Source organism: Dasypus novemcinctus, chromosome X, assembly GCF_030445035.2.
Source record: "Dasypus novemcinctus isolate mDasNov1 chromosome X, mDasNov1.1.hap2, whole genome shotgun sequence".
Taxonomy (NCBI): Eukaryota; Metazoa; Chordata; class Mammalia; order Cingulata; family Dasypodidae; genus Dasypus; species Dasypus novemcinctus.
The window spans coordinates 150307491-150451669 of NC_080704.1; the positions used below are offsets into that span (position 1 = coordinate 150307491).

General features: G+C 38.5%; 2 protein-coding genes across 5 annotated transcripts; one reads left to right on the plus strand and one right to left on the minus strand.

Moving 5' to 3' along the window:
• Positions 1 to 4950: 4950 nt before the first annotated feature.
• On the plus strand, positions 4951 to 69453 carry STK26 (serine/threonine kinase 26). 2 transcript variants are annotated; one of them, XM_023591301.3, is made up of 14 exons: positions 4951 to 4967; positions 17401 to 17769; positions 17870 to 18020; positions 22533 to 22637; positions 49505 to 49735; positions 57663 to 57719; positions 62267 to 62375; positions 62460 to 62617; positions 63388 to 63573; positions 64666 to 64814; positions 65819 to 65912; positions 66367 to 66429; positions 66511 to 66647; positions 67684 to 69453. In XM_023591301.3, coding segments are annotated over exons 1-14 (1836 nt in total). In that variant the 5' UTR covers positions 4951 to 4965; the 3' UTR covers positions 67709 to 69453. The 2 variants fall into 2 exon arrangements, with proteins under 2 accessions (XP_023447069.2, XP_004467062.2); XM_004467005.3 differs by lacking the exon at positions 22533 to 22637.
• FRMD7 (FERM domain containing 7) lies at positions 67560 to 118696 on the minus strand. Of its 3 annotated transcripts, none has more exons than XM_058292266.2 (12): positions 118439 to 118545; positions 93201 to 93305; positions 92321 to 92363; positions 90314 to 90347; positions 87767 to 87864; positions 79683 to 79797; positions 79353 to 79500; positions 76133 to 76228; positions 74570 to 74733; positions 73209 to 73277; positions 73008 to 73083; positions 67560 to 71965 (listed from the first exon to the last, which is right to left on the minus strand). In XM_058292266.2, exons 1-12 carry the CDS (start codon positions 118493 to 118495, stop codon positions 70871 to 70873), a joined length of 2100 nt encoding a protein of 699 aa, XP_058148249.1. In that variant the 5' UTR covers positions 118496 to 118545; the 3' UTR covers positions 67560 to 70870. The 3 variants fall into 3 exon arrangements, with proteins under 3 accessions (XP_058148249.1, XP_058148250.1, XP_058148248.1); XM_058292265.2 differs by having other exon boundaries at positions 69876 to 71965; positions 90314 to 90392; positions 118439 to 118696; XM_058292267.2 differs by lacking the exons at positions 92321 to 92363; positions 93201 to 93305; positions 118439 to 118545 and having other exon boundaries at positions 89696 to 92092.
• Positions 118697 to 144179: the final 25483 nt, after the last annotated feature.

Genomic DNA, 144179 nt, shown 5'->3' on the forward strand with positions numbered 1-144179 from the left:
ACCATGACATGATGCTGTTGATGTAATACCATCTCATGTATTCTCATTACTGCTGTTTCAAAGCAAAATAGGGATGTAAGAAAAGCTTGTCTTCTGGTACTGTTCTGCTTCATTCTTCTAGGAATACCCCTACTTCATCCCCACATGTCCCATCCCAGGCCTTTATAGTGTCCTCTGACAAGCCAGGATCGCATCTAAATCTGTTCTTTGGGAATATCAACCTTTGCCTCCATTTTCTTCCCAACAAAATACATCAGTCATCTGTTTCCCACAAGGTACTCCTTTTAGTTCAGTGTTAGGTGGAAGGGATCTGATAAATTAACTCATTCGTAGGTTCCAGTGGCTGATAATGATTTATTACTCCTTTCAGGGGTATTTGCATATTAACAATGGATTCTTGTCTTAATGCAGAGTTAATAAGAGGGAATCTGAAAATTTCAGGTCAAGGGTCTTCCCAGTGCTACCATATAGGCAATTTGCAATGCCATCTGTACATAAGGTTGTGCCTGATACCCCCATCTCTGTGAATGAGAAAAGTAATATAATTTATACAACATTTCATTATTCATTCAAGAATGCAGGAATTAATAAATGGAAAAATTAAATTATAGGATATATCTAAACCTACATTAGTAATTGTTACCTATGTCATCAGTAGAGATGAAACTAGAGCTGGAATTGTATAATTAGGAAACTACTATTGGAATGAGATACTTATGGAGCATTCTTTAGGGTCCTCAGAGCACCACATTAGAGAAGTATGCTCTTTGTCCAGATAATCATTACTAAACATTTCTTTGTATAACTGCTATATAACACTATGGAGCTACTATGATATTGGAGTTTTCAAGTAATAGGAATGGACTCATGGTATAGATCTATCTGTATTTTCTTATCCAGACTCCACTGGGACCTGTAATAGTGAAATAACTGTCTGAGGCTTGGGGTATAGGCTATGTCCAAGAAATCGAATGAGTTTAAGTTAAATGGGGATTGAACCACCAACTCTGACCTCAGTAACTGCATGCTCTAAACAACTGAGATATACCAGAATGAGAATAATATTTAACAAATTCATTCTCTGGAACTGAAAGTTTGAATTTTCTTCATAAATGCCTAATTTATCAACTCATGTAGCCAAATAGGTCCAATACATTTAATTTTTAATATACCTACCTCACATTGTTTACCATTCACTATACATAAAACGTATACTGGGAAATGGATGTGGCTCAAGCAATTAGGCTCCCATCTAGGGTTCGATGCCCAGGGCCTCCTGGTGAAGGCAAGCTGGCCCATATGGTAAGCTGACCCACACGGAGTGCTGGCCTGTGCGGAATGCTGGCCTGTGCAGAGGACTGCCCTGCACAGGAGTGCTGGCTCACGCGGAGAGCTGGTGTAACAAGATGATGCAACAAAAAGAGACACAGAGGAGAGACAATAAGAGACACAGCAGATCAGGTAGCTGAGGTGGCTCATGAGAATGATCACCTCTCTCCCACTCCAGAAGGTCCCAGAATCGGTTCCTGGAGCCACCTAATAAGAATACAAGCAGACACAGAAGAACACACAGTGAATGGACACAGAGAGCAGACAGCTCTGTGGGGGGTGGGGAGAGATAAATGAATGAATAAATAAATCTTTTAAAAAATAAGGTATACTCTCTCCTAAAATATAGAGATAAAATAATGCCTAAATCATAGGGTTGTAAAAAAAATTATATAATAGCTGTGAAAACACTCTAAAGCACAATACTTATGTAACAGATCACTATTATTGTCATAAATAGAAGAATCTCTTCTTAAAAACCAAATTCATATATACAATAATAATCTGATACATACACTGAGATGAAAAATATTAAGATAGGGAGTAATAATATGGTCCAATCTGTGTTTTAGAAAGATTACTCTGGCCCCAGTGTGGAGAATGGTTGGGAAGAGGATAAGGGGCATGAAGAGTGGGATGGGGGAGGAAGACCCTGGCAGCAGAGAGACCAGTTATTAGGATACTATTGCAAACAGCTCAGACAAGAGATGATGGGTTCAAGAGGCATTATGGAGGTAGAATTAATAAATCTTGGCAGTCAGATGTTGAGGGGAGGTGAATATGAAGGAGAGGAATAAACAAGCAATAATTCTCCAAATCTGAGAACTATTAATAGTAAATCCTAATCCTATTTTTAAAAAAATCACTTTCCTTCTTCATGTACTTTAGACAACATACAAATTCAGTTGGCTCTTCTGTACATAGTGACTGGGCAATCAAATTCTTTCCTTTGATTTTTTTCCCCGTTCTTTCGGAGAGCTGTATCCAGGAGTCACAAAACTTTCAAGTCTGAGTTCTTCTCTAAGGACTAGATGTACTGGGCAGGGGTACCTTCCCTGAGGGCTGTGGGAAGGTGTTAGGTCTCAGGGAGCAGGCTGGTCCCAGTGGGGCATTCATCCATGGAGGCCAACAATAGTGTAACCAAGTGGTGAATCTGGTTATTGGCCAGAGAGGACTGCAAAAGGTTCAGATTGGAGGAGAAATCTCAAATGCTAGGTCCTAGGGTGAGTGAAGCAAGGGAGAAAGAGGAAAAATGAGTGAGGAGGTCAGAAGTTAGAACAGCCTGAGGAAACCAAGTATGAGATAAGCTGGGATAACTGGTTTGGGACAGAAGCCATGAATTCTGAAAGAATGAGGGAGGCTGTTTTCATGTAGTGTAGGCAGGTTGGTACAGGCAAAGACCTGATAGCTTAATGGCACTGAACAGGCCCAGACACCCTATATGAAATCCCTAAGTCAAAGTATCTCTGCCTTGAGAGCCAAAGCAATATTCATTCTTATAATTATAGCACATAATTCATATCTGTATTTTAGTTTCCTAACATTTGTAGTATAAATAGACATTCCCATTAATGATTAAGACCACAAGTTCTTTTATTCCTTGAAATTCACGGGACAGATGATTTCTAATCCAGAAATCTAAATCCGGGCTATCTTTTCTCATTCTATTGGGGTACTCTTTTCAAAGATAGATCCCCCAATTTATAAACACAGACTGCTTCATTTAACTGTGTTTAACAGGTAGCAGAGGCTTAGCTTTACTGACAACTGCCAGGTGGTGACTTGGAATACAGCTCTTGGTTTTCAAATTTGCTGTAACATGATACAGAGCATGGAGCACATATTTTACTTCAAGAGAGATGTCTAATCTTATTCAGGTTTTTGCCCAGGCAGACATAATCTGTTCATGTGGGCTCTAGGCTCTCCAAGAGGTTTGTGCTGGCCTTGAGGTTGACAAAGAGTAAAAAGGAAGTAGAAAAAGTACAGAAAGAAAATGTAGTGATGCCTTCCTCCCTCCCCCAATGTGTAGTAGTAGTTGTAAAGGGATAAAAACCTCAAACAAGAAAAATCTTGGGAGGGAAAATCCAAGCCGGAAAAGCCTCAGTAATCACAGCTGTCTCTGATTCTTTCCTGTCTCAGTTTTGACATTTGTTCTGCTCTAAGTCCTCTCCCCACCCTCCTAGCTGGGGCAGTGGCTGCCACTCCCTTGTATCTAGTAGCCCTCTAATTGCCCTAGCTCTTCTGCTCAGTTATGGACAGATTACTTTGTTCTACCAAAACAGGGTTGGCATTTTTCAGTGCTCTCTAAGGTAGGCATTTTATGTCCATCTTACAAATGAGTAAATGTAGACTTGGAGAAGGTGACTTGTGCAAGGACTGCCAGGAAATAAGGGGCAGAGCCAGGATTCATATACGTGATTCCAAGTCCATACTCACAACCTGGATTTCACAGCACCTCCTCACAGCCACGTAGCTCCTGTGTCAGATACCATCGTCCTGGGAGCTTTTTTATTATTATTTTATTTCTTTTTTCTTTTGGGGGTGGAGGCTTCTTTAATTGCATGTCAACTTCCCATCTTGACTAGCTGACTCCTCTCCGTATATACTGGCCCTTTCACATAATACCACAGAACACGTTACTTAACTTCATTCAGCTTCAGTTCCCTTGTCTGTAAAATGGGCATAATAATCCTTACCTCAGAAGATGGGTGTTAGGAGCAAACGAGCAAATGTATGTGAAAGTGCTATAAACTGCAATGGAAATGAAACATAGTAGTATGTCCATTTTACAGGTGAGGAAACTTAAGTTCAGAGTGGTTACCTGGCTTAGACAAAATCTGTTGACTTTCTATAATACCTGAAGTTTTTTGAGGGTATGAGAAGACCTCTGCTCCCAAAACATCTCCACTTACAACCAGAAGTATTGGGGCCATATTTTATAAGCACTAAGTTGTTTCCTGTGAAAATGAAAATGTTCTCAGGCCAAGGTAACAAAATGGGCAGAACACAGATACATTTTGATCAAAGGAGGTAAGAATGGCCTAGAATCAGGACACAACCTGGAGGAGTACTGGCTTAGTGCCTAGTTGCAGAAATGGGCTTTGGGCAACCAGGGAACCCAGGGTGGGAGAGGGGGTGTGAGCGGAAAGCAGAGCTGCTATGAGAAGAAGAAGCATTCAAAGAATTAGCCAGTTTCACCCATTTACTTATAGCCCAACTACCGTGTTACTGTTTAAACCCACATTTAGTCCTATCTTCCTTTTAAAAGAATTTCTAGTTGAAGTATAATATACTTAAGGAACAATCCTATCATTTCATTTGTCCCTTTTCCCTTCCCCTGTTTCTTGTCTCTCCAGTATCTTTCGTTTTTCTTTTCATACTTCCTCCCCACAGATAAGACTAGTTCTCTGTGAACTAGATGTTCACTCTTAGTCTTTCTTTCCTCTGTTTCTTTTTCATGGTGTGCCCCAAGCACATACAGTGTTTCAATTAGGGTAGAGGTCATTAAGCCAAGGGAGAATGCTGGTATAGTTTGTATAAAACAGCAGTGTCACACCAACAAGAGAGAAGGTCGGAGCAACACTGGATGGATCTGTCCTTAGGTTTCGTGAGGATTGATGTGACAGAGAAGCCGCTATGTAAGTTTTCATGGGAGGCATCCAGTTTGGGGTTTTTCACAGAGATTATCTTTTAAGCTAATTTATTATTTTTCTGTGCATGAGAATACATTTTCTCTGAAATGTAATTTCTTTTAAAAAAAAAGATATGCCTGAAATAACCCAAAACAAATTTTTGACTACATAATAGGTGCTGTAGGGGAAGTCGTCTACCTGCTGTCTTTGTGGCAATTCATTCTTCTACAGGTTATTTGTAAAAAAGATTCCATTTCAAAAGAGTACAATGATATACTTTAAAAAGGATTCTGTGTAATTTAGGCTATCAATTAAGAGGGATTCAACCATAGTATAAATTACAACCATCTTGAATTACCTACAAGGAATTTACATACCATTCCTCTACTTTTGTCATAATTATAAAGGAAAAGCCACACTGGGCCAAGTTTCTGGTTCATCCATCCCAGAAATTTTATAGGAGACTCAGAGACATGTTGGCAGTGGGAGGGGAGAGGGTGTGGTTTGTCCTTCTTAACAACAACTCAAAAGTTAAAGTTACTTAACAAAATTCTCTTAGGAGACTATTTTGGTTTTATCTTTTACAAATGTAGCCTAAACATTTGTTGAATCTCTTTACAGCTTAACTTGCACTCCTGCTTGAAGGTGGTGAGTTCCATAGGTTTTACTGTCCACTACGTAAACTTTCACTTATTTTCATTTGTCTTGGATTTGACTCTTTTATGTTTTAAGGTCAGCATTCAGTTCCAGCCAGTAAATAGCTTTGATCACTATTTACCCTTCATGATGCTTTAATAATGAAGGTAATAGTGAGACCTATCTCATAGGGTTGGGGTATTGAATGATTCAATACACATAAAGTACATAGTTCTGTTCCAGACACAGAATGCATACTAAGAAAGTGGTAAGTAGCAGTAGCAATAGTAGAAACTTTGGCTGCTGCCTCTATCTTTATTGGATTGGTTTAAAGAGTCTCAACACTTTACATCGGTCTCGGTCTAGCTCCTTCTCATTCACACATTCTCAGGGCCCATCACTGCATCACCTTCAGCACCATTTTGCCTTTCTTGATTTGTGGCTCCCTGAATTAAATGTTATATTCCAAATGTGGCTGCACCAGGATTTAAATTTTTCTCCCCAAAATAGGACATGGGTTTTTGTTTGTTTGTTTGTTTCTACTCTGTTTTCTCTTGTTGCACAGCATTTTGTTGACCTTTCTGGTAAAAAATGGCACAGTGAAGTGAAATTGTTCCATCAATAATCTACAACTCCTAGATTCCTTTGGGGAGCAATAGAGTTTATTATCACACTTGTATAGTTTGTATATATTTTTTTTCTGCGAAAGCATTACCTAGCTGAGATGATCTATTGTTCCTTTCTGCCCACTCCCCAATTGTGAGGGATTTTCTTGCCATTTATCCTTGCCTCAGTTTGGCATTTTACTACTGAGAAAAACTTAGTGCCAGCCACAAAAACCGAAAGACCGCTGTGTAGACCTTCTTTTATACCATTTATAACACTTATATAAGCCCAGAACTGTGGAAACCATACTACTGACACTTCTCCATCCAGAGAAGCACCCACTCATTCCTATCCTTCATTTCATTCTGCAAGTTAGCTCTCCTTCTATGACAAATTGTTTCCCCCAATTCCCATAGGGACTCATTTAGCAACAACAACAAAAGTCAACAGCATGGAAGCTCGCCAAAGTCTTTCGAAAAAGTCTATGTAAATTCTATCCCCCAGTTCCTCCTTGCCCATATGTTATTTATTCTCTCAAGGAGTACTAATAGATTGGTTAAACACAATATTCCCTCACAGAATACCTGGTGTCTTCCCTCTGAAAGGTCATGTTTGACTGTGACTCTAGATTTATTATTTAGCTATAAAATAATGCTTCAGAGATTTCCAGATTTTACTTTGTAAGAAATGTTTTCACAGAATCATCAAATGTCAGTTCTGGAAAGAACCTTAGAGATGGTCCAATTCTCTTCATTTTACAGTGAGGAAACTGAGGCCTAGAGAGGTTTCTCCTAAACTTGTTTGTTTTTCATCTATTAGTCTCTTAACAATTTGAATAAAATTCTGGATCATGCTGAAATGTTTTGGCATGTTTTCTCTGATATCTCAAAAGGAATATATTTTTATTACCATGGAATACACAATAGACATAATTTATGGAAGGAAAATGTTTTCAAGAATTCATAATGTTTTATTTAGGCTGGTTACCTTTAACTTTATTGTCATATGCTTTATCTCACAAGTTTGCTTCTTATTTTATTTGTATTAAAAATTCTGCCCCCAAAACATACTTGTTTTTTGTCATTGTTAAAATCACATTGTCAAGCTTATATGGTGATGCCAGACACTGTTCTAAGTAGTTCCCATAGATCCTCATTTAATATTCAAAGACAGGCAGTATGAATCTATGATGTTTGAAGATAAGGAAGTGGAGACCTTTGGGCTTGGGGAGGCAGTGACTGAATGGGAACATCAAGATGACTTCTGGGGTGAAGGTAATGTTCTCTTCGTTGATCTGGGTGATGGATACATGAGTGTGTTAACTTTGTAAAAACTCATTAAGCTGTTCTACACGTATGACTTGTGTTGCTCTCTGTATGTGTGTCATACCTCAATAAAAGTTTAAGAAAGTGTAACACATATTTAAGCCCTTACATCACTTTGATAAGCTAGGTACTTTTATTATCCCCATTTGACAGATGATGAAGCTGAGGGACAGAGTAGCTAAATCCTTTGTGGAAGATCATAGAGCTAGTACATAGATGAAACTAGAATTTGAACCTAAGTAGACTGGCTCTACATTTCATGTTTTTAGTTGATACACAATAGACCACCTCTCAGAATTGATATTTTCAGTATCAAGATTATTTGCTTTCTAATCTTATGATGACTTTGTATTTGGTCCTAACTTCATTTATTTCTGTATTTCCCCTTATTATATATCACCGCCCCTTGCTTCTGTGCACATGCACACACACACATACACAGTTAGAAGAGAGAAAAAGAAGGCTAATGCTTTAATAAAATAATTGCCCTGCCCAAGTCATCTCTTTTTGGATCTTTCTGTTTTCCTCAGAGATATTCATGGTCAAGTGGGACCCATCTTCCCCATGACACTAAAGTATAAAATCCCCAACCTGAAACTAAGAACATTCTCAATATTAAAAAAAAAATCAAAACAAGCTACTCTAAAAAAGTCTTGTAAGTAATAAGAGCAGAAATCACACTACAGTCTTTTGTTCTAACCTAAACATTTCAGGGATGCAGAGAATCATGGAAGGAAGGAAAACATTTTAGGCATTCTGGATTCCAATTGCCTCTCTCCCTGATTGCTGTTTAACTCTGGGCAAGCCAAAATGTTTTAATAAATGAGGGTAAAATTTTCAAAGATTCATGAGGGTTGCTGAGGGTAATGGAGGCTCAGAAGAAGGAACAAATGAAGAGGAGAAAAGAACTACCACCATCTGTGAAGTGTCTATTCTGTACCAGATATCACATTGCAGCAGTTTAGGTTCATTATTTCATTTCATCCACACAACCACCATTCAAAGTAGGAATTAATAATCCCCATTTTGCAGATGAGGAAAATGAGGCACAGAGGTCACGTTCACACAACTGGTAAGTTGTTTGACTCCAAAGCCTATGTTTTTTTTCCATTAAACTGTAATACATTCCAGGCAGTAGATTACCCATTGCCTGCTTTAGAGTAAAAAATATCAAAGGGAAAAAAGAGTATGATGTTAGCAAATATATAGTCTATTTTTCTTTTAAAAATTTCTTCCTAAAAAGAAGCTCTTACTCTTTATATAAACAACACAAACTTTCTTTGTGAAGGAAGAGAAAGGTGTTTTGAACAGCATTGATCAGTTAATTCCACTCTTTAGTCATTATGGTGAGTCATATTTTTTCTTTAAACTCTCTTTTTGGAGTCCATTGAAAGCATTGAAGGAAAAATTAGTTGAAATATATTATATATTTTATCATTTGGGGAACAAAAATTCTCACAAAAATACTGTAACCAACTATACTAAAAGTAGAGTAAATTACAATGAATTCAAACTTATCATAGACCTACAATCCTGCCCATGGGGCTTAAACCACTTATCATGGATTTTCCAATGTTCCAGATATTTATAATAAAGCACTTTACTTTTCATTCCTTATAATCAATACAGTGCTAAAATACATGAATTCTGATGCCATAATTCCTGGTTTTAAATTCTGGTTCTATCCCTTAAATAATTATAAGATCTAGGCTTATAGGATTGTCAGATTTAGCAATTAAAAATACAGGACAGTCAGTGAAATTTGAATTTCAAATAAACAATAAATTTTTTAGTGTAAATATGTTCCATGCAAAATTATTCATTATTTATCTAAAATTCCAATTCTACTGAGTGTCCTGTATTTTATCTGGCAACCTTACTTTGGACAAATTCCTTAACCTCTCAGTGCTTCAGTTTCCTCATCTGTAAAATGGGAGTGATGAAAGGTGATAGTAGTAGCTACCTCATGAAGCTGTGGTGAGGAATATTTGTAAATGTTTGGCACAAAGTAATAGATAACTGTTCAATGTTATAGATGATGTAGAGCGGAATCTCTACATCAATGAGTTTGGCTTGCGCTTCTGATTTGAAAAACAAATGGAAGAATTGCTTTATTCCTCATTAACTATTGAAGAACCAAAGTAGATGACTAATACAGGAACATATAGTTATGAATACTCACTTTGAATATTTTTAATGAGGAAGCATATTCAATAATCCAATATTTTACTGCCCAGACACAGTTTCTCCTGCTATTGTTCATATAAATGACCTTTCCATATTGTAATAGTTTTAATGATTTTAGAGTCTGGAAGATTTTTTTAAATACCTTTTTTCTTTTTTTAGAATATACTTCATGAACTAAATCCTTCCTTTAGAGCACAGTAAACATCCATTTCTCTGTATTTGCATGGTAGGAATTTGTATTTTGTCAGATGCAAAAGTAAAATTAAAATTTAAGAGCTGATACATTTCAGTTTCTTGTAACACCTGAGAAAAACCCAAACACATAATAAAATGCAGTGTACAAAACATTTAAAATATAATCTATTTGTATCTGCTTTCATGATCTCAGATTGTAAATGTCTACCACTATTTTCACAATTTATATGAAAAGCATGATTTATCTATGTTAATTTCAAGTTGGCATTTAGCCATTTGAATGCTTGCCTTCACATATGGTAAACTATAGGGATGTGTGAAATTTCATAAAAGGTCAATAGCACAGAAAGAATGAGAGAACCAGAACGGTATGAATGATTCTGAAAAATTGGAGAAATATTAACTCAGATTGCAGGGCACTCTCACAGCAGGTAAATATGGTTTTGCCAGTAATCTGTGCTTTAGATTGCAATAAATTGTTCCTGTTTTTCTTTCCATTATGGAAGACACTAACTTGGCTTCATGAAACCAGGCATGCATGTCATCTCCCACCTCATTTTCTTTTCAGTGTAGGAGGGGAAGTATAATACAAACTGTTCTGGTGCACAATAATCTATTTTACAGTTGCATGCAAGAAAACCATCCCAGAAAACCTGGCAACATAGCATTCATATCTTTCACATCATTTCTCTCCTTTACTCCATTCCTTTCTTTACTTTCATTATCATGTACTTAAAAGGCAATGTATGTATGCAGGAACACAGGCTGAATATTTAGTAATACAATCTTATGGACATGAAATTAATAATCGTTACTTTAAAGAAAATGGAATGCTTCCTGCAGACAAATATGATGTCAGTAGACAGGCAGCATTTCACTGGCCCAAAACATAAGACAATTATTCAAGAAGTGATTTTCTGAATAGGAAGTCAATGATTCCTTCTTGGTTTCTATTTTCTCTGACCTTCATTGACACCTTGCCATGAGGTTACAAAGGATGTCTCTCTCTAATTCCCACATCTATAGTTGTAATCTGACTTAATGCTATTTTCAACCGTCTTCTGGACATCACCACCTAGATGTACTGTGGACACATCAAACTCATTGTGCCCCAAACTGAACTCCTTGCCTTTTCCCCAAATCTGGTCCTCCTGTATTTGTGGCCTCAGTTCCAGGTATCAGCATGTACTCAGTTCCCTAAGATAGAGGTCTCTGGCATTTAAAACCTCTCTCTCTCTGATCCTGTCTACTTCCAATTAGTTGAACGCTGTTGATTCCACCTCCAATTGTTTTTGGAATCTATCCTCTCCTCTTTATTTCCACAGCCACTAATTTAGTTATATCCCTCTCCTGTATTTTTTAAATGGCCTCTTAATGGGTCCCTCTGCTTCCAGTCTCCTCTATATCCAATCTATCCTTTTTGCATTAAGCTCTGCTTTCTTTTGAAAATACAATTCTGGATCAAATTTCTCTCTTCCTTAAAACCCATAAGGACTCCTAGGAGCCTATGGGATCAGGTCCAAACTCCTTAGCACGGCATACAAGGATCAGAGTCTTGCCCTAACTTATCCTTCCAGCTTCATTCCTGAGGTGCTGCTTGTACTCTCTGCCTATTAAACTAAACTGCCAGCTAGTCCTTAAAGAAAGCATAACCTGTCATTTCTCCAAGGTAGTTGTCCTTAACCAAGACTATGCATCATAATCACTTGGGGAGTTGTTTGTTTTTTAAATTAAAAAATGCCCTTTCTCCACCTCAAACTTACAGAATCATACTCTGTGAGTGCCTAGAATCTGTATTTTAATCCGCTCATTAGGTGTTGGAAAGTGTACATGCCTTGGTTTAGGCATTTGCTCATGAAATGCTCTCTCTTCTCTACCTCCCTTCCCCAAGTCCCTGCCTAGCTAACACCTACTCATTCTTTAAGGCCCAGCACAAATATCACCTCCTCTGTGAAGACATCTAGGATCTATATTGGCAAAATGAATTGCTCTCTGGTGCCTGCTGCTGTAGTATTTTTAATATATTGCTACTATAATCATTTATTACTTTGAATGCTTCTTGTTGTTAGTGGTGTGCTCCTGTGAGAAAGCAAACTCCTCACATTTTTTATATTTCCAGCACTTAGAACAGTGCACTGTGCTCACAACATGTGTGAGAAAGAAAAGCAGCAGGAAGGAGAAAGGAAAGAAAAAGGGAAAGGCAGTGTGGCCTAGGCTAGATCTGGGGCCAAAAAGTATAATAAGGCATTCTGCCTTTGATTTCTCAGGAAAATGTCCCTGTTATAGTCCATAGTTGGGCACTTATGATAGGCCTCATGGTATAACAAGTCAAATTTTAACTAATCTTAAAATATTGATTTGACTCAGGAAAAAAACAGGAGAAAGATGGGGACTTTGCTTGGCTTCAATATTGGGTTTCTACCCCAGAAACTTCTGGTAGTCCCTGATAATAGTCCTGCAAGAGGTGCCTGTTAATTCCCTTCCACTGCTCTCTTAAGTACAGCAGTAAAGAAAACCTGTGGAAGATTTCACCAAAGGGTGACAGAGCCTCAGCTAAGCAAGTTGAAGGGTGGTAATTTTACACAACTGCCTTTCTTAGAGCTCCTGGCAACAACTTCCTTCTCTTCAGTATGAGCTGATGGCATAGTCACTTCCTATTTGGTCTCAACTGCCAGTTTTTTTCCTGTTTTTAACTGCCACCTTTGACTAGAACTGTTTTCTTGAGAAGCCTACAAATTAAAGAACAAGTGGTCAATTCAATACATTTTAAAAAGTCAATTCAGCTGGAAAAAAGTATCACCCACACTGGTTGTTTAGCGTCATTTCATCGTAACACAGGAAGGGTTCCCCTGTGACTAAAAACTGCACAAAGAAGTTACCTGACCTGATCACAAAGAGCCCAGTCTCCCAAAGAATCTCTCTCAAGAAAATCCCCAGTCTCTTCATGAACCCACAGCAACATAAAACTACCCTTACAGTATGATTGAGGGGAGCATGCAGTGGTTCTCTCATCATTGAGGGGGCCATGAGTAAGCACTTGCAGGCCCAAGGCCTTTGCCTTGGGGCTAATGCCTCTAAAGGTCAACAGTGTGATTCTGGAAGTGAAAGTTTAGGCAAGCAGCAAAACTGAAACCTGGAAGGGAGGTCTTATCATCCCACCTTTTGACTCTTACCTTTGCATATGAATGAAATTGTCAGGCCACATTTACTTCTCTCAAGTCTCTAACCAAATGGTGAAGACAACAAGTTATGAACTTCATTCTTTTGGTATCTAAATGCAAATATTTCAAAGTGAGTAAGCATAGATGTAAAGAAATGTTATAAGTAGGAAACCGCTGATGCAGCATCTGCTTCCACCCACCTCCTCTGTTGGTCTAGTCCCCTCAGTAGCATCAGGAAGTAAAGCTAGCAAGAAAATTCAGCTGTGCTGAGTCTTAGACACCATAGTTTTTGTTGTAAATGACACTATGGTACAGTATTGTATAAGTCCCAAATGGTACAAGGTTATTCAGGAGAATTAAGCAATTACACAGGTTTAGTGTTCCTTGACCAAGAATTGATTCAAAAGATTTTTTCTCAGGATGCTTTGCTGGAACAAATAGGGATGATACAACATCTGTAAGAATTATTATATCATGATTTCTGATTCGATACTCACAGAGAGTAAAAGTGAGATTTGAGGTATCACATATACACACACGTACATACATATAAGTACTTGTATGTTGTACTGACAAATCTCAGTACAGAGCCTAGTAGCCTGAATCAAAATATTCCTACCACTTGATAAGTTCCTAGAATTACCCAGATAATGTCCTTTAGTTTCAAGTATTCAAGTATAATTGAAAGAAATTCAGATAATTGTATCAATTTGACATTATACATTTTATACATTAAAGGTAGTCATTAGGTTTTAAATGTGAAAGACCATAGTATAAAGTCCTACTTTCACATTTTGTTAAGTAAGAGGTAAAATTTAATTCAATGAGATAACATATTTGATGGCTCCTAGGTTAATACCTGGTACACTAGAACACGCACAATGACTAAATTTTTAAAATCAAATCATTATTTTTTTTCTTAAAGTTGATGTTATTTTCTATTCACTATTATTTTTTATTTAGTAGTTTTCACTCTATTGGGTCTGGTAAGCTGTGGTTTAGTACAAAGCTAACATAAGAATACTGCTTTGTTAGCAAGCATCCCAGCGATGAGGCTCAATATCTTGTGGGTCTTTAAAAAAATTTTTTTAAACTTTTTTGGCCCCAGCCACCACACTGAACTGAACATGGACTCTCAATTCCTGTTTTTCAGTTGGCGATCCTAATGCATATAGTATCAAGTAGGGTTCCTCAACCTTGGCCCTATTGATGGTTTAGAAACCAGATAATTCTTTGTTGTGGGGAAGACTGTCCTGTGCATTGTAGGATGTTTAGCAGCATCCCTGGCCTCTACCCACTAGATGTGACAACCATACCACAACGGCCACCACCACCCCAAAATTGTGACAACTAAAAATGCCTCCAGACATTGCCAAATGTCCCTTGGGGACAAAATCACCCCCCGGTTTCGAACCACGGCCCTAAAGCATTACCTCACCATTGCCACATTAAAGTTTCTCTGACCATTTCCGTCTACCTACACTTTAACGATGAACAAGCCCATTCAGTAAATATTTATAAACATGGGTTAAGTTAAATATTTAATATTGAGGGTATGACAAATGTCAGGAAATTGAAACCACAGATGCTAAATTTAAAACATTGAGTTTCTTTGGGCTCAAGAATACCATCTCACCTGGAATTCACTGACTTTACTTAATCTGTGCATAATCTTAGTTTATTTATTTGGTTATTAAGTATTCATAGCATCTCAGGTCACAATGGTCAGGCAGATACTAAACCCAATCCTGGGCACTGTGTTTACACACCATTGGGCCCCTAAAGAGCATAAAATGTGGTGTCTTCTCTCAAGGAATGTTTTCTACCAAGCTGTGGGAATACTTTGTAATATTAATATATTATGAAATGATGGGATGACTTTTTGAGGTAAAATATTAAAAACTTTTTTAGAAGTAACAAAAAGCATACCTGGATTTCTTGTCATTTTATGTAAATTAAGAATTTGAGTAGTAATACAGTTCTAGGGGGAAGAAATTTCCTGGTGCTTATATAATTTGAATTGTTTTCAAATGTTGACAACTTTACCAAGGCAGAAAATGTATATATACAAGACCACAGGAACCCTATGTAAAAACTCAAACGACTCTATCAGTAATATCAGGAGATGGTTTATTTAACAGCTGTAGACCTAAATAAATTATACTCTTAAAAGTAATGGCTTTGATGAATTGTTTCAATAGTCCATATCTCAAAATTTAGAATGCAGCCTTCCATATTACTATATAACTCTGGCCCAGAGGATGACAGGGAATTTCATTTTTCTAATATGCTTAATTTCCTTATTTATTAAAATTACACTTAACTTACTCTTTTGTAGGTTTAAAATTAAAGTAACTGAAAAGCATTTAGAAGACAACAATGTGAAAGGTGTAATATATAATAAAGCAAATAATGTAAAGATTCCACAAGAGCAGTGTCTAGGAATTTAACCTGGCATCAATAAAAGATGCTAACAGTATATACCCATTATGTGCCTACACTATGTAATCCTCAGTGAAGAATTCGAAGGAAGGGTATTCATTCATTCATTCAGCAAATATTTACTGAAGGCTGACTAAGTGCCAGGTACTGTTCTGGGCACTGTAGATAGAGCAACGAAGAAAACAGAGAAAAAATTCTTGGCCTCACAAAGCTGATATTCTACCTGAAAAATTCTACTGTAAGAGAAGCTTAATAATCTTGTTGGGCAGACACAACAAATGAGATATATGAAATAAGGAGGAAGAACTGCTGTCTCCATGGACATACAATAAGAGGAGTTTGAAGGAGGGCATGAAGCAACTAGGAAAGCTCAATGGAGGAGGGACTTAAGATGCGTATTAAAAGAATAGTTGTTGGTTCAGCAGGCCTTTCTACTCAAAGTGATGGCCAGCAGTACTGGCGCCTGGGAGCTTGTTAGGAATGCAGAAACTTGGGCCCGCTCCAGACTTGTTACATCAAACACGCACTTGAAAAATAACCCCAGGGGATTTCTGTGGACATTAAGGTTTTGATGGTACTAAGGGTTTCTGGTCAGCTTGGCATTAAGTGTGAGCTGCACTGGTGGGAAAGAGAAAAGAGTGCAGCAGATCATTTAGGTTAAAAGTAGTGATGACCTGGATTTGGGGAACGAGGAGAAAAGAAAATGCCATTTAATCCTTTATCGTCTTTAAAAATACACAAGAACTACAGAAGTAGTACGTTTATCACCAGTCAGAGAAATCTGGGTTCTAACCCCAGCTCTACTGTGTGATATCTCAACTGTGTGATATTGGGGTCAAATTATTTACCCTTGCTGAGGCTTTTTCGTCATTTTTAAGACTGAGGTGGGGTGAGAGGCAGGGGAGAGGAGGAATGAGTACTACGTTAGAGGGCACATGTAAAGATTCCGTAAGGTAACTCGTATAAAGCATTTAGTCCCTGGCACAAAGAAAATTGTCCATTACCAGTTATCATATTGATAATAATATGCTAGGTTTTGAGAAAGAGTTTTTTAGAAAGGAACAAGAGAAACGTTTGAGCGTCTACTAGAATCCCCCAAACTGGGTTGGATACAGTTCCCTAACAACTTGTGAGGTAGGGAACTTCATCCTCATTTTAAACTGTCACTTGTGTATTAGGTTTTTAAAGTGTAATTAACCCCTCGTGCATTTGCAAAGGCGCCTTCATAACGATATTCCTGTCATTGTTACTATTATCAGTGTTGTTGTTGTTGTTGTTAAGGTACTCTCTAAAGAGCTTGTCTACCCGCCTGGAGCGGAACTTAAAATGGAGCGAGGCCAGGAGAGAGTTGCCGAGACTACTGCCGTGTATGATGAATTCATACCGTGTATTGCTAAAGATCCGATCTCATTTCCCATGCCGCTTATCGTCATTAACGTTTCGGCCGACGTGCCATCTGCTTTCCAATTTTCCTCTTTCTTACACGTGCAGAACTTGTGGTGAAGGGAAGCCCTAGGGCGGCCGCCCCCACCAACTGATAGCCCCGATCCAAGGGGTAACCTCAAGTGTGGGTCACCCGGAGCATGTACGGGGGCGGGGAATCCGCAAAGCTGGAGAGCCGCGATGGACCCGCCCCGCGGCGCGGCCGGCGGCTGGGGAGACCAGACGGCGGGAAAGAGCAGGGGTCCCACAGCTCGGAGGTTCTCTGTGGCCCCACCCTCGGCCAGGTGGGGGAGCCGAGAGACTTCCAGCCCTCCCCAAGTTTCCACTCAAGACGTCGCCGGGGCTGCGCGTGCCCCCAGCCTCGCACGCCTGCCTGCAACGTGGCGGTGCGGGGGACGCCCTTTCCCCCGCAGCGTCACCCAAACTCTTTCATTCTCTCCCCAGGCTAGGCAGTGTCCCAGGTCTCGCAGTCCCCGAGTTGTCCTCTCCGCGTGCCAGGAGAGTCGCCCCCTTCTCAGGCTTGAGCAGCCCTAGCCAAGCCCTCCCGCTGCCTGGAGCCCCAGCGCCCGCGACATCGCCCGGCTGCCTGGCGGGGGCAGGGCCAACGGTGGAACCGCCCCCAACCGCCTCCCGGGCCCGGCGAGCGGGAGGGTTGCTGGGGCGCCTCCACCTCCTCTTCCTAAAGCGGCGAGGCGCAGAGGAGCGGCATCACTCGAGCCCAGGTCCCAGCCATCGCCACGCACAGCGCCCCGCATACAGGAGGAGGAGCAGCAGCGGAGGCGGCGGCAACAACGGCGAGCGGGCGCAAGAAAGGTAGACTGAGTCCCAGGGAGCCGCGCCGCGCACTACCCACCTCCTTGCCCCGGGCAGCACGCCACCAACCCTATAACCCCACTTCTGTGTGTCCTTCCAGGCCCCGGTCGAAAAGCCTGGGAGGGCCGCCGAGCTACTCTCGGAGGAGGAGTCAGTCCCAGCCCAAGGAGCCGCCAGCGCAAGAGCAGCGCGGAGCAGCATTCGCCTTCATGGCCCACTCACCGGTGGCTGTCCAAGTGCCCGGGATGCAGGTGAGGAAGCCTAGGCCGCCCCTGCCGCCCACGTGACTGCCCGGGAACCCAGGGAGCGCCCGCGCTCGGCCCCTGCGAAGAGAGGCAGCCCCAGGGCTCCCCTAATGGCAAAGCCGAGGCTCTGGCCAGGTGACTGGGGAGTCGGGCTCGAGGTATTTCCTGGCGTCTGGGCTAGGTGGGGTTCTGCTCTGAGAAGATGGGGAGGGACTGCTCAGCGCGATGGGGACTGGAGGGGGAGGGGGGAGATAAAAATAGGCCAGAGTGAGAGACACCTGCGCCTTCTGAGCATTGCACGATTCGGGGGTGAGAGGGCGCTGAACCTGGGAGAGATGGCGGTGTCTCAGAATTGGTGCGGTAAAACCCGAGTCGTGCACCCCCGTCCAAGTTGGGGCGGGGCATGACAAGGGGTGGAGGTGGCAGCGGCAGTGAATTGGGCTCTTCCTGTATGTGTAGAACGAGGTGACTTCTTTTCTCCTTTCGGTGCTACTTATTACGGGACAAGTTGCCCCAGCCCATGCAGTGGTGTGAGAAATGCAGGGTTCTATGCAGAGTCTTGGAGGTGATGACTCCCAGCCCGCTGTCCCTGCCTTTCCCACAAGATGACTGTTGCCTGTGGTAAATTTGTCCTGGACCTGGAACTACTTACCACAGGGGATCCAACTTCTTACTCGAAGTCTACCCACCCTTCACCCTCAATTATAGTTTCATTTCATTAAAGAAGAGATAAGTTACGTTGAGAGACTTTTTATGTTGTTATGTTTTAAAATCAGTACATTTCAGGCTATGTACTAAATCGTATCCAAATCTACTAACTTTTTAAAAGCCTTCATGTTTTACTTTTTCCCTTTGCTAGGCAGCCTGAACAATTCACTTATGAGTAGGTCAGAGGCTAAAAACGTTAAAGCCTCAGTCCCTCATTGTCTTCTAGAAATGTGAAAGTAAATGTTCACATTTCTGGAAAAAAATTGTTTAGAGTAGTAAACATAATTTCTAGTAGAAATCAAAACACTGTGGATGAGGGGCCTCAGTTTGCTTATGGATGCATAAAATTCATCACTTTTTTTTTTTAGCGGTTGGTCCTGTTTTATGCATGATCACACACACAAAGATTTTGAAAGTCCTTCCAAAGAAAGGGTCATTTATGTTGGGCATATGTATAACCCAGGACCCCTGGTGTATGTTAGGCACCAGGCCTTTCAGTGGCATTTAGGGCAAGTCTCTGTTGAGTCTCAGAAAGTCTGTGTGTATTTAATAAAAAGAGAAAGAAAGAAATTGGAAGATATTCGGGCTTTTTAAAGGTTAATCCATTCAAGCTTTGCAAAATGCCTCAAACTTTCATCTTCCCAAGCTGTTTCCCTTTTTCTCTCCCTCTCTTTCCCCCATTCACTCTGTCACACACATCATTAATTGAGATATGCCTTTGATTGTAGCGAAAGAAGTGGTAGCTTACAGTACTAACTATAGTTATTGCCATCTGATCTGGAAGAAAGTGCGAAAATCTTCCCACCATGCTCCCCTCTCCATTATGTGAGGAGGTGAAGAGTAGAAAGTTAACAGATGTACAGTTTGTGTGTTAGGGTCTCCGGGGCTTCCCTCTCCATTGTGTTTGCATGCCTGCATGCCTACATGCCTGAGTCTGCAGAGTATTTGCCTCCTGTTCATCCAGTCTGTGATTCTGGGAATTCTGTGAGCTGAGGAGAAAATGGTTTCTGGTCTTTATTTGATTTGTCTTGACTTTATTTGATTTATATGCTTTCTGGTCTTTATTTGATTTGTTTTGACTTTATTTGATTTATATGATTTAGAAACTGTTGGCTGTTCCTTTTGCTTATTGCTCCCTGCTTTGTTTGATGATCTGAGTTGCCTATCTCTTGAATGCTTAAATCTTAATTAAGGTTTAGAATGTGAATCACATATTTTGAATTACAAATTCTGCCTCTCACTTCGTGCCCTCCAAAGGTTGTGATTACTTTGTCTAGCCTAATTTGGGTAGTAGCAAAGAGGTGAGGACTATCTCTACTTGCCATTTTTTTTGTCGTCATAATCTGGTAACTTCTTAACTTCTTATTTCCATTTTCTTTTAAAATGTGGTTCTGAAGCACTGAGCGCAACACAGAGATTTGCCACACTTAAAATTGTGCAGTGTTAAAAAATAAATTTGATGGCGTACAATGTGACTTGAGCATAGACTACTTTCCTATTATTTTGTGCAAAAAATATTATAGATGAGATGCAGAACTATATCATGATCTGGCAAAGTTCTAGAGTTTTATGAAAAAGTAAGGAGCAACTTTTAGTTCTTTAGAGTAGTAAGAAAACTTGAGTTTGCCATGTGTTCTTGAAATTAATGTATAGTATTTCCACAAATCAGTGTGAAGTGGTTAACTAGCCTATAACTTTTTAACAGTTTATTTTAGAGAATTATGAAGATTGGTGGAAAAAATGATTTCTCCAGAAATGAAAACAGAATTGCTTTATCCACAGTGTTTTTCTCCCTCTGAGGAGAGCTGAGGAAGAGAAACCGAGCTACCTGTTCTATCACTTAAGACTTCCAACATTCCTGACTTTCAAACAAAGAAATTTCTGTTGCCACTAGTTTAAAATAGAAAAGAAACTTGGAGTGATGAAAGAAAACCCAGGATTTGGTCCAGTTCAAACTCTTCCTTATGAATTAGTTAACAAAATTCATATTGTTGATATTTCTTAATATTATACTAATGAACATTTTGACATATTATACCAAAAGTTGAGGGTACAAATTTTTTTGTGCTTAATTTGTACTTGTTTCTTTAGTGTATAACTAAAGGAATTTTCCATTTCAGGAGCTGAACTCTGAAAAATATTTAAGGCACCACATTTAAAAAAAGATATATACCAATAAACCTATTTTCCCGCTGAAATATTTACTCTTTAATGATTTAAAACATATTGTTTCTTTGATGTTTTCAGTTACAAATCATTCATAAGTTTAGAACTTTTCCCTTAAAACCTGAATTAATATTTATGAAGACAAATATTCCAAATTGGTTATTAAATTTTTTATAAACTGTAGATGTTAGAATAGAGTTACATGTTGAATTTATTTTGAGTATTAAATATTAATACCAAATATTATTATATGTTATGCTTTATACTATGCCTCTTGTTAAAGCATTTATAAAAGTTCCTGCTGAAGAATTTAAAAATTAGCTGTCATGAATCCTTAAGTATACTTTAGGTGGTATAGTTTTTAAATGGTTGTTATTTGAGGTGTCAAATTGGATATGAAGTTCAAGGATTAATGAACACTTTATTGAGGGCTTTTATCTAAGAGGTGGAAAATGTTGCTGTGCAATTTATTGGGTAATGGGACAGATATATGCAGAAAAATACGACATGATCTCTGCCCTTAAAGATTTTAAAATCTTGTTAGGGAGGTAAAACGAATGTAGGAAGTATCAAACAATGCTAAGGCTGTGATAGTTACTGTAAGTATAATAGTAGTTTCTGATTGGAAATATTGAAGACTTCCAGAAGGTGACACTTGAGCTGGTCCCAAAGGACTGTTAGAATCCAGATTAGGGAGGGAATTTGCAAGGAGGGAAATAGTCTGAGCAAAGATATAAGGGTAGAGAAGTGCACAGCTGCCTGCGCCCACATGCACCCGTACACACACACACTCTTTGAGAGCAGGATACGATCACTTGGGCTGTAGTGAAGAATTCCTCTAGAGAAATATTAGGAGATAAGATTGAAAAACTGGATTGTGGTGGTCCTTGAATACTAGGGAAGGATTTTTGTCTTTGGACTAGCTATTAAACATTTCTAAGCAAGGAAGACTCAATGAATGAAGTCGTACGTCAGAAAAGAAACCCCAAGATTGTATTAATATATGAACTGGAGGATTGAGAGATTTAAGGCAGTTTGATCTGCTCAGGTATTTCAGTGGGTTAGTTGTAGCTGTACAGATTCAGTGAACCTTGCGTTGACTTATCACCTTCTGTATGCCTGGTACTGTGAGGAAAACAGGTAACTAGACATAATAACTAGCTAGTTACAGGAATGTCAATCAAAGCCTTTGTGGTTCTTAATATTGGGAACTGGAATAATTATGGTACATCTGAAAGACATTGAAAAGACAGTGGGAAGAGCCAGATCTGGAAGGAAAGTAATGATTTCTGTTCTACGCTTGTGAGGTTTGAGATAAAAATGCAATGACGATACAGAAATGTCCACTAAGTGGTTAAAGATATAAAACTAAGTGTTGGTCCTTCATCAGACATTTACTGAACACCTGCTAGATGCTAGGCACTTTACTTGAAACTCCAGGGCAGGAGCCACCGAGGAGAAAGAGGTTCATAATACCAGAGAGAATATGTGGAACTGAGGGCCCTCAAGAGACAGGAGGTATAGATGGAGAATTAACTTGTAAGACAAGAATGAATAGCTTTAAGATACATGGAAGGATGAGAAAATGTATCAATAAAAGAAGTTAACTGAGAATTCTTTAACTTTTTAACTTTCAACATGAAGCCTAAATTGGAGAAGGAATTCCATATGGTACCAGAATCCAGTATGTGGAGCTCTTCCCTTCCTCACATTCTGAAGGGGTTAATTAAATGTGCAATCCAGGAAGTGGTAAGTGTTGCTTGACATAGATGAACCCAAAGCTTTGTCCTTGTTGGTGAGTAGCTGATGGAGAGGTGTAGAATTTATTAGTAATAATGGCAGAAGACCAGCTAGAACAGAGTAATCAAAGCCAATTGTTAGCTGGGAGAGTTGGAGGTAGTTAAAAGGTATAGGGTTGGGGTATAGGCTGTAGGAAGAAGGACCTGAGCATAATAGGACATGTGCCTTGAACAGTAATGAGAGTCCAGAAATGACACTTGAGCACAGGATCTATCATGTACCTCCCTTGCTTGAATCATAGAAAATGAGAGAATATAATTTAGCTTGTTTGTAGGAACCATTCAACATTGTGATACTGTATTTTTTATTCTGCCTTCATTTATTCATTGGCCTTGAGCAAATCATCTACATAATGGTAAATAATAAAAGGTGCATTTCCTTCGCTTCAGTGAGATGTTATTAGGAGAAATTTAACCATCATTTATGGGGTATATTTTGAGCCCTTTTATAAAAGATATGATATATATGGACAGTTCATTCTACAAAACAATGCTTGTCTAATCATGTGAAACACTGCTATTATCTCATCTCTCTACTACTTGATAACCTACATTTTTCTGTTGAAGTCCATTCCCCCTACCCCCAAATCAGATTCAAAGCCCTCTGCTCACCTTTCCAGATCTTTTGTAATATGGCTGCTCTCTATGAATCTAAACTTAGATTTCACTGTTCCCCAGCAAGAAATCCCTTTTGCTCTAGCATGCCAGTTATAATTCAGCAATCACTGATGATCCAAATCTTAACCTGCTTGTCAAGGTCTCCATCTTACCTTCTCCAGGAATTTTCTGTGAATATTCCAGGCTGTAGAGAACTGTCCCATTTCTAGTCTCCTACTATGTCTGTTGTTAGTGGCTACAACACAGTCCTTAATTTATATACTGCATTAAATTTTCTCTGATTCTATTATAGATGGTATTCTTATCTACCAAACTAGGTTGTAAGTTTTTTGAAGGCAGGGATCATGTCTTTTACTTTTCTCTTCTTTATAGCATTAGAAGTGAGTTATATATAAAAGTGTTTTTGGTTGAATACACTATAGACTGGACTTCTCTAATGTTTTCCCCTTCTGATTATTTGTTTGTTTATTTATTTATTTAAGGTACTGAAGGCCAGGAATTCCCACCTTGTGTGTGGAAAGCCAGTGTTCAACCACTTAGCCACATTGGCTTCACTGAGTTGGTTTTATCGTTTGTTTTGCTTGTTTTGTTTTTTCAGGTGGCACTTGGAACTGAACCTGGGACCTCCCATGTGGAAGGCAGATGCTCAACTGCTTGAGCCACATCTGCTCCTGATTGTTTCTTTAAATGTATTGCATAATGCCTGAATTCTTGCAGCCCCTGAAGGCTAATTTATGTGTGTACAATGAAGACATTCTATACTTCTTAAAACAGTTTTAGTGCATTATATATAATATGTCTAGCAAAATATACTTGCAGTTAACCAACTCTCCACAAACTGTAGCTCTCATTCTCTTGCCCAAGGCCTTTGAGAGAAAAACCAACCACATTGCCTTCTTAGTGAATTTTAGATGAATTTGTGTCTTTGGGAGAAATAACCTCCCCTCTTCTCCCTTCATCTCTTCTTTCCTGCTTCCTTCTAGTTCTAGTTTTACATGGCTCTCCAGGGTCCTCTCCCTTGTGATTTGGACCTACCTCTTGTCCTTTCCCTCTGTTCCACCACTCCCCTCCAACAAAGTAATAAGTGAAACAAACTTCTTTTCTTCCCTGCCCCAGCTGTCATATTAGAAAAAATTTGACCATTTAATTCCTAGTAACATGTTATTAACTAATGGCTCAGTGTGTGAACTCTCCCACGAATGTTTATATTTTACAGGAAATAATGCCTTAAAGAAATGGAAACCTAATCATAGAATTGTAGACCCTTGATAGTAACTTTTGACTGAGTTGTCTTTTTTTCTGAAAGAATAGTGTTTTTACTGATTTAATTTGTTGCCAGAAAATGGAATTAGGAGAACAAAACTTTACACAATTATTAGGCGTGATGCAACAAAATACTTTTCACTTCTTGTAATTAAAACCCAAAGAATTTCCAACACAAGAACATATAAAAACATCTCTGCAGAAATGCCATGAAGTACTTTAAATAGAACAAAAATCAATAAAATGTGCACAACTAAAATTTTGGCTCCATTTTGTGTATACACTTCTCATTTGGTTCTCTGTCATTTTAGAATAAGGTTTTAGATGGTAGGGATCCTATCTTTTGATTAATGTTGGTGTAGATATCAAACATTTATTAAAGATATTAACTAATTCTACTCAACAGTTTTACAAGAATAGGAAAATGCCTTAAAATTGGATTTAAAAATAAAACTGGCATCACAATGCTGGCCAACTCTACCCATCATCCTCTTTGCTATGCCTCCCCTAAAATCTCACATGACTCAAGACAGAACACCTGATGTGCACATTCAGAGAAAAGAGGAAACCTAAGTGTAGAGCAGATCCATCTTTCTCTTCTCCTGCTGCCTCCCCCACTGCCCTTCACCAGCTTATGCCTTCCTGGGGTGGCTGTCGATGCTGCTGAGGAGTTCTTCCACCTTTTCAGGACTTGTTCCTGTATTTTCCTGACAGCAGCCTGCTGGTCTTTCTTTTATTTCCTTTATCATAAGATCATCGATTAGAATGATTTGCGTCCTAGAATGTCTGATTAGCCGTTGTATGGCATAGCTTTGGGCATTCTAGCAAAATAGAACAAAAGTATGGTTCATACCTCTTAGGGACCAGTGTGAAAAATTTTAGACAGCTTAGATAAAAGACTTAAAAATATTCTAATTATCTTTTAAAAATGTCTACTTTCCCCCTTTTTGGTCAAGTAACTTCAAAAAAAGTGCTGCTGAGGAAATCCAAGGCATGTGTTTTTGTTTTTTTCTCGTGAAAAATTGTTTACAGGAAAGCTTTTCAGTCTTTCTTTGTGACCCTTGTAACAGAGTTTGTGTACTGGCAGTGTTAATTTTTTTGTTTCCCTCTCCCCTTTCCCTCATTTAAAAAAAAGTAAGGAAAAGAAATCTGTAAAGCCCTATTAATTTAAGATGCAAAACACTGAAAAATAGAATTCAAACCAGCCAACATTGGGTTTCTTAATATGTTTGTGACAGAACAATAGGGTGTCCAGCTGAAAAATAACAGTTGCTTTGAATTATAGAAACAGCTTCCCAGTATCAACTTAATGAAGTTTTACTGTATTTGAAATCCATACCTCACTAGATGTGTTAGGAAATTTCTAAGCATACTAGTGAATTATTTTACCAGGTTTCAATAGTGCCTGGTAACACAATCCTAGGAGTAAATTTTTGGCAGGTGGAAGAAATACTTCAAGGACATCTAGAAGCATCCAGATTTTTCTTTGAAAACACATTTTTGAGTTGCTCTGTTAGTTCCTTTTTATCCTCCCCACTCCCCAGCTTTCCATTAAAATGTTGGCTTTGGGACATATCACTTTACACTGTTATATTAAGCTAGAGCTTAACTGCTTGATACAGTATAGTATAAATAACAGAGCAGTGGGTGGTAGGGGAGGGATGGGCAACACAGATAATCAGGTGCATAAGTTATTAATGCAAGAAAATTTGGGGGAGCTGAGCCAATAGAAACCATAAGGTCAAAATTTCTTCCCAAAGCTTCTGCCTCATCATTCATTATTGTTGCCCACTAGAGCTGGGAAAGTTTCTAGACTCCCTGGTCTCAATTTCCTGCTGCCTGCCTTAAACTTTAAGCAGAATCACAAAAGAAACAACCAGCAAAGCAGGCACACATTTTACTAAGTATGGTGATTGAAAATAGAACTTTGACCTCTTGTGGTTAAGAAGACTACAGCCAGTGTGTCTGGCAGCCTCAGAGAAAGAAGCATATTTCAAATGTATGCCTTTTATGTGCTACTGACCCTGTAGAAATAAGTTAGCAAACTCATTCATTTAGGTTCTTTTTGCTTCTCTAGTTTTAGTTCAAACCCTTTGTTTGACCTTAGTTCTGAGCCTTCTTATGTGCCTGTCGATAAATGGTGATATATTGGACTTTCCCAGTTGGATACTGGTGAACCAGACTTAATGTTTTTACACACTTTGTCTTCAAGAAACGACTGGGTCTGATTTAAATGCCAGGAAATTATTAACAGCAATGGTTGGAAGGCCTATTTTGTGTAGGATGTTGTGCTTCTTGCTGATCTGTGAGATACAAAAAGCCTAAGAGTCCTTGACCTCAAGAGGTTTATATTCTTAACTGGAGAGACTAGCTAGGCATCTTAACATTTAGAAATCCAACAATGCAGAGCAGTAGTTATGAACCCCAAATGAGAGAAAAACTGACTTAGAGAATGTGTTGATAGAAGCATTCCAAGGAAGATTGGAATAACAAAAGGAGCTACCATTGATAAAGTACCCTTTATGCAAGGCACTCTATATATGCTCTTTCATTCAGTCCTCACAACAACCTTGGAAGGCATCGTTTTATAGATGAGGAAAATGAAGCTTAGAGAGATCTTTATGTGTTTAAAATCAAAAAGACAAAATTCAAACTAAGATTAGAATGCAGGTCCAATTCCAAGACTCATGCTTTTGCCACTGCACTACTTTGCTTCTTACAAGATTTTATTTTATTTTTTTTATTTCTCTCCCCTTCCCCCCACCCCGGTTGTCTGCTCTCTGTGTCCATTCTCTGTGTGTTCTTCTGTGACCCCTTCTATCCTTGTCAGAGACACCGGGAATCTGTTATTCTTTTTATTGTGTCATCTTTGTTGTGTCAGCTCTCCGTGTGTGTGGTGCCCCTGCTGGGCAGGCTGTGCCTTTTTCGTGCTGGGCGGCTCTCCTTACAGGGCGCACCCCTTGCGCGTGGGGCTCCCCTACGTGGGGGACACCCCTGCATGACAGGGCACTCCTTGCGTATCAGCGCTGCTCATGGGCCAGCTCCACACGGGTCAAGGAGACCCCAGGTTTGAACCGCGGACCTCCCATGTGGTAGGCAGATGCCCTATCCATTGGGCCAAGTCTGCTTCCCTACATATTTATTTTTTACCCATGTGTAGTAATTTATAGATTTAATAGTTTTATTTTGTTACATGTATTTTTAAGTTTTTCTGTCTATATAAGCCCATTTGATGACAAGTTCTTACAAATAGACAATTTTGTTACCTTTATAATTAGCTATTTACTGTAGTCAACAGCTCTATAAATGTTATCTTCAGATGCAAGTACTTTATTAACAGGAAAGCTGTTTATAGTTTTGAAAATGTAGCTTAGCTAAAGTGAAATAAAATCCCAGTATCTAAAGGCCAACAAGTGTCAGTATTTCCCCCAAACTTAGAGATTTTTAAGATTTTTTCTAATTTTGATGCAGCTAATCATTATTTTATTGTCCAGAATCCCTTTACCTCCCTTTATTATTCCTTTCCCCTTCCCACCTGCCCCCTCCCCCCAAAAAAAGAAAAACCTGAACTTAATATCTCTGGGCTGCTATAACATTCATAAAGGTGGCATTCTGAAGCCAACCTGTGTTTACATATACAATTACGGGAGGGTAGGGGAAGTTACTTCTGAATCATTAAGGAAATGTCAAACCACTTCCTAAATGACCTCGCTTACTCCAGCCTGTTCTTCCTAAATTATTCTCCATACCTGTCAGATTAATATATTACCATTTGCCAACAGATACCACATAGGAAAGCACAGAGCTTAGTTCAAATAAAGGATTAGACCTGAAAATGAGAGAAGCAAATAGGGCCTATTTAATGTGTTTGCCAACATCAAACAATGTGAGGGAACTTGATTACCCACCTCATTCACCAGCCGTGGACTTAAATCACTTTTCAATTTCTAAAATGACCAAATGAAAACCAAACCATCCTTCAGAATCAAAGATTTTTTGCCATTGAGTATCTTCAAAAATATGTGCTACAGGCAGTTTCAGAAACTACCTCCAAAAACATTTTAAGCAGTGTTGAATCATCATTAGAATAAATCTGGAGTCCTTCAGTGACTTTTTCCCTTTTCTGGAATGTTTGGATGTAAAATTCTTACATTTTTGCCTTATACTTCATTCTTCTTATGTGGTAGCTTTATCTTTTTCAGGATATTTGCTTACTCTTGTGACTCATTTTTCATTGTTCTAAGATTGTAAATTCATTTTTGTGGGGAAAATTGATAGATTAGAGATAGAGTATATGTATATACTTGCACACACAATGATATTGTGCATGAAATATATTTTGTGTTTGAAAAGACTTTTAATCTATTCAAGAAAATGAGGCTCAACATTTGTTTTTAATCAACTGTACCAATTGTAGACATTTAAATATTTTTTAAAAGTAGAAAAGAGCATTGTCAAAATAAAAATGGGATAAAGACAGGAGGGTCACTAAGTTCAAGAAGCAGAAAAATATAATTTGGCAATGTCATCTAAGGAAATCTGGATATAGAAAGGAATCCAGGAAATTTCATTATGGTATCCATAGATTTAATATTTTTGATTATATGAAAATATTAGAAAATACATAAAATTGTTTAACTCATTTAAAAGTGTTTAAAGTAAATACATATATGTATATGTACCTATAGCTAAATACATAATAGGATTTTCAGGATTTCACATGTGTTGCATTTTTATCATGGCAAATTCTTTCTACCCTTAATAAATTTAAATTCTTATTATTCTTGAAGAAATTGGACTCACAGTTGTCTATTCCATACAGGATACAGATCGTGGGAAATGACTTAATGAAATTCAATACCCATGTTAAGCTGTTTTAGTGAATTTGAATTGAACATTACATAGATTATATTTATCCAGATTTCCAATTCTCTACTTAGTTTCTTCTGTAGAATAATCTCATGGAGAATCACTGCATGAAAGGAACTACTTCCAATAAATGTAAATCAGCTTACCTGTTAGTAAAATCAGAAGCAGGTGGGCAGTATGCAAATGACTTCTAGTTAACAGAAACTTGTGATCATTTCCTAAGCTCTTATTTTGAAGCTAAAATCGTTACAGGTAGTCACACTATAGATTCTAAGGTAATAGGGAATGTAGAGGACCTGCTATTGGATTCTGTTTCAGTGACAAAGAAAATCTTGTACCTGGAAAGCTTCCCTAAAAAATACAACTATCTCTTCATGAAAAATGGTGGCTTTCACTAAATGATCTTTTTCCTCTGTCACAAGCTCCCCAAAGGGCACAAAAAATGATAACATGAGACTTGGCTAGTTAAATAATCAATCAATTTTGAGGTTTTAGCATAGGCACCACCTCCCTGGTCGTCCTTTTGGACTGTGGTTTCTGGTAATAGCAAGTGAAAAAAACTATTACTGCTGTTGCTATGGCTCTTCTATCTGCCTGAGGTTCAGGCATCGGTTTTTGGAGGCTGCAGTGTAAACCCTGCTTAGGGAAGGTAGGATTTCCTAATACCAGAGAAATACTGTTGCCTCATGAGCAAACAAAATATAGGTGAGGGAAAAGGTGTTGGACTCTGGAAGAAAAAAAAAAAAGACAGTATTTCCAAGGAAGGGGAAAAGATGTCTTTTGCTTTAAAGATTGAGAATTATCTCTCTGTATGTTTTTTTAGAATGGGAAATTTCTCTACTTTCTGCAGAGAGGAGGAAAAGCTAACAGAAAAGGAAATTGGGGAGGTAATAGTAATTCTTCTTGTTGCTTGTGACTTTACTGATAAAAGATATATTTGCATAATTAATTTTTTATGGCAAGAAAATGTCTGAAAAGAATCTTTTTGGTTGGGATAAAGCTTGTGAAAGAACAGGGGGGAAAGCTGACATCATGGAGGTGGTGGTTTTAGCTATTTAAGATGGGCCATTTTGGCAGCTCCTGTACAGGGACAATAAATTGCTTCTGGACACTTGGAGTCATTTTGGGTGGCTTTTTGTTACTCTGTAGCCAAGTGAATACTTTTCATTAACAAGAAAAAATGCCAGAATATCGCTGGATTATATTTGGCTAATTTGAGCTGTTATTTTTAGGGGGAGGGGAGGCTAAAGAGGAGTCTCACTTTCAAATGATTGGACTTAATATTGCTACTTTTCCAGTAGATTCTGGCCTTAAAGATATCCCTCAGGAAATGATTAAAACAGTTGTTTGGATTATTTCGAGGTTAAGTAGCATCTCAGATTTACTTAAAATAAATTCGTCTAGTGGCATTTTAGCACCACTTGATTTATATTTTGGCTCACAGAAGAGTTAAAAGTGGTAGTAGTAGTCCAATTACTTTTCTCTAAGGACACTTATGGATGCTAAATACCGTATTATTTCTACTGTTTACTTTTAACTTCCTAATAGCTTAAAAAGGTATACAGTTCTTCATACTTAAACACACACACACACAGGAAGCATTGTTTTCTGCTTAGGGAAGGCAACCCCCTCCCTGCCTTCCAGGATAGAGACAGCTCTCACCCATTATCAGCCCACGTACTTGGGTTCTTCTTGGGTAGAGTCGACTATATAACTAGAAGCATTTTAATTTGATTACTCCTGTGTGTATTTTTTGATGACTGGCCGTCATGTAGTTTTAGTCTAGGGCCAATCCTGAATGAAAGATAAAGCACAGTTTGGGACTTTCAAAAAAAACTGCTTTAACTGAAAAGATGATCTATTCATTGTGAAAGACTGTTCTTACTTTAATATGGCCAAGTGGTCCTAGAACTTGAGAATTTAATTATTTCCTGATAAAACACTAATTGTCTCCTCCTCATTCTAAGAATGAAGCATGTATTGTGTTCTCTTCTACTATGCTATAATATAATGTCTGCATGCTTTTCCAATGAAATGCAGGGATTGTAATGGTGACCTGTAAGCTCTAAAACTGAGTTTTGGGGTTGTGTTCCGGAATCTGGCATAGATTATTGTTTATTTTAAGAATAAGGCACATATAAACATTTATATGTAGAAGGGATAAGGTACCCATTCCAAGCAAAATTTGAATTAGATGTAATTAATTCTACTGAGACAATTAATGCATACTTTTCTACTAAGAGGTGGTGTGGCTATAATATTTAGCTTATGTTTTAGAGGAAATAAAGCCCCTAAAATACTTGGCTTTTAAATCCTCCCAAGTGAATGTTTTTGAATGCCTATATTTGGGAGAAATAATAATGATCCACCTTTTCCCAGTAGTGTTTTTGGAGTTTTGTTGGTCAGATTGGCCTGCCTTAACCAGGGTTCCTCATCTGAAACACAGAACACAGGAAATTATTTGAATAACTATCTCCTCAGTGCTCCCAAGAATGACATATAACTAAAACCATTCTGGATGCATTAGAGAGAAGTTAATTTATTGTATACAATGAATTCCTTAGGGAAGTGGTTGGGTAAACTACCCCTAAGGGCCAAATCCTGCAAGCTAAAAATGTTTGTTAACTTTTTTAAAGAGTTGTTAAAAAGTATATGGCAGAAACTGCAAATGTGCTGTAATCCAGTTACGAAATTCTGATCTAAGGAAAGGAGGCATTTTATAGAATTTTATCTGAGGTTAGGGATACGGTCTGATAATAGAAAAGTTTTCTCATTACTAAGTTATCTAACTTGTATATTGGTCCCATTATTGTAATGCTCAATTAAACTAAGACCTCAGGTTATATTAATTAGGTAAACTTAATTTTTGCTTTTTTTAAACATAAATTTAAAAGACTAAATTATTTAGAAAGTTTTATTTTTGTTTTGTTGGTAATAATGATAAATGTATATGTATATACAGAAACATTTTAATATTTTTCTTAGTTTCTGGAGGAGGAAAATAAAACGGGGTGAATTTTAAATAGGAATATGAAGTAGGGTAGGGGAGAGCAGTAATTACTTTTATTAGTTTTTTTTAATTAAACAGTCACATTGATTAGAGAAGGAAAGTGAATAGCGAATGTTAACTGTCACATATAATCACATTTGTTTCTTCTTTGTACTGAATAAGTGTCGTCACCCTACAATTAACATCTCAGGTAACTTGTCAGCAGTAAGAAGAATAGTGCTTAATCAAAAATGCATTAAAAATTATTAGATCATAGTATATGAAATTATCAGACTCTATCAAATGCTACTTAACTACTTGATTTAGTGGAGGAGGTGCCATCATCATAAAACATTATTGGTAAATCAGAAAATTGCCAGAGGGTAAAAGGCCAGCAGGCATTATGTATAATTTGCTGCTAATTTCCTTTTTCTTCATATTCAGCTAATCATGAATTTCTATCAGTGTTTTTTCCAGAAAATGTCAGATAGCATCCCCTTCTTTTAACGTACTGTTCTGGCCTTTGTCACTAAATAAACTCGGGGCTTTGTGCAGACTTGATAGAGCTACCTGAAACACAGCCTTTATTTTTTTACTTGTCTGCTAAAAGCTTTCAGTGGCTCCCTACTAGCCTGACCAGAAATTCCGAGGAAAGATAAGTCAAGCCAGGCTGAGGTGGTCAGGAAAGACATCACTGGGTACCTGAGCTGGCTTTAAAACTGGGTGGGAAAGAGAGTGACCCAGGGAGGGGAATGAAATTAGCTGAGTCAAGAATGGACAAAGGGCGTTCTAAGGTTGTGATTTTCAAAATATTTTATGGATCCTTTTTGAGTGAGCAGTGAGGATTTGTTTGGTGATTGGTACTTTTTTCCCTCTTGTTAAAGTTATAAAATGATAGGGTACAAGTCAGTCAAGTTGTAGATCACAGATCTTTTTGGGTAGCACATATTTCAAAGCATTTCAATTCCTTTGAATTACTCATCAAGTTTATTTTGACTATGATAATTCAAGAACTAATTAAGGAACTTTGTCATATGTCTCCATCCTGTGGTTACTTGCTTTGTTATTGCCCTCTTCACGCCACCCCCTCCCCAGCTAGAAATCAATCACTGATGATCAAAAAAAATAAATAAAGTCAAGTATCCTATAAAGGCCACTTCAAAGTCTAAATCATATGGTCCTAAAGTTTCTAAACAGACTACATAACATTTTTTTGGAGCAGAAAATGACATATTTTGTACATGGATTCAAATTTGGTACTGGATCTCAATTATCCTAATTGGGAAATTACAATTTTGTTAAATTGCTTGGTAAATGGACAAGGACTACAAATTTCTGCTAATAACATGTTTTGTATTCACACTAATATTTAGTGCTCTAGTCATGTTTGTGTGAACATGGAAAAACAACCTTATGTTTATAAGAGTATTTGTTAGAAATTAAAATATTCCATTCATATTGGTAAGTGTAATTTCAGCAGTTTTCCCCCTTTATTTGAACATTTAATTTGTCAGACTTTGTTTTTCGTTCACCTGACAGATTACAGCAATGTCAGAACAGATCAATTTGCTAAAATCTGGTGAGTCTGTCACAGCTAGGGTGGGAAATTAGGATATTCACAAGTGCCTTTGGCAATGGGGGTGGGGTGGGGTGAAGATTGGTTTGAGAAACTTCAGGAAAAGTTTGTGAACTTGAAGAGATTTAGTCACCAAAAAAGTAGAAGAGCTCTAAGCTGGAATTCTTTGGGAAAGTGAGAATTTGACAATATTTAGGGTTGATTTCTACAAATAAATCGTATTCTCTGTGCAAGGGAAGGGAATAATGATAATAAAAACATGAGCAGTGAAGGTGTTAAGATCCAGTCCCTGTCTTGTTAATTTTAAACTACCTGCTCATGTATGTTGGGTGACTCATGGTGTGCAATACAGAGCCAGCTAACTGTCATGCTCATTTGTAGAAGCTCTTTTTAACTTAGATTTTCAGATATAACTGTTATATATCCTATTTTCCTTGTTTCTGTGCATATTCTTGTTTTTTAATGCACTGCTTCTAATCTTTTAAGAATTAGATAGGGTATAAGAATAACAAGCATTATTTTATCCATGCAGACATAAATACATACTCTGATAATATTTTTCACTTTGGGGAAATGAAAAGTGGATTGCTGAAAACATTAAAAACCATTCTTTTAGAGTACCCTATAATCTCCTCTACTCCATTATTAGTGTTTGCTAAGATTAAAATTGTTTGCTATTGCCGCCATCATACCATCAGTATCATTTTCTTGGGATCATAGAATGTTAACACCAGCAAGACCCAAGATAATTTTCCTTAGTCCTGAGATTCCATTGGGTAATTCCTTGCAATTTTATTTGATTAAATTTGTTCAGAGTATAGATTTGATTAAAGAGGAAAATGTTAGATGGAAATTGTTCTCCAGCCATTTTCTCATTAAGGACAAAAAGGTAAGTCCATGTAAAATTCCACTTTTTCAATCAGTGTTAATTTTCTAGAAGAATTCATGGTGTTAATAATTTAGTGCTGTGCTTACAAGCTTCAAACCTATTGATTTTAATTGGAGTTCTGCATCTAGAAGGAAGATAGACCATGAGCAAATCAATTTTGTTTTAATCCAATGCATTTTAATAAGTGTGCTAAAGATTCATCATTACATTACCCATGATGATGGTTCGATATTTGCTATAAGGGGCTGCTGCCTTAGATGCTATACAAATGTGTTTATTTCTGAAAGTACTAGCATGGTTTCTCTTTATTTTACCTCTAATATAGATAGCATTAAAGTGAGGCTCTCAATGTCCATCAATTTAAAGTGCCCCGGGTGGGTTTGATTAAATAATAGCCTGAATAAATTAGAATTCCAGCTATATGATTCATATATTAGCAGATTTTTTGCCTTCCTCCTGTTCCATGCCTCTCCATTCCAAGTGAATATTTTATAGTTCAGGTTTGTTATCAGTCTCAGGCCATTTTTATGTAACATCCTATATAGTCAGTAATAATCCTTTTAATTTTAGCATTAATGCTTTTAGTTAAACCAGACCTATGGTTGAAATTTGTATTTCTATATGTGTTTAGCTCAACTAAATTAAAAGAAATGTACAGCAGAATGATACTCAGACTGTGGCTGTCCGAGGTCTCTAATCTTTGCATTAAAGTAGGAAATCATCCTAGACTTTTCAGGACATACAGGAGTCATTGCAGATGTGGTTCCAGAGTCAGAATCACATATACCTCTGATATGCACACTTGTATACATGGCTACTACCAACTTTCCATTGGATATAGTTCCATATTATTTCAAGAGCTGATATTTTGCAGCCTGAACAGGAAGGAAAAAAATCTCAATCTCTTTGGAAAGTTTTTATTCTGTTAATCATATGTGTGAATAGGGCTTGACTTAGAATTTCATAGTTTTTCTTTTCTCTTTTTTTCCATACTTATTTTAACATCATTGATTTTATTGAATGTAATCTTCCTTACACCAAAAGACAGAAATGTAATTGCAAATGAAAGGACAACCTTGTGACAAAGATTTCTTCTTAGGAGGTACCACAGGCAAAACCTACTGGGCTGATATCCAAAAGCTACAGTGTACAGTGCATTGTTTAGGATGCTTTGAGGGTACCTGGCTGATTGAGGCAGAGCCCCATCCTTAGGGCAAAGGTAATAAAATGTGTGCTCTAATGGAGGCACAAGCAAAGAGCTGTGGAAAGGCAGAGGATGTAGTAATTGATTCTGTTTGGGTAATCAAATTCCCCTGAGGGGTTGGCAAGGTTTTTTTTTTTCCTCTTTCCTTAATTAAAGATGTGAGGATTTCCAGAGATGTAGAAGGAGAGGCAGGATATTGTAGACTGAGAGAATAGCATAAGTCAAACACTCAGAGATAAGGAATAGAGTTGATCCCCTGGGAGCATTGCATTGACGTTTGAACGTCTAAGCTACCACCCTGTGAAGAATTGGGCATGAGATGGTAAGATATCTCTGGAGTTTTCCCTTTGGGCACTTAATTTTGTTGGATGTTCAAGTTCTATAACTGCATTGATTTCTGAATGAATTTAATATAATATTAAAGGAGGACTAATAGAAACATGCAGGAGGTCTTACACGAACAGAACTCTTGGCTCCCCTTGACTTCCTTGAGGCAGCCACTCATAATGGGACATGGCCAGCATGAGGGAGTGGGAGGTCAGTCTGCTGTTTATCTATCCTTGGCTTCTGAGCTTTTCTCATTGCAGTATCAGAGTTGGGACTTGATACTACTAGTGATTTTGAATATCTTACTGGAATAATGAGGTAATATATACTTGTTATTTGAACCATTGTGTACCACTACAGAATTGGCCATGTGGCCAATGCCCAAATTCATCCCTCACCTTAATGATTGCTTCAAAATTAGGGTGGTGACTGAGTGATAGAGTGGGGTGGGAAACAAAGGGCCTTGGCTTCTAATACTTTACAGATTCACATAATGTCAGAGTAGTAAGAGATTTAGAGATCTTCAAGTCCACCCCTCTCCCTCATTATACAGATGGTGAAGCCAACATTTAATCACTGATTTCTTGTAATTTCCAGGATAAGCAAAATTTAGCCAATTTTTTCTGACCTCTCTGCTCTCTCTACTTCTGTAATACTTATTCTCACCAAACCTCCTTCTAGGTTTCCTTGGGAATGGCCATAAGTTCAGAGGAAAATGAGCTAAATGGTGCAATGGAATGTGCACCCAGCATTTATTGTGATGACAGCCTTGACTTTTGACTTATTGAGAGAAGAATGTGATTGTTTGTAGGATGTTTTCTTCCCCTTAACATGGATTTAATTAAAGGTTTAAGGGAACTTTAGATCCCGAAGAGTTAGTAAAAAAAGACAAAATTAGTAATTTCCTTTAATTTAAAATATCTTAGAACGAAAGATGATTTACCTGGCTGAACAAAATAATCTGACATTTCTACTTTCAATTAAAATAATAAGTGGGGTTGAATGGGACCTCACATATATATTTTTAATGTAATATTATTACAAAGTCAATAAAAAAATAAAAATAAAATAAAATAAAAAAATAAAATAAAATAAAATAATAAGAATTTACGGACATCTGTACCTGGGGAATGGAGCTAAGAGAAGTACTGCCAGTTATGACTTGGGTTGTTGCTTGAGGATTTCTAAGATGGGAGAAGTTAGGGTTACATTTCTTTGCCTTGTTTCTATATTTTTATTTGGAGTATTTACTTAAGTGACAATAGAACCAAAGAAATGTCTCTTCTTTACCTGATTGCAAATTGAACTGCCTTACAAACATACATAAAGAACTGCATTCTTCAAATCCAGGAATATATTCTGCTTGCTTCTTTGTTCTTTCCCTCTTGTCTGAGCATGAGTAAAGAGAAGACTACAAGTTAGGAGGCAGAGAAAGCTCTTCTCCTATCCTCTCTTGAGTAGGAGGAATTAAAATAAAAGAACATTATCAAGTATTCTTTCGTTCTTAAAGGTGAAGCAGACTCAAAATAATTAATCAGGAGAAATTCCTCAAACTGCTGTGTTATTCATGCAGCTATGTCAAAACCTTTGGTAATAATTTTAATGAACTTATCCTTTACTAAAATATTTGCATTCTATGTATTTTTGCTAATGAGGTGCATTTGAAAATAGGAATAATAAAATAAAAGGGAGTTGAAAAAATGCTCAAAAATTTAATTTTAGTTCTGCCTTATGAACACATTTTTCTCATTGCTATATGCACAATATTGCTGGAAGTTTAAACTATTGCCATCAGAGGACAAAATAATGCTGTTTGAGACTTTTGGTTTTATGTTTTGCCATTAAGACAGGCTGTAGTGATGTGGTCTCATCAGTCTTGAAATTGCCTTTTAAGTGGGTGGGTAAACACAGGGAGGGGCTCAATTGTGAGTTTATAGAATGCTGTCTAACGACCACTAAAGTTGTTGTAACTATGTTTCTGACTACATTTTATCTGTCTCATTGTATATATACAAACTCTGTCAATTTGTCTTCTACTTTAGTTGGAAAGGTGAGTAATAATAACATTTGAGAGAGATGTAAAAATGTGAGTACGCTGTAAAAATAGGTAAACTGAGAACATTTTCTTTACGCCCTTAGATAAATTCATAAACATGGAAATAGAAATTCAAATAACTGACCACCTCAAGGAATTTGGCCTCTAGCCCAATTCTTCATGTTTAACTTGAAACATATACTGACAAACTTAATTTTTATCTTAGTTCTTACTCTGTCACATGCAAAATATATTGAAGCTAAGTAATTTACCTCAGAAATATAAATCACAGAAATCTCGTAAGAATTCCATAAAATTTATCAGATACTTTTAATATGAACCTGAGGTCACACAAAGTAGAAAAAACTCTGCTAACATCACATTCTTCAAAGGTTTAAAACATTTGTGGAGAGTTTCATTTTATCTTTTGCATTATTAAAATAATCTGAACATTCACAGTTATTTGAGCCTTACACATTCACAATTCTGAGCCTTATGTAAAACCTAGCACAAAATTAACAATCAACGCTAAATATTTTCCTAAGTCCTACACAATTTTGTGAGTTTAAGGGACTTTATTATGACCCAAACTGAAAATGTTAGTGTTAAAGAGTTACCAAAGTCTACAATAAATCACTGCTGGAGATGGAATTAGAGCTCTTGGCTTCCTGACATTGGGTCCTATGGCAATTGTGATATGGAGGCAATCCCATTTGCAGTCTGGTTATTGCCATGGAAAAAAAAAACGTGCTGAGTATAGTAACCCCGCTAGAAAATCAAACTTACTCACAGACTACTTTTCTTTGAGATTAAAATACTAAATATTTGGTAGCTGTGCATATATCCAAGAGTGAATAGATTGCATAATGGTTCAAAAATTGTAAGAAATTAAACCATCAAAATATAGGAAAGTCAGGTTTAAGTTTTTCAAATTTTAAAATATAGAGCTATTATAAAGTAGACATTGGACAATTGGGTGATCTGTTCATCATATGAAATAATTTTGGCTTTACCACAACAGTGAGTATAGTTTGAGTTACAAATAATACACAAGCTATAGTGAAAGAACCTTAGACATTTTAAAAATTTATTTTTAATTGTCTTTTTTTTTAAGGATACATAGATCACAAAAAAAGTTACATTAAAAAATATAAGAGGTTCCCATATACCCCACACCCCTCACCCCAAACTCCTCCCACATCAACAACCTCTTTCATCATTGTGGCACATTCATCGCATTTGGTCAATACATCTTGGAGCACTGCTGCACCACATGGATTATAATTTACATTGTAATTGACACTCTCCCCCAGTCCATTCAGTGGGTTATGGCAGGATATTTAATGTCCAGCATCTGACCCTGCAATATCATTTAGGACAACTCCAAGTCCAGAAAATGCCCCCACATCACATCTCTTCTTCCCTCTCCCTGCCCTCAGCAACTCCCGTGGCCACTGTCTCCCCATCAATGATATATTTAGACTTTTGAGTTGGGGGATCTAGGTTCGCTTTTGAGTTTTACACTGTCTTATGTCCTTGAACAGTTCATAACATCTCTATAGGCTGCAGTTTTCTCCCTGTAAAAATAGATTTTTTAATCACATGTTTGCTAAATTCCTGTTTGACTCAAAGATTCTATAATTCTTTTTTCAGGACTTCTCTTTCTTAATCCTTCCCTACCTCTACCATAGTTTTGACATGAATGACCTCAAATTTCATAAGCTCCATTTGGAAGTATTAGCCTAGGGACACAGGAAGCATACAACAAATGATTATCATTGATGATGTTGGTGATTAGGAGTTGGATTAAATCACCTATGCATTTCCTTCAACTCTAAAAGCCTGTGACTGCTATATTCTATCCAGGGGAAAGTTAGTTTGCTTGGTCCATATGTACCACTTTAAAAAGATTGTGTCCTATGATCTTCAGTTCAAGCATTGCTAAGAGGCTGTTGATTTTTTTTTATTGACTTTGTAATAATATTACATTAAAAATATGTATGTGAGGTCCCATTCAACCCCACCCCCCCCACCCCCTCTCCCCCCCCCCCAACAACACTCGTTCCCATCATCATGACACATCCATTGGATTTGGTAAGTACATCTTTGGGCACCTCTGCACCTCATAGACAATGGTTCACATCATGGCCCATACTCTCCTCCATTCCATCCATTGGGCCCTGTGAGGATTTACAATGTCCGGTGATTACCTCTGAAGCACCATCCAGGGCAGCTCCATGTCCTAAAGACGCCTCCACCTCTCATCTCTTCCTGCCTTTCCCCATACCCATCAGCCACCATGTCCACTTTTCCCAATCCAATGCCACCTCTTCTATGTGGACATTGGATTGGTTGTGTCCATTGCACCTCTATGTCAAGAGGAGGCTCAGATTCCACATGGATGCTGGATGCAATCCTCCCATTTTCAGTTGTAATCACTCTAGGCTCCATGGTGTGGTGGTTGTCCTTCTTCAACTCCATCTTAGCTGAGTGTGGTAAGTCCAATAGATCAGATTGTAGGTGCTGGAGTCTGTTGAGGCTCAGGACCTGGCTATCACATTGTCAGTCCAGAGATTCAAATCCCCTAACTATATCTTAAACCCCAACATTAACTGCACCTCCAGCACATTAGCATGAAAGTCTTATGAAGGGAGATCCCATCTGAGTCCAGATTCATCACACATAAACACCATTTCCAAAGAGGGGCCATCTGCCCTGGTAGTTAACCCCATCGGCCATGACCATAACTCCCATGGGTCTCTTTAGCCCTCAAAGGAACCAATATCTGGGGGTTGTATCTGCTTTATCTGTCTCTCTGACTCTGCTCAGTTGTGCATGAGGGCAATCCTTCTGCCAGCCTCCAGACTCTTTTTTAGAAACTCGTAGGCTGTTGATTTTAAGCCTTATTTTTTTTCCTCCTGGTATCATCTTGACTGGGAAATACCCAAACTTTTTTGGCAATGTTCCAAGGGCCAATAAGAGATCTCAAAGTGAGCAAACATAATATTAATAGAAGAGTAATTTGATTCGAGGTTCATGGAACCACTAGAAAATGACTTTAATTTATGTGCATTCTATTTGTTAGATGACAAGTAATAGTGTACTCATGATAGTAATCCAGAAAAGCATTTCATCTCTTAACTTGCAAAAATTTATCTGAGCAAGTTAAATACATAGTTTAAAAGGTATATATCTGGTTTTTAGTACATTTTGTTAGGCTAAAGATTTTGGTTCTTCTCCATGATTGTCAGGACATCCTATGTTTACTGCTCTGGTCACTCCTGGTGCTGTCACATGAGGATTATCTTTCTTTCTAAGGCTTGGTATCATTACTATATTCTTTGGTCATCATTTCCTTTATACTCCTCCTCATCAGTGAATCACTGATACACGAACACACAGGCCAGTCCTTGTAAAGTACAAAAGTAGCATATAGTTTAGGAGTGTGGAAAGATGTTGGAATAAGAAGCTCTAAGGTCTTTGGGACATGTAGCTGCCCTGGATGGTGCTTCAGGGGCAATTACCGGACATTGTAAATCCTCACAGGGCCCACTGGATGGAATGGGGGAGAGTATGGGCCATGATCTGGACCATTGACCATCAGGTGCAGAGGTGCCCAAAGATGTACTTACCAAATGCAATGGATGTGTCATGATGATGGGAATGAGTGTTGCTGGGTGGGGGGAGAGGTGGGGTGGGGGTGGTGGGGTTGAATGGGACCTCATATATATATATATTTTTAATGTAATATTATTACAAAGTCAATTAAAAAAAAAGAATTCCCTAATTAAAAAAAAAAAAAAGCTCTAAGAATCAGTCCCTCCACCAGAACAACTATTAAATAGGCAGGAAATTTCTGAATGGAGGGAATATGGTGAAGCTATGGAGTCCACTAGAATACTCTACAGCATCCAGGGAAGAGCGGGAAAAAGAAGTTGGTAAATTACAGTAAATAACAGTAAATTGCTCTCTCTGCATGGTGGATGTCCATGGTCACCACTGTTATTCAATATTATACTGGAAGTTCTTGCCCAAGCAATTAGGCAAGAAAAAGAAATAAAAGGCATCCAAATTGGAAAGAAAGAAGTAACACTTTCCCTATTTGCAGATGACATGATCCTCTCTACAGAAAATCCTGGAAAATTCACAACGAAGCACCCAGGGCTAATAAATGAATTCAGCAAAATGGTGGAGGACAAGATCAGCAACGAAAAATCTGTCGTGTTTCTATACACTAGTAATGAACAAACAAAAGAGAAAATCAAGAAAAAATCCCATTTACAATAGTAATGAAAAGAATCCAGTATCTAGGAATTAATCTAACCAAAGATGTAAAAGGTTTGTACATAGAAAACTACAAAACATTGTTAAAAGTAATTAAAGAAGACCTAAATAAATGAAAAGACATTACATGTTCATGGGTGGAAAGACTAAATATTGTTAAGGTGTCAGTTCTATCCAAAGCAATTTATAGATTCAACACAGTCTCAGTCAAAGTTCCAACAGCTTTCTTTGCGAAAATGGAGAAGCTAGTCATTCAATTTATATGGAAGGTTAAGGGGCCCTGAATTGCCAAAGCCATCTTAAAAACAGAAGAACAAATTTGGAGGACTCACATGTCCCAATCTTAAAACTTACAAAGCCACAGTAATCAAAACAGCATTGTACTGGCACAAAGACAGACATATAGATTAGTGTAATAGAATTGAGAGTTCAGAGATCAACCCTCACATTTATGGCCAACTGATTTTTGACAAGGGGGTAAAGACCACTCAATTGGGAAAGAATAGTCTTTTGAAAAAATGGTGCTGCACTGTTGGTGGGATTGTAAAATGGTGCAACCTCTCTGGAAGACAGTTTGGCAGTTCCTCGGGAAGCTAAATTTTGAACTGCCATATATTCAGGAATTCCTCTACTAGGAATATATCCAGAAGAACTGAAAACTGTGACACGAACAGACACCTGCACACTGATTGTTCATTGCGATGTTATTCACAATTGCCAAAAAATGGAAACAACCCAAGTGTCCATCAACACTCATAATATGGGTTTTATAATGTAGGGAGGCAGCTTGGTTCTTGGTTCTTGAAGGTTCTTTCAAGTCAGCTCCACTCACCGCTTCCTGGTCAATCCTCTGAGAAGTCTACCTTCTGTTCTTTAAATCCATTGTTTTGACACTAGGTCCTAGACTAGAAGTCTTGCCTATTTCTCCCACGTTCAAATAACCTAGGTTCTTTATCTTCACCTTTGGCTCTCCAGGTTTCCATTCTGCTAGAACACCAAGGCCAACTCTGTTGATCTCTATAATCTCTTTTCGCCTGACCACATATTCCACATGCCCTCACACCACAATTTGGACCACTTTTCTACTAGCTGACTAGATCTGAATTTTTACTCTGTCATTGTTAGCTTTAAAACTCAAAACTATGTCATCAGTCACCATTTAACCTGTTATAAACCCTAATATTTTGCTGACTTTATTGAGTAAAAAGATGTTCCAGAATATATACTTGGGATGCAGACTTGGTCCAGTGGATAGGGCATCTGTCTACTACATGGGAGGTCCGTGGTTCAAACCCCGGGCCCCCTTGACCCGTGTGGAGCTGGCCCATGCACAGTGCTGATGCACTCAAGGGGTGTCTCCCGTGTAGGGGGGCCCCACGTGCAAGGAGTGTGCCCCACAAGGAGAGCTGCCCAGGGTGAAAGAAGTTCAGCCTGCCCAGGAGTGGAGCCGCACATACGGAGAACTGATGCAACAAGATGATGCAACAACAAGGAGACACAGATTCCTGTGCTGCTGATAACAACAGAAGCAGACAAAAAGAAGAATATGCAGCAAATGGACATAGAGAACAGACACTGGGGTTGGGGGGGGAAGGGGAGAGAAATTTTTAAAAAAAGAATATATACTCAAATAATATATGCATGCATATGTGTGTGTGTGTACACCAAATTTCTCTTGGTTTTATTTTAATCTCCAAGCTGTTCACGTTTAGTGTTTAGAGTTAGTGAGCCACATGCTTGCCAGGGAAAACTAGGGGCAATGAGTTCTCTGTAATCAAGGATGCAGTTTTCAAATCTTTTCGTCAGTGGTTCCCAAATGCTGATCTCAAGACTGGTTCCAAAATGATTACATATGAATCGTTGGGGTGCTATTTTAGAAATACTGTTAGCTGGGTCCTAATCTCAGACATTCTGAATCAGGAGATTTGTGTTGGGGCCTAGTTATCTGCATTTTAAAAAGCTGTACAGGTTATTTAAATAGAAAAACAACAACAGAAAACTGCAAGTGCTGGAGAGGATATGGAGAAACAGGGACACTCCTCCACTGTTGGTCGGAATGTAGAATGGTGCAGCCTCTGTGGAAGACAACCAGTACCTCACAAAGCTAAATGTAGAACTGCCATATGATCTAGCAATCCTTCCAGTAGGAATATATCCAGAAGAACTGAAAACATTGACACGAACAGACATTTGCACACAGATTTTCAAAGCTGTATTATTCACAATTGCCAAAAGATGGGAACAGCCCAGGTGTCCATTAACCGATGAATGATAAATAAAATGTGGTATATACATACGATGGGAGTACTACGCTGCTATAAGAACAAATGGAATTGGGCTACATATGATAACATAGATGAACCTTGAGGACATTATGTTGAGTGAAATAAGACAGACACAAAAGGGCAAATATGGTATGGCCTCACTAATGTGAACTAAATAGGAAGAACAAACATGTAGAGTTAAAATCTAGAGTATAGGTTGCTAGGAGATAGGATGAGGACTGAAAAGGGATATTGACACTTAATATATAGAGAGGTTTTAATTATCTTGTCTGTGAAAGTGAAAATGGATGGAGTTGATGGTAACAAATTATAGTAAGAATAGCTAACATGGATTGTAGCTGAAAAGGGTAGTCCAGGGGTGTAAATGTCACTTGAAAGAAAGCTAGAGAATAATGTAGGGACTGAATAACATAGTGAGCCAGGTGGTGGATGAGGATTGTGGTTAACAGTACAAATATAAGAATGTTCTTCTATGAACTGGAAAAAAATGTACGTCACTATTACAAGGTGTTTAGAATATGGTGATGCATGGGAAATTACAATGAATGAACTATAGTCCATATGTTAACTTATGGACTATAGCTAACAGCAATATTGTAATATTCTTGCATCAATGTCAAAAAAAGTACTATGTTAATAGTAAAGATCAATAATAGGGGAGAATGGAATTTTTCTCTTTTGAACTAAGGAAAACATCCAAAAATTTATAGAGGCGAGGACTACACAACTCTGTGTTGAAAGTGAGAGCCACTGAGTGTACACTTTGGATGGATTGTACAAGGCATTGGATTGTATAACACAGTAAAACATGTGATGGAACATAGACTGTAGTTAACTGTACAAATATGAGTGTTCTCTCAGGAACTATCACAAATGTACAGTACTAATACTTGGTATTAATAGTAGAAAGTATGGACAAATATCTCAAATATAAGCTATGGAGCAAAGTTAGTTGTAATAGTCTGAAGATGCTTTTTATAATCTGTAACAAATATTCCACAACAATGTAAGGTGTTGGTGGAGGGGTGATGTATGGGAATTCTGCACATTATGCATGATTGTTTTGTAAGCGCACAACCTCTTTAATAAAAAATAAATATAAGAAAAGCTGTACAGGTGATTCTAATGTGCAAATAGGATTAGCATACACTAGAGAACCTTCAAGGGTCTTCCAACCCTCCATTTCTATGATTTAAGTATACAAGGAACATTCTTCCTTCTGCCTTGACTTTTCACAGAAGAGAAAAAAGATGATGACCTTACATTTTTCCTTCTTGGACTTCCTAAGAGTAATTAGTTGTTGTTGTTTGGTGGTCATGATACATGCTGTCTATGATTTAAATTTGTATCTATGTACTTGGAATTGTAGCGTCCAAATCCAAGCCAAGGAGAGATTTAAAAGGTCAAGGGAAAATGTGAATGCCCTGAGGTGGCTCTGTGAGCTTTTCCTTTTCATAGATGTGTTTTTGTGGGACCAATATACATCATCTACTATTACTTGTAAATCAATATGAAGCTAATTTAGTGATTCCTTCTATTTTCTGCTACAGAATTGGGAATTCCTTCCTGGAGTATGGCTTCAAGAAGGCAATGCAAACACAGAATAGTAAATTATAATTTTGAGATAGAAGAAGAAATATTTGGAAATTTTAATATTCTTAAAACAATATTTGATTTGGGAGAGGAGAGAGCTAACTTGATTTTCTCCAGGGTTCTGAAGATCAATGAGAATGATTGGGTAAACCAGCTTCTTTATATAGGTGGTTTTATCATAGCATTACATGGGATGTTTACAATTCATTTACTTGACTTTTGCCCTTGCTTTAAAAACAGAAAGAAAATCTGTCTTAATAAGGATTCAGGACACTGTGGTTTAAGAAACTAGTGAAATACTGAAGGGAGAATTAGAACTTTGGTCTTAAACCTATCAGGCATTCAGGATTTCGTAAATAGGGCAGGTATCCCTATCCCTCAGGCAGGCAGGAAGGTGAGGTTGTGCCAATGAAAACTTGTTTTCATGACTCCCTCATTCTGAATGTTGATGTTTGCATGAGAAGTTTTAGACTCAAAGAGAACTTGGGGAAGTTCAAATGTAGTATAAATGATGAGTCTTTCTCATTTCCTGTCTCCAACTTGGTATTCCTAATCTTAAACTACATTGATGAGTTAGAATTCTCTTCAGAGCTTCTTTTGGATGCAAAATATGATTTGGTTTTTAAATCTTTGATTTACATGCTTTCAGGAACCCATTTATTATAGAAAGCAAGGAACAGCTGTATTCTCCCTGGGGTTGATTGTTTAGTCAAATCCTTTAAAAACACTAATTAGGAAGATTAAGATCTAGTCTTTTTTTCTTATAGCAGAAGAGTTTTGTGATGATTTTAATGAATATACTTCCCAATCCAGAGCGTATCAGTTTTCATTATAGAAGGTACGCATGATGTATTTTTTAATTAATGATATATTTTCAAGTTTTAGATTCGTTTTGTAGCTGTGTCAGAAAAACTGAGAATCATTCTTTTTATTTTCCTAAGTCTGCTGAATTTAGGAATTTATAGGGAGGTAAACCCATCACCAAGATATTTTGTGGATATTTTTGCCACTGGGTACTAGAAAGAGAGCAACTATCACCAAGAGTAGGAAGAGGTAACTGTGGGTTAGCCACTATGTAATAGTAATCACCATGAAGTCCAATGCCTTGATAAGAAAGACAAGAGCAAGGAAATCAGTAATGATGGTACTCAGGTTTTTTGAGAAGGTATTTTAACAAAGCATGAGCATTAAAGAGGTGTTTGCAACTTACCGAAAATCTATTTTTAAAAGCCCATACAGGAAGCTCAAATGTATTTGTTTCATGTGGGTACTGGAGCTGAGTGGGGAGGCACAGTAACTTACAACACCAAAGACTACATGGAAAGTGTATCTTTCAGAAATGGAAAAAATCCTTCACGGGTAATGGGGAAGCTTGTAAGTTAAGTGGGTCATGTGCTAACTGTTAGGTAGGATGAAAGAAGATAAGCTGGTAGACTTCATAAAAAACAGTCATAAGGAGCAGATGTGACTCAAGCAATTGGGTGCCCACCTCCCACATGGGAGGTCCTGGGTGTGGTTCCTGTAGCCTCCTGAAAAAGACAGCAGACAGTAAGCAGACAGATGAGGGAGCCATGGCAGCAGGTGTGGGATAGTCATTAAAATATATATATTTAAAATAACAATCATAAGTTTTCAAGTTACCTCAAAAGGGGGAAGTGTGTTGTAGTAGTAATGGGTCTATTTGGTGAACATGGTGCAGAGAACTTGATCAGAGAAAAACAATAAGCTTCAATGGCCTTTATGAAGATGTTAGTGCCATGCTAATTCCAGAGCTGTCACTTGAAACTGATGGCTAGGTAAAACTAGATAAAATGGTAGTAAATGAACAGATAATGCTAGGTCCAGTTGACAAATTACATATGGACAGCATACCAGAACTAGGTAGCATCCTCCTATATGTTGAAGGAACTCAAAGAGAAGTTTTAGATATAGCTGCTATTAACTATAATTTGATAACATGCTCTTTTTTGATTTGGAAATCTTGAGTTTTGACTAGATCAGCAGCATATCTTTAGCAATGAGTTATAAAGTAAGGATATAAAGGGTTGTTTTGTTGGAGTAAAATTTTAATTCAAAATTGTGTATTATGTTATAAAGGATGTAATTTCTAAATCAGGAAAGGACAATGAATCTATGAATCTGAGTCATACATACACATTCAATAATCTAAAAACCTATGTTTGATTCCCATTTTTATTGTAGCAAAATGTTGATATACTATTCTGGATCCCACTGTGAGATGAGTTGTGAAAGTTCAACATACTACCATTTCCATATGAATACTAGCAGTTATGGTAAAGGCACAGCATCTTATTGCAGCCATTGTCAAGAATGGCACACACAGTTAGGATCTTAAGTTTTTTTAGAAGTGTGAATTGTTCAGTCTATTGTGTTCTGTCTTCTTTGGATAGCAGTTGGTTAATATAAGTGGCATGAATGGCATGTATGAGTTGGGAAGAGAGAAGAAAAGTTAAAGGGTAATATTTTGTTGGCAGAATATTAGAATTTTAAATGACTCACCTATAGTTTAACTGTTCAATTACTGTCACTACCCTTCCATTGATGTACAAACTGTGTATAACCAGCTGCCTTATTCTAAAAAGAGCTTGGATCTTTTGCAGGGACCAGAGACAACATTTGCTGTGTAGGATCATCTCTGGTAGCGGGGTTAGCTAAACCTAGTTAAAGTGGTGACCCAATAGGATATGGACTAGCTTACCTTTGGGATTACAATTTTTCCAATAAAGCACATGTAGAGAATCAAAGGGGTTTTTATGCTTTTTAAAAATTTGTGTTATCGTAAGTTATTTATTTTCCTTCATTAAAAATAATTTGATTACAAATATTTGTGTTTTTTTTCTGTGTCTCATTTTTTCCCCTCTTAGAATAATATAGCAGATCCAGAAGAATTATTCACAAAATTAGAGCGCATTGGGAAAGGCTCCTTTGGGGAAGTTTTCAAAGGAATTGATAACCGTACCCAGCAAGTGGTTGCTATTAAAATCATAGACCTAGAGGAAGCTGAAGATGAAATTGAAGACATTCAGCAAGAAATAACTGTTTTGAGTCAGTGTGACAGCTCATATGTAACAAAATACTATGGATCATATTTAAAGGTAATGTATGTGCTATATTATTTAAGTCATAAGGTATTTTCATTACTCTTTTTTCTTTCTGTGTGTATGTGTGTGTGAAAGGTAATGTCTTAAATTTGGATTTGGCAGGCTTTGGCCCCCAGGCAGAACACAGCTCTACTTGTGGTGCCAAATAGATCGTGGTTAGACTTAGCAGCTATATCCTGAATGTGTCCTGCTACTCAGCTACACCCTTTTTCCACACCTAGACTTTTGGTTGGATGGAGGAGCAGAAATGCAGCTGTTCCTAGAGACATATCCTTTGTCAGGAAAGAGCTATACTCCTGGGCTTTCACACATTATTCTCAATGGTTCATTCTGTCTCAACCTCAGAATTGATGGAAGGTGTAAGTATATCACTTGTTCCGGGGAGTTTGAGTTATGGATAGTTATTTATACATCTCTCTCTTTCCCACCAGGTTGTGAGCTCCATGATGGCAGGGAGCTAGCTTAATCAGTCTTGATTTTTGCATCACTTAGCACCAGGTCCGGCACACCTTAAACACGTGATAAATATGCGCTGAAATGAAATTAAATAGAATAATGTCTCTCCCCTACACCAAGAAAAAAATAAAGTTGAGGTTTTACTGGTTCCAGGATCATGGAATTAGCAGACACCTAAAGTTCCAGCAGATGGAGTTATTACTGCATAACAGAAAACTTTCTGGTTATTAAACCCAAGAGTTCTTGAGATCCAGTATTAAAAGTCAAGATTTATGTCTATTGAAATATGAAGTATAAATAGCTGAAAAAAATCTAGCTTAGAGTTTAAATTATTTTAAAATTAAAATTGTTTATCCTTATGTTGAAATTTTTCAAAGAAGGGCAATATTAGATCTTTGTCTTTCAGGGTTTAGGGTTTACAAGGGAAAAAAGTATGTTTATTTGTTTTGTTCATCTATAGGCCAAAAAGAAGGTATATAACTTATTATGCTGTTGACCTGCATAAAAATCATTGCTATCTTTTTATGCTCTGCTGATGAAATAAACCCTAGAATGTTTATCTATCTATATTAGTTGGTCCTGATATAGAAATTCATCATCAATTTCACTCCTTTTACAAAGCCTGATTTATTCCACTGTTACAGGAATTAGACAAATGTGGAATTGAATGCATAGTAGAATGAATCATTAAACTGAAATTATGTACCATACACTATATTATGTACCATACATACTACTAGGTGCAAGAAATAAAAATGAATAGCTTACACCTGTCCTCAAGGAGCTCATAGTCCATTGTGCACGAAAACTTTGAGGATTTTATGTACAATGTACAGGTGGGGCATAGATAAGGAAGTAATCACTTCTCTCCTTTTCTTCAGGGGTGAGGTAAAGAAAAGGCTTCCAAGGGAAGGTGGTGATGCTGGCAATTTCTCTCCAGTTTTAGCATTTATTTCTAAGTGTTAGCCATTAGTATATTTTACTGTATTCATAATTTTTTGGTTCTTTGTGGCATAATTTTGGTTTCATGTTCTTTCCTAAGAATCTAATTTAGCAGGTCAGTTTCTTTTTTAGAAATCCCATGAGTGGTCACTCAGTCTACGTAGTTTTAGGTTCCCCTCTTAATTCCCATAGCAGGCTTTGTTTCAAGCAGCACCAGGAATTTGTTGTTCTTCTGTGTGTGTATGTGTGTGTTATATGTTTGCTCATACTGGTTCAGTCTTTCTTGATTGAATCCTGGTAATTCCATGCTCACTTTAGAACAAACCTGAACCCTTGTTATTTTTAGGTACTTGTAACAGATAAGCCATTTTTAGTGCCTGACTTAACATATTAAATAAGGCCTCTTTAAAATAGACTTTTCTTTATTATAATGAAAATGGGTATGGAAATGGCACTGTTTTATTGGTTGCTCATAGACTTCTTATATTCAGATTCAGTACTCTCATGGAAAAAGAGTTCTTGCTTGCTTGTTTGCATTTTTTATCCCTAAGATTTCAAAGTGATTGTATTTTCTAAATTCCTCTCAAAGCTTATCACAATGGTATGCATGTACAAATCACCCAGTAACTACTCAATCTTTAAATAAATACAAACTTATCTGGTCATTTTGTCCAAATCTTGATAGTAGGATATTCTCATATCAATCAGGAATACAATACCATTGTCCAAAATATCTTTTTAAAGGACTATACAATGAGTTATTTTTATCTCCTTTATCTGTTGTTAATTAATGTCCATGATGTTAAAGACTACTTTGAAGAACATGTTGCTTCATGGTAAAACTGTAGAAATTCACAGCTGGCTGATGACTGTTTTTATCCTGGGTCTATTTACATTAAGTAAATATGTATTTGTGTATATGTTTGTATGTATAATTTCAATATAGATATGTGTGTATACACAAAGAAAGAGAAATATGCTATGATTTTAAATAATTCATTAGAGTAACTTATTTATTAACTTAAACTACTCTTAAAAATAACAACCTATTCATTTTCCATTTACATTAAAGCATAGCATGACTATTTGAGCTTACTTTTTATTCTAAAGTAAAATCACACAAAACATAACAGCGGTTTGTTTGGTGCAGTTAACATAGTTTCACGGCCACATCCTCTTAGTGCTATCAGGGAACTGCATTACCAATCAACTTATGGACTTATTATGGCCCATCTTCCATTTCAGATGACAGGGGAGTCTGTGAGTGAAGTTAATTGAGTAAAGTAGGATATGGGTCTTCTCAGCTTTTCTTTATACAGGATGTCATACATAACCAAGATCTCACTATAAGCTGGAGGAAAAGGTTATTGCATTTGAGAGAAAATTATATGCTCTTTAAAACTGTATGCAGTTGTAGCAATTTTCTTGAGACAGACAAAAAAATGCAGTAAGTATTCATTTTGATGAGCTCACTGTATAACTTCATTTTTTAAAAACAAGACTAAAAACCAGACAAACACATGAGTATGACCACAGTGTTTTCCTTTCATTTTTAGTTCACTGCAGATTTTCCTTGACAAAGTTAGTCCTTATGAAGAGTGCTAAAATAAGCAAACCCTTCCCTTCTGATCTCATAATATTAGAAGAATCTTTTATAATCTTTAAATACTTTTCAAGTTCAATGTAAATCTTAAAACTAAGCTCACTCAGGTATTGAGTAGAATTTGAATCATGCCTTTATTTGCTACTGAAAATTGCCTTTAGATTTCTGTTTATGTTAAGGAAATATCCTCCCCCCCCAACACACACACTACCACCAATATTTATTTTTAAAATAAAGAATCAAACGATTGAAGTAAAATGTTCCAGAATAGAGTCTGTAACAATTTTGTGACCTTCTCATTATTTTTTACTGAAACTTTTTTTTTGTGTTACTTCCAGTATATGGTAAATGTCTTTGGAATATTCTTTTTAAATTTTTTAATTGTCTTATAAAATTTGAGAAAATCTAGGAGGGAAGATTTTTCTCCATTTTTACAATGTTCTTCTCTCAAAATAAGAACAGCTTTAAATTTAATATAACACACCACTAGGAAACCCCATATTAGATTCAATTCAACAGACATTTATTGAGTGCCTACTATACTGTATTCCTCTTGTTCTACGTACTAGCCCTGGTTGATCTCATCCTCTGCTATGCTGACAACTTCTAAATTCCCATTTCTGGTTCCAACCTCTCTCTCCAGCTCCAGTTTTGCATTTCTAATTTGACTGTTGTTATCCTATTATTTGTAGGTATGTCAAGTCCCATAACCCTAAAACTGGGAAGGTTGTATTTGAACTAGGTCTTGAGTATGATTTTGGTAGGTGTTGGGATGTGAGGGTGGGGCATGGACAAGGCATTCCAGGCTGGAGTAAATGGTTCAGATATGGTAAATCATCCGGCTATGTCTTGCACAAGATCTCTATTGTCCTTAATGATTCTATAAAATTTTACATGGCAGAATTTTGTGGTCTGCATTGTGATTGGTTATTGGCTTCCTAGACCAGTCTGCTTAATTCATCATGTACTTGGTATATCGTACAAGTAATGCTCTCTCAAACACATGTAATGGGCATTTTTTGTTTGTTTGCTTGTTTTATTTTTTTATTGACTTTGTAATAATATTACATTAAAAATATATATATATGAGGTCCCATTCAACCCCACCACCCCCACCCCCCTCTCCCCCCCACCCCCCAGCAACACTCCTTCCCATCATCATGACACATCCATTGCATTTGGCAAGTACATCTTTGGGCACCTCTGCACCTCATGGTCAATGGTCCACATCATGGCCCATACTCTCCCCCATTCCATCCAGTGGGCCCTGTGAGGATTTACAATGTCCGGTGATTGCCCCTGAAGCACCATCCAGGGCAGCTCCATGTCCCAAAGATGCCTCCACCTCTCATCTCTTCCTGCCTTTCCCCATACCCATCAGCCACCATGTCCACTTTTCCCAATCCAATGCCACCTTTTTTATGTGGACATTGGATTGGTTGTGTCCATTGCACCTCTATGTCAAGAGGAGGCTCAGATTCCACATGGATGCTGGATGCAGTCCTCCCACTTTCAGTTGTAATCACTCTAGGCTCCATGGTGTGGTGGTTGTCCTTCTTCAACTCCATCTTAGCTGAGTGTGGTGAGCCCAATAAATCAGATTGTAGGTTCTGTAGTGTGTTGTGTAATGGGCATTTTAAATATATTTTTTCTATGGTCAAATGAATTCCAAGTTCCCCTTTGGAGTAATAGGGCCTTGGGCCAAGTATCTACTTTAGCAGCGAACAACGGGATTCTAAGGCCTCAGGGGGTGACAAAGTTGTTAATCTCAGATACCAGTAATTTTTTTTATTGACTTTGTAATAATATTACATTAAAAAAATATATATATGAGGTCCCATTGAACCCTACCACCCCCACCCCACCTCTCCCCCCCCAGCAACACTCCCTCCCATCATCATGACACATCCACTAGGCTCCTACTTCTTCCTAGTAAGTGGTACAACTCTTTAGTTGTTCTGAATTTGGGAACAAAGGGCAACTACCTAATTGTGGATTCACCCACCCTGTTGATGAAGAACATTTAAACTTAGTACTCTAACCTATTGTATGTGTGGATCCTTTTTAAGCGGAGGTTTGAAACGCTGTGAGTATATGATTATAGTTTACAGTCATTTGCTTCTTTGGAATTGTATGTAGATAGCAGTTATTTGAAAGCAAAACTAACACACTTACTGGCATTCTCCAACACTGAAGTCTTTTACCACAAAGCAAAGGTGAAAGTTTGTAGTCCCCCAAACGAATGGAAAGATAATGTTTAGGTGTTGTGGTTGGGTTTATGATGGGTGTTCCTAATGAGCTGTTGAAACCTGCTGAGGACAAGGAACCAGTAAGAAGAGCTTCTGCTGTGGACCAAGATACCTTGAGCAGGGAGGAGCCCCACCAGCTCGCCATTCCCACCTGTGCCCACTCAGGCCTTGCTTCAGTCCTCGTGGCTGCCTTGCAGTCTTCCTGGTGTTCAGACCTATGTCCATAATCCAGTGAGACTTGTCACTAGGGGTGGCGATTGGAAGGAGGCAGCCAGAAATGCTATAAGGTAGTTCTGTTTTCCTTCCTGTCCCAGAGGACTAACAGTCCAATGAACAGCTCACTTGTTGGTAAAAAGCCTTATTTTCATATCTGAAAGTTGCTTAGTTTTAACTTTAATAACTCAGTTATATATCCTGTTTTGTAAAGTCACATTCCAAGGTTTCTATGAATACTTTTCAGTGAAGGACAGATGGTAAGTTTCTGTTTTGAACTGTTGCAAAAAAGACACACACATTTTTAACTTGGAAAACAGGTGTATTCATTCATACTAAATGGCAAAACAGTTAAACATGTTCAATGAGAACTTTTTTTCCCCCTTTAAATGTTAGATAGAGAAATGGGAAGCATTCTGAATTCATAAGCCAGTGAAGATGAAGTATTGTTAGGCAGCATAATTTTTTTCTCTTCATTTTTTTAATGTTACATTAAAAAAATATGAGGTCCCTATATACCCCCCATCCCCCTCACTCCACTCCTCCCCCCATAACAACAACTTCCTTGTCATCATGAGACATTCATTGCATTTGGTGAATACATCTCTGAGCACTGCTGCACCTCATGGTCAGTGGTCCACACCATAGCCCACACTCTCCCACAGTCCACCCAGTGGGCCATGTCCAGTAACTCCCTGCATAATTTTAATTATAGCCTCCAGGTATGGTATACTACTTGTTAGAAATAGAAAACAAAAATTCTAAGGCTGTAAGCCATTGTGAAAAACACATTTCTTTCTTCTCTTGAAAAAAAAGGGATAAAGACATATCAGGTCCCCAGTTCTCAGGTTCTGAATGCCTGATTTCTATACATAAATACAGGTTACGTGAATCGTTCTCAGACCTCCACTTTCCCTCCCCACAGTAGTGGGGGTTCATTTCCTCGTTTTCCGACTGTAGACACTATTGCTAACAAAAGACTCTCAGTTCTCGGCCCCATTTTTCTATCCTCAGTTCAGATTTGTCTACTGTGGCACAACAGGGTGGAAGTCAAGATTATTGAGGAGGAGGGAGAAAAACCTTGTTCTCCTCTTTCTCTAATACATCCTACATCTTTCTGTCTTAATTTGACAGAGCCTTCTCTCCCCAGTCCCTTTCCCTAGCCCACATCCCATTCCCCACACTACAAGGTCAACTCTGATTCTTCAGTCCTCTACCATCACCTCAGCTGATCTTCATGTCACTGTAGTCCATACTCTGCCTTGATAAAAACCTCAGCCCTGTTGAGGCACTTGAAAATTTGGAATGGGTAACTCTCGAGTACTCCTCAGAGATTTTAGAGTTTGAAGACTATTGGCAGTAGCGTGAAAAATCTTCATGTCACAGCTAGGGCTGTCAAAGTGAAAAGTATGTTCCTTGCACCCCACGTGAAGCATAATGCTGCATTTTCCCCATTGAAACATTGTTAGAGTATAAATAGTAGTTTCTCTGATACTCTTTATGCTATACTGCAGATACGTTCGCATTAACTTGTCTTTTGAGGGGACTACCCCAGAAACTTAGGCATTTTGTGTATGGGAAAACGTTTGCTTTCAAAATTCCAAACACCTTATTTTAAAGATGACTTTCAGAACACATTTTATTCACAGTGTGGCTGCTGCCGGCATAGTAAAACAAAACGTTCTGCTTCCAGTCAACTCTGTGGTCCTACAAAAATGCACATGACATTGTATGGGGAGAGATAGGGATCCTTAGTATATCCAGCTATAGCTGAAAGGGGAGGGGGGTAATGGTTTATCCCAATTGTTATCTGATAGAGCCGAATGATGTGTGTTGTGTGTGTCCACACCTGTTTTGGAATTAATATTGTGGCCTCTCTGTGAGCTCTGTTTCCTCCTGTATACAATCGTATACTTTTTGAGTTATACATTCTCTTGCTCATTTTACCCAGGGGCTGGGGGACAATATTTTTAGTGCCACGTGTGCACCAAAAATGTTCATTAATCATAGCTGATGAAGGTTGTAAAACACATTAAAAGACACAAAGATCAAAAACGGAAATAAAGCAAAATAGCAAGTGTCCTCAAAATCCCAATTCCCATGGAGACCCTCAGAAGCCCCATTCAACATTTCTACAAATCTCTATTGACTTCCTCATTCTTTAATGTAACTATCCTTTCCTTTCAATATCATCATTCATGATAATAATTTAAAGCTATTTTTACCTGAGTTTTATAAAATTTACTAGTAGTTCAACTGCTTATTGCCTTTTTTAGCTGTATCATAGGCTAAAGTAGATGGGCCAAGGCCCAGAACTTAAATTTCAGTTGTAAAGTTTTCTGGAAAAATTTTAACCATTATTTTAGAACCAGCGCATTGGTATGTCAGATTTAACATTTATACTAATATGTTATTTAACTTCGGTTTGTAATTGTTAAACTGTTTATGAATTTTACAGGGTTCAAAATTATGGATAATAATGGAATACCTGGGTGGTGGTTCAGCACTGGATCTTGTAAGTATTTTAAAATTATTTTATATGCACACATATGCACACACACATATCCATACTTGTAATTGAAATAAGCGACAGCTTTACAGTAAATTCACTGGTTTTAGTTAATACGTTCAAAATAAACTCTCTCTTCAGAACCACTACACTCCTGTAGATACAGCTGTATTGAAGGGTTGAGCATGTTGCTGACATTTTAAGCATATAAGAAATGCAAAATAAAGCCCCTCAAATTACTTAGGAGTAGGTGTGTGACAATTGCTGTCAGTTTAGAGTTTGACTTAGCAAATTTATCCCTGAAGAGACTGTTTCTTCTTAGATTTAAAATCTTGTGTAATTCAGATAACTGTTACCAAGTTGTACTTGGGTTTTGACCAAGTAGACCTACAGATCCATTGGTCCTCCATGGATTTCACTCTGCCCCTCTATAGGTCATTTGGAAATGTAACCACATTTTTGGTTGTCATAATGGCTTGCAGGTCCTGCTGTCATTTTAGTGGGCAGGGATAAAGATGCTACCCATTCTGTAGTGTGCAAGAAAAGTTCTACCCAAAGAAGATAGATTCATATACAAAATGTCTTTGGGAAATACTGGTTGTTACTCCCAAGTTAATGTGGTCCTGTCAGTGTTGGTTACTTCCCTTTTAAAATCTTTAATATGACATTGCATGTAAAAATTCAGTATGGATTATTAGAAGCAACTTTGTATAGTAGAAAGACCACTGGGCTGGCCTATGCAGTTTGAGGTTTTAGCGCTGGTTCTACTCATAACCTAATCTGTGACTGCAAACCAGACACAGAAACTCCATGGATTTGGGGGTCTTATGAAATGGGGAAGTTGCACTAAATTATTTCTAAGTTCTCTCCCATCTTTAACCTTATATAATATTTCATTAACATACTTCTGCCTTTGGAATTAGAGAGTACACTGTTTGTAAGAAGAAAGCATTTTAATGATTAAGATCATGAAGTAATACTTAAGTGGGGATGAGTTTTCCTAATTAAAAGTGATTAATTATTTTAAAAGGCTTTAACCCTGACTGCCAATGACTCAAATTTCGAATAATCCTGTGAATAGAAATGACCATAGGAGATTTTCTTTCCGTTACGCAGAACCATACTTGAACCATTCTAAAGAAATAGTCATTAAACTTGATGGAGAGCCTCATTTACTTCTAGGAGGCCATCTCAGTTTTAAGCAGTTGCCGAGTTAGATAGTCATTCCTTGTATCTAATCTAATTCTTACATTCTAAAGCTCGAATTTATCTTTTCATTCTCTTTCCTCTCTACTAAGAGAAAGATCCTGCTATTTCGTTGTATAATAATCCTTCATGCCTATGAATTCAAACCTCATTCTCTTCTTGAAGTTAAATTATCTCATTTCTATTTGTCTTGTCACATAGTTTATCAAACAAGAGTTTGTTCATTAGCTCCACAGGAACCCGCTCAACTGCTCCATCAGCCTCCTTGCAGTTTTTAAATATTGGGAGCTCTTTCCAAATTTATCAGTTGCCTTATCTGGTACCCCAAGGTGCCCACCACATCTCTTCCCTGTTTTGTAGGCATTTGCATAGCTAGTCTACTCAATTCATTAGGCTCACTGATAGCATTGCTAAACATTGAACTAACACTGGCCAAGCTCTAACTACCACAACCTGTAGCCCCTAGTAGTAATTTAGTCAGTCATATTACATTTCTCAGTGAAATGATTGTGACATCTTGATCTCATACTGCCATTTCGATCTCTGCCTAATAAAACAAATACCAGTTAGTATGAATTCAACTAATTACCGTATTGTTAGCATTGTCCTGGCCAAGAATCAAGAGACCTGGGTACTAGTCCTGGTTCTGCCACTGATTAACAGGTTAATTTGGGGCAAGACACTTAATCTCTTTGTGCCTTAGTCTCCTCAAATGTAAAATGAAGAAATTGGATTCGTCATCTCTCTGGTTTTGTTTTTTTAGCTCTAAATTTCAGTAATACTGTGATTTAATAATAAACTTCATTTAACTGGACCTTATAGTAACCATATGATGAGAAAATGAGCTATTTCTTCTTTATATATAATCCCCTACAAATGAGTGCTATCATTTGGGGAATCTAAGAAAGGATTAAGCTTAAAGATGGGCCTTGTTATCAGGGACAAGAGAAAACCAGAGATGCTGAGCAGTCTTTATGACTTTAAATTAATGCCCAACTGATGGAGAAATGTGAGAGTATGAACTTTTCATGTCAGCCTTATATAATGTGTACCTCAAGATTCCCTCCCATTCTTGAAAAAAATTGGTTGTAAATGTGAACACACTTTGAGCATACTGTGCATTGTTTTATTGAATTTATTATACTCCCCCTCTTTCCAAAAAGAAATGCAGTAGCTTACAACAAAAACATGTATAATAAGGTGAAGGGAATAAAGCATGAGCACCAAGAAAAAGAGTTAGAAACAATATACTAACCATAAGAGAAGCCGTAACATAGCATGCTGTATTAGGAACTGGCAGGAAGTCAAAGGAGTATAGGAGAAATCTACAAACTCACAAGGGTACAATTTTTGAAAGACAAAATATCCCTCTTGCATATACTCAGTTGACAACAGTAACCAACTACACAAGGCCAGTACACTTCCCCTATTAGGGAACAGCAAGGTCTTCAGTCATTGAAGAGAAGTTCAGCTCTGCCTTCCAAGGACAGTGGGCCTTATTGCTCCAAGTTTTTGATGGAAATAAAGACCAACCTCCGTTTCATCTACTTACCTTCCTTTTCTTTCCACCTCCCTGTTTTCTCCTTTTCTAATCATTACCAACATGTTTAAGGAAACATTTTGACCACAGGTTTGGGAAAGTTTTCTGGCTAACTGATAATGAACCAGAAAAAAACTCCACCAGCACCATCACCCCATACCCATGTCCCTGCCACAGAGTCTTTCCTCCCATCTTCCTCCCATACCCCATTAATTGACATTTTACCTGTCCTGAATTTTAAACTGAACCTAAATATAGCAGATAAGCTAGTGGGTCTTTAGGCCTCCTTTTGTTTGTTTTAAATATTTTTCTACTTAATATTTTTTAAAATCCCGAGTTAGGTAGTATACTGGCTTATCCAGGCTATTTTTAGAAGTCCTTCAGAACGATAGCTAGTATGCCATACACAGACCTTTACCAATTTCTTAAGTAACAGAGGGTATGTATCCACTGGCTTGCCAACGTTTTATGATCAGTGATAACTAAGTACGAATTTGAAGTAGTGTGATGTTTGTACTTCAGTTATTTGGGAGTAATCATTAGTTGCTAGTAATTATTAAAATGATGTGCCATTTTTACTTTTCAGAATGACTTTAATTGCTACTGTTTAAATAGAATTTAGGGGTGGGGGAAGTAGATAGTTTTGAAAGTAAATAGGTAATGTTACCTAGGAAAGGGACTTACTGAACTACAGAAGTCCCTGGAGTACAATATAAACACAAACCACAGTTAATATTAAATGGTGAGACCAAAGTATAGGTTCTATTTTAAGATGTTGAATTTCAACATGAAAGTACCCTTTATTCAGCATAAATATAGCATTCATGTCAGATGAAATACGCAAGGTACCAAAGAACAGTGAATCCCTCCCAGTATGAGGCAGAGTGGTCAGTGTTTGATTTTTCACCACTTCTTTCCTCCTCCAAGCAAACAGAATTCACCTCAGCTCCAACTTTAGATTTCCACCCTTTCCTGTAATAATATTATACAGTCCACTGTTTGTGCTTTATGAGGTACCAGAATTTTAAAATAACCATTTATTTTAAAGGGATATTTTCAGATATTCCATTACAAATTCTTCTGAAACCTAATCATTGCTTTCCTTGTATTCCAGTTGGAACTATTGGCTTTGGTACAGGGATGGCGAAAGAAAGGCAAATTGTGTTACATTTATTTGAAAAAAAAGAATCCCTCCATGATTTAATCTATTTTTTTAACAAAGAAAGTCTGGATAGTTTAATTATTATATTCCTGGATAAATTTTAAATTTAAGTCTCAAAAAGTCTCTTTGCCTAACAATATTATTCAAACACATCAATGTTAAAAACTGTGCTACAGCTGAACTATATGATCAAATTGGGTTACTCTAGAAATATTATGGCCTCTCTGTTCTTAAAATCAATTTAGTATAAATATTTAATAACCTTTTAACAGAAAAGTCCAATTTTAAGTAAATTATTTCCCTTTTTTTTAAAAAATACAGCCTAGTTCTGTCATTACTTAAGTTTATTTGTTAAATCTTTCATGTGAATATTCAGGAAACTCACCTCAGAATTTGGAGGTTGTATATAGGTAGAAGTGCTCATATTATTTTTTAAGATCAAATCTAATCATTTGAAAATTTGTTCAGCCCTTTGACTAAACTCTTGCTCTTATCTCCCATCTTTAAAATTTTCTTCCTCTTTGTTTAAACATTGGTTTAATAAGCAGGACCATCTCATATGTTTAAATTATTCCCTTATTTCAAAGATACTGATGTTGAATTTTATTTTGCCAAAATTTATATGTGTGTTTTCTTCCACCTAAGCTGCGAGCTGGTCCATTTGATGAGTTCCAGATTGCTACCATGCTAAAGGAAATTTTGAAAGGTCTGGACTATCTGCATTCAGAAAAGAAAATTCACCGGGACATAAAAGGTATACAAAAGTCTATTATGAATATAAGAAAAATAGATGAATTCTGTGAAAGCTGAGTTTTTTTCTTTTCAATTTTCTTCCTAGCTGCCAATGTCTTGCTTTCAGAACAAGGAGATGTTAAACTTGCTGACTTTGGAGTTGCTGGCCAGTTGACGGACACACAAATTAAAAGAAATACCTTTGTGGGAACACCATTTTGGATGGCTCCTGAAGTTATTCAACAGTCGGCTTATGACTCAAAAGTAAAGTGTTACCAGTATAAACTTTTGTTTTGAATAATAAATTTTAAATAGTGCACCAACCTATTTAATGAACTGCTTTAATTTTTATTCCTTTCCAAGTGTTCCTTAAAAGCTAGAGTTATGTCAAATGTTGATGCTGGTAACATTTGGGCTCTATTCCCTTCAGTGCCTTTCTCTTCTACTTGGAACAAAATCCAGAGTCCTTACTGTAGTATATAAGACTCTCCAGGACCTGGCCCTTGGCTCCCTCTCCAGCCTCACCTTCTACCACTCTTCTCTCTACTCTTATCTACTCCAGCCACAGTGGCCTCACTGGAATAACCTCCCTCCCAATAAGGTCTCTGCTTAAATATTGCCTACATAGAGCCCTCCCTGACCATCCCGTATAAATTTGCAACACTTTAGCACCATTATTCATTATTCCCTTATCTTGCTTTATTATATTCTTCCTAGAACCCAGCACCATCTGACTTTGTATTTTGTATGTTTGTATCTATCTCCTCTACTAGACTGCAAGCTCCTTTAAAGCAAGGATTTTTTTCTGTCTTAATTCATCACCTGGATCCCTAGTGCCTAGAATGGTGTCAGTCACATAATACAGAATACAATAAGTGTTTGTTTTTTCAAAAACAATAAATGAATTCTATTAATAAAATTTATTAGCAACACATTTTTTGAGACACTGACCATTGCAGTCCATGGGCTGTTTTGCAGGCAATATGTTGGAACAGAATTTCAAGGTGATGTTTCTTTTCTTTCTCTTTCCTTAGGCTGACATTTGGTCACTGGGCATTACTGCTATTGAACTAGCCAAAGGAGAGCCACCTAACTCCGATATGCATCCAATGAGAGTTCTGTTCCTTATTCCAAAAAACAATCCCCCAACTCTTGTTGGAGACTTTACTAAGTCCTTTAAGGAGTTTATTGATGCTTGCCTGAACAAAGATCCATCATTTGTGAGTATAAATTACTATAACTATTATTAGTTTTCTCTTATTAGGTTTACATACAACAAAAGTGGCTTTTCCTTCAGTGGAAAATACAGTGCATGTGAAAATTGTCTGAAGTCCATCCGGGAACCTTGCTCTTCCTTCTATATTGCTAATTCTATACATTTCTTAACCAGATCCTTCATTCCTTTGCTCTTTCCCCCATATCTTTTTCTTGGTCCCCATGTTCCTCCTTATTCTATTGATTATTTCTTATTTTAATGGGAAAATAGTTTGAGAAATAAAGTTAATTTTATTTGATGTCATTATTAAAGCAGATGTGTAAATCTTCATAATGACTTTCATTCAAGTGTGTTTTCATTTTTCATGAAAAGTTATGTTTGTGTTTAACCATTTTTATTTAATGTTTAGAAATTCCATCCTGAAGCTGTATACTTTTTCTGAAATCTAGTCGACTCCACTCATTTATTTGGTCAATTTGATGACAGTTGTTTTACTTTTGAAAAATAAAACTGCCTTGTAGTTCCTAAAGACTAGAAATATAAAAGAATGTCTGTGCTCGATATAACTATTTTTAAGTTGGTAATGAAATTCTTTATTAATAAAAAATTCTGGGAGGATAATATCCCCCACAGCACCTGGTATTTTGTATTTCAATGCAGTATGAATTAATGCTTGAGAGAGAAGGGATTAAACTGGGGATCATAAGATGTGTGTAGATAATCATACAGTCACAGCCTTCCTAATTTTCTCAGTTTTTCCAATATACAGCAAATATAATATTTTAAAGGACTATTTTGAAATGTTTTTAAACTTTTATTTTCCAAATCCTATTATGTGTTTCTCTACTTTTGAGAAGGCCCTGCCTGCCAGTTTGCAGGCAGGTAAGCCACCCTCTGCCTATTAAGCATAAAAAAACTGGTATCAAAGTAGGGAACCATTTCAAAAATAGAATTAGCTATTGCACTCCATTATTTTAGTTGTCCTCAGTCTGTAGGACGCATTTTTACAACTTTCAGCTTAATAATTCAAATTATCACCCCTTGTAATCAATCATAAGGAGCCTAGAAATATTGTGTCCTTCTTTATTTTTCTTAGCGTCCTACAGCTAAAGAACTTCTAAAACATAAATTCATTGTGAAAAATTCAAAGAAGACTTCTTATCTGACTGAACTGATAGATCGATTTAAGAGATGGAAGGCAGAAGGACACAGTGATGATGACTCTGATTCCGAGGGCTCTGACTCGTATGTACAAATTACTTAATTTTGACATAGGTAGTCTTTTAATATTGCGTATCTGTAGCTAAGACCTGGTGCACTTGCTCTAGCATAAAATATAAACCATATTCTAAGGATTCACCTTTACGACTATGAAATTCATTTTAAATCACACTCTGAGGAGTTAATGAATTTGGAAACCTGTTTTTCTAGGAAATGAGTACCTCTAGTTTTAAATGGTCTTGGTCTAGCCTCTAGTGGATACTTGAGTATATTGCAAAATTTGGAACAAGAGTCTATTAAAGAGGTTATATTAGTTTGCTCAAAATAATAAAGAACTACATCTTCACATAGTTTGGTGGCATCCTGCAAAAGCCCTCTAGAGGGCCTCTAAGCCTTTTTCCCATCTTGGCCACATATCAAACCACAGCCAGACTGATACACTTAAATATTCGTAATTTTGACTCCCTGAAAAAGTCGCAGTGTTTTGTAACTGCAACATTCATATGAACACATCAACCTCTAAGTTCCTAACTTTAGACTAGGAAAATCTGTAAACTACACCAGAATATACATCTCCACTGGCTGAACTGACACAGAGATAATATGATATTTCTTTAGATAATACTTACATTTCTGCATCTATGAGGAGTTAAAACTTTTAAAGGGGATAAATATATTAGGACATTTTTATACTTGTTTCCAATGGTTGTTGGCCTTAACTGCCCATGCAAGTCACCCATGGAGCTTTTTAAAATCATAAACCGTACTACAGGAGTTTCTGATTCTGGCAGTGGGAAAGGTTGGGGGAAAGGTATATATTTTAAGTGATGCACATTTAAAGAGTTGAGAACCTCTGCTATTCTTCAGTAGTGTAATATTCACCTGAAGCTGAAATCTGATGGGTTTTTATACTATGATTTTTGAAATATTGGGACAGTTATCTCTAAGAGTCTAGCTGCATTGATTTGGTTTTTTCACCATCTGAATAATTTAGCAACTTATAGAAGTACCTTTGGCAATCTCTTTAGAGAATCCACCAGCAGGGAAAATAATACTCATCCTGAATGGAGCTTTACCACGGTGAGAAAGAAGCCTGATGCAAGGAAACTACAGAATGGAGCAGTATGTACATAGAGATGATCACTTCCTCTTGGTAGACTTTTTCAAAGTCTGTAGTGAGATTCTGATAGCCAAAAATATTTAGAATGTAACACCCCGAAGTGCCTCTCTGCCTCACTGTTATACATAGTATGTTTCATTTGTCTTTAGTTTTGAGCTAGTTACGGAAAGGTAATAGGAGTCATTTTAAGTGGCCATTGGTACCTTGTTAAATCCATTTTACCTAGACAAATATAAACCCAGTGAAATCATGGATATATATTGTAATCCTAAAAGTTAGAAGCTTTCTGGATGATGGATGGGAATGAGTGATGGGAAGAGGCATGGGGACTTAGCATTATATCAGGTCTTTTGCAGGGTAGATTCAAATTAATGCACATTCAGTACAGAATAACCAAGAAAATCATGAATGACTATCTTCTCTTTTATGTGTATGATCAATATTATTTATTCAAAGGAGCAAGATCTTGTGCAAACCCTGAGCTGTTTGTCTATGATCATCACACCTGCATTTGCTGAAGTAAGTGCAGGTTCATTAGCTTTGGATATCTATTTTAAGTAGTATAGAATTTTAAAAGTTATAACTATTGATCTTTCTCAGCTTAAACAGCAGGATGAACATAATGCTAGCAGGAATCAAGCAATTGAAGAACTCGAGAAAAGTATTGCTATGGCTGAAGCCGCCTGTCCTGGCATCACAGATAAAATGGTGAAGAAATTAATTGAAAAATTTCAAAAGTAAGCTTGAAATGTCATTTTAAAAAATTCTTTTGACATTTTCTGTTGGGTGTTAATTTATGGTACAACATAATTATCTTGCTTCAGTCATTTATTTACTATTTCTAACAAAGTCACTTTTTAATAGTAGTATGCTTGAAAATTGTTTAGATTGTTGCCCACCTTAAATATTTGCTGTTGGAATTATTATCTTCAGGTATTACAAGGTAATTTTTCACTGAATGAAATGGCCTGTTTTTTTTTTCCTTTCCCTCATGGTTGAATGTAGACAAATGGTGATTGATCATATTCTTATATGGGCCCTTGATAACATCATTTGGGAATGCTTTCATTCTTGACACTACCCTTATCATTTGAAGAAACACCACTATTCACATAGCTTCTAGTGCTAAAGAGCCTAAGTTCAAACCATATATGAAAAGTTAAGGAAAGGATTTCAGCTAGAGGAACTCAATGCAGACTATAGAAAGTCCTTACATTTAACTTGTTTCTGTGACTGTCTCTTGAACTGTTAGATGAACTTTGTTCACATTCCCAAAAAATTTACATTTTATTTTAAAATTATTTTTAAACAAGACTTTTGTATGCATACTTGTACATACATACAACTCCTTAGCTCAAGCAAACAATAGAGTGATATTTATTTTAGGCTTAACTCTATTATCTCTCTTCTCAGTACATTTTTGATGTCTTTGTTTCTGTGAAGCCACTGGGATCAAGCTGGCTATACAGCTGTAAAAGTACACACTCTCATAGATCTTTCTATCCGATAAAGCCTACTTGTACTCATAAACTAAAGTTCCTCTTAAAATCCCTTAGTTTTTAATAGAAAACTCCCCCTCTGTTTTCCAATTTGCAAACTAATCAGAAGTCATGAAGTCAAACACAGAAAGGACTGTAACATCTACATGATGAGATTCAATTGAAATAATTTATCTAGTTTGTTGAATTGGTTCCTCTGTTGCAGAATTTATACAGATGAGAAATATAAACAAGTATAATTGTACATCAATTTAAATTTTTATTAATTTTATAGGTGTTCAGCAAATGAGTCTCCCTAAGAAACTTATTATTGGCTTCTGTTTCATATGGACCCAGAGAACCCACCAAAGCTATTTCAAGCTTAACAGTGCTTAACTCATGAGCTCCATGTGCCTTTTGGATCTTTGCAACATATTAATGATTGGAGATTTGGAAGAACCTGTTCAACTATTTTGTGATGGTGTTTGCCATTTATATTTTAAAGAGATTATTTTGTAAGGAATAACTTTTAATACTATAGTTTCACTTGTATTCTAGTAAATGTTGAGATACGGTTTGTTTTTAGGTATCATTATTAAGTTACTAGGATAAAAACCTTTCATGTTTGGTCTTTAGGTCACTATGCACTCATGAAACATAGGTTTTTCAAAGTCATCCTAAATTCAACTTTTGCAAATCATCAAGCTTTAAAAAGTTTTTTTTTTACATAAACATATTCTAAAAAGTGACTCTTGGTGGGGAGGTAGACATAAGTCATATCTTCTTAAAACAGAAGTTTTTAATAAGCCCTTGGAAATGCAACCTGGAAAAGTACCAACTCTTTGACCAAGGTGGTATGACATTCTAGGCAGCTCGATGATGATTGATGATCACATTCGAATGCCCTGTGGTAGAAGCATTTGCAGGCAACATGTAGCAACAGAGGTACCTCTTGGTGTGCAGTATTTACATTCTTTTAGAAGAGGCAATTAACTCTTATTTAACTCTTATTGGAAATTTAAAGTAATACCAGTTAGTCAAGATGGGTTTTCAGCAATACTGGACAAATTAGTCTGGCTTCATTTTTAAAATCTTCAACTCAAATCACATTATATACTTGGGTTTGGGTAGCTTAATAAAAGCTGATCATCATGTGACTAAATTCTTGATCAGCAGGTATGACTATAAATTTACACCAGCATATTTTTGTCGTGGTAGTAAATTGTCCTGTTAACTATTTATACATTTTTGTTCTTCATACTTAACAGTACATGAGCATCATTTGTTCATTTTTGAAAGGGTATTTAAATGAGCATTTAAGTTCATATGAAAATAGCCATAGTGCAGGATGATTTTTGTCCATACAAAGATTTTAGGCTGTATAGTTAGTTTTCAGTTATATTTATGGTACTGTTAAGTGGGTAATCCCTTTTTCTTTTAAGCCTAGTATATATATTATGCCTAAGTTCTGAACTGGGGTTCTATTTCAGTAGTTGTAGAGTTATTGATTTTAGTTTTGATAGTTAATGTTTTATTGTTTGTATCTGCAAAATTTGCTCTTTGCACGTCATTTAAAAAAATCTGAATAATTGCCAAATGTTAGAAGGAAGTTATTCTTCAAGCAAAGAATACATCTTTTAGTCAAAGTGGCCATTACATCCTCTTTTTTTAAATAATAAAGAAACTTGAGAAAAATGTTGTAGTGTCATATACCAAGAAAATTATTTTCATTGGTGCCTATCCTGTAACAATTACTTTTAACACATTCTAATGTGAAGTAAATGGTTTAGTTAAAATTTTCCCCTGCTATATAACTGAAACCCAATTACTATTTATAATTTGTATAAGTCTGGAAATAACTTTGCAATTCATATCATGAATTAGATGAGTATTTTTGTAAAAGCAACAAATTTATAAATCGATTGTTTGAAATTTTACAACACAACTGCATCACAGATACAAGTTTATTGCTTATTATTCATATAGTTAATAGTCCTGTAAACTGTTTATAGGTGAAGCATACTCCAGTGTTTTGGGGGCCTTAAAAATAAATATTTAAATTTCATGGTTCTTGATGTTTATTTTCTTGAGGGGGGTGTGGTGCGATATTTTGATTGATTAAAATTATTTCTCCTTTGCCCTTTAATTTATTCCTGGAACATAAACCCCAACCTTTTTACTAGTTAGAATCTGGTAGGAGGTATTCTTCACATTATATTAAGCAAATAAAGAAGTTCTTAAACAGAATGCTATACCTTCCAGGAGGAATAGTAGAGAAATTCTGAATTGGTCAAGAATGATACTTTGCTTCATTAACTTAGCCTGGTTTCTTTTCAGCTGTGCTCAATTCTACTACTTCTCCACCCCTGACCATACATTTTCACTCCCTCCGTCCTTTCCCATGTTCTGTAACTGTCTTGCCTCTTAGTAATAGGTCTGAATCAATCATTTCTGAAATTGAAACAAAAGGAAGATCTTATTTATAACTTATTTTTAAATAAATGGATTTTCCATCACTTTTTATTAAAATAGCATTTATCTCATTTCCTTGCCTACATACATGCAACAAGAGGTTAAATAAACCACCTGGTTAACTTTTATCTTTTACTACATATAATAGATAAGAATAGAGAATTTATAAGTCAAACCTTGTAATATCCTCATCAGGCATATATCTGGCTTTAGCAATGGACTTAATTCATTAATTTCCTGGCTTTAGAATTCTGCCAAGTCCTAATTAATTTTAAACGTGTGTTCTGTTGAGAAGATCTATGCCACCACCTTCTTAATTGAGACTGTAAGAGTGCCATGCTCACCATATGTATATGTCTTAAAAAGTGTCAGTTTCCTTAACATATAGAAAGACCATTTTTACTGGAAAGTACACAAATAATGAGGACTGAAACCTTCAGTCAGAGTATTGTTTTAAGAATGGCATGATCAACACATTCACAATCTACTAAGTCACTGAATGGCATCAGAAACCAATTCCATGTGCCAATCCATGCTGGTGTCATTCTTAAGTGCTGAACCTGACCTTCATGTATAATGTCTCTATGAGGAAATGTATAATGGAGATGACAAATACCCTCCCCATGCTACCACAGTGCTGACGGGGAGAGGGCATGTTCTTGAGTCCCTTCACAGGTCACAGACAAGTAGAGCACTAGCACTGGCAGCTTCTGAGGAATGGGGCAGCAGCTGGATCTCTCATAAACCTGGTGTCCAAAATTCAAAGATTCCCTCAGTGCCAGTGAATAGTACCTAAGAACATTGTTTATGCAAAGAGGTTCCTTGTTTTTTGTTTTTTTTTTAACCTAAGGTGGTAACATGAAACTGGCTCAGAAATGTTTCACAGAGTTCACACTTTTTGTAACCTTTTTTTTTTTTTAGGAGGTACCAGGGATTGAACCTGAGACCTCATATATGCAAAACTGGTGCTCAACCACTGAGCTACACCAGCTTCACTAGAGTTCACACTTTTAAGCTAAAAAGTAATTGCATGGTTTGCGCAAAGTTCTTTCTTCAGCAGTGGGTGTGTTGAAAGGAACATCTTCATCGTCTTCATCTAGCTGTAGACTACCAGAAGACAAGCGGATTCTGGCCATGGGTGACTTTATTCCTTTGCCATACAAAGAGTAATAGTCTGGGTTAAGAATCTCTGATTCAGAATCACTGGACTCACTAGCTACATACCTTTCTGCTGCACCCTGACTCATTAGAACTGCTGGGAACTCCTGCTCTGCAAATATATATGTAAAAAGATCAGCTTTACGACTCAGAGTAGGGCAAGGCCCTAAGGGTCTAAATTCGGACCCCAAGGGAAAATGGAGAGTTTTCATGTCCAGTTGGCTCTGGGACCGTTTAGGGGTTTGCTCTTGAATGTTAAGCGCAAATGCATCTTCTAACGTTGGGTCTTCCTCTTCTAGATCTACATTAATGCCGCTCCTACCACTAGTCCTAGCCATAACCTCTTGGAGTTCTTCGAAGTCTTGCTGAAAGCTCTTCATTCTGATATTCCTCGGGCTTCTTTTGACTGGCTTTATTGCAGTGGGCTCGAGACAGCTGTCTGGCCTTTCCCTTTCTTCTGCCATGACTGGAGACCGTCTGGGCACTTGGGGTGGCCTGTCCACGTAAAAAAAGACTTGGGGAGGCATAATATCAACTTGCTGACTAGTACAAGGAATATAGGGCACATCTGTGTAAGTTAGCTGCCTTGCTGGACTCACTCTGCTTGTGAAACTGGAAGATATGCTCCTGTGATTTTCAGCAAACTTACAGCTCGTTTGGAAGGAGCTTAGAGGACTCCTCTCCTCAAAGAAATCTCTGGGATCAATGTCAGGATCGGAGTCAGTGCTAAAGACTGGGTCTGAATAAATAAAAGGGAAAGAGGAACTGCTTTGGGATTGATGCAACAATGTGGGATCTGCCTCTGGTTTGGAACATTCCAGCTCAGCTGCAAACGTCACCTCCACTGCAGAGTTCCTCCTCCTACTGTCTAGCACAGGCTCGGATGCGTGCACTCCATTCACATTTCGGTAGCACCCACTGCCATATGCTAGCCTCAAATCTTCAACCTTTAAAGAAAGGACACACTGGTGAATGAAGGGAAACCATTTGGTTGAGGAAGGAGAATGCAAATTTGGCCCAGATTTTGACAAGGAATTTTTTTTGCAGTCAGTGCAGTCTGTGAGCTATTCCAGGGTCGAGGAATATATACAGAGAGAGTAATAACTTGTACTATATCCCAATTCAGATGTTTAAAAAGCACACACGACACTATTCCTTCTCAACACCATCCCATCCTGAGTTCTTTCTGCATTTCAGGCAGTATGGGTTAGTAGCTATAGCAATGAACCAGAAGTCAGAAGACCTGGATTCTAGTCCTGGCTGTGCCTTTCACTTGCTTGGGCAAGTCTCCTAACCTTCTTGCTCCAGCAGCCTCCCTACTTTCTATAAAATGGTGGTGAGGAAGGCTATGAATAGTGTATTGGGGGGGGGGGAGTGCCATATACTAGATGGTCCCTTCCAGTGTTATACTTCTATGATGCCTTTCATATAAAAACTTTGAATGCAATGAAGACATGGAGAGTTTATGGGCCTATAATTAATATGTATTTCTTTTAGGGAGAGAAAAAATAATTACCATGGTTCCTACTATAAAATTCAAATGAAGCCACCATCTTCCAGTTCAGGGGAACAGCACTGTGTTCTTAAACTAAGTGATAAAATTACCTAGCAAAAATACTTTAAAATCTTAACTTGTATCTTCCACTAAGCCTTAAGATTTTTGTAGGTAAAATGCAGAACTCTTAGTGAGAAAAAAATACAATGCCGCAGAAATTCATTTGCATCTGCTTTGCAAGATGCTAACAATACAGGTTGCAGTTTGAAGATGTGCCAGATCCTCCTCGAAAAGTTACACAGCAGTGATAGTTTACTAAATGATCTTCTAGCTGGAAAAACTGAGCTGACAGACCTCCCCAGGAGGCTAACCTACTCAAACAGAGTAAACTTTTTACACACTGGGAGATTCTGGCAGAATCATTTCTTGGCAGCATTGAAAATGTGGACAACATTACATTTATGGAAAGGAGTAGGAATTCTCAGAAACCTTACTTGTTTTGACACATCGGTGAGGAGGTCTGGTGAGGACCTGCACTGTCGTTCATGGTACTGAGATGGGTAATGTTTCCTGAAATCCCAAAGAGAGTAGTCACTGAAATGGACTTCATGTGAATACCAGGATACATATAAATCTCCATATCTCCAAATTCAACTTAAAATCAACATGAAAGAGAGAGAGAAGAAAGCATGTACCTTTCAAAGGGCAAGCTCTTCAACCTCCCTTTTTTCCCATATTCCAAAAGTTGCCTTTGGGTTCTTCCACTATTATGAGGAGGAGATAAAAATCATACTAATGTTAATTATAGACTACTAAAACTTGGAAGACTTGTTTGTTGTTGAAACCAAGAGTCTGGATGAATGACATATGTCATGAATCTTTGACCGTTACATTGATGAGAGTGCCCAAGGATCAGACATAGAGCAACCACAGCTACCCAGAACCCAGAAATTGCCTAAAAGCCTCTCAACAGGGCTCTATGACAATTCAAAAAAGTTTGGGCTTGAAAACTAATATACTTTCCTCCAAAAACCTTCCCCCTACACAGTACTTCTAATGAGGCTATTTTTCTGCCTTCCCCAACCCATGGCAGAAGAAAAGCAGCTAGCCAAACAGTAGAAGAGGGTAGCTCCATTCAGGAAAACACTAGCAAAGAAAGGCAGCTGATGCAAGAAGGAACACAAGAGCCAAAAAAGAAATCACAAGAATAAAAAAAAACACAAAAGTCTGGGCCATTCATCATTGAGGTGCAGGGCCTGACATGCCTCCCCCATGCTGAGGCCATCACAGCAGTATAGCTGCCGGCAGAGGATAAGAAGTGATGTTTATAATTCAGGTAATAAAAAAGGACAAAATAGGCTCACTGTCATCTGCTTAAGGAGGCAGGGGCTTGTAGAATACACTTTGGACTGATGCCATCAAAAATATGTAAGTTTTAAAAATTCTCAGTTCTTAATGGGGCACACTTGCGTTATGTGAAAAATCCCTTATGTGCAAGCATCTGATTCGAATTTTTATTTTAGCTAAGAGTTTTGAAAGCTTCTTCCAAAAAACTTCCTAAGTAGTGTGTACAAGTAAAAACAGGATCTTCACTTGACCTCTCTTCCATTTCTCCAAGGTGTTACCTGTAGTGAGGAGCTGCTTGTGCAATACAGTTCAGTCTTTCTCATTCCTTTTCCCCTATGATGCCTTCTCATACTATCTTCTGCCTAACCACCACCAAAAGGGTGTTGTTGAACTTTTATTTCCAGGTTTTGTATATACAGAAAACAATAAATTCATTGAATATGTTTTCTCAAATTTCATATGTCCCTCCCCCAACCCTTGCAGAGATTCTGATCCAAACCCCTAGTTAGGGTGCCCTCCTTTCCCGGCCTCCAAGTTAGGAAATATTGATTTAATGCATTTACACAGGGATGAGCAGTAAAGGGTATCATTTTTCAAGTGATTGATGAGGATTCTTTATTGCTTCTGGAATTCCAGCCCCCACTATTATCTTCCATGTTTTTGAAAAGAAGTTGTGTGTATAGTTTTCCTATGCAGAATATTTAATTACCTGTAGCGGAAACTGGAACCCTTGCTGCAGAGCAGGGTTTTGGGCTTTGATTTGGGCTCTTCGGAAAGCCGGAAGAAAGCATGGTACTCCACACAAGTCTTCCAGAAAGCTTTACAGGCATCTCGGCTGGCCATGGTGAACTCCAAGGTGTCCTTGCACAACACCTGTATAAACCAATTTCCATCAAGCAAAACATCCTTCAAGAATATCAAAGAGCTTCAAATCCCAAAGCTTTGCCAATGATTGGTGCAGGGGTCCATGCAGCTGGGCTTATGATTTTCCACATGGCTTCCCGTAGGCGTCACACCTACTGAAATCAAATGATTGGCAACCTTCCAAGGAACAGACAGGGCCACTGTCCAGAAACAGAACCTTCTCTAAGAAGCAAATTTTGCTTTGCACAATCCCTCACCTCAAACCTTTTTTTACCCCCTCTTCTCTGCCAGGAACATTTTTATGATGCTGTAAATTAGGTTAAAATGAATATCAAAGGGCATACTTTGAAGGTGACAAGAAGTTATAAATGACCAACAGGAAAAGGGAAGGGAGAGGAAATTTCCTTACAGATGGTCAGGTGTATAAGATGGTGACATGTATATGAGTCTTTTTTTTAATGTAGCAGCTAAAACTTCCTCTTCTCCTAGCTGCCTTGTTCTATGATGGTTTGTATTGTATATATAGCATATGTTAATCTGTTCTAGAGAAGGTGGGCCTTCCAAACCTAAAGTTCAAGTTTTCACCATCCCCCAATTCACTGTATATGTCCATTAGCCTCAGGGTATATGACTTGCTTGCTTGCTGCTCTGTTTTCAGCAGCCCCATCAACTCACTCTGCTGCTCTCCCTTCTTTTATTCCTTTCCAACTTCCTGTGCACAGCCCCAGGCCTCTCCATGAACTTTCTACTGGATAGGGTCTCCCAAACTGTTCAAATGAACACTTTTTATAGAAAGCTAAGATCCAGAGCATGAAGCCCCAAACTATTGGATCTTTTATAGGACAAAAATTAGTCATCTCAATTTTTCATTTCCTTTATCATAAAAGAACATCCTTTCTAGCATTTTTGTGTCATCCTGTACAGTGTAGACTTGCACAACAATTCTTTTGGATGTATAACAACCCCCCCACCCCATCCCGCTTGACTTTGGCATATAATAGGTGTTCAATATATTTTGCTTAAGAAACGAATGTGAAGATACTTTATGAAAGAGAGAAGATAACACCAAATGAATGTATCCATAGCCCTAGATCTGTTCACTCCCATTTAATTCATCAAATCCTTGAAAAATGGTTTCCAAGTAAATTTGCCTTACAGTCCAGCCACCCCATTTCCCTATACTTTATTTATTCTGAACTTCCAACTGGCGTTCTTAAGTGTTTTTCCTTTACTAAAAATAGAACTAATGCACTGGTATATTTGTGTAGAAGTAAAGGAGGAACACATCACCCATAAGGGCCATCCAGTTTTAGTCACCACTTGCATTCAAACCATTTGCAGAAACTTTTCAACCAAGAAATCCCCAAGTTGAACAGAAAGGAAAAGAATTCATTGAAAAGCTACTTACCAAGATGTTGGCATGAAGTTTGATGAGAAAATGCTTTCTTTTAAAACTCAACTTGCGGATTTTAGCCCAATTAAAAGTATTGATCTTTGTATTTCCCTATAATGAAACATGTGGCAGATTTCAGGATGATGGTCAACACAAGCTGATTTGGTAAGACAGGGAAAACCTGATAGAAAAAGTGCTTCACAAGTGGGACCGTCCTTGACCCATCTCTTGAGCAGACTGATCCTGTCAGATTAGGTAGAATCTATGGTGCAAGAAGGCATTCCATATGTGACACAAGGCTACTCTGAAACGCAAGCAGGAAGCAGTACGCCTGAGAAGGATTTCCAGCCAGGACAGGGAGATAACAGTAGGAAAAGATTACTGCAATAGCTTCACTAATCTATCCCCCTTCCCATGTTTCCAGATTCAGCTACTAAAAATAAATTCTGTTTATCATGCAGAACCATTTTACTCAAATACCTTCAGTAGCTCTGCACTACCTCTATCATCAAGTCTAAACTCTTTTAATTGGCTTTCCCAGACCCTCTATAACCTTGCCCCATTTATACTGAATATCCAAACTTCTATCCCACTGTTCTGAGAAAAAACATCCTTCCATTCATCTCTATACCTTCCTTCCTGTAGGTCTCCTCATTCTTTTTTACCCAGAATGCCTTCCACCTAGCTGAGCCTTCTTGCCACCTCTGGTAGCAACTCCTCTAGGATACTCCTTCTGTGTAATCACTGCAGCCTACAACCATTTCCAACTCCCCCGACTCCCTTGTCTCTCCTGGCCACCCCCAACAGCTTAGCTTTTGTTCATTTGTTTGTTGGTTGGTTGCTGTAGCAGTTTGATATTATTTATGAATTCCAAAAAGAAATATAGATTATGTTTAAAACTGGTCAGTTCCTCTGGTGTGATAACCCTTTGATTGTATTAGATTCAGCTAAGATGTCTGATTAAGTTATGTTAAAATTAGGGCTCTGATCCAACCACATCATTATAGTCCCAGCCCCCTTGGTGATAAAACAGATGCTCACACAAAAGTAAACACACAGAGAAGAACAACACAGAGGAAGAGAGACAGGTCGTTAGACAAGGCAGAAGGCCCCAGGGAGAGAGATGAGCCTTATACCAGCCTAGAGCTGAGATTGGAAGAAGCAGGGACCACCGAAATTTAAAAGGAAGAAGGAAGGCTGACCTCACAGACATTGCCTGCCATCTTGCTCCAATAGGTGGCCAATAGCTTTGGGTAAGAACAATTGGTACCTTGAGTTGGACTCTTTAGGGCCTTGTGACTGTAAGCTTCTACCCCAAATGTATACCTTCTATAAAAGCCAACAGAATTCTGGTATTTTGCACCAACACCCCTTTGGCTGACTAATACAGTTGCTGAATAGATAATCCATTCACATGGTCCAAAAAAAATCAAAGGTATAAAAAGTTATATACTGAGAAGTCTCGCTCCCACAACTGTCACTTCTATCTCTGTCCTCATCGACCTATTCCTTACAGGTAACCACATTTACTAGTTTGTTGGAAATGTTGTTCACAGAACTACAAGTAACATGATAGATTAGCTCTTGATTACTTACTGTCTGATATTGTTCACCAATGCATTGTAAACATCTTAATGGAAGGAGCCATGTCTCATGTTTAATGTTAGTTTCTTAATTATGCCCTTATCTCTCATTCTTTGGAACACTCTTTCCTACTTCCCAACCCTGTCCCCTTAGCCTGATAACTCCTCCCCATTCCTAAGCCCCTTCCACATGTGTTATCATAGCACCACATACCTCCTCTAGCACAAAGCACATCATGCTTGTTTGTAATTATTTGTCTGTCTTCCCCCATTAGAATGCAGGTTCCATAAAGCCAGGGATCATTTTTATTTATCTCTGTAGCTCTAGTGCCTGGCACAGAGTAGGTGCACAATAAATATATTGATAAAAGGATGAATGAATAGATGACTGCCCAACTCTGAAAACGTACTAAGAACCACTGAATTGTACACTTAAAACAGGTGAATTATATGGTATGCAAATCGTATCTCAATAAGCTGTTATTTTTGTAAAAGTATGAATGAATAGCAATGAAGAACACATAGAAGGAACTCAATACATAAACAAGTATTGTTTGACTGGATCTGTGGTAGGAGCTGCAGATTACTCTAAGACTGGCTATATTGTTCCCAACTGTTGACAGAAGTATTCTCACTAAAGGAGCTCACAAACCAACATGATGGTTTTTCCCCCTGGCCTCAGGATCAGGAGTTAGTGTGGAGTGAGTGACAAGTCCCTCATGGGTAGGCAGGTTATACCTGTGATCAGTTGGGTCTTTTGCCCATCCATGTGACACTCATACTGAAAAGTTTGCAACCAAATAAATGATAAGTCCAAGATTCTGTTGGCTGTCTATACATGACCTACTTTGTGACTTACTTAAGTGCTCTAATTTGGTCCTGGGGTCAGTGGATTTGAGGTCATCCCTTCCTTTCTCACAAGTGATTCATTTCCAAACCTGCCTAGGTATCTCCCATTATTCTTCTATCATTTTGAAGGTTAGGCAAATGATGCTCTGGAGCCTTACCTTGGATCTAACTCCACTGAATGCTCAAAGATGTAAGGAGATCTACTAGACTGAAAAACTAGCCTCTGGCCAACTTCCCTGAGGTAAGCATTAATTATGATGGTGGACCAGAGAGCGTTGAGATGGTTTCTAACCTAAAGAACAAAGTCCTGGGGAAAGGATGGGCCAGCAAACAGCAGGAGTTCCTGGCAAGGCTGGGCACTAATTCCCTACCAGCTGCCACTGGGTATCGGCAATGAGATAAGTAACTGAACTAGAGCATCACATTTTGGATTCCTCTGGATGTCTCTGGTAAACCTGGACAGGGTGAATGCACTTAGTGTCATGGCTAAGCTTGTAGGATGCCAAAATCCATATTCTTGTTTAGGGTCTAGAAGGTCCAAGGAGCCACTTAACTTTGTCTCCCCACCATGCTGGCCTGATCTAATGTGTGAGTTCCTCAGAATCAAGATAGTCAGTTATAGTCTGCAGATGGAAGCAAATCACATTGAGGGGAGAGGACTTGCCCCAAACATTCCCAAGTATGACTTCCCTTTATGGCTGTTAATAAGACTGAGGGGTGGAGTCACCTGGGGAATGAACACCCAAGTTTGAGCCAAGATAGACCCCCCCAAGCTGAAGGATATCAAAGTAAAGAACTGTTACCCGTAACACCAGAACTCCCATGTGAGCAACAGCCAGATGGATCTGCATCCCTTCACCATCACTGGCTGGGTGAGGCCTGATGCCATACATATCCAACTTCCTTGCTATGTCCAGTAGCAGAATGTCAGATTCAGCTGGGCTCCTGCCTCTGCAAGGAGAAAGAATTAATGATCCTAATAAATGCAGCGAGAATGTCACCTGCACCCTGGGAGCTGTGTGAGAAGCTCAGTCTTTTCTTGAGCCGGAATCTTCTCAGACTTGGTTTTAAGAGTTTGTCGCCAGCTTTAGTGCTCCCTACTGGTAGAAGGAGATGCCAATTAAAGTACTTACATGTGATTCTGATGAAAGTGCATGATCTTGCTCTCTAAACAGTCTTGGTTTGGTAAATACCGGGTTTTTACCAGATGTTTCCTATCTGTTTCTTCATGAAAGTCACCCAGTTCTGCTGCATGACAGAAAAAATAACATTTCTCACATTACCATTGAGGAGTTAAGCAATGGAACACCCAGCAGACTCTGGCTTTTCCCAAACAACCTTTCCTTTGCAGCCAATGCAGCCCCAGGTCTCCTACCCCATGCTCTGTACATATTTATGTTTCCGTAGCAGGGAAATAACTGGCTCTTTTTTCAAATAGGAAGTGGTGTGTTGCTGTGAAGTCTTAGTAGGGTTAAGTCACAAACACAGTTGAATATTTTGTTAGATTTTCCTTCTCCTGCATTTTGTTTATGATCACTGATATTTCCAGTCAGCCCACCACCCTCACTTCATCCTGACTCTACATTATCAAGAAAGAGACAATATAAATAGCAACTACAGTGCAAGCCAGTCATGGCCAATTCATCACTCTGTACATTGAGAATTTAGTAAAACTCCAGCTATGTGGAATCCCTAAGAAATGAATCATTCTGGAAAGCTGATGTTTCCAAATAGGTGGTAATTTACTCCCAATCATAATTTATTCTTTTCTAGATGTCCCAGATTTATTGGATAAAATAATTTATTACAACACCATGCCTTCAAAGGTAATTGGGGCACTTAGGATTATCTGTCCCAACAGTAAATGGCTCAGATTGTTTGCTTTTTGAATTCTTGCAACATCTTTATAGTTTTAATGTCCCCTTCCTCTCTGTTAAATAGATATTAATTAATCACTTCTTGGTCATAGACTGCCCCTGAAGAGCCCTCCAATTTTTTCTAAATTGTGGTTTATAATCTACTATAAAATGGGAACCCAGATATCCAAACCTGTTAGCAGTGTATGTACTATAAGAGTAAATAAACCCCCTGCAGCACCCTGTGGTGCTCTTCTATTGAGTAAAATACATGGACCTTGGGGCACCTATTCTGAGCTGTGGAAAGCTGTTTTTTATTTTCTCTTCTGTCTTGGTTTTCAGTTGTGTTTTAGACAGATGACATGTTTATTGTCAGAGAGGTAAGATATGACTACATGTATATTTCAAATTCACAATATCATTAAAACCTCCATGTAACAAACTTTTTAAAAGATCAAAGCAATGACCTTTTTATTTATTTACTTTTACCACTATTGATAAATATGCAAATCCCATTAAAATCCAATCAGGCCCAAATGGATTCAGAGATGGATTATATCAAATATTGAAAGAAAAACTAAGTATCAATTCTTCACAAACTCTTCCAGAAAACTGAAGATGAGGGAACAGTTTCAAACTCGTTCTATAGGCCAGTACTACCCTGAACCCAAAGCCAGAAAGGCACATCACAAGAAAAGAAAACAAAAGATCAACATCCCTCATGAAATATAGAGGCAAAAATCCTCAACAAAAGTAATAGTAAACTGAATCTAGGAACATATAAAAAGCATTATACACCATGACCAAGTGAGGTTTATCTCAGTAATGCAGGGTCAGTTCACCATATGAAAATCAATTAATATAACACAGTACAGTAATAGACTGAAGGACAAAAGCACTTAATGTTATCAGTAGACACAGAAGAGGCATTGGGCAAAATCTAACACCCAATCATGATAAAAACTCTCAATAAACTAAGAATAGACAGGAACTTCTTCAACTTGATAAAGGGTATTTATGAAAAACTTACAACTGTATATGATAATCATTTTAAATGGTGAAAGGCTGAATGCTTTTCCCTAAAATCAGGAACAAGGCAAGCATGTCTATCTTGCCACTTCTATCCAAGTGGTTCTAGACAGTGAAATCAGAAAAGAAGAAGAAATAAAAAGAATTTGCACTAATAAGAGAAGAAATGAAACTGTTTTTACTTTTAGTCAACATGGTCATGAATATTGAAAATCCTATGGAACCCACAAAAAGTACACTAGAGCTAATAAATGAATTCAACAAGATAGCAGGATACAATATCAATATGCAAAAAGTATATAACAGCAGTGAACAGCCCAGAAGTGAAATAAAACCTTTAAAATAGCATCAAAAAGAAAAAAAAATTAGGAATAAACTTAACAAAGGAAGTACAAGACTTGTACCTGGAAAACTACAAAGTATTGCTGAGAATATTTTTGAAAAGACCTAAATAAATGAAACACATTTTGTGTTCATAATTAGAAGACTCAATAGTGTTAGGATGACAATTCACTCCAAATTGATCTACGAATTCAATGCAATCCCCATCAAAATCCCAGCAGGTTATTTTTTTAAGAAATTGACAAATGATCTTAAAATTTATATGAAAATGTACAGGACACAGAATAAAGACAATTTTGAAAAAGAACAAAGTTGGAGGAGATACATCCTTATTTTAAGTTTTACTACAAAGATATGGTAATCAAGACAGTATGGTTGTGGCATAAAGATAGGCATATAGATCAAAGAACATAATTCAGAAATCAACCTTTACACTGATGATCAATTGGTTTTTGACAAAGGTGCCAAGATAACTCAGTGGGAAAACAATAGTATTTTCAACAAATAGTGCTGGAACAACTAGATATCCACATATAAAAGAATGAAGTTGGACTGTCTCATACCATACACCAAAGTATTCAAAAATTAACTAAAAATGAATCATAAACCTAAATGTAAGAGGTAAAAACCTATAAAAATTCTAGAAGAAAACCCAGGAGAAAATCATTGTGGCCTTGGGTTAAGGGAAGAGTTCTTAGATACAACACCAATAGTATGCTCCATTAATACAATTAAGAAATTGAATTCCATCAAAATTTACAACTTTTGCACTCTAAAAGATATCATTAAGAAAATCAAAAGTCAAGTCACAGATTAGAAGAAAATATTTGCAAATTATATATTTGAACAAAATGGGCAAAAGATTTGAATAAGTATTTCACCAAAGAAAACATGAATGGCCAATAAGCACATGTAAAAGTGAAAGGTGCTCATAATGAGATATCACTTCACACCCACTAGAACAGCTATAATCAAACAGTCAACAGCAAGTGATGGTGAAATTGGGGAGAAATTGGAATCCTCACACAATTCGGGTGGGGTTGTAACAATTTGGAAAACACCTTGGCAGTGTGATAAAATGTTAAACACAAACTTGCCATAAGACCCAGCAATTACACTTCTAAGTGAAATGAAAACATTGATCCACACCAAGACATGTATGCCAATATTCATAGCAGTAGTATTTATAATATCCAAACTGGAAACAACCCAAATGTCCATGGCCAGTTGAATGGATAAAGAAAATGTAGTATATCTCTAAAACGGAATACTACTCACCAATAGAAATGAATGAAATTCTATGTTACATACTAGAACATGCACGAATTTTTAAAAAAACTATGCTAAGTGAAGAAGCCAGATGCAAAAAAAAACAAAACTGCTTATTTTATGATTACATTTACATGAAATGTCCAGAAAAGGGAAATTTGTAGAAACAGAAGGTAAATTACAGGTTGCCTGGGGCTGAGCGTGGGAATGGAGAGTGACTGCAAAAGAGCACAAGACATCTCTTTTGACATGATGAAAATGTTCTAAAAGTGGATTGTGGTAATAGTGCACAACTGTAAATTTACTAAAAATTGTTGAATTGTACACTTTAAAAGGGTGAATTTTATGGTATGTAAAGGATACCTCAATAGAATTGTTTTTTATAAAGTCAGATTACACAAACTCACAACAATCAATCTTCCTGGTTATTAAGTACAAGGTCACAGGTTCACCTAAAGAAAACTTAAGAAGACATAGGACTGTGTTCGTTTTCCTCTCTATGCAAAGATGTTGACAATCCAGGAAGAGAACTATGGTATACATGTGGGTAAATATTACCACTAATAGAAAGTAGCAAATGTTATGGGCACCTTCACTGCTATTGTTTTGGTGCAAACTAACATCACCTTTTCTCTCCTGCAATAGTCACTTCTCTGTTCTCACCCACTTCCACCTTTCCCTGCTAAGGTCTAGACTCACCACAGGACCCAACATGTTCCTGTAAAAACCTAATTCAATAATTTCATTGCTTAAGCTCCAATGGCTTCCCACATCCTTTAGAGGACTACTCCAGGTCTCAAATATGGCTTTCACTCTCTCTGAGCCAAACTTAGCATATAAATGCATTACCTTTCCCCCAGTGTGGGACATGACTCCCGGGGATGAGCCTCCCTAGTACTGAGGGATTACTACCAAACACTAACAAGCAGTGCAACTGGAAAAAGACATTGAATAAAAGGGAGAAAAGGTAAAGAGAAATGAGATTATATGGCTAAGAGACTTCAAAATGAGTCGGGAAGTCTTCCCAGAGGTAACACTTATGCATTCTCAGCATGATCTCATAGACAGCCAAAGAAGATACTACCCCAAATAGCGGGGCTCTTGAGGGCTCTGGAGACACCCAGGTCCTACGGTCATGGCAGGTAGCTCCAGAGGTTGGTGCCTTGCCAGTGGGCCCTGCTTTGGAGTTTGTGTTCCCTATTGTGAGCACTCACCCTGAGAACTGGACTCAGATATGATTTTTCTACACATGCCTCTTCTGTCCCCTTTATTTGAACCTATGGTTGGTGCTGGAGTTGGTAGGTAGACGTCCAAGAGACTTGAATCTCTGGGCAGTACATGTGCCAGCTGGGCCCTGAACCTCAGCAGAATTGCAACACCTACTCCTCAGTTTATTGGACTCACCCAGGACAACTAACAAGGAGGTAAGGATGGACAACCACCACACCAAGGAACCAAGGGAGTCTACAACTGCAAACAAGAGAGTCCCATCCATCAGTCATATGAGATCAAGGCCCCTCTCAATTAGAGGTGGGGTAGGCATCACCATCCCAGAATCCTTAGGACTGGGGAATAAAGTATGGACTAGAGCAGACTTACTGGTATTCTACTATAGACTTATTGTGAGTCTAGCAATGGAAGAAATTATATCATTGATGTGGAGACAGTGGTCATTGGAGGTACTGTAATCAGGGAGAGGGACAAAGACATGTAATACAGGGGCATTTTCAGGACTTGGAATTGTCCTAAGTGACACTGTAATGACAGATACAGGTCATTATATATATACAGCCATAACCTACAGAATCGAGTGGGAGAGAGTGTAAACTACAATGTAAACTACAATCCATAATAAGTGACAATGTTCCAAAATGTGTTCGTCAATTGCAATGAATGTATCACACTAATGAAAGAAGTTGTTAATGTGGGGAAGGGTGGGAGGTGTGGGGACTGGGGCATATGGGAATCCCATATATATTTTTATGTAAACATTTTATGTAATCTAAGTATCTTTTAAAAATAAACAAAAAATATTTTTAAAAAATATGGCTTTCAAGGTCCTCCATGATTACTCTCTTCCTCTCTCTCTCATCTCCAACCAGTCACAAAAGCCACATTGATGTTTCTCAAACAATGGGTATGCTCCCACCTCAGAGCCTTTGTATAGATGTTCTCCCTGCCTAAAACTCTCTTCCACAAGTTATCTGCATGGCTTGCACTCTCAGTTCCTCTAAGTCTATGCTCAACTTGTCATCTTCACAATAAAGCCTACCCTGACCACCTTATTTAAAAAATCAGTACTCACCCTCAGAATTCCCCATCTACCGTCCATGCTTTATTTTTTTCTCCATAGCACTTATCACCTTTCTAACAGACAATATAGATAATTTAGATATTTTAGTTATTGTCTGACTCTCCTCCACTGACAAAAAGTGACCTCCATGAGGGTAGGGACTTTTGTCTGTTTAGTCCATTGCTGTATCCCCAGTGCTTATAATACCTGGCACATGGTAGGTTCTCAATAACATTTTGTTGAATAAATGACAAAGAACAGTTACTAAGGGAGACTTCATTTAGAATGTGTGAATTTTGTTTGGAAAGGAGTTTCTGGCTAGAGTGGGAAGATGTGCAAGAGAGACTTAGGCAAGGGAGCAGATGTGGCTCAAGCAGTTGAGTGCCCACCTCCCACATGAGAGGTTCCGGGTTTGGTTCCCAGCGCCTCCTAAAGAAGACAAACAGTGAGCAGACAATGAGCAAACAATTAGCAAAAACAACAAGCAAACAGAGGAGGGAGCCATCTCAGAGGGGAGAAAAAGAAAGACTTAGGCAGATGAGAAGGTCAGAATGTGGAGTTTCTTGAATGCCTAGAAAATAGCAGGCATCCAACAAATAATTTTGGATGAAATAATAAACACATGAGCAGTCTGATTGTGTTTCGCACAGTACCTGGATTGATTGTGAAGGACCAACACACTGAAATGTTGTGCAATCATTTTGAACCATCACCCAAATCAAATGATTTATATCAACACCCCCCCCCCCCATATTCTCCAGCTCCAAACTGCAACAAATCGAATTTCCATGGAAAGAGATTCTGTTGACAAGCTATCCTCTTGAAAAGCTGAAGGGCAGGGCTCAGTGCTATGCCTGAAATGGCCACTAGGGAATGCTCAAATCCATAATGCTGAGCAGTTAAGAATGAGCTTGGGGTCCCCCCTCAGAGGCTGCCTTGGAGTCTCAATTCCCTGGCTGCTTCCTGAACAAGCTGTTAGCAGTTCGTAGAGAGGGGTAAGTCTTCCAAGACAGTTATCTCTGTCTTGCCCCCCTGCCCCTCCCCCATCTCCCTCGAGTGCCAAGCACAATACCAGGCATATGACAGTCCTTGGCATCCAAGGCTCTTCAGTATGATGCCTCATTTTCCACCACCTGTTTTAAACATATCCTATGCTTGAGCCATACTGGTCACTCTTCATCCTCTGTATATGCTTCTTCTTCCACCACCATTTTCCTTTTTCCTTATGCTGTTTCCTCTGCTTATGACAACCATTCAATTCCTTATATGTGGAATGTGCAAATTTTGTTTGGGAAGTAGTGTCTGGCTAGGGCAGAGGCCTGCACAAAAGCCACCTCGTTCCTAAGCCCTCCCTGATTACTATTGATCTCATTGCCTGAGATCCCGGGGGCCCTCTTCACCTATCCCAGTCTGAGGCACTGAGGATAAACTGATTCAGACACTGTTCCTAGTGAAATATTTCATCTAGGAATATGCAGTGAAATCAGAAATCCACCATTTCTGGACTGTCATGAAGATAAGGGGTAAAAGTAAAAAACAAACGTATGAAACAAAGAGAATATGTGAACCTGGGATCCCACAGGATTAATATGGAATTGCCTGTCTTTAGGAGGTCTCTCCAGAAGACAAAGTCCAGCTGGCTCTCAAAGAAGAGATACTATCTCCAGTTGCCTTGACCCTAGCCTTAGGGCTGCAGGAGCAGCCTGGCCTGTCTGCTGCCTGGCCTGACAGTGTCACCCACTCCCTGGCAGGCCTCTACTCTTCCCCAAATCTCCTTCTCCCTGCCTTCTCCATTAATCAGCCTAGTCTAACTACTTGGATGTTAGGGCATGGAGAATTAAAATAGACACCTGGGGCGTTTTTCCCTTTTAGCCTCTCTCCACCTGCTGTACCCTGTGCTTTGTTCTCTGGAACCATGATAAAGAATAACACAGAAATCACATCGAATGTGACAGCATGCCACAGAGTGCACACACCAGAGATGTATCCTGGGGCAAAGAGAGGGAGCCTGGCAAACCCATTCCCAAATTAGTCCAAACGAGCTCCTGTTCAGCAAGGTCAGGGAGGTGGGAGGGGAAGGTTGGACGAGGTGGAAGAAAATCAACATGTACTTTTAATCTGCACAACCAATTTCTGAGAAGGTATTCTTGTCACTATTTTAAAGATTTTAAAACAGGCTCAGAGAGGCGAGGGGACTTAACCCAAACCTACAACAGTTGGAAGATGGTAGAGACAAGATTTGAACCTCAATTTCAATTGCTGCAATGACCTCCCTTTTTCTACTGGACCAGACTGTTACCCTGTATGTCAATCGGGCTTCCTCTGCCCTGCAAGTCCTACCACAGTGATGGGCAGTTGGCGCTGCTCAGATCCTTTGCTTGGTTCTCTACCTGGCTGAGAGGCCCGGAAGCAGACATTGGATACTTACATTGTAAGATGTGAGACACCATCAGCGCTGTACAATTGTCACTGCATGGAAGCCTTCCTAGAGACAAATCCTTCTTTATTTGAAGAGTGAAAAGATACCTGCAAAGCAGTTGGGAAAAATCTCTTGAGAATGAACCTGGAACAAGAAAAAAGCATTTCCCTTCTCCCAGATCCCAGATGATTAAAGAAAGAAACGGTGGCCCCAGTCAGTCAAATGCCTTTTGGGGGCAGTGAGTAATGCATAGGCTATGCTTCAGCCCCAAACCAGCACCAGACCACAACTTGGCTGATCCAGCACTTTGGCAGGCCTCCCAGTCATTAGGAATGACCCCGGCCAAATCCAGCACTGCCTTGACAAGATTGGCCAATCATGGCCAGTTGGCTGGTGGTTTCTGCCACGTAGCAAAGCCACATGCCCAGCGAGGCAGAAAAGGAGATTCAGCTAGAAGAAGAATTCCCAGGAGGCCAGCTAAGTGCACTGTTTTCAAAATACTATCAAATCCCCATTGTCATAACAACATGGGAGATGGCGGGACAGAATGGTCACCCTATTTTGTGATCATGGAAAGAGAGAGGTTAGGTGATTTTAAGAGAGCCTATCACCCAAAGATAGTGAAACTGAGGCTGGAACTCAGGCCTACCACTGAATGCAGACTGCCTCTCATGCAAAAGATTATGCTTCAGGACTCAGGGACTTAAGGCCATGCATCTGCTCATCTTATTCCTTTTGCCTAGACCACCATCTCTATAGTGCCAGTGTCCAGCATGGTGTTTTTGCACAGAGTAGGTATGTAATTAATGTTTACTGAATGAAACTATACCAGGCTGCCCTTTTCCCACCAAAGGCTAATTTGGGACCAGTAAATTGGAGTCTGGTATCCAGGGCTTTGCCAAATAGATAGCATTTGTCCTACACCTTCAGGCCCTTATCAAAAGAATACCAACTTTTGTAAAGCTGTGTATAGCAAAGACTCTCCCATGGACTGTTTTCTTCCATGATTTAAAATTGGTTCCAGTGTTTTATTTTACACATTAAGACATGTATGGAGTACCCACTCTGGGCATCATATAAGATGTGATTTTCAAATTAAAGCTCTATGTACACATTTGTTTTTCCTATCTTTTACCAATTAAGTCTTAAAGGCACTGTGGTAAATCAAAATTAATTGTAGGTGATAGACAAAAATCCAGATTAGAAAAAAGAACAGGTGAATTTGTAGGTGATTATTCAAATTGAACACTAATCCTTCAAATTGTTAGCTACCCTTATGCATTAAGAATGATCTAGCTAGAAAAATTATATTTGCATGCCACTATCAGAAACCCATGTATTGGCCCCAAACATAGCATCCTTATAAAGTCAACTTAGTTAAATATTCTTAAGTGGACCAGGAAGCCTAATATTTGCCACTGCCCATCTTCAAATATAGATGTAAATAATCAGCCCCAATTGCTAAAGGGAAAGTGAATTTTATTTTGTTCCTAACAAGCCAGAAAGGAAACTTCTTGTTATTTGACACTTTCCTCACTTTTAAAAAGACAGCTGCCTGCTACAAATACCAAATCCTTGCTCTGAACAGCTGATGAATCATTTATCACCACATTGATTTTCTCATTTTTTTAAGAAAGTTTATCTCCATCAAAATTGGTTACGATTTGAAAGTCGCTTGAAATGGGTTAGCAAATGCAAGCTGATATGGATACCAAGATATCAAGTTATTTGGGAAAGCGGTCTGAGAGAGCTGGGGAAGAGAGAGAAAGAGAGAACGTAAAGGAAGGTTTTTGAAGAGTGACTTCTACAGAGTTCTCTCAGAAAAGTCTCCCTGTACAAAAGGGATGAAGACAAAATGGCCATGATCATGTGCATTGGGAGGAGGATTTCAGGGGAAGTAACTGAACTGCCAACTCCCTTTGACCTTGGCCAAGTCACCTTAGCATCCAGGGCCTGTTTCCTCATCTGTCAACCAAGAGGGCTGGACTAGATTATCTCTCAGATCTCTTCTAGGTCTGAGTCTAAACTGAAAAAGTGGAATAAGGTTTTAGGCAGTGTTATGTTGACAATACAGTTTTGCAGAAATAGGTTTGCATTGACATTTTAAATGACCTTATTCAAAACAATTTGTCCTCATTATAGAATGCTTCACTCTCTACCTATGGGACAAATCCTCACACACCCACTGTTGTCAATGTCCATGGAAATTATCTGGCATCATACCTGTTTTGCCAAGTTATCTTCTTTTTGGAACACAAGTGAAGGGGAGTATGCTTATTGCTGTAGTGGTCAATGGCATAACCCCTGAGCAGACAACCATGCTCACTGCTACTGCCAGACACCACCCTCCTCCTTCTCACTGCAGTCCCCACCTTTTGGAAGAGTAGAACCCTGGGGACCAGCCAAGCCCTCCCTCTCTCCAGCTCCACCCCATCTCCCAGGGAATGACTTAAAGCCAAGCCTTCTAATGAGGGCTATAAGGCCTTTCCCTGCTGAAAAGAGAAACAATGACTCTTAAATAACATCATGTGGCAGACACACAAGTAAGTACAATACCTTGTAAGCTCTTCCCGCAGATGTCCAGGGTCCACTGGGAAAAATTTCACCATAAATTTGAAAACAACCTCCTTAGGATCTTAAAACACAATATCTCCATAAGTTTTATTTAAATGTCCATCACAACAGTTAAAGGTCTTTACACACACACACACACACTCTGTCCTCTTCCCTCCCCTCCCCATCACTCCCTCCCACAGACTTTTCTATTAAATTTAATTGTTTTCACATGCATAAGGTGTTGCTATTTCTGGATTGTGTCTCTAGGTGGATAGCTGTTGGGAAAGTTCTCCCTTCCCTCTTCCCTCCCTCGCTTTATTTGAGTTTCTCTTGTAATAAGGTGCTCCTTTGGGGCCTATTGTGTCCTCTCCTAAGAAGTGTCTCATTTGGAAAAATGTACCACTGGCTACTTGGGATCCATGGCTGAGTGAAAGGCACAGCTTCAACTTGGGCAGGTGAATATCCCCTGGCTTAAAGTATTTCATAAATTCCAATAGAAAGCAGTATGGCCTAATGTCTCTGTATTTCTTAAAATTGAAATTAAGAAAACATATCTGCTTGCTCTCACATCTACTTGCATTTGAAAATAAACTATTTGCATCAAAAGAAAATACATAAATGCATCATTAGCACCATTAGTTCAGTAAATATTGGTTGGGCATATATTATGTGTCAAGCATTGTATTAGGCAGGCACTGAGAGTGAAAGACAACTAAGAGTTCACAGTCTGGTACAAGAGACAGATAACTACACAGACAATTACAACTCCACAAGGTAAATGCTAAAGAGAGCTGGCTGTAAGCACAGGACTAGGGAAGCACAGGAGGGAAAAACAGTGTGGAGCAGGACAAGGAAGGCTTTCTAGAGGAGATGACATATGAGTATGGTTGACAAATTTAGCAAAAAAAAAAAAAATACAAGACTCCCAGTTAAATATGAAATTCACATTGCATGAGATAAACTTAAAAAAATATTCTTTTGCTCATCTGAAATTCAAATTTAATTGGGCATCCTGTATTCTATCTGACAACCCTATGCCTGAGATTAGTTTCATCAAAGTCAGGAGAAATAGGAACACAAAGTGGCAGAGATAAGGCTCAAAAGGTAGTCAGAATTCAGGGCTTTGTGAATCAGGCTAATGAGTTTGGACTTAATTGTCAGGACAAAAGGGAGCCATGGAAGGATACTATGCAGGAGAGTAATGAAGTCAGGTTTGTATTTTCTGTAGATTCATGTGGGAGTAGTGTCGATGATGGTTGTGGGGGAGAAATCAATTAAGAAACAGTTAGAAATATTTGACACATAAAGGATGGTCATGCGAAAGGAAGAGAAAGAACTCTGGGAAGCACCAACATGTAAAGAGCAGGTGGAGGAAGGGGAACCAGTGAAAACGACACTAAAAGGCTGTTTTTCAAAGTGTGAATTATAATCCACCTGCATCAAGAACCTTGTGGAATTTTGTTTAAAATGCAGGTCACTGACCCGCAACCAGAATCTGCATCTTAACACGAAACCCACAGGAGCCTAATACTAACGCACACTGAAATATGCGAACCACCACAGTAGATTGTGACATGCTGGGCGAAAATATTTCACACACAGTAGGCACTCAGCTGTGAACTGAACCTAACTGATAATTCCTGTAACAGGATAAAACTAAAGCATCTTAAGGCAGAAGGTGAATGGCATCGCAGGTTGACATCAAGGGTGCTCAAAGATTTGCAGTGCCAGAGTATGAGATTTATTCCTAGAATCAGTCCAGAGTGCTGTAATTACTAGGGTTCTTCAAATATACTTGAAGCTCCAGCAGCATGATTTTCTTTCTCTTAGCCTAAATTAAAATGATTATTGTTAATGAACTAAATTTACTGGATGTATGAAGGACTGAAAAAATACATCAAAGCCCTTTTCTCCTCTTACATTAAGGTGAAGAATCCTGTGTTATTGCTGAAATATTTTCAAATTCTAACTGGGAACTACATTCCTGAAATAATTTTCCATACTTACTTTTTACTTGCTTTGTTATAGGCTTTAGAAGTTCCAACCAAACCTGTAATAACATTAATGAAAAAAAAATTGGTAGAAGATGACATTGAATGCAGCTTTTATTTTGGAGATGGTGGGGGGAGTAATAGATAGAGGTCAATGTGAAATAAACAAATAACAGGACTCTTCAGTCTTCTCAAGCTAGCTAGAAACAGCAATGTTAAAGAGATGACATACCTCTACCACACTCCATCGGCACCTTGTATTTTCCCAATGACAGTGAACATTGTCGATCTATAAACAGTTTGTTGTTGACATTTGAATCACTGCTCCCCTGCCTCAGTAGGATGACAGAGGGGTTACATACAAGGCTCATTAGTTTATAGTCTGCCTGTAAAGACTAATGAAGGCATCTGGTTCCATGTTTGAATCCCACAGCCCCCAAATGTCAGCTTAAGAGACAAAATGAGCCTTTTGGGAAAGGCGCCCAGATTACAGCTATGCCAAGGCAGGAACCAGCGGGAAGAACCTGATGAATATTAGGAGGTAAGAACAGAGAAAGGAGATTCCTCTTACTATTCATTGTTGAGATTATGAATCTCAATTCTTGAGATTGAGATTGAGGTCTAGCCTCTGGAAAGTGAGACCTGATAGAGCACTGATAGTTGTTCACAGAGAGACAGAACAAAACATGAGCATGGGGTAGAAGTATTTGTGTTTGGTAAACGGACATGACTTTGAGTAAATGACAAGGGAGAAATAATTATTATATCCAATGACTGGCAAGGGTGTAAATTGTTTTTCATTTTTCAATCAGGTGTTTGAGTCCTACAAACCTAGCCGCAAACACCAATTAGAAGCAAATATAGACACAGAGAACCCTGTAATGAAACCAACTTACATTATTTCCAGAATGGCTGCAGAATTCTAATCCAAAATACTCCTTTTCAGCAAGATTTAGATGGCTGCAACTCAGGTTAAACAGCACCTTTCCGGATGACTTTTGCTAAACAAAACAAAGAGATCACAGCAAAGTTTACATTTCCTAACCTGATATTGTTACTGTGGTGTGGAATAAAGGTGGGCTCAAACAGGACTGTCAGTATGGTTTCCTGTAAGCACCGTTCAGAAGTCCTGCAACTTTCTAAATGCTGTTGAGTTTTACAGATAGATACATGCACTGTCTGTAGGTTATTTTATGGGTATCCCTAAAAGAGCCTCACACTAATGACAGACGCTGCTGGAAAAAGAGAGCCTTTCCCTTAACTCTGCCTGGATCTGTGAATCTACCCTTCAATGGAATTCCAAATTCACTTTATCCCACAGGCAATTTGATGATTTTCCCCAACTTGACTGATAGTTTACTCAAGGTGCAAATCTGACCCTAATACTCCCCTGCTCAAAATCCTTTGGTGACTTGCCTTAGCAAAGTCTATACTCCCGATCAGGGAAGCCTGGGCCTTTGCTCCTTCTGTGGCCCCGGCTGCCCTTCCAAGCTCTTCTCTTGCTACTCCCTTCCTGACACTTTCCTCTCTACTAATTCCAGCCTGCTTGTAGTCCCCCATACATGTCAAGTCGTTTCATGCCTCCGTGCCTTTGCTCCTGTCGTTGCTTCTACACAGTCCGCCCTTCGCACCTTCCTTTGGTTTGGCTTCCTCCTCCTCAGCTCAGATGTCATCTCCCCTGGAGAGCTTACTCTGATCACTGTCAGCAGCAGGTGGAGCCAAAGGGTGTTCCCTAAGACTTCAAACATGACACTTCTGACACTGGATGCCTGTCTTCCCCCTTAGACTGAATTTCTTCATAGCAGGGACCTTGCTTTATTTTTCTTAGAACGCACCAAGTCTAACTCAGAGCCTGGCACATGGTAGGGGCTCTCGAATGTTTGTTGACCCAGTGTTAAATTAACCAAATGACTTCATATGAACTCCTTGAGTAGATTTTAATTTTAGCTTTGCCCACCCAATCTGCATACAGCATACTCTGTTCACATAACACCACACACACGTTCCCCCCCAGCCCCTTCTTAAAAAACAGGAGCTGTGAAGGGCTCTCTGTGAAAATCTCTGTGAGCTGAGCATGGCTATGGCTGGGACTGATCTTCAGGAACCACGGTTGCTGGAGTCAAGGGCTGCTATTGCAGGGAGGACCAGGATGGGAAAATTGGACCCTGGCTGATAGGCACAAAGACACGCTGCTGAAAACCCCTAGTTAAAGCCGAGTCACGCGGCGCCTATTGCACTGCAAAGGAGGCCAGGCACGGGGAAAAGTAGTTGGAAATCGCTGACCCATAGAATTAACATCAACCTTGAGAGGTCAGAGAGTTCTTCCACCCCCCACCCCACCCCCACCCCCACCTCCACCCCCTACCCTCTCCCTCAAGGCAGTACACACTGAACAGAGCCCACATCTGGGATTTAATAGCTTTCAGGAAGGCGGCCCACCCCACCCCACCTTCCCCCACCGACAAAAAATACCCCATCTCCGCCCGGACTTTTCATCACTTGGCTACACTGCCCAAAGCTCCACCAACGCGAGATTTATTTACGTTAACCAGGGTCTTATTTTTAAAAGCAAATAGGCCACAAAGGGTGAAACCTATTGCATCCCTAGCACCTGGAGAGAGCTGCCTTCCTGAGGCAAAGGGATTGGATTTTACGTGAGCGGTCACCTTGGAGCTGGGGCCCAGGAAAAGTGGGTCAGTTCGCGGGGGTGTGGGGAAATGGGGGGAACCCGGGAAGGGGGGGGGCAGGCGCAGGGGCACTGGAAGAGGGGGCACCTGGTAAGGGGCGCTTTTGCCTATGTGGCAACCTTGCCCTTGGCAAGTGCTGACAGACACCATTCCAGATAGATGAAATCGCTCCTATTTTTAAAGTCCTCCAGACAAAAAGCTGCCACCGGATTTTTATTATGAAAAAAAAAGGGGGGGGATTTCTGAAGAGAGAGAGAGATATGACAGCAATTATTTTTCCAACATCAAAGAAACATTTCAGTAACAAGGACCAAATTCAGCCATAAGCTCCAATTTCTTTGCAAACAATTAATAAACTCAAGATTTTCCTTTTTCCTCATCATTTTTTTATTTTCCACTGAGGCCCTTAACCTTCCCCATTAACACTGCTGCATTCTATGTGTTTGTATATTTGAGTGTTTCTATAGTCACAAAGATGTGTAGCCATTCTTAGGGCTTCCAATCAAGGCTTCCTTTTTGCTCCCTTTCAGAAGATTCTATACCATGTTTATAAAAATCATCCCCTGATTCTTTCATTACTGTACATGTTACCAACTGGCCTTAAAAGCCTTTGGCATTTCTGCATTTGGACGTCAGGCACTCACTTGGCTCAATCTCTCCACCCTCATCTCCAGGAGAGGCATTTCCCTTCAGTCTTCCATAGTGTAAATTTGGCCAACTCTGTGGAATGTGTTGCATAACAGGTAAGATCTTGGTTGTGTCTCAACATTCAGCCTTTATTTTCTTCCTACCATCGTGATCCAGTTCCTCAATTTTTACATTATGTTTATCTTATACTGTTTCTTTATATCCAACTTTCCCGTTTTCCTTTTTCTAGACTCCGTCTCTTTGCAATTGCTTTCTGTTTAAGCCAACACTTTTCAACATTCTAATCAGCTCTTTAGTGGATCACAATGCTTTACCACCTGCTTTCATACTCAAGGAAATGGATCTTCAGTCCTGAACTCTGCCTAATCCTCCTTTTCCTTGGGTCACAGTAGAACAGTGTCTGCCCTTTATTATTTTTTAAAAACGTGTAGGGATTTGTATCTATAATCTCCAACTTACAAAATGGGTTATAACCTCTGGGCACTGATTCCTGGGGGCTCCAAACTCATCTTCTCATGGAAACAATAATATCTAAGGTGGTGTAGCAGTTTGATATGGTTCATGAATTCCAAAAAATAGATATTGGATTACGTTTGTAAACAGGTCTGTACCTGGGCATGATTAAATTATGATTAGGGCTTTGACTGGGCCACAGTCAGTAGGGTGTTAAGTTCTTACCCCTTGGTGGGTGGAGACTCACAGATAAAAGACATGGCAAAGAACAGAGTTAGAGTTTTGAAGTTGGAGTCTTGATGTTGGAGTTTTGATGCTGGAATCTTGAGCTGAAGTCCTGGGAAGTAAGTACATAGAGGAACTTGGTTGTGAGGAAAGAGAAGCAAGCCCTGGAAAGAGAGGAACCCTGAGTCTGGAGAGAGCAAGCCCCAAGAGGAGAGGAACCTAGGAAGCCTGAACCCTGGCAGACATTGGCAGCCATCTTGCTCCAACAGGGCAAAAGACTTTGGTGAGGAAAGTAACTTATGCATTATGGCCTGGTAACTGTAACCTTCTACCCCAAATAAATATCTTTTATAAAAGCCAACAGATTGCTGGTGGTTTGCATCAGCACACCTTTGGCTGGCTAATACATGTGGCTAGCTCTAAAAAACAATCTAACAAAGCTTCTATGTTCCTAGATTTGTCACACACCACTTTGATATAAACGACTTTTGCTTTTGGTGGTCATAATTCTTTTGGATGCATTCTATTTGATTAAATTATGTATTTATAATAATCCTGCTCTGTCCACTTATGAACTGGATGAATTGGAGCAAATCATTTAACTCACAGATTGAACTGCTTTTTCCAGGTACCTGAAGACAGAAACCATGTGTTTGAATATCTGGCTTCTAGCACAGAGCCTCACAGAGTGGACATTCAATAAATGTTCACTGAGTGAATAGATGAGTGGAGCAAAGCATTTAATTTAACGCATGTACCTTAGTATGATGGTCCTTTCAGGAAAGAGAACTCAGTCTCTATGAGACCTTGGGCAAATTAATGAACCTATCTGAGACTCAGTTTACTCATCTGTGAAATAGAGATAATGTTGATATTATCTCATAGGGTTGTTGTAAGGAATTAATGAGATAATGCACATCAAGGCCTTAGGTCAATATCTGGCCCATCATAAAACTCAAGCAATGCACATGCATAAGTAAATGAGTGAAAAGAATCTGGAAGGATATATGCCAAAATAAAAACAGCTATCTCTGGAGAGGGGAGAGGTAAGGAGACTTTAACTTTTTACTCTATACAAGTCTGGACCGTGATTTTTTCAAATGAGCAAGGACAGTAGAAACCCACTTAATGAACTTCTGCTTTATAATGCACAGCGAATACTCTCTATTCCTTCTTTCAAACATTGGCAGATGTTATGATGAAAGCTCATGGCCAGTAGGCTATCCTAGTATGATTGTGCCCTTTGACATCCACAGGTTGAGTTCCATGCCTACTAATAATTCTTTTTCTGAACATACTTTTGACAGTTCTGCTTATTATAATTATGTAATTTAATCAAATAGTATGCATACCAAAAGAATTATGACAACCAAAAGCAAGAGTTGTTATGAAAACTAAATTGATTGCTTTGTAAAGAGTCAATAAAGAGTGGATGTAGCTCAGTGGTTAAGTGCCTGCTTTGCAAGTACAAGGTCCCAGGTCAATCCTAGTACCTCCTAAAAAAAAAGATTCAATAAGAAGGAATGTCCAAAAATGTGCTGTCAAATTAGTTTTGGATATGACAGCAGTAAAAGTTTAGAGGAGAAAAGATAGCAAATTCTGGAAAGAACCTGAATTACACTTGCTTTTCAAGCATCTATATTCTTGTCCCATGTTAAATAAGCAAGACTGGCAATCATAGATGATACATTATACGTGTGACTTACGGAAGAAAGACAAAGAGGAACACCAGTCAGAAATACATATTCAAAGAGAGAGATGTATTATGATACTCTGCTCTAGCAAGTTTTATCAATTAACTAACCAATTACCACCCCTTAGATAAGAGATTCCAATGTATTGAATGTGTAATTTAAAAATACAGACTATACAATTAAGGTTTAAATAAAGGATAGACTAGAATGAAATATAGCATATCATTAACAGTAGCACAATAGGTTATTTTTACTTATTCTTTATATTTTTCATACTTGCCAAAGCAACACAACAGACATTATGAAAATTTTTTAAAAAGCATAATGCCATACAAAGAGTCTTAGAGATGGGTCTCCTGTTTCCAATGCTGATTCCAGCAATCAAAGTATTTCTCATGTTCCTCTCAGGAAATTGTTCTCGAATTCACAGATGACAACCATTCATTCTCCTGACTTTATGGTTATGCCTCATTTTTTATCCCAAACTATGGCCTGGCTTGATAGCCCACTTTAGTTACCATATTTGCTCTTTATGACTTTTGGCTCTTTCCAAACACAGAATACACTCTAAAATAATGAAGATTTGTGAGGCATTTTGGAAAGAATGTGCCAAGTTACAGAAGGCCAAGGAGGAGTTCCAAGAATGTGCTTAGCACCTGCAATAAATATGGGGAGGCAGCACATCATGGCAGATAAGAATGTGGGCTCTGGAGCCAGACACACCTGGGTCTAGTTCTGGCCCCTCTACCCACTAGAGGGATGATCATGGGTAGGCTACTTCATCTCTCTGACCCTCAGTTTTATTTTTCATTGTAAAATATGATTGCCAGAAGCCAGACACAAAAGTGATACATACTTTATGATTCCATTTATATGATATGTCTAAAATAGGCAAATCTATAGAGACAGAACATACATTAGTGTTTGCCAGGAGCTTGGGGGAGAGGAAAATGTGGAGTGACTGGTAATGGGTACAGGGTTTCTTTCTGCGGTGATGAAAATGTTCTTGAATTAGGAAGTGGTGGTGGTTGCACAACCTTGTGAATATACTAAAATCTACTGAATTGTACACGTTAATGGGTTAATTTTTTGATATGTGAACTATGTGTCAATTTTAAAAAAGAATGTAGTGAGCATCAAATGTGAATATTCATGTAAATTTCTTTGCACAGTGTCTACATCAGAGGAAGGGCACAATAAATGTTGACTATTTGTAGGGTGACCAAATAATTCATTATCCAAACTGGGACACTTTATAGGGTGCCAGTAGGTTTGAGTTGTCACAACAGATGGAAACAAGGACTGTTCTGGAAAAACCTGGATGTTTGGTCACCTAGCTATTAGTATTTGGATCAACCAAAGGGTCTGAACTGAGAAAGGCAGTATTTATTTGAAGATTTAAGTTCTGGAATGTTAAAACTCATAGACAGTTCCCCCCGCCCCCCATAGAAATCTGTGTATGTTGATCATTCTTCTAGTGGCAAGTGAATGAGTTGCCTCTCAGTCAGGTTAGCCCTCTGGTTACACATAAAGCATGGGTGAGACTCAGTCATGCCGGCCACACAAAAAGATAGGGTTAGAGAGCTGCTTCATCTGTTTTAACCTTCTTCTTAATTAAAACTTTAAAAGTAGATCCCTCTCCACCACTATACCACTTTTTTCTGCATTCTTTTTCTCTTTTCTTTCCAATTCTTTTAGTTTTCCCATTGTAATTTTCACCTGCCCCAACTCTGGACTTATTTTTGATGCACTCACCTTTGTCCCTTTATAGTGCCTTTATTTTTGAAACCTTTCCAACTTTTCTTACATTTTACACACTACTGAGCACTTGCTCTTTGTCAGGAAATTTCCTAGGCCACAGGGATACAAGGTGGACAAGACACAGGCATTGCTGCCAAGGAATGGCAAGCAAGGCAGGCACATCAATGGATAACCACAGTAGCTTGGGTTAAGTGCCATTGTAGAAGTACATATGCAGGGGATAGCATGAAGCACTAAACTAGGAATATGGGTAAGGGGAGCTAGCACCAGGGTTTCCAACAGGAGGAGACCCCTAACCTGAGACTTGAAGTGAAGCAAGAGTTAGAGTTTGCTAGCTGATGAGGAGGAAAAGAAAAGGTGCCAGAAGCAGAGGAAATTAGAAAACCTGGTGTGAGCAATGAGACTGCAAGCAGTTTTGTGTTGCCAAAGGAGAAAATAACTGTGGCTTGAAAGTGGGCAGAAGCCATACTAGGGAGGGCCTTGTGTGCCATGTGAAGCCATGTGCCTGGAGGCAGTGCAGGGAGGGGTGCCGAATGATTGTAAGCAGAGGATTGCCATGGTCAGAGCTGTGTTTTAGAAACACCATCAAGGCAGCAGTTAGGGCAGAGCTTCCCAAACGTAGGAATCTCCTAGGGACCTCGTTAAAGCACAGGTTTGGATTCAGTAGGTGTGATGTTGGGCCTGAGATTCTGCATTTCTCACAAGCTCTCAGGTAAGACTGATGCAGCTGGCATGGACTACACTTTGAGGCTCAAAGGCATAAGGGAGCAATGGAACAGGGTAGCAAAACAGGTGACAGACAGACCAGTTAGAGCTGCTGTAGTTGTTCAGGTAAAAGAAGATGGTAGCCTGGACTATGGTGGTGGCAGGGAGAATAGAAAGAAGTGAGATGTGAGCCATGTCTCTGCAATAGGTACAATTGGACTCTGGGACTGACTGAATGTGGGAGATCAGGGGGAGGTATTCTCTTTTCAGGCCTTCGAGGTTTGCTCCCCTTTTGCCTTCTGCCAGGGTAAGGGTTTGCATATGTGGTGACTAAGCTTAGCCTACAGTTTTGTAACCTTTTTTTCACCTTTATGCACTGCGTTGCTCATCCCTGACATTTCTTTACCAGTGGGACCACAGATTACATGTACAGCAAAGGGCTACCAAGAAGTTTGCCCCACTTCCCACTGCCACCATCACCCCTTGTTACTGAATTCTTTTCTTTCCACACCCACCATTCTGGCAGGGGTGGGGGTGGTACTTGGAACATTCCTCAACTATGCCTCACATATTTGAACCCCACCTTTGTTACTCCCTACCCTTTGCACAGGTCTGAAAAGAAAAATCACAGCTTGTCATATCAAAGGCTTTCTGCTGACATAAACTTATGTCATTAGAGACAAAAAATAAATAAATAAACTTATTATGTATCTTTTTGACACCCTCATCTCCAATGTGTTCACTGATTCTTTTTAAAGTCACTCACCTGGCATGTTCTTTCTGGCCTTTTATGTCACACCTGAGAGCTTCCTCGTTTATTTTCCCTTTTGCAGTGTAACCCAATTACCCTGTCCAATTACCCTGCAGTGTAACCAGTTACTCTGTCACTGCCCCAGAAGCAGTTCCAGGCAGAATCATATAAGCACATTGCCACTCAGTATCTTCATAGAGACCATTGTGAACTAGCTTCTTCTGGCTAATTTACATTTCACCTTTTAGTCTTTAAATCTTGAAGTCAAGTCCAAATGTCTTTGTGGAATCCAAGACCAAGCAGAGCTCTCCAGGAATAGGATCTGGCTTGTGCCAAGTAGAACAGAAATTCTGAAACTATTTCGGCATTTGGTACCATTTGGTGTAGTTCTAGACTAAGCATGTTTTCAATGACCCTAATTGAATTTCTGCCATGAGATTAAATTTTGGTCTGCATCCTGATCTACATTCATTCACCTCAATCCAGTTCTGCATAAGATGAGATCGTGGACTCCTCCAAGGACAAACCCTTTCTCCTTTCCTATCATCCACTGGCTATATTAAGGAATCTCTGAATCCCACAGAAGCTCATTTTTAGGAGCTGTTTTACTTTTCATTAAAAAGGCAAATACCCTGACATTGGGGGGGAAAAAAGCACATATCTTATGCTTTTATGAATATAATCAGATACAAACAGTTTTCAAAAAAAGAAGCTGAGCATAGTTTGAAAGGTTGCACCTGGTAAACCACCTAAGACCTAGGAAAGGGAGCTCTTTCAGGACAGGACAGAAGAAATTGGCCCAACTGTGCATCCTGGGGTTCATCTCCTGGTTAGAGAGAGAGAGATAAAGAACTGTTGAGAGGGTGAAAGGCGACCTACCAGGCAGCAGCAATTTCTTCTAAAATGGATCCCTCTCTGCAGGCAGTCAAGCCTTTTAGCATCTGGTGTAGAGCAAGGTGTACTCAGACTCATCAAAGAACAAAGAATAAGTAGGGTGCCAATGGAGGAGGCCCTTTACTCAGAGTCCGTAACACTCAGCAATAAGCCCTGGAGGGAAGCACAGTTTAACTGGGTTCTTAAGATTTTCTGGTGGGGCTAAGATGAGAGAACAACCTTGTATTTGCTTATGCATGTGTGAAATTCACACCAAATTAAAACTTGTTTTATATTTTATTTCTGAAGACATAAAGCAGTTCAAAGTACTATATTTGTGAGCGACGGAACACTTAAAGTAGTTTAGGATTAACTGCTCAGAAAGATTTTCCACCCATGTGGCTCTCCTAGGGGGATCCAGGAGAATCACATTGAGCTTCTGTGTAACCACCATCCCCTTCACCCATGGCCATATTGATTCTTCCTGAACCAAATAGGAAGGTGTCTTAGTTTACTAGATCTGCCATAATGAAGTACCAAAAGCTAAGTGGCTTAAAACAACAGAAATTTATTGTCTCAGAGTTCTGGAGGCTAGAGGTCTGAAATAAAGTTGTTGCAGGACCTTTCTTCCTCTAAAACCTGTAGGGGAGAATCCTTCCTTGCCTCTTCCTAGCTTCCGATGTTTGCCGGCAATCCTTAGTGTTCCTTGGCTTGCAGCTGCAGCACTTCAGTCTCTGTCTCCACTGTCAAGTGGCATTCTCCCATTGGCCTGTCTGTATTACTTTGTCCCTTCTTATAAGGACACAAGTAATATCAGATTAGGGCCCACCGTGTTTCAGCTTGGCCTCATCTCAACTAATCACATCTTCAGAGATCCTATTTCCAAATAAGGTCACATTCCCCAGACATTGGTCTTGAACATGTTATGTATTTTTTGAGAGGCACAACTCAACCCATAACTGTGGGGAATTCTGAAATTCAGATAGCTAGTCTAGTACCTGATAGATGGTACTTTCTAGCAGATACTTTTTTAAACCTACAAGAAGATGATAATGTGTTGCTCTGGAGGCCTTAAACAGGTTGGCAATGATCTGGACAGTTTGCATCTCCACACGCATCGCTGGAATAGCTGGATGGAATCAAAGAGTGTCTCATGTTCAGAGTTACCCTTCATACTAGGAAAAAAAAAGGACAAAAAGGAGGGAAACCAAGATTACCACTCTAATAGCAATCTTGCCCCCACTCCGGGGACATTGAAATTACCATGCCTATATTGGAAAGCCTGTTGAAAAGTGACAGTGTAATAATAGCATTCTCACGACAGTGCTTGCAAGACTTGTTGAAATTACTAGCTACTGTGGGTAATTAAAACAATTATAATTGTTTGTTTCCACGTAATGCTTTAGCACTAAATCCATGTGGAGTGCATGATGCACAACCGCATTCCAAGTGGGAGATGGAATTTTCTTTTAAACTTCAGATTGATAAAACATTCTGTATAAATCTAGCAATGTGAGGCATGTCCAACTGAGGACACAACAGAAACCATTAGCTATCATGTAGTCCAGATTTTTCATTGTACAAGTAGGGAGGTTTAGATCCAACACAGGAAAGAGACTTATCCAAGGACTTTGTGCGGGGTAATAGCAGAACTGGGAATTGAACCTATGTAATTCCAGTAATGGTCTCATTTCATTACACCAGTCTATCCTTAAATGTAAAGGGAGAACTAATATCTAGGTGTATGAAGGACAGGAAAAAGGGAGAAACACCTAGAACTTGTTCCTTTGATTTACTCTTTCCTTTCATACTCACTGTTTATTTCCTAACTTTACTCATCTTTGGACTGTATTGTTGACCCACTTTTCTCTCTTTATTATACCAGTGTCTCTCCTCCTTTTGCCTCCCTTCCCTCCTTGCTCCCAGTTCTGATCTTTTCTTTCCTAGAGTCAGCTTTGTTCCATTTATAAAGACTGCTCACTAGAATTCCAAGTGGGGCTGTAAGCAGATTGGAAGCCTCTCTCTTCTGACAGGTTGTGAATTTCACAGAAACTCTATAAAGAAGTCATTAAGAAATAATACCTTTTAAAACATGTACTTAATAAGAGGCCATGAAACCCAACATGGTAGGGTTACTGTAGAGAATATGTGTTAACCTAACAGAAAATCTTTTTTAATATACTTAGGAAATTATTTCAAACTGAATGGAGTTTAGGGATCCATAAGAAGTCAGTATTTCAATGCATAAGATATACACCAAAATGTTAAAATCTAGGTGGTGGGAGTATGCTTGACTTTTATTTCTTCCTTTTGCTTACCAGAATTTTCCAATTTTTCTATAGTGAACATATGCTCTATTATATTTTGAAACTGGATATGAACATTGTAAAAATTTAATGAAATTTAAGGGCTTCTAACTGATTGGCAAAACGAGAGGTCATGTGAGCCACCACTCAGGCTAATAACACTGTCCCAAAGTGTCTCACTCTCCACACTTTCACACCCTCATGTCATCCCCCACTCTTTCCCAACCCCATGTCAACCAGGTGTGCTTGCTTGTCAGCACCTGTGGACTATACTCAGGGACCAGTTCAGTTCTGCCCTGGGATAAGAAGTCTGCCTCAGAAGTGACTTGATATCTTGCTAAGCTCCATCCTTGCAGCAGTCATTTAGGTGCTGTAATTTTACTGCTCTTTCCCTTCCCAGACATCTGCCTGAATTCTTGACCCTTTGTACACCTTGTCTCTTCCCATTGGTTCCTGCTCCCTGCTGCTGGCTTGGACCTATAATTTCAGTCATCTCAGGTCCACTTAGCTCCATTCTCCTCTAGACTGTTCTCCACATATGTTGTGCAAGCAGTAGGCAGTAGGTGCTTCACAAAGATTTGCTTAAGTTAACCCCCGCACCTTCTTGCAGCTTTCCACTCCTTTCCTCTTAGGCTGCCTGGCACTTGGCCATCTAAGTCCTGAGTGCTAACTCACACATGTGGGCCTTGGAGCAAATTGGGTTCTACAGTCCAAAGCCCAGAATTACATAGTCTTCTCAGTTTGGCTTAGTCTGGGACTTGCCCAAGGTTTTGGAACCCCTGCCACCCACTTCCTCAAGGCTCATTCAATATTTGGCCTCTTTCAGCTCACTATGCAGATCTATTGTTAGAAAGTGTGACATAATTCAAAACAGTTGTCTTGGAGTCTCAGTTGTACACAGAAAAATATTAATTCACATATTTCTTTTAAATACTATGCACTGAAAACAGTTTATAAGAAATAAAGAGAAAGTATGTTTAACTTGCAAAATGTAGAGTTGTAGAGAACATGGGAAGAGGGTAGGGAAAGCAGGATCTCTAAGTGGTTAGCAATTTTTAATAGGAGACTGGGTCCCAAAAGGTACTAACTTCTGTGTTTTAAATTTAGTTGCACACTCCCAATACAAGGTCTTCCAATACCTTTCTCCTTTAATTGCTTAGGTGGAATTATTTGTGCAGAAGGCTCTATTTAAGGTGACTCATCACTATTTATAAATCAAAACTAATGATATTCCTCTCAGTTGAAAGTAGAATTTGACATTTGCCCAATTAAAGAGACTCTAATCCACATTCATCCAAAAGCAGAAACAAACACACATGTTCATAGTGGCACCCACAGATTGACTTGGGGTGCCTTTGTATGTTATTGGGAATAGAGGTGACCTCTTGTGGTAGTTTGAGTCTTTTGTGGATCCCAGAAAATTATTTTCTTAAATTGGTCCATTCCTGGGTGTATGAACCTATTGTGAACCTCTGAGTAGATTAGATTCAGTTAAGGGCCACTTGATTTTATTACACCAGTAAGGCATAGCCCAGGGTGGTTATTAATCCTCTTATTAGAGACCTTTATAAACTGGAATCTGTGGAGTCACAAAAACAGAAAGAAACCCCTAGAAGCTGAGAGAGAAGACCCCAGGAATCAGAAGCTGAAATCAATGGAACACAGAAGCTGTTGGAAGTCACTGAAGCCAGAAGCTGAAAGAAACAAGGCCTGGAGGAAATGAGAGAGCTCAGTGGACACTGCCATGTGTCTGATTAACCACAGCTGCAGCTTGGGGAGAAAGCATCTCTTGATGATGCCTTGATTTGGATACTTTCAAGCTTATAAATTGATAAATCCCTACTTAAAAGCCAACCCATTTCTGGTATATTTCCTTGGCAGCCTTTACCAAACTATAACACCTCTCCTTTCTTGGACTTTGAGGGAGACTGAGGCAGGGCATTTCTCACCTCTGGTAAGTGACACCATTTTACTTGGGTACATGTCTGGTCCAGAGAAAAATTGTTAGTGGAATCCATGATATTTTTTTTGCCTCAGTCCCCCTCACTTAAGACGTGACTTCCTAGAATGTTTTATCAACAAAGTGACATTTTATAAGCTAACTCATTGCAGCAGGGATTATCTGCCTGGCAGCTGAGTGCAAGTACAGAATTCATTATTTTAATGATGCAACATATATTTATTGAGCATTTACTATGTTTTGGGATAAGTACTCTCTATACAACAGTATAATCCCACCCATTGAACTCCTTAAGAATGACCTGTCCTCTTTTCTTTATGCAATTTCCAGACTCCATATACCTCATCTCTCAAACTCTGTCCATTTCTCTGAATTGGATCTATTGTCCACACTGCCCCACTCCATTCCTATTTCTACCCATTACTAACTCTGTGACTCGGGGCAAGTTACTTCACCTCTCTGACCAGTTTGTGTATCTGTCAAATAGGTGTATGGATACCTACTTAACTGAGGACTTCAATGAGCTAATGCATGTAAAACATGTAGACTAGTACCTAGCACATAATAAACATTCATATATATGTATATGTATAGGATGTTATTAGTATATTAGTCTGGAAGGAATTGAGCTGTAATGGTGGGAAGTGGGGTTGATATTTTGGGGCAGGTGCCTGGAACCTCCTCATATCACATGATGTTGCTGCAAGCAGCTTGGAAATTCTGGCCCTATCATTTGAGAGGAGGGTTCTATTTTGATTGCTTATGAATCAACCTTTTTTTTCAAAATGAAGCTTCTTTTTATAATTTTTTTTACCTTATTCCAAAAACAGTATATGCTCATTTTTAAAAATCAAGGGAAAAAAAAAAGAAACAGAAAAGCAAGAAACCATCAAGAGACAGCCAATCTAAGGACCTTAGGGAAAAGTTTTCCAAATAATCCTTTGGTGATCAATATTTTTTAACAGTATTATATTATGATATCATCATTCATTACTGTATAGGAAACCACTGTGTTGGATATGTAAGTTGTTTCCACCTTTTCAACATTAAGATAAACAGCTTAGTGTACAAAGATGTACTTACATCTATGCACACCAATTCAATCATTTCCTCAGGATACATTTTTCTAGAACTTTAATTTACCCAGCTTATAAATTGTTGGTTGTTAGTGTTATTTTTGTTTGAGACTTTTAATTGTTAAGATGTTTCACTAATTCTTATTTAAATTTTAAATTAAATACTTAACTACAGCTTATAGAAATGGTGCATGACAGTGATAGCCCTTGCTTGCCAAAGCAGTTGAAGGATTTTAGGAACCCAAAGTTCCTACTAGGTATCAGAGTTTGGAGGCAAGCAGGCTGTAGGCCAGGAGTTCTTAACATTTTTTGTTCCACAGACCCCTTTGCTAATCAGGTGAAATGAATACTACTGTAATTTATTTATTCCATATATTCATAAGTGAAGGAAAAGCTAGATTTCATTTAGAGGTCAGAGGAAATAAAGATAATAGTTGATTTTTTTCAACTCAAGCTCACGAACCCCCCTAGGTCTTTAAGGCATCCATGGACCCCTGGTTGTTAACCCCTGCCGTAGGGGAAAGAGTTGGGGCTCTGGAGTCAACACATCTACTGTCAGTTCCTGCTGAGTACTAAACTTGCAGTTGTTTGACCTTGGGCTCATATTTAACCTTGCTGAACTTTCATTTCTTCATATGAAAAAGCCCTTCACATGACATGACCCATGCGAGCCTCCCCAGTCTCATCCCTCAAGCTTTCGCTGCTCTCACAGCACCTTCTAACCTCAATGTTAAGGTCCAACTAGATTTCTCCACTCCACAGACCTTTCCCTATGCTTTCCCCTTTGTCTGGACCAACCTTCAGCTCAGCTTCCTCCATTTCCCAATTCCCTAACACATGCCTAAGTAATTAGTACTGGTCAATTAGGGCTCAGTTTTGAAATCACCTCCCTTGGGAAAAGGTGCCTAACCATCCCCTCCACACACACTCTTCAAACACACTTCAATCTGGGTGACGTGTCCTTCTTTTGTTGTGCCATAAAAAACTCTTTGCCACCATTATTTGTATTTATCACACTATAGTGTACATACCAATTTATTTTTCTGATTCTTCCACTAGAATATGAGCTCCTTTAGGTCGGGGACTATTTCTTATTCGTCTCTGCATCTTCAGTAGCAATCATAGATCAAGGAAAGTGTGAGGGCTCAGAAAAGCTTGTTAAATGAGTGCTGAATGAAGTATAATAATACCTGCTTCACAAATGAATTAACTGGCAATTGTATGAAATAATGTAAGTGGCAATTCCTGGAGCATAGTTAGGTCAGGAAATGGTATCTTATAGCATTAAAGGCAATTGACAGTAACTTTGTGAGGAATCTCTTGCAATCACTTAAAATGTCCTGAGTGTGAAGTTCTGGAGAATTTCTTTGTCTTCCTTTAGGTCTGTTGAAAGGTGAATTTTGTCCTTACAGAAGGAATCTCGGAGGACAAAGGACCTTTTGTCTAAGACAGCTAAGCCCATCCATTAGCGGTGAGGCGCCATGCTTAAATGCTTCCAGGGACTGGGGTCAGCTCACCCAGACAGACCACCCCTCTCAGGCCCCACACCTTGGACCCAGAAGGGAAGGAGGAAGTGGGTAAAGAGAAAGAGAGGGAATAAAGAAAAACGGCTTGAATAAGACTCTGTGGGGGTAATAATTGTAGCTTTTGCACAGCAGCTGTGTTTAGAAGTAGACAAGCTATACATCAGCGTGTTCCACAGCCCCTAGTGAAATGCCCCCTTTGTCAAGTTCCATTCTTCCTGACCTTTGCAGCTCTCAGCATATCTTCCCTGTGGTTCTTTGCCCTAGAACCTCATTGGCTAACTCGGCACTACCTCCTGGGGTGCAAACGAACTGTTAAGGGTGGATTTCCCAGCAGTAGAACTGGTCTAACCGAATGTTTTTCTGGTTCTGACAGTCTGGCACAAAGCTGCTTCGTGGCACTAAGAATCCCAAAGGCTACCTCCGCGATCTACTGCTTGGATGGCAGGTTCCTGGACCTTTTAGGAAATGGCTGGGCCAGGCCAGCCACCTCCCAGGTAGCTCTGCCCCTCATGCCATACCCTTTTGACCCAGAAGCTTTGGGCTGAGCTTAATCAGTCTGAAGAATTTCTCATTATCTCCGGGGATTGACCAATTTATGACAATGATGCCATTACAGGGCAAGCACCATTTAAAAGAAAGAAAATTCTGTAGAATTCAACAGAAGCTTGCCCTTTATTTAGCAAGTTTCTCTGGGAGAGAAGCTCTGCAGAGAGCTCTAGCTGCAGGGTAGGGAGCTTCAGCAAGTCCTCCCCAGTTCCCAGGCGGTGGGCGGGGCCCTGCACTATGATGAAAGGTGAAGGGGTGGCAAGGCCCCAACTAACTGAAACTCTTCACAGAGATTCCCACGAGTGCAGACTTGAACAAATACCCAACCACCACCCACCCAGCTCCAAAGTCAGTTCCCCAACTCCCTCCCCCAGCGCTTTGAATATTCTTAGGTTCAGGTTCCCTCCTCCTTTCAGCTGTGGAGGTGGGAGGAGAAGGGGCAGGGCAGGGTGGGCAAGGTGGGGTGGGAAGGCTTGAGTGCAGTCTTCTCTCTCAGCCCCCGCTCAGGAAGGCAGCCAGGCAGTCAAGTGACAGCAGAAGATGTGGGGCCCCAGAGGGGTGGGACAGCCGGTACCCAAACCACACTTGGCCAGCCACTCAGACTGGCCCTGGGCCAGACAGAGCACAAGCACTTTCTTTCTTTTTCAGTTCAATTTAGTCTCCAAATCAACAAACCTTAGGCTACGAGGGGCAGAGCAAACTCAGTAGTTTAAACAAAGGCATTCGCCAGGCAGCATGGGGCTCCCTGTGATGACAAATAAATCCCTGGCAAAGAGACAGTCAATTTTGGCTAGGCTGGGACCTTATGATTCCAAGATAATTTTTTTCTGACCTGGTTTTGAAGCTCCTTTCCTTGGAGTTCTTTGTACAGATAAGGAGTTGGTGGCGAACTGATCTGGTCAGTCCAGTGATCAACAAAGAGTTTGAGCACCTAGCATGTGATAGGCTGCTGGGGACTAGAGGAAACTGAAGAGATTTTGCTTGCACATATAGGATGAGCCATAAACCAACTACCTAACCAATGACCAGCCAGGCTTTTGAAGCTGAACAGACTGGGACTTGAACCCCAGCTCATCCATGACCTCAAACAGCAATGTGACCTTGGAAAAGTCAACCTCTCTAAGCCTCAGTTTACATGCCTGTAAAGTAGAAATAAAAATAATATTTCAGCCTAAGTCGGCTTAGAATATTGCTGTTTGGACATAAGTATCACCATCTAACATTGGAGCCAAATTCCACCTGGCCTCAATAGAGCAAACACTTATAGCACACTTAGTATGCGCCTGACACTGGTCTAAGTGTTTTGCAAATATTAACTCATTTAATCTTTGTAACAGTCCTATGGAGTGGGTGCTAATCTTTTTCCCAGTTTACAGATGAGAGCGTACAAGGCACAGGGAGGCCATGTAACTATCCTAGATAGTTACACTTGATTTTGAGTGAAGATTAAGTGAGATAGTGCATGCAAAAGAAAGCCAAAGTAGATACAACCCCAGGTACTAGTGCTCCTGAGGGCAATGGAGACCCCCAGGTCCTATGGTCATAGCAGTTGGCTCTGGAGTTCAGTGCCTTGCCAGTAGGTCTTGAATTGGAATTTGTGCTCCTGATTGTGATGGAGTTGGACTCAGATGTGACTTCTCCACATATGCCTCTTGTTACTTTTATGGAACCTGCGGTTGGTACTGGGGTTAGTGTATACCCAGGAGACTTGAATCTCTGGATAACCATGTGCCAGCTGGGACCTGAGCCTCAGCAGAATTGCAACACCTACTCTCCAGTTCGTTGGACATATCCAGGTCAGCTAATAAGGGGGTTAGGATGGTCAACCACTACACCAGGGAACAGAGAGAGTGTACAGCTGCAAGCCGGAGAATCCCATCCATCAGCCACGTGGGATCTAAGCCCCCTCTCGATTTAGAGGTGGAGTGGACATCACCATCCCAGAGTCCACAGAATGGAGTAATAAAATATGGATTAGAGTGGACTTACTGGTATTCTACCACAGAATGACTGTGACTCTAGCAATGGAAGAAATTTTACCATTCATGTGAAGACAGTGGACATGTGAGTTGCTGAAGGTAGGGAGAGGGAAAAAGAGGTGTGATGTGGGGGCAGTTTCGAGACTTGGAGTTGTCCTGAATGATATTGCAGGGACAGATACAGGACATTATATATCCTGCTATAACCCACTGAGTAGACTGGTAGAGAGTGCAAACTACACTGTAAAGTATAATCCATGCTGTGTAGCAGTGCTCAAAATGTATTCATAAATATAATGAATGTACCACACTAATGAAAGAAGTTGTTGATGTGGGAGGAGTGGGGGTGTGAGGAGCGGGGTATATGGGAACCTCTTATATTTTTTAATGTAACATTTTGTGTGATTTTTGTATCTTTAAAAAAAGGATAATTTTAAAAATGAAAAAAAATACCTAGAACATAGGCTGTCAACAAATACAATTTATAATTACTACTCAGTGGTATTTGTTGTTGTCATTATTATTAATTGTGTTAGCATTACTAATGAGTAGTGACCACAGAGTAATTTAAAATGTACTTAAATACAAACAGTTTGGTTATTTCCATCTGTTTCCATAAAGAAAGCCGGATGTTATTTTAGGTAACTCTAGACAGTTATTATGGACCCTCCCTGGGTTAATGACTGCAGAGGGAAGGGCAAATCCTCTGAAGCTGCCCAATAAGCAAGGGCCAAATTAAGCAGAATGCCAGGATAAACTAACCCTGGGAAGCCCCAGAGGGTGTGCAGAACTGAGGAAAAGCAGCTCTTTTGCCTGGAGGTGGACTGGAAAAGCAAGCATTGTCAAAAGGGCAAAACAAAGTGTTCTGTTGGTATGCAGAGTGTAGAATTAAAGAGGTCCATGAACAAGGGAGAGAGGGAAATTAAGAAGTCTTGAGCACCTACTTTGTGTCAGGAATCTTATCTCTGCTATCTCATTAAATCTTCACAATGACCTTATGAGGTAGGTGCTATTATTATCCCCATTTTAGTAATAAGGACATAGGCTCAGAGAGGTGAGTAGACCCACCTGAGGTCCTCCATCTTAACATTGTTGAAACTGGAACTAGAACTCAAGTCTACCTGACTCCAGAGGCATTTCTCTTTCCATGATCCCATCTATAAATCCAAAACAAAACTCATCATTCCCCCCTGAACTTGCTCCTCCTAATCTGTCTTCTGTCTTGGTGAACAGGGCCACTATCCAACCAGTTGCCTAAGCAAGAAACTTGAAAATCATCTAGATTCCTTCTCACTCATCTCCTATATCCAATGGGCATCAAATTCTTCTAGAAAATCTACCTCATTAGCATCTTATATCCAGCTGTCTCATCTATCTAGGACTGCCATAACCAAGTACTATAAACCAACTGGCTTAAAACAACAGAAGTTTATTTTCTCACAGTTCTGGAGGTTAGAAATCTGAAATCAAGGTGTTAGCAGGATTGGTTCCTTCTGGAGGCTCTGAGTGAGAAATCGTCCCATGTTGCTCTCTTCACTTCTGGTGCTTGCTAGCAATACTTGGCAGTCCTTGCCTTTTAGCTGCATCAGTCCCATCCTGCCTCCGTTATGACATGACCATCTTCCCCATGTCTCTTCTGTGTCTCTGTGCCCAAATCTCTCTCTCTTTTCTCTTATAAAGACACCAGTCATTGGATTTAAAGTGCTCCCTCACCCTATATGACCTCATCTTAAATAATTACATCTACAAAGACCCTATTTCCAAATAAGGTCACATTCTGAGGGTTGGGATGGACATGAATTTGGGGGGTACACTATTTAACCCACATTCCATCCTTTCTTCCTGTCTCCATTGTTAACTAAGTTCAGACCCCTGTCAGGCTGGAATTTTGATATTTGGCCAGATGTGTTAAGACATCGGTTGACCATCTAAAATTGCAGCCACTGAACTTGATGCTATGTGCTACCTGGTATCTCCAGCACTTAGAACATATATTTCATTAAATTTTGGCTGAGTATATGAATGAATAAGAGGGTGCTAAAGTCCTCACTCTGAACTGTTTTATCTATCTTCCATGGTTATCTATCACCTTCGGGATAAAGCCAAACCTACTTCATATATAGGATGTATGGCCTGAATGATCTACCCCCTGTTTATCTCTTCTTCAGTCTGATTTCCAGTCATTTCCTACCTTCCTTCCAACACTCCAAGCTCCACTAAGATTGTTCTATTTTTTTGTTCCTTGAAAGGACCATATTCACTTTTGCAAACTGACTTTCACTTTTTCCTTTATGTAGACCACTGTACTTGTCCCCACACCCTAGCCCACACTGTTCACCTCCTTAGCTCCTAGTCAGCAACTTAAACGGTTTATTCTTTGTGATGTTTTTCCTGACATCCCAAGACTAGCTTTTTAGAGGTTAATTAAGGCTCAGATAGGGTAAGTGAATTGCTCGAGTACATGCAGCTTATAAGTGACAGAGTCAGATTTAAACCCCAGTCTAGTAGCCTCCAAACATATATTATCTCACCTATATTACTCATCACAACAACTCCAGAAGGTATAAGTTAAGTGACTTACCCAAGATTACACAGCTAAAATGGTGCAGTTTTGTAGCCCTAAATCCTGGCACGTTTTACTACACCAGAGATATCCCATGTCACTGGAGGTGGAAAAGCTTTTCTTCATGGGGGGCAGGGGAGGTTTTCCATTTTGCTATTGATAAAACTACAAAAGTTTCTCACCATTATAAGTTGAAAAACCAGCTCCAGAACAAACCTCCCAAGTGTAAATACCACCGCTGATGAAAAATCATTCGGCAGTTCTTTGCTTTCCTATTTAAGTTGAATAGCAGTCAGTCCTGGCAGAGCCTCCCACCTTCCTCTTTCAGAAAATGAGATCTGGTGGGCTTTCTAATGGACTCCCAGCAGAATATGTTAAGCTGACTCACTGTATTCTTCCACTGGGTGAGCTGTTGAATACCCACTGTTCTAGCTATTATGGTCACTTAGCAATCAGGTAAATGTAAGAGTAGAAGTGCTTAAACTCCTTCTTTTGACTTTGGGCTCCCAAAACCGTCAAAGTGAAATGTTATTATGGAAATCCATAAACAACAGCTGTACTGCCTCTCCACAATGCTTCTACCAAGACAGAACTGCAGCAGGTAGGGGGGATATCGGGCAGTAGAACTGTGTTAAACATGGTGAAGAGTTTACTGTTTTGTAAAGCTCTCCAGCTAAACCTGAGATAAGCAAACAGCTAAGGTTTAAAAGGAGTTTGTCCTCCAAGACAGTCATCACTGCAATGGGTTTGTGTGTGATCGTGTGTGTGGATTCAGTGGGGGGAGGGAAAACCTGATCCTATTCCTTCTCTCCTAAGAGCTCAGGGAGCCTTAACTTCTATCTTCTCCTCCTTTTTTACAATCCAGAAAAGTCCTCAACCCCGTGTTGAAGAGGCAAAACTGAATTTACACTAAAACCTGCAATTAATTTTTAAATCACCCCCTTGTGTTGCCCACCCATCCCTACCATCATATAGATTAGAAAGTCCTCCCTGATTATCAAGGATAATATCCATGGTAAGAGCAGCACAAGGAATGACAGTATTTAACAATGATCCAGTTCATGAAATAAATGAGTGTTCCAAAAGTAAGATAGGTTTTCACTAAATTCATTTTCTTCATTGGGTTAAGTTCAGTAGACACATTCCAGCAACTCTGATGTTCTGTATCTATCCCCCAAACACTCTTGGAAATTCAGAAAAGAGAAGGTTGACTATGGTTCTCAAAGTTAAGCTATAAAATCAATACACAATGCCTTAGCACACAGATATGCAAAGCATCATTTTAAAAAAAGCAGGACGGCTCTGGGCTCAGCCAGTCTTTACAGACACTAAAAGAAGGCACTACCAAGTGAAAGATAGAGTATGTGTCACAAAGGGGGGTCATCACCATGCAATGAGAGGATAAGAAGTCTCAGAGGGCTAAGTGGTAGTACCCAGACAGCACTGGCCCAAGCCAGAGTGTGCTCAAGTTTACTTTACCTAAGCATGTGGTAGAATCTGATGCGCCCAGAACAGGGTCTGGAATATATTAGGCCCTCATAATTATTTAACTAAGTGAATGAGTGACTAAAAGATTTCAATGACAGGGCCTTTGTGGAGAAGGATGCAACATCACACCATCAAATAGCAGGATCATGTATCTACCTCTTCTAGAGCTGAACCTTTTGACATCATTTGGCATCCAATGTAACTGATGGATAGGCCCCAGTGTCCCTTATCCAACTGTGAACAGTGACACAGGCATTCCGATTTTAAATATCAGTCTCTCACCTTTGCCCTTATGGAATGCTGACAAATGAGGCTTCTGCGTCTGTAGCCCTGAGCCAGATAATGCCAAGATAATGCCACTGCAGGTAGAGGAAGGGTTTGAGATGTCAATTAGCCCTCCCCAGGTGGCCTGGCTCTGTGTAATCATGGTCCTTTTCAAATTTCGACAACAGCATATTCTATAAAATTAATGCCAGTGCCCAAGGGTCTACTTTTTCTCCCTATGCAACTGATTCTTTTCTTGAGTCTTATCTTTAAAGACAATTCTCTCTGGGGCTGACCCGTGGCTCTTGGGACTTCAGCTAAGTTTAATATAAAAAAACCCCTCCAGGTGGATTTCCTCAGTTGCTAATGGGTTCTCTTCATTAAAGTTCCAAGATTTGTTCATCCTGTTTAAGATGTTAGTACTAATTTTTTTAAAGAAGGCGTTCTTTATGTTGCTTTGCAAGCTTTTGAATCAGTGAAAAGAGCCACTTCATGGACTGTGACATCTAGGGAGCAGTTTCCCACATAGCTTTTATCATCGGTCAGAAAAGAATGATTTATCAACCAATTCCCAACAATCATCAAAGGCTCACAGCACATCAAATTCTATGCCTTTTGAGGGCAACAGATAATAAATAATGTGTAGAGCAATATTTCAGAAGGACTAGAAGGTTACTGACAGATGAGGTCTCTGGATATGTGTATACATGAATCAGCGAGTCGACTTCTGGATTGGAAGTCCAGCTCTGCACTTAAATGTTATGTGATCTCACATAAGTCACTGAACTTCCGTGAGCCCTCATCTCTTAATTTGCAAAATGAAAGAGAAATCTTTTCCCTGTCTTCATTAGCAGAGTAGAATGAAAGATCAAATGAACTAATGGATCTGAAATTTCTTTGAAAATGTTAGTGTTATCCACACGATTTACTACTACTGCTATCATCATCATCATCATTATCATCACATCACAATCAGTCTATTATTATTCAGAAGGGAAGATACTATTGGATGACAGGATGCTAACTTAAGCCTCCACCCTGTCAGGACAAAGCTGCTCATGGGACTGCAGCCAGCTCTATTGCCACTTGGTAACACCACGATTGCTACTTACAGCCCAGCCTTCCTTAGAGCAAAAGGGATCACATGCTTTGACACCCGAATTGCTGGGTATCAAATCTCTCCCATTATCTTCCCAAGAAACGCAATGTGTTGCAGCTGGAAAGAGACAATCTGACTTGAAGCCAAATCATGCTGGCTTCAAGTCACTGGAATTGGCTTCTCAGAAGGTGAATTTTGTGAAGCTCTGGTACTGTGCTCCCCCACTCCCCTATTTAATTGGGTCTGAATTTGAACTGCACATTCAGAAAGCTCTTCTGTCACTTTTTGTCAAAGATTTCTCTTTGAGTTGCTTGAAATATCTATTTAAAAACAGCCTAAAGCAATGCCTTTTCAATAACCAGCTCACTAATTCAGGTACTGGAGCACTGTGAGCGTATATCACCAGCTGCAGTGGCTAAATTACTCAAAAGACATTTTTCCACCCCTTAAATATAGTTCCAAGAAAGAATAGGAAATGCCTCATATTTCTAATGGAAGCTATTTGCTGCAAAAACAAATCATTCAGGTCCACAGACCTAGAAATGCCTTTTGCACATAAAAGAGAAAAAGAAGAGACAGCAAAATAGCATCCAAATCCCTGACCCCAAAGCACATGATTCAAATAAAACTGAAATACTCATTGGAAAATCGGGTTATCTACATACCCAACATCACGGCTTAGCTAAGGAAGTTGTCAGTTTATGTATAAAAGAAAACAACCAACATTTTGTATGAATTTTAATGAAAATGAGCTATTTTTTTCTTGTTAGTAGTTTATATAAATAACAGAGCAAATAGCATTGTTTTGTTCTAATAAAAACGTAGAACATTTCAAAATGCTCGTACATAAATCCTGACATCAAAATGTACATATCTTAAGATACTGGAAGATGAGTCCCAAATCATGTGCTTAATACATTTGTTCTTTCTTGAGAAGATGAGGTATAATTGTACGCAATCATCTTGTAACTAGGAATTGTATTAAGAACCCTGAACTACAAGCACTAAATCACACTAAATAGTCTCTTATCCTATTTCTCTCTTTCACACTAGTTATTACTTTCTGAAGTTCTCATTAGAACTGCATAATTCAAACCTCAATCCTGTAGGTTTCCCTCATGAAAGGAGGTTGACTTTCTCTACCTTCTTTCCCTCAGAACCACAGTTTTCTCACCACAAATGTTCATGGGATTAGACTCACAGACAAATAATTTCAATGAACAGTAATACCTTATTGAGTAGGAGAATTAAGTTATTGCTGCTTTGTCTTTTTACAAATATTCAGCATATCTTAAAATGTACTTTGGTTTTCCCTTGAGAAAAGTGAACCTGTTCTAGAAGAAAGGTTCGTGGGAAAACATGAGCTACATTGAGATATTACATACCGATTTCTTTTTCCAATGCTAAAAACCACAGACCACCTTCTTTCGGTCCTACAGACGACATAACATTGCCGGCTAATGGGTTGTTCACAAATGACCATTATGGAATGAATAATAAAGGCATAATATCAACGTGATTTCCACTTACATCAACCACAAAAATCTTCTGGGAATCATCCAAAAACTGCACTTTTAAATGTAGCATCCTCGGAGAGGCCGTTGGGCTGCAAGCAGGCTCAGAGTGCTGTGGGTGCTGTGACTGGAAGGGGGCTTTCTCAAGGAATTGCACTCCCAGCTGCATGCAGTGCTTTGAGTCCCCCCACCCCCACCCAGGCAACCTCACCCTCAGCAAGGCACTCTCCTGTTTGCTTGAAGTGATACACACCCAAGGGCATCTGTACTGCCAAATGTTGCATATCAATTGCATCTGGGTAGTCTGTTTGGTCAGTGTCATCGGATTCAGCTGGACTCTCTCTAGCCCTCTTAAACGCAATTCCTTTCTTCACAGAAAAAGTAAAAGGAAAGAAAGCATTTGCAACCGCTGGGGATTTTCTTTATTTTCTTAGAGCACAAGTTGAGAAGCCCAGATGAAGCTTCAGTAAACCCAGAATAGCCATTCTCAAAAGAAAAAGGATTAGAATGAATCCTCATCTTGTACTAGAAATTCCATGGCCAAACTAGGAAGTTTTGCATACATATTTTTAATATTTTAATTATTTTGAATTTACATGATTCAGAAATCAAAACTATGTAAAAGGAAAAATACCAAAAAGTCTCCATTCTACTCTTGCCCCCTCAATCCTGCCTCCATTTGCACCTTTATCAGTAACCATTTTCATTAATTTGCTTGTTTTTTTATTTAACCTTTAGTGTTTTCTTATGCAAGCAAGTACAAATGTCTCTTCTCTTATTTAGGTGACATGCTTTTATACTGTTTTGTGCTTTCCTATTCTTCGTGTATCGTGGAGATCTCCCTTTGGCTGTACATGGAGAATTTTCTCATTCCTTTTAATAGCTGTGTAATTTTGCATTGTGTACATGAACCATAGTTTACTCAACCAGTTCCCTCATTAGTGGACACGGCTTGTTTATAACCTTGCTGTTATAAACAGAGCTGAAATGAATACCCTGGTACATATATTCATTTCATAGGTGTGAAGACATATCTGTAGGATAAATTTCCAGAAGTAAAGTTGCTGGTCAAGGGTAATACATTGGTCATTTGGATAGCTCTTTCTAGATTTCACTCCAAAAGGGTTGTACCAATTTGCCGTTCCACCAGCAACAGCTGAGAGTGCCTATTTTCCATAAGTTTGTCAACAGTGTGGTGTCAAACTTTTGGATTTTTGCCAAACTGATAGGTGAGACATAGAACCTCAGTGTACTTTTAAATAGGAATTTTTCATATTATAAGCAATGCTGAGCACCTTTTTAGATATTTAAGGGCCATTTGCATTTATTTTTCTGTGAACCATCTGTTCATATTCCCATGTCCCCCTTTCTAAACTATTGATCTATTGGTTATTCTCCCCAATTTCTAGGAACTCTTGTAAAACTAGGGAAATTAGTTCTTTTTCTGTAATATGAGTTGCAAATATATTCCATCATTTGTCCTTTGTCTTTTGACTTTGCTTTTGGGATATGTGTATGAGTGTGTGTGTGCCCGTGTGTGTGTGTCTGTGTGTTGGCCATGAGAAGTTTTTTTTTCCGTATTGAAATTTGTCAATCAATTTTTTCAGTCAAATTTTTTTCTTTTTTAAATTAAACTTTATTTCAACTGCAAAAAATAAAATAACAGACACAAGGCAGCTAAACAAAATATGGAAGCATTACTTTAAACCAGGCACATTTATCTAATTTAATCCTAAAAACAAACTCAATTGTTTATCCAGTATTTAGAAAAATACATAAATGAGCACAGGTTGGTTAAATGACATGATCAAAGACTCTTTGTTAATGAAGAATAATGCTTAATCATATTTATATCTCATAAAACTAAATCCCATATTCTTTTTTTTTTTACCTTTAGCCTTGATATAGTACCTTCTTTGCCTTTGCTACAAAAACATTATACTACTGTTAACTATAGTCTATAAATTACATTAACTGTGTTTTCCCCATGTATCACCATATTCTTAACACCTTGTAGTAGAGGAACATTCTTTTATTTATATTATTAACCACAATCCTCATCTATCACCAAAATCACTGTTATACATTTCCTAGATTATCCTCTAGCTGTCTTTCAATTAGCATTAACCTCCCTAGACTATCCTTTTCAGCCACAATCACGTTTATGAAGAGTAGTGTAAGTTATACTCATTTATTATAATATGCTACCATCAACTCTATCCTTTGCCCCGTATTTACAATCAACCTTATTAAACATTCTACATACATTCAATATCAGCTCCTCCTCCTCAACCCAATTCTGTCTCCTACTAACCTACACTCTGTAGCTTAACTCCATAAGTTTATTCATCATAATTAGTTGATAACACTGAGACCATACACTATGGTCCTTTAGCTTCTGGCTTATTTCACTCAATATCCTTAAGGCTCATCCATGTTGTCATGTGCTTGCCCAGTTTCATTCTTCTTACAGATGACTAGTATTCTATCGAATGTATAATACATTTTGTTTATCCATTCAATTCAGGATTGCTAGATCATATGGCAGTTCTATATTTAGCTCCCTGAGGAACCACCAAACCATCTTCCAAAAAGGTTCCACCATTTTACATTCTCATCAACAGTGAAGGAGTGTTCTTATTTCTCCACATCCTTTCCAACATTTGTAGTTTTCTGTTTTTATAACACTGGCCATTCTTTAAGGTGGGAGATGGTATTGTAATTTTGCTAAGCAAGTGCTCTACTACTTGATCTAACTGCTCCTAGCGTCATTGTAGTTTTAATCTGCATTTCCCTAATACCTAGTGATGTTCAACACCTTTTCATTTACTTTTTTGCCATTTGTATTTCCTTGTTGGAAAAAATGTCGATTCAAGTCTTTTACCCATTTCTTATTTGAGTTGCTTGTTTTTTTGTTATTGAGTTGTGTGATCTCTTTCATCCATGGAAATAAAATCTTTGTTGGATATGTGGTTTCTGAAGGTTTTTTCCCATTAAATAGGCTGCCTTTTCACATTTTTAACAAAGTCATTTGAAGAAAAAAGTTTTTAATTTTGAGAAAGTTCCATTTATCTATTTTTTCTTTCTTTGCTCTTGCTTTGGTTGTAAGATACAAAAAACTGCCACCTACGACAAGATATTGAAGATATTTCCCTATGTTTTCTTCTAGGAGTTTTATGGTCCTAATTTTCTTCTTATGTCCTTGATCCATTTTGAGTTAATTTTTTGTGTAAGTTGTTTGTGATGGTTTGGTTAATGTGTCAACTTGGCCAGGTAATTGTGCCCAGTTGTTTGGTCAAGGAAGTCACTGGGCTAATTGTAGTATAAGGGCATTTCATGGACTTTAATCATCAATGAGTTGATTGAGTTTATGGCTGATTACATCTACAATCAACTGAGGAGATTGCCTTCAGCAATGAGTGACATCCATCCAATCAATTGAGACTTTAAAGGAGATGTTCTTTCAGCATTCAGAGAGAAAATCCCCATCTCTACTTCAGATAGCCAGCATCTCCTGGGGGGAACTCATCAAGGACCTTCATCGGAGCCCTTTGTTTGTAGCCTACCCTGCGGAATTTGTTCTTCTGCATCGCCACGGTCATGTGAGGGAATTTTTATAAAATCTCATACTCTCTACAGATAATCCTGTTGGTTATGTTTCCCTAGAGAACCCTGACTAATATACCTGGTCCCAGCTGCTCTGAAAGGGCCTACGCCTTACCATGATGCCAATTCTTGTCCCTCTGCATCTCTTAATGTGGATATTTTAATAACTAACCTCATTGTCATTGTCACATCTAACAAAGTTACTAAACACACCCCTGTTATCATATAATAATCAGTCCATATTCAACCATTCATTTTACATCTGGACTGTGCTGACTTTTGAGAAGATTGAAATTGCTTCATATCATGATCCTAAATTTTATATTCACTATATTCCCTATAGCATATCTTTATAAATATTTTATGAATAGAAAAAATATTTTCTTTGTGTAGAGGAGGTATTAGATATTAAATTGATAGGAACAGATAGTACAATTATTGAGATAGATGTTTCAAAAATTATTTTTATAATTGGTTGGTTGGAATCAGGATCCAAATATGCATTTGGTTGTTACTTTTTTTTTTCAGTCTACAACAGTCTCATTCCCACTTTTTATGCCTTTTTTTTAAACTTTTTATTTTGAAGTGATTTCAAATTTATGGGATAGTTATAGAAATAATACAAACCCTATACAGAAAAACCCAACATATCCCTGCCCTCCAGATATTCAGATCCACCAGTTTGATCATTTTGCCACCTTTGCTGCATCACTTTCTTATCTCTATCAATCATCTATCTATCTCTATTTCTTTCTATCTATCTCTCTATATATTCATCTATCATCCCAACCTATCATCTAACTCTATAATCTATCATATCTATCATCTCTATTATATATCTCTATCATCTATCTACATATCTACCTACCCATCTTTATGTATTATCTATCTACCATCTATCTAATCTGTCTCTATCTAAATCATCTATCTCTATTTCTATCTATCTACCTATCATATATCTGTCTCTGTATCTTCTAATCTTTCTTTCATCTATTTCTGAACACTTGAGTCTAGTTGTATAACATAATTATTCTTAAACACTTAATTCCTTTGATTTAGTGAAGAAATGGTGCTAATTGTCCTATGAAATGTCCCATAGTCTGGATTTTTCTACTTCATTGTGATGTCATTTATTTTGCCCTACTATCCCCCATATTTTTAGTACGTGGAAGGTAGTTATAAATGCTTAATGAGATTCATATCCAACTTTTTTGGTAAGGATACTTCCTAGCTGATGCTGTGTGCTTCATATTATAACACATCAAGAAACATATGTCAGGTTTCTTCACTTTTAGTGATACTAGAATTGATTGGTTGATTTAGGTAATGAATATCCAGTGTTTGAAAGTATTCTCATATAGGTTTTGTGAACTACTTATAAATTCACTCCCAGGTATTTAGTCTTTTACATTGCTTTTACTCTTTATTTTTTCAATTGTGGAAATGTATAAACAATATAAACTGTCCCATCTCAGCCACTTCCAACCATATCATTCATTGGGATTAATCACATTCACAGTGTTGCAGTAGCCTCACCAATTTCCAATACTAGAACTTTCCCATCATCCCAAACAGAACACAAACAATCATTATGTGTTAACTCCCCACTGCCTCTGTCCCCCAATCCAGGTAACTTATACTCTGCTTCCTGTCTCTATGAGATTTCATATTCTCTAATATTTTCATTGTGGTGATCATGTGGCTTAAATTTAGCATCTTAAACCTATAACAATCTCTACTGATTTGATATCAACTTAACTTCAATAACATACACAAACTACATTCCTATAACTCCTCCATCCCCCCACCTTTATGGAGTTATTGTCACAATTACTTGCTTATATATAATGAGTCCAAAACCATTGATTTTTTATTGCATTTTATGTATTTGCCTTTTAGATCCTATAGGAAATAAAAAGTGATGTTACAAACCAAAAATACAATAGTACTGGTATTTATATTTACCCATGTCATAACCATTACCAGAGATCTTTATTTCTTCATGCAGTTTCAATCTATTATCTAGTGACCTTTCCTTTTATCCCAAAGAACTCCCTTTAATATTTTTTGCAGGTCCAGTCTACTGCTGACTAACTCCATCAGCTTTTGTTTATCTGGGAATGTCTTAATCTTTTCCTCATTTGAAAAAGACATTTTTAATGATTACTGATTTCTTTGTTGGAATGTTTTTGCTTGCAGCACTTTAAATATGTCATCTCACTGCCTTCTTGCCCCCATAGTTTCTGAGGAGATTGCCTATGACACATTGCTTCTTTTTTGTGTGTTTCAAAATTCTTTATCTTTGGCAAGCAAAAGTTTGATTTGAATATGTTGCAGTGTGGATCTGTTTAGACTTATCCTGTTTGGAAGTTGTTTGTTTAGCATCTTGAATGAGTGTACTCATGTCTTTTGTTAAATTTGGGAGGTTTTTAGCTATTATTTCTTTGAATTTTGTCTCTGCCCTTTTCTCTCTTTCTTCTTCTGGGACTCACATGCATATATTGGTGCACTTTATGGTGTCCCACAGGTTTCTCAGGCTCTGTTCATTTTTCTTTCTTTATTTGTCTGTTGTTCTGCTCCTCAACCTGAGCGTTTTTAATTATCTTATGTTTAAGTTCACTGATTCTTTCTTCTGCTGACTCCAATCTGCTGTTGAAACTTTCTAGGAAATTGCTTATTTCTGATACTGTGGTCTTCAGCTCTGTTTGGTTCCTTGTCATAATATCCTTCTTCATATTGATATTCTCTTTGTGTTCAACTACAAGTTTCCTAATTTTCTTCAGTGCTTTGTCCATGCTTTCCTGTAGCTCTTTGTGAATAATTAAGACCATTTTAAAAATGCCTTTATTGATATGTCTTAGATTTGGTCCTTGTCATTGATGATTTCTAAAGCTTTGATCTTTTCCTTTGACTGGGTCTTCACTTCCTTTTTTTGTGTGTATTTTGTAGCCTTTTATGAAAACTTGGACATTTTGATATTTTAGTGTGTTATTGCTGGAATTTAAATGCTGAGGTTTCTGTTCCTTTAGTTTGTGTCCCAGTAGTATTATGGCAGAGCTTTCCTTGAATGCCAGTTGCTAGCAAAAGAAGGAGGAGATGGAGGAGGAGGAAGAAGAAGAAAGGAAGGAAGGAAGGAAGAAAGGAAGGAAGGAAAGAATAAAATATCTTTCCCAGTCTTTGTCAATTGGCCAGAGTGAGTAGTCTCCTTGAGACCTTAGCCATGCATTGAATGTAGAGAATAGCTCAAGGCAAAAATACAGTGTCCACCCTGGTACTTTCTGCACATGTGTCTTGTCCTGGGAACGTTCATATGGCCTAAGAATTCCTCTGTTTTCATGGGCCCAAATGTCCCCTCTTCCCTAGGAAACATTACTGCACTGTGTATCCAGAAGCCAGCAAACTATTGCCCCAGGCAACTGCCTTTTGATTGTTCTCCTACACTACTGTAAAGGAGAGTTTGTGAGGTGCCTTCCATATGCAGGACGAGTTCTGTGATGAGTGTCATGTTTCAGTCCTTCAGGCTGTCATGAGACAGATTGGGCCAGACATACATGCTCCCAGTACATGCATGAGGGTTACTCTGCTTGCTGTCTAACCAAGACCAAAGACTCAGACAATGAACAAGGCCTGGCTCCATGCCAAGCCAGTGAGGCAATGTGGGAGGGGCCAGAAAAGGCACCAGGAGATGGTTCCATTTTTAAGTTGCCTTTTTCTTGTTTTTTAAAAAGAATATAAAAATAATTTATTATAAAGTGATTTATAGTAAGATCCTCTGACAGGATACCAAATTCCTGAGCTTGTCTGCCCTGCTTATAGTGTAAAAATATAATAATTATACTTTATAATGTGGTTTTAGTCCCCTAAAAAAGTAAACAGGTATTAAATAACTTGTACCTAACACCATTTAAAAAATTAGTTGGAATGAGAAAAAAAGGATTATATTCATGAGGAGATTTACTTTTTCTTGATTCCGCACTCACCCTGTTTCTGCAATCCTTTAACTGTTTTCTGGAACTTTGAGAAAGTTGTTTTCACCAGTTCAGTTCTTGTTGGTTGTTCAAAGCTTTTGTGGGTGGATGGAGCCCTGAAGCATCTCATTCCACCACCTTGATTGGGGCAGAGTTTTTTTATTGCTTTAATAAATGGAAGTCTTCTCTTCCATTATATCTTCAAACTAGTGGTCGTTTGTATTTAGGAAGGGTATTGATTTTTATAAAGTAGTTTTATATTTTGTTCCATACTGAATTTTCTTAGAAGTTTGTAATAGCTTTTCATTTGCTTATTTGGCTTTTAGGTATAAGACAAAAGTATTATTGTGAGTAGAGTCTGTTTTATCTCTTCCTTTCCAATTCTTATAACACTAATTTCTTTCCTTTGTCTAATTGAGTTGGCTAATACCTCCAATTTAAAATTAAATAATAGTGAAAATAGTAAGCATCCTTTTCTTTCTCCTGACTTTAGCAGGAAGGCTTCCAGTATTTCCCATTAAGTAAAATACTGGCTTTTGAAGAAGACATTTAAAAAAATACTTTTAACCTCATTAGACAAGAAATCAAATACACCACCCTGTGTCTATATTGAACTAACTTATTTTATGTCACTAAATAAATAGGCAGGTAAAATTAGACCAAAGAAATGCTGTCATTTGATGAACAAAGGAGCATACTTTTGCTAATATTTTGACAGCTCACAGCACAGTCTCCACAACAACTTTAACTAGAGAGTCAGCACTAAGGCTGATAAAAAAAAAGTAGCTCTAGTGACTGAAGAGTTTGTTTTGAGTCTTACCAGCAATGTGACCTGGGGCTGGGCACTTCAGCTTCCTGTGCCTCAGTTTCCAGATCTATAAAGATTACAGTTTTAACTCATACAGTAGTTGTGAGATATGAGATCTAGATATGTAAAACCATCGATTTCAATGCTTGGCACAAGTAGGAACTCAACAAATGTTTACTGAATAGGGGAATATCAAGGAAGTAAGTGTGTACAAATAAATTTTATGCTGTGGTTTAAAATGTGTTCTCACTTTTCTTCTGTCTTTTTCCACCAAGACTTTATTCCTTGAGTTATTGCTGGCAATATTTTACCAGTAGACTGTGATCCAAATCAGGAAACTGTCCCAAAGGAAATTTTCATATTCTAACTTTGAAGTGAATATCCAAAGTTGAGCTCACCCTTGGAAAAGTTAGCTTGGCCAGTCTGTATTCACTTAGTTCCTCTACACATAAGGAGATGGAGAGGGAGAGCTGAGCAGGTAGAACAGGAGCAAAAGGTGATTAGGGAATGGATGCTAGGGTTTGTGAGTTGAATGGAAATAGAAGAATATCTATGTAGCTTTTTATTATCACTTATAAATAAATAAAATAAATTTAAATAAAAATTATAAAGCACTACATGACTTTTTTTCTTTGTTAGAGAAGTTGTGGGTTTGCAAAACAGTCATGCATAAAATACAGGATTCCTATACACCTTGCATTGGTGTGGAATATTTGTTGCAATTGATGATAGCAAATTTTTATAATTCTACTATTAATTAAAGTCCATGATTTAAGTTAGGGTTTGTGTAGTGTAGTTCCATGGATTTTTTAAAAAAATTTATTCTGTTACCATATATACAATCTAAATTTTCCCTCTTTAACCATATTCAGATACATATTTCTTTGCTGTTAACTGCATTCACAATGCTGTGCTACCATCACCACCATCCATTACCAAAACATTTGCATCATTCCAAATAGAAACCCTGTACATTTTAAGCCTTAACTTCTGATTCCCTATCCCCAGTCCATCCCCTGGTAACCTATATTCTATATTCTGACTCTATGATTATGTTCATTCTAATTGTTTCAAATCAGTGAGATCATAAAATAATTGTCCTTTTGTTTCTGGCTTATTTCACCAATATGAAGTCTTGAAGGGTCATCCATTTTGTTGCATATTTCAGGTTATCATTCCTTTCTACAGTTGAATAATATCCTTTGTGTATATATATCACATTTTATTTATTCATTCTTCAGTTGATGGACACTTGAGTTGCTTCTATCTTTTGGCATTGTGAATAAAGTAGCTATGAATATTGGTGTGCAAATATCTGTTTGAGTTCCAGTTTTCAATTCTTTTGAGTATATACCTAGTAGTGGGATTGCCAAGTCATATGATAATTCTATGCTTAGCTTTCTGAGGAACTTCCAAACTGTCTTCCACAGCAGCTGCACCATTTTACATTGCCACCAGCAATGAATGACTGTTCCTATTTCTCCATATCCTATCCAACACTTGTTATTTTCTTGTTTTTAAATAGCAGCCATTCTAAGGGGTATGAAATGGTATCTCACTGTGGTTTTGATTTACATTTTCCTGAAGGCTAATGATGTGGAGCATCTTTTTGTGTGCTTTCTGGTCATTTGTATATCTTCTTTGGAGAGAGATCTGTTCACATCTTCTGTCCATTTTTTAATTGAATTTTTTTTGTCTTTTTGTTGTTTAGTTGAAGGATTTCTTTATATATATTGGATATTAACCCTTTATCTGATATGTGGTTTACAAATATTTTCTCCCATTGCATAGGTTGTCTTTTTACTTTCATGACAAAGTCCCTTGAGGAACAAAAGTTGTTCTTGTTTTTATTTTGATGAGGTCCCATTTATCTGTTTTTGTTGTTGTTGTTGTTGTTGTTGCCTGTGCTTAGGGTATAAAGTCTAAGAAACCATTGCCTAATTTAAGGTCCTGAAGAGGTTTCCCTAAGTTTTCTTATAAATATTTGAGAGTTCTAGTTCTTATATTTAGGCCTTTGATTCATTTTGACTTGATTTTCCTATATGGTGTGATGTAGGGGTCCTCTTTCTTTTTTTCCAATGGAGCTCCATTTTTCCCAGTACCATTTGTTGAAGAGACTATTCCTTCCCAATTGAGTGGTCTTTGACACCTTGTAAAAAATCTGTTGGTTGTAAATGAGAGGGTTGATTTCTGATCCCTCGATTCTATTTCATTGGTCCATATGTCTATCCTGGTGCCAGTATCATCCTGTTTTGATCACTGTGGCTTTGTAATATATTTTAAGATTGGAAAGTGTGAATCCTCCACCTCCATTGTTCTTCTCAAGATAGCTTTAGCTGTTCAAGCCCTTTACCAGTCCATATAAATTTGATGATTGCCTATTCATTTATGCAAAGAAGATTGTTAGAATTTTGATTGGGATTCCATTGAATCTGTAAACTTCTTTGGATAGTATTGACATCTTAACGCTAGTCTTCCAGTCCATGAACATGGAATACCTTTCCATTTATTTAGATCTTCTTTAATTTCTTTTTGCAATGTTTTGTAATTTTATGTGTACAAATCCTTTAGAGCTTTGGTTAGATTTGTTCCTAGATATTTGATTCATTTAGTCGTGATTGTAAATGGAATTTTTTTCTTGAGTTCTTCTTCAGATTGCTCATTGCTTGTGAATAGAAACACTAATTATTTTCAAGTATTGATCTTGTATCCAATTTGCTGAATTCATTTATTGTTCTAGGAGCTTTTTTGTGGAATTTTCAGAATTTCCTGCATATGGGATCATATCATCTACAAACAGAGAAAGTTTTACTTCTTCTTTTCCAATTTTGGGTGCCTTTTATTTCTTTTTCTTTACTAATTGCTCTGGAAAGGACTTCCAGTACAATGTTGAATAACAGGAATTCTTGTCTTGTTTCTCATATTAGAGGAAAGCTTTCAGTCTTTCACCATTATGTAGGATGTTAGTTGTTGGCATTTCTTATATGCTATGATGGTTTGATGCCATATGGACTCCAGAAAAATATGTTCTCAAGGCTGATCCATTCCTGTGAGTATAAACTTATTATAAGTAGAAACTTTTGATTAGGTTACTTCAGTTAAGGCATGACCCAGGGTGGGTCTTAATCTTCTTAGTGGAGCACTGTATAAAAGAATGAAATTAAAACAAAGAGAGAGAAAGTGGTAGCAACAGGAGGATGCAGGCAACAGAAACCAGAAGAGAAGAGAATCACCAGCAGACACTGGCGTGTGCCTTACCATGTGACAGAGGAGTCTAGGATCACAGGTAGCCAGTCTTTGAAGAGAAAGCTTCACTTGGTGATGGCTTGATTGGGACATTTTTTGCAGCTTCAAAACTGTAAGATTATAAATTAATAAATCCCCATAGTAAAAACTAACCCATTTAATGGTATTTTTATTTCAGCTGCATAATAGGCAGACTATAACAGGTTTTGGTACCAGGAAAGTGGGGTGCTGCTATTACAAATACCAAGTATGTGGGAATGGCTTTATGAATGGATAAGGGGTAGATTCTGGAAGAATAGTGAGATGCTTGATTGGACAAGGCCTATATGGCTTTGTGGAGACTGTAGAAATAAGAATGCTAAAGGTACTTTTGATGAGGCCTAGACAGAAATGATGACTATGTCATTGCAAACTGGAAGGAAGTTGACCCTTGTTTTAAAGTGGCAAAGAATTTGGCATAATTGCATTCTGATGTTAGATGGAAGGCGGAATTTGAAAGTGATGATGTATCCACCCTACACTCAAGTGTTCAGAAAATGGACTGATAAACAGATGTATGTATGTATGTATGGATGGATGAATAGGTAGATAGATAGATACACAGAGAGATAGATGGATAGATAGTTGGATTAATAGATGGATTGACAGAATGATGTATCAAATCTGGAAAAATATTAAAATTGGTGGTTCTGGCTATCTGGGGGGGATATGGATATGTTGGAGTTCTCTGTGTGGAGGTGGTATTATTTTGTAAATATCCTGTAAGTTTGAACATATTTCAAAATATAAGGTTTAAAAACATTACAAGGACTGACTATACCAAGTACTGTCAAGGATATGAAAGAACTGGACCTCATTCATTTCTCATACATCCCATACATTGAAATTTGAAATTATACAACCACTTTTGAAAATTTGGCAGGCTTTTATAACCTTTTAATCTTTTTATAAGATTAAACTTATACTTACTATGCAACCAAAAAATTTTCAGTTCTCAGTTTTCACACAAGAGAAATAATTTCTACACAGAGACTTGTACACAGATGTTCATAGCAGCTTTATTTATAAAAACTCCAAACTGGATAAAAACACACGTGTCCTTTAAGAGATAAATGGATAAACAAATATATCCATATACACTGAGTACTTTCAGCAATGAAAAGGAATGAACTGCTGCTGTAAGCAACAACATGGAAGAATCTCAAAAACATTATCCCAAATGATTGAAGCTAACACAAAAGAGTACATATATATTCTATTTGTGAGAAAATTAATATAAAACTAACCTAATCTCTAGTAACAGAAAAAAACATTGGTTTAATGGGGCCAGCAGTGGAGAGTACTGACCACAAAGAAACACAAAGGAACTTTTTGAGGTAATGAAAATATTCTATATCTTGATTGAGTTGGTGACTATATAGTTGTAAAAATTCACCAAGCTGAATTCTTAGAATTGGTGTATTTGTGTGAATTATATCTCGATAAAGTTGATTTTTAAAGTTGTTGGAATAAAAGGAGGCAGATGTTTGAATTTTTCAATATTCTTATTGTTGTTCTACTCTCATCTGCCTTATTTGTCTTTATTTGCAAGCTATGATAAAGATATTTTTAAATTTTTAACAAAAATTACATCAGAGGTTTATGAAAAACAAGTGAAATCCAGAGAAAGAGACACCATTTTCTAGCCAAAGTCATTGTGAACAATATACTACCCTAGGAATCAAGAAACTTGATGAATCAGCTAGGGTGCCCTTTCTTGGAAGCAACAGAAAGCCTAGTTTAACTTGCTTTTGCAGCAAAGGGAATTCATTGACTCTTGTAACCAGGAAAGTCCAGAGGTGTATAGATACCAAGAAACATGTGATCAAGTTTCTCATGCAACAAAGTTCTAATTTCTTTCTGCATCCTGGCTTTTTCCTTGGTGTTGGTGCCAATGTTTAGCAGATTCTCTAATCATATTCCCAGGGTGACTGCCAGCAGATTCTGGGACTACAGACATTGTTGTTCACATGCAGCAGAGAAGGGAGAGTTTGCTTCTTAAACTATTTTAAACAATTATTTTGTATCTTTGTCCCTTACTGGTCTAAACTGAGTCATGGGTTCATCTCTAAACCAGTCACTGAAGTTAGAGGTGTAGGAGTTGCTGACTGATTTCGGCTAACTAGGGCCCACCCTAAATGTACAGGTGGGTCCCATTTGGTAGAGGGTAAGGAGCAATGTAAGCTAAGGAGACAATTTCTAAATACTCCCTGAGTATTTATAAATACCCCCTGAGTTCAGATACTATCATTTGCCAACAGGGTGATTTTTTAAAATTTATTTTTTCTCTATTTTTTTAATGTTACGTTAAAAAAATGTAAGAGCTCCCCATATACCCTCCACCCTACTCATGCCAATCCTCTCACATCAACAACCTCTTTTTGTCATTGTGGCACATTCATTGCATTTGGTGAATACATTTTGGAGCACTGCCGCACCATATGGATAATGGTTTACATTGTAGTTTACACTTCCCCCCAGTCCACCCAGTGGGCCATGGCAGGACATACAATGTCCAGCATCTGTCCCTGCGGTACCACCCAGGACAACTCCAAGTCCTGAAAATACCCCCACATCATCTCTTCTTCCTTCTCCCTACCCTCAGCAGCTACCATGGCCACTTTCTCCACATCAATGCTACAATTTCTTCCATTACTAATCACAATATTTCCATAGTAGAATATCAGTAAGTCCACTCTAATCCATATTCTATTCCTCCATCCTATGGACCCTGGGATGGTTATGTTCACTCCATGTCTATACCAAGAGGGGCCTTAGATTCCACGTGGATGATAGGGTGACTTTTGATAGATTGCTTTCAAGGCTGTTCCCTCACCTATAAAATAGGGATAATAATGAGACCAGAATAGCAAACATGATTTTCTCAGATACCTTTTAATGTTTTTTGGTGCTCATGCCTCCAACTTCTGTACTTTGCTCTTAATGGCCTCTTAGGACTTCCCTTGGGTGGCTTCCCTAAATATGCAGAAAATCCCAAAAGCCTGGGAGTTTACATCCCTCCAGGACAGCCCATAGCCAATGACTGACTGGTGCAGGAGAGTAAAAGTCCAGCTCCGATGTGTAATTTACATTCCAGGGCTCCCCTGTAAGGTGAGGCTAAGGCCGGGACTTAACTTAAAATTTTACTTTATTTTTGTCTTCTCCCCCTTCTGTATTCCACTTTCCCCACTTCCTTACCCAGTTTTCCTGGGAGCTATTGCTTAATCAATCACTTGCACGTGAAGCATCACCTCAGGGTATGCTTTTGGAGAAGTCAACCCAAGGTCTGAGGGGTTGTTTACCTCACAGGTTGTTGTCAAGATATCTCTAAAAAGTGAAAGTGGCAATGCTTGCTAGGTCACTGGCCCTCCCATACCTATCTTTTCTGCTTTCCTCTTCAAGGATGAGTTCTACATAGGACTGGATTTGTTGGAGCCAGATGGAACTCCTTCACTAGAAGTGAGCATTTGCCCCTGCTTAGAGTTGAAACTGCCACACTTTCTTTCCCACTCTTTCTAGCCCACTCCCAGAAATACTAATATTCATAACTCCTATGTATTGAGCTCTCACTATATTCAGGTGTTTCAAATACCTTATTACATTTAATCTTCACGACACCCTTCTGAAGAAGAAATTTTTTTGGTAAGGAAATGGAAGTCCAGAAAAAAAACAAGTATCTAGGAAATGGCAGGGCCCGGATTTTAACTCAAGTCATGGTGTTGACACTCCAGTGCTTAGCTCTTGTCCGCTTCCAACGCTTTACCATCACTCAGTCAGGGAACTCAATAATCTTTGTATTCTGTATGTGAATCAGAAGTTCATCACTTAAAATATGCCTCCATTAGATCCTAACATTTGCCCCTGATCAAGTCTTTGAACTTCTGTTTGGGACATCTGTATAGAACAGTTTATATGATTGTTCTGGAATTTCTGTGGAAAGAAGAGAGGGAAGATGAGCTTCTGTGTTGTGTTCACTATGTGCCAGGTACTTTGTTAATCAGTTTTACTCAGCACGTTTAATTTCCACACATACCTATGTTGTGGCTACTATTTTCAATCAGATTAGGAATGAAGATCAACTTGCAGATGGGAAAACTGAGGCTCAAGGAGGTCTTACCAAAGTCACCCAACCAATAACTGGAAAACCTGGAATTCAGAGCCTATTACCAACCTGTGTCATGTACTTTCCATTCATCATTCATTCAAAAATATCTATTGAGTCATGTCAATTTAAGACCTTGTCATAGACACTGGGGTGAATCAATCAGGCAAAACATCTGCTATTCTAGAGCTGGAATTATAGCGGGAACCAAATAGTATCCTTCTTGTCTTCTTCCAGTGCTAGCCCTACCTCTAACCCCTGCAGCATTGCTTTTATCTATTTAATATATTGGGGTTCCAAGTGACAATTCATTTGAAAAAAAAAAAAGGACTCTGTAGCCTAGGAAAAAGTGTTTGAGAAAGACTACACCAAACAAATGAGAACTAAAACAGATCTAAAGTTTAAAAATAATGCTTCAGACCCTGAAAACACCTTTCAACGAACATTAAGTAGACTCTTTTTCAGAGAACATCATTCTGAGTATGAATCAGTACTGAGTAAGGACTTTCGGTTTAGAAAGAAAGAATATTTGAAAAGAGTCTGGAGGCTGGCAGAAGGATTGCCCTCATGCACAACTGAGCAGAGTCAGAGAGACAGATAAAGCAGATGCAACCCCCATATATTGGTTCCTTTGAGGGCTAAAGAGACCCATGGGAGTTATGGTCATGGCCGATGGGGTTAACTACCAGGTCAGATGGCCCCTCTTTGGAAATGGTGTTTATGTGTGATGAATCTGGACTCAGATGGGATCTTCCTTCATAAGACTTTCATGCTAATGTGCTGGAGGTGCAGTTAATGTTGGGGTTTAAGATATATTTAGGGGATTTGAATCTCTGGACTGACAATGTGATAGCCAGGTCCTGAGCCTCAACAGACTCCAGCACCTACAATCTGATTTATTGGACTTACCACACTCAGCTAAGATGGAGTTGAAGAGGGACAACCACCACGCCATGGAGCCTAGAGTGATTACAACTGAGAGTGGGAGGATTGCATCCAGCATCCATGTGGAATCTGAGCCTCCTCTTGACATAGAGGTGCAATGGACACAACCAATCCAATGTCCACATAGAAGAGGTGGCATTGGATTGGGAAAAGTGGACATGGTGGCTGATGGGTATGGGGAAAGGCAGGAAGAGATGAGAGGTGGAGGCGTCTTTGGGACATGGAGCTGCCCTGGATGGTGCTTCAGAGGCAATCACTGGACATTGTAAATCCTCACAGGGCCCACTGGATGGAATGGAGGAGAGTATGGGACATGATGTGGACCATTGACTATGAGGTGCAGAGGTGCCCAAAGATGTACTTACCAAATCCAATGGATGTGTCATGATGATGGGAATGAGTGTTGCTGGGGGGGGGAGAGGTGGGGTGGGGGGGTGGGGTTGAATGGGACCTCACATATATATTTTTAATGTAATATTATTACAAAGTCAATAAAAAACAAAAAAAAACAAAAAAACAAACCGTGAGCCAATAAATTTGTATTGTTTAGGCCGAAAAAAAAAAAAAAGAAAAAAGAATATTTGAACTCTTTTATTATCAAAACTGCATCAAAACCCCAGATAAATTCAAATACTGCATTTTTAAATTAGTGGAGTTAATTACAGCAAAGTTACTCTCTTATTTAATTTTCATTGCAACTACATGAAATAGGTACTATGGTCATTCCCATTTACAGATGAGGAAACTAAAGCTTGGAAAAGTTGAGTCACTTGCTGCTAGGGAACAAAGGAAGCAGGGCTTGATTGGAGATATTCCTGCATTTTATCCACATAACTAGTATGTGGAAAAGCTGGGATTTAAATCTAGGTTCCTTTAACTCCAAAGCCCAGGCATTTTTTCCTTGAGTAGATATTTTCCTTTAGAACTGAAAATGCCTGTGTTTCTGTTCCCTGCACTGATAGTAATGAAAGGCAGTGTTTAAGACACTTGGCTAATGTTTTAGCTAAGAAAGAGCAGGAGCAGTGTGAATTCCACAGCATATGTCTGGGATGGCTTGCCCAGGGGGTCATTTGACCTGACACTCTTGGGATTGACCATGCCAGGGAAGGCCTCATTTGAAAGAAGGCAGGCTTTCCTCCTGTCAGATTCCAGGGATTGAATTTCAATCAGCTATGAAGAAAGGACCACCATTTATGAATTCCTTTCCACCCCTTGAAAATTTCCTGTGGTCCTTGTGAATGCAATCAAGATTCGAAGAGGTGCAATGAAACTCCTTAGGAGCAGGAATAGGGGGGGCTTATTGATCTGCTGAGAAAAAACAATCAAACTATACATATTCAGCTGAGTGCCAAGATTTCAGCTTAGAAACACGAAGCTTAATGCATTCTCCCTTATTTGCAACACCCGCCCCCCCCCCCCCCCCCGCAAGTCTGGCTTCCTCAAATACTAATCCAAATGTCAGTGTACAGCTGAAGTATTCAGCAAGTCATGGATGCCCTCAATTGGTAAAACACAGCCAGGTCCTTGAAAGCAGATATAGTGAAGTCCACCAGATGGTGATGTTTCCAAACAAGGTGATGTGGAGCATGACTTTACAGCAGCCTGGGAGGTCTGTAGTGTTTACTGATGTGGAACTAAAAGAATGCTTCAGACTTTGATCAAAAGTCAAAGGGCGCATCTAAAAGCCATGAAGACGATGGGTCTATGTAGATGGAAAGAACAACTTCGGCCAGGAATCAGACATTCATTCTCTAGACAAGGGACCCTTTAGTCTGCCAGGGACTAAGCCACCCTTCCCCAGAGCCCCCTGTACTTTACGTCTTTGAGAAAGATATACATAACTAAAAGTTAAGGCTGACGTCAGAGATTTTAGCAAGAAAGTAAGTTCCAACGTCTGTCCTAGGATCAGCCCAGATGAGGCTCCATGTCCTGCAAGATCTATATCAGTGGTTGGCAAACTTTCAGAAAGGGCAGGCCACAGCTTTATTTAGCCCCTCTAATTTAAGGTTGTGCATGCCAGGAATACATTTGAGCATTTGAGGTCTCTTGACTCAACCCTTCACATATGTAAAATAAATGTGATTTCTCAAGAACCTTCTTTTAAAATTCAACTGCAAAGGTGATTTGGCCAGTTTTGTGTGATCTCCGCTTTGACTTTTCCTTGTATAATATCCACATGGAAACTTGCCTTTACAAAATATGTCCCCCAGGTCTCACCTTCACCCTGGGCTGTGCCATTCTGTCCTACAATGGCCCAGGGGATTAAAGGATTTGTTTACAAAGGTCAAGCACTGCCTGCCCCCCATTCTCCTTTCCCTGGCCCTCAAGGCCCTTCTCTTTCAATTGTGGCACACGTTGCAGTCCTTCTCTGTGGGTGGCCTCTGTTCCTGCTAGGAATGTCATCCAGCAGGCTGAGCACCTCAGCCTTCCCAGAAATCACCAAAACCACCTGAGTCTCTCACCTTCCTTTTGCTTAGCCCTGTTTCCCAAGCAATTTACTCATTCTCCATGCCAGTATTTACATGTCACTGCTGCAGAGATGTCTTGCCTGATTCTCTGGACTAGGTTTCAACAGTCATAGCCCCTTTGAAGCACTAATCACAATCCTAAATTTAAAAATTTCATGTATGGTGTATTAGTCAGGATTCTCTAAGGAAACAGAATCAAGAGATATCTGTCAACAATATGCAATTTTATAAGAGTCTCTCACATGACTGAGGGGATGCACAAGTCCAGGTTGCAGGCAGGCTGCAACCAGGAGCTCCAATGAAAGTCCAATGAAGGTTCTTGACAAGTTCTGGGCAATGCCGGCTGTCCGAAGACGAGCTGGGAAATTCTCACTCAATGCTGGAATCACTTCCCCTTTTAAGGCATCCAACTGATTGGATAAGCATCACTCATTGCTGATGGCAATCTCCTTGACTGATGTAATTGTAATCAGCTCTCTATGATTTACCATCCAGTAAAGTCAATGGTAACTAAAGTCAATAAATGCCCTGGTATTACAGTTAGCCCAGTGCTTGCTTGACCAAACAACTGAGCACAATTATCTGGCTGAGTTGACACATTAGCCTAACCATCACATATGGTTTAATATCTATTCTCTGTATTAGAGTATAAGATGACAAGGGTCATGTCTACATTGTTTACCATTATATATCCAGTAGGCAATAAAATTCAGAATAATAATATTCAGTAATTGCAAGCCCTTATATGTGTTTATGTAAATTAGTACATTTATTCCTCATGACAACCCTGGGGTCAGCACTATTATTATCGCTGCTTGAGAGGTAAGGAAACTGAGGTATGGAGGGGTTAAGTCACTGATCTAAGGTCACACAGTTAGGAAATGATAGAGCTGGGATTTGAACTCATGTAATCAGGCTTCAGAGTCCATGTTTATAACTATTTTACCTGAGTGCCTCTCCCTGGGACTAATGCATGGATGGGAGTGAAGGGAATGAAATTATCCACCCCTGATGTATGCCCCAGTTATGTGCAAAAGTATTGCTCTTCTTGGACCTCCTAAATGACCTTTTGTATTTGACTCTGGAAGCCTTATGGAAGTAAGCACACAATTGTTGGTCATCTCTGTTCACAGGGGTTGGTCCAAGTAGAATTGTCCACTGCCAGGCTAGTGAGAGAATGTATATCCTGGGATCATCTTCCTTTATATCACACATTGAAAAATACATACATAAAATTCCAAAAAGGGTTAAGGCAAGACTGCATCTTTAAGGAAGGCACAGAAAGATAGGTAATACTTTATTATTTGAAATTAGGTTTAGTTATGAATAACAGAAAATCTTCAGATAAAAAGAAGTTTATTTCTCTTTCATGTTTAAAAAGTCCTAAGGTCATCATGATACTTCACAGTGTCAGGGCCTATGGATGGAGCTGTACAGCAGGGAACAAGAAATAAAGAACTGGGGTTGAGGGCAGAGGTTTGGACTAGTTATATAGAATGGAAGGTCATCATAGAGAGGTGGGAACCAAAATCCTGTGATTTGGAGCCCAAGAGCCTACTCACTTATCACTCTGCCATGTATGGTCCAAGATGACTATTAGAACTCCAGCTATTATCTCACATTCTGGTCAGCAGGAAGGAGGAAGGGAAGAAGAACGGCATGCTCTTTTCCCTATAAAAACACTTTCCAGAAGTTGCATACAGCACTTTTACTTATATCCCATTTGCTAGAACTTAATCACAGAACAAAATCTATCTGCAACAGAAGATGGAAATTGTATTTTTATTGCAGATGGTCATATGCCTAGCCTAAAACTGAAGTTCTATTATTAAGGAATAAGGGGAGACCAGATATTGTGTGACAATTAGCAGTTTGGGCCATAAATATAATACAAGTGATTCCTTACAAGGAAAAGCGCCAAGGAGTCTAAAGGAGGTTAAAGGATCAAGGAAAGACTCCATGGAGAAATGAGTGACTGAAATGGACTTTGAAGCATGGGAAAAATTTTGGTGGGATAGAACAAAATCTGTGTTCACAGAGGGAAATCTAACTCCTGCCTTGACCTGTTACTAAACAAGGGACCAGCCTTTCCTTGGCCTCATAGGAATCCATGTGAACAGGATTTAGACAGCACCCCTCATTCACATTTACCAATACAGAGAGAGTATTTCAAAGTTTCAAAATCTCAAAGACTCCAGAGAACTAATTATCAGGCTTCTCTGAAGAGATGCAATAGGCTGCTCTGGGGACACCTATTGAGAGGTGGCCCAGTTACTATTTGGGCCAGAATGTATTGTCTGTAATTCCAAGTGTTTTAGTTTCCCAGATGCTAAAACAAATACCATCCAATGGGTTGACTTAAACAACGGGAATGTATTGGCTCATGGTTTTTAGTCTAATAGAAGTCCAAAATTGAGGCACCAGCAAGGCAATTCTTTCTCCCAGAAGACTGTGACATGTTGATCCTTTGTCCTTGGCATTTCTGTCACTTGACAATGCACATGGTGATGTCTTCTCCCTTTTCCTCTGGGTTCCATTGACTTCCAGCTTCTGGCCATTCCCCGTGGTTTCTCTCTGTGTGATTTTTACTCTGCTTATAAAAGAATCCAGTTATCCAGATTAAAGCCCAATGTGATTCTTTTGGGCCACACTTTAACCGAAGTAACATCTTGAAGGATCTTAATTATACTGTCTATACCATCAGAATGTGGAAGAGGAATAAAAGTATGTCCCAACTCGAGTACAAATTTAATCCGCATCACCAAGGCAGACAGAATTGTTGGTGCTCACTAGGTCCTGAAAACTAAACCGTGGCCCTGGTCCACTGGCTTATTTGACTTTCTCTGGAGCTCACTCTGATCATTCCTCAGATGTCGGGAATTCAGTCAAGGATAGAGAACTCTTTGAGTTTACAGACAGAACCTCCAGCTCATTCATGGAGGTGGATGTAGAAACCAGGCAAGAGCTTTTTTATTTGCGCATGTTCCTTTCTGAGTAATTGCAAAGGGAAGAATCAGGCTCCAGGGCCCAGAAGAGTCTGACAGAGGGCCTTTTACCTGATAGAAGAGAAAAATAAAGACACAAGGAAAAAGCAATGCAATTTTAGAAATTTTGCTCCTCTCACCTCATTTTTTAAATTAAGAAGAAGCAACATAAAACCTCTATTCAATAAATTCAACAATTAAAAAAAACATACTTTAGGTTTTTTATCATCAGTCAAAGGGGAGAGGAAAAGAGGAGGAGAAAGAAGTGAAATGAGGATGTGGGAATAGGCAATTTCATAGTGAAGGAAATGACCAGTACACCCCAGGGAAGATGGAAGAAGAAATGGATACAGAGATAAAAGAGTATGGTACACCCTTAGGGAGAAAGCGTTGCTTTGATGATGCCTCAGTTTTGGACTTTTCATGGCCTCAAAACTCTGAGCCAATAAATTCCCATTGTTTGAGAAAAAAAAGTATATAGAACAGGAAAAGAGAAAATTGGAAGGAATTCCATCTTGGAGTGTTGGGAGGGCGTCAGTCTATGAAGAAGCTAAAGGTAAAACACTAGTTCGAGACTTAGCAAAGGTGTATCAGGATAATCACATGATCTTTGAAATGCTCACTAATTCTGCAACAATTCAGGAACCAAACTTTCTCCTCTGAGAATGTATTTTTGTATTTATTTTCAACTCTAAAAGTTTATTTGCCCATGGAATGCTGAAGTCTTCACATATTTATGAAGGAATGTCTTATATTGTAGAAATCTCATTTAGAATCTTTATAGTATCAATCTAATAACTTTAACCTTAAGCTATTTAGTCCTGGAAAATTTATTTCCTCTCTACTTATTTTGTTGCTGCCACTATTTATTATGCCTACAAGGACATTACCTAGACTAAAAATCTCTAGTTGATTTGTAAAACAAACACTCCAAACAAAGACATAAATTTTTATTTCCAGTTCAAACTAGGAATTATGGGTGAAGATAGTTCGAATCTCTTCAAGAGTGAAGATACGCTTGGAAAGGCACTGAGAATTTAACCACTCTTTGCAGCTTGTCAATTTTTCTATCAAGTAGCCCGTGGCCGTGGTCTAAAGGGGATCTTTACAGAAACCTCCCTTAGTGAGAGCTTATTCTCTTGACTGAAACCCTGTCTCCAGAGCAATGACATCCTGATACTTGCTAACAGAATACTGAAGCCAAGCCGTTGCATACTTTTGTCTTTGGCTTGAAGCAGGTCTTTGAAGAAATGATGTTTTCTACCTTGGAACTCTGGAAAAAACAAAATTCTTTCTACCGTGTCTGTTCAAGCTTCTTCAGATGCCAGGTTGAACACTCATTCCAATGTCCTTCACTTAGTGTGGGAACTCTTTGACTCTCTTCTTATCAGCCCCACTGGACAGGTCCTGTCAGTTCTGTTATTTCATCTAGTCTGCCAGCCCACACCACATAGCTAGCATCACTCAAAAGCAGGCCTCCAACATCCCCAGATTGAACTTCTTACCCTTATCATTTCCCCCTTTTATGACTCTTTCAACTTCTGATCTCATGATTTCTCTTATTGATTATGGTTTTACCTGTCCTTTAGACCTGATGCTCAGCACCATTTCTTTTGCTTTGTCAAAGACTTTCTTCCTGAAGCACAATTTAAACTCTACCAATGACCATATTGTAATCACGTATTGTGGGAAAATACTCTCCAATGACCATCCATACACCAGCACAGCCCTCGACAGAGAGCACTCCCATCGGGCCATTGCGTTAGTTTGCCAAAGCTGCCAAAGCAAAAATACCAGAAATGGGTTGGCTGTTATAGAGGGGATTTATCTTGGGTAACAGCTTACAGTTCTGAGGCTGAAAAAAAATGTCCAAATCAAGGCATCTTCAGAGATGCTTTCTCACCAAAGTTCAGCTGCTAGCGGATTCTGGAGTCTTGCCAAATGTGAGGTGGAGCTCGGCCTTTCTCTCTTTACTCTCTCCTGGAGCTCAGCTGTGGGCAATCAAGCATCTCTCCCTGGGCCTCATCCCCTTGAGCCTCCCTGGGCTTCTCTGTCTTCCTGCAGCTGTAGGTGAATCTGGAGTCATCTTTCTCTCTACTTTCTCCTTTCCCTCACTTGACAGAATCAAAATAGCAGCTTCCTTTCTGTGTCTCTCTGTGTTCTCACTTTATATAAGACCCAGCAAGAGGGCAAAGACCCAACCCAAGTCATGCCTCACTGACATAATCCAATCATAAGTGATCTAATCAAGGTATATACCCAGGAATGGAATTGCTAGGTCATTTGGCAAATCTATAGGTGGTTTTTTGAGGAACCTCTAAACTGTCCTCCAGAATGGCTGGATCCTTCTGGATTCCCACCAGCAGTGGATAAGGGTTCCCATTCCTCCACATCCTCTCCAGCACTTGCAGTCTTCTGTTTTTTTAATAGCTACCAGTCTAATGGGAATAAGATGGTATATCATTGTAGTTTTGATTTGCATTTCCCTAGTACCTAGTGATTTTGATCATCTTTTCATGTGCTTTTTAGCCATTTATATTTCTTCTTTGGAGAAGAGTCTGTTCAAATCTCCTGCTCATTTTTAAAATCTATTGTTTGTCTTTTTTATTTTTGAGATATAGGATTTCTTTATATATGCAGGATATTAGTCTTCTATCAGATATATGTTTACCAAATATTTTCTCCCATTGGTTATGCTGTCTTTTCACCTCCTTGACAAACTCCTTTGAGGTGCAAAATGTTTTAATTTTGAGGAGGTCCCATTTATCTATTTGTTCTTTTGCTGCTCATGCTTTGGGTGTGAAGTTCATGAAGCCATTTGCTATTACAAGTTCCCTACATTGTTTTCCAAGGTCTTTATGGTCTTAGGTCTTATATTTAGGTCTTTGATCCATCTTGAGTTGATTTTTGTGTAAGGTGGTGAGATGGAGCTCACCAAATGCCATGAATGTGCCACGGTGATGAAAGAGGTTGTTGATATGGGAGGAGTGGGGGTGGGGGAGTGGGGGGGGGTATATGGGAACCTCATATATTTTAATGTAATATTTTTTGAGATCTATGTATCTTTTTCTAAAAAAGACATTTAAAAAAGTGAACTAATAAAGTGCCTTAAGTGAATCTAATGCAATCAAAGGGTCTTGCACTCACAGGAATGGATTAGCTCAAAAACATAATCTTTTTTTCAGAGTCACCAAATTCAAGCTGTCATGGTCGTACTACCCTCATGAAGTAGAACCAAATCTCAAACCATGACCTCTAAGTTTCTAAAACATCCTTTGTTCTGCCATGAAAAATTTGACCTCTTTTGGGCCGCAAAGTATCACAGTGCTTCTGAAATGGAGTATATGACCCTTTTCTATTAAGAGACAGTGACTGTGTCTGCTCTTGAAGACAACATGCTATCCTAAGGTCACTGATTCTCTGATAAGAGGCTTTTCTGATGATAACAATAGCTTCCAGGACTTTGTGAGCCATTGAAGAATGTTATGGATTTTTATCATCTATGGTTCTCAAGAAAGGCAGAGTGATTGCCATTTGTGGAATCTCTCAAGAAAGTAAGGCTTAACCCACTGCCTCTCTTACCTCCTAAAT

What these genes read in the sequence shown, in the direction of transcription:
- STK26 (XM_023591301.3), top strand. An exon ending in AGTCGGCTTATGACTCAAAA is followed by an intron (nt 62,618 to 63,387) that starts GTAAAGTGTTAC and finishes CTCTTTCCTTAG; the next exon opens with GCTGACATTTGGTCACTGGG. An exon ending in TTAATTGAAAAATTTCAAAA is followed by an intron (nt 66,648 to 67,683) that starts GTAAGCTTGAAA and finishes TTAATTTTATAG; the next exon opens with GTGTTCAGCAAATGAGTCTC.
- FRMD7 (XM_058292265.2), bottom strand. Translation starts at nt 118,591, where the DNA reads ATGCAGCTGGGAGTGCAATTCCTTGAGAAAGCCCCCTTCCAGTCACAG. An exon ending in CTGCGGGAAGAGCTTACAAG is followed by an intron (nt 87,865 to 90,313) that starts GTATTGTACTTA and finishes ACTGCTTTGCAG; the next exon opens with GTATCTTTTCACTCTTCAAA. An exon ending in AACTTCATGCCAACATCTTG is followed by an intron (nt 74,734 to 76,132) that starts GTAAGTAGCTTT and finishes TGGTTTATACAG; the next exon opens with GTGTTGTGCAAGGACACCTT.